This window comes from Vulpes lagopus, chromosome 5 (genome assembly GCF_018345385.1).
Source record: "Vulpes lagopus strain Blue_001 chromosome 5, ASM1834538v1, whole genome shotgun sequence".
Lineage (NCBI taxonomy): Eukaryota > Metazoa > Chordata > Mammalia > Carnivora > Canidae > Vulpes > Vulpes lagopus.
This window is the reverse complement of record NC_054828.1, coordinates 74837999-74978131: the sequence shown is the minus strand read 5'-3', so window position 1 is coordinate 74978131 and position 140133 is coordinate 74837999. Positions and strand designations below refer to the sequence as shown.

The 140133-nt window shown below is 45.0% G+C and overlaps 14 protein-coding genes across 20 annotated transcripts in view; 5 read left to right on the top strand and 9 right to left on the bottom strand.

The window, feature by feature from the left end:
• Positions 1-16288, top strand: part of LOC121491083 (histone H3-like) — a 29786-nt gene extending 13498 nt beyond the window's left edge. The window contains exons 2-3 of one of the 4 annotated variants that reach the window (XR_005987846.1): positions 8790-8821; positions 8939-8973. Coding sequence is in view for 1 of the 4 variants with exons in the window: in XM_041755500.1 (XP_041611434.1) it covers positions 15733-16207 (475 nt within the window). In the remaining 3 variants the exon portion in view is untranslated. Of the gene's footprint in view, positions 1-1231; positions 1370-8789; positions 8822-8938; positions 8974-15732 lie in introns of those variants that run through there. The other 3 variants (XR_005987842.1, XR_005987840.1, XM_041755500.1) reach the window with 3 other exon arrangements.
• Positions 2582-3553, bottom strand: LOC121491077 (histone H3-like). The gene has a single exon (XM_041755489.1). It carries the CDS (start codon positions 3116-3118, stop codon positions 2594-2596), a length of 525 nt encoding a protein of 174 aa, XP_041611423.1. The 5' UTR covers positions 3119-3553; the 3' UTR covers positions 2582-2593.
• On the bottom strand, positions 3956-4499 carry LOC121491086 (histone H2A type 2-A). The gene has a single exon (XM_041755502.1). It carries the CDS (start codon positions 4460-4462, stop codon positions 4070-4072), a length of 393 nt encoding a protein of 130 aa, XP_041611436.1. The 5' UTR covers positions 4463-4499; the 3' UTR covers positions 3956-4069.
• On the top strand, positions 4520-5338 carry LOC121491081 (histone H2B type 2-E-like). The gene has a single exon (XM_041755497.1). It carries the CDS (start codon positions 4821-4823, stop codon positions 5199-5201), a length of 381 nt encoding a protein of 126 aa, XP_041611431.1. The 5' UTR covers positions 4520-4820; the 3' UTR covers positions 5202-5338.
• On the bottom strand, positions 13456-14390 carry LOC121491082 (histone H2B type 2-E-like). Its single transcript, XM_041755498.1, has one exon. The coding sequence runs from the start codon at positions 13978-13980 to the stop codon at positions 13600-13602; it is 381 nt and encodes a 126-aa protein (XP_041611432.1). The 5' UTR covers positions 13981-14390; the 3' UTR covers positions 13456-13599.
• On the top strand, positions 14301-14845 carry LOC121491080 (histone H2A type 2-A). Its single transcript, XM_041755496.1, has one exon. It carries the CDS (start codon positions 14339-14341, stop codon positions 14729-14731), a length of 393 nt encoding a protein of 130 aa, XP_041611430.1. The 5' UTR covers positions 14301-14338; the 3' UTR covers positions 14732-14845.
• Positions 16289-32579: 16291 nt separating the features above from the next.
• On the bottom strand, positions 32580-33153 carry LOC121491221 (histone H2B type 2-E). Its single transcript, XM_041755839.1, has one exon. It carries the CDS (start codon positions 33103-33105, stop codon positions 32725-32727), a length of 381 nt encoding a protein of 126 aa, XP_041611773.1. The 5' UTR covers positions 33106-33153; the 3' UTR covers positions 32580-32724.
• Positions 33154-33393: 240 nt separating this feature from the next.
• LOC121491220 (histone H2A type 2-C) lies at positions 33394-33836 on the top strand. The gene has a single exon (XM_041755837.1). The coding sequence runs from the start codon at positions 33432-33434 to the stop codon at positions 33819-33821; it is 390 nt and encodes a 129-aa protein (XP_041611771.1). The 5' UTR covers positions 33394-33431; the 3' UTR covers positions 33822-33836.
• LOC121491219 (histone H2A type 2-B) lies at positions 33832-34382 on the bottom strand. The gene has a single exon (XM_041755836.1). The coding sequence runs from the start codon at positions 34368-34370 to the stop codon at positions 33978-33980; it is 393 nt and encodes a 130-aa protein (XP_041611770.1). The 5' UTR covers positions 34371-34382; the 3' UTR covers positions 33832-33977.
• A 4761-nt stretch (positions 34383-39143) lies between these two features.
• BOLA1 (bolA family member 1) lies at positions 39144-40049 on the top strand. The gene is made up of 2 exons (XM_041755835.1): positions 39144-39257; positions 39566-40049. The coding sequence occupies exon 2, from the start codon at positions 39569-39571 to the stop codon at positions 39980-39982; it is 414 nt and encodes a 137-aa protein (XP_041611769.1). The 5' UTR covers positions 39144-39257; positions 39566-39568; the 3' UTR covers positions 39983-40049.
• A 2700-nt stretch (positions 40050-42749) lies between these two features.
• On the bottom strand, positions 42750-56638 carry SV2A (synaptic vesicle glycoprotein 2A). The gene is made up of 13 exons (XM_041756673.1): positions 56488-56638; positions 51962-52918; positions 50492-50672; positions 49515-49666; positions 49287-49420; positions 48561-48650; positions 48206-48316; positions 47935-48023; positions 47504-47668; positions 47181-47314; positions 45706-45912; positions 45014-45173; positions 42750-44658 (listed from the first exon to the last, which is right to left on the bottom strand). Exons 2-13 carry the CDS (start codon positions 52581-52583, stop codon positions 44475-44477), a joined length of 2229 nt encoding a protein of 742 aa, XP_041612607.1. The 5' UTR covers positions 52584-52918; positions 56488-56638; the 3' UTR covers positions 42750-44474.
• A 9909-nt stretch (positions 56639-66547) lies between these two features.
• On the bottom strand, positions 66548-71295 carry SF3B4 (splicing factor 3b subunit 4). The gene is made up of 6 exons (XM_041754648.1): positions 71139-71295; positions 70572-70700; positions 69768-70310; positions 69238-69444; positions 67165-67338; positions 66548-66973 (listed from the first exon to the last, which is right to left on the bottom strand). The coding sequence occupies exons 1-6, from the start codon at positions 71170-71172 to the stop codon at positions 66786-66788; spliced, it is 1275 nt and encodes a 424-aa protein (XP_041610582.1). The 5' UTR covers positions 71173-71295; the 3' UTR covers positions 66548-66785.
• A 255-nt stretch (positions 71296-71550) lies between these two features.
• Positions 71551-81000, bottom strand: MTMR11 (myotubularin related protein 11). 4 transcript variants are annotated; one of them, XM_041754645.1, is made up of 18 exons: positions 79777-81000; positions 79333-79423; positions 78770-78891; positions 78502-78562; positions 78184-78326; positions 77621-77699; positions 77366-77501; positions 77029-77116; positions 76793-76881; positions 76583-76707; positions 76053-76119; positions 75745-75815; positions 75021-75187; positions 74551-74724; positions 74118-74300; positions 73188-73481; positions 72478-72665; positions 72121-72246 (listed from the first exon to the last, which is right to left on the bottom strand). In XM_041754645.1, exons 1-17 carry the CDS (start codon positions 79840-79842, stop codon positions 72519-72521), a joined length of 2103 nt encoding a protein of 700 aa, XP_041610579.1. In that variant the 5' UTR covers positions 79843-81000; the 3' UTR covers positions 72121-72246; positions 72478-72518. The 4 variants fall into 4 exon arrangements, with proteins under 4 accessions (XP_041610580.1, XP_041610581.1, XP_041610578.1 ...); XM_041754646.1 differs by lacking the exon at positions 72478-72665 and having other exon boundaries at positions 71551-72246; XM_041754647.1 differs by having other exon boundaries at positions 72094-72661.
• A 137-nt stretch (positions 81001-81137) lies between these two features.
• On the bottom strand, positions 81138-138588 carry OTUD7B (OTU deubiquitinase 7B). The gene is made up of 12 exons (XM_041754643.1): positions 138250-138588; positions 106909-107058; positions 102703-102891; positions 100284-100511; positions 98716-98817; positions 97779-97906; positions 93353-93465; positions 91114-91241; positions 90656-90805; positions 89952-90066; positions 88575-88659; positions 81138-87585 (listed from the first exon to the last, which is right to left on the bottom strand). Exons 2-12 carry the CDS (start codon positions 106991-106993, stop codon positions 86377-86379), a joined length of 2532 nt encoding a protein of 843 aa, XP_041610577.1. The 5' UTR covers positions 106994-107058; positions 138250-138588; the 3' UTR covers positions 81138-86376.
• Between the last annotated feature and the right edge of the window lie 1545 nt (positions 138589-140133).

The following is a 140133-nucleotide window of genomic DNA, read 5'->3' as shown; positions in this document are numbered from 1 at the left end:
ATTCCCACTAAGCTAAGAACCCCTGAACTGCCTTAGCCATGGCAGATATACACAGGCTGTCCGCAAATCTAAGGGTCAGTGGCGGGTCTTTGGTATTTTAGGTTGGTTGGTATCTTGCTTTGAATCTGATTTTGTATCAGTTCAAGGCATATGATCCTGGGGAGGCAGGGCCCTGACATGGAAATCTGCATGCTTGGGTGTCTGCTCAGACACTAATGGCTCTGACACTCAACTTCAAGCTGCACCTTTGAAAACAAATTTCAGTGGATGAGATGCCGGTGCAAAGGGGTCTAATTCACTGCTGTTTCTGCTTGTAACTAAGTCACAGACGATCCCATCGTGTACTGTTGGTTTGAACAGAGACCTGGGAAAAAAAAAAAAAAAAATGAACAGAGACCTGGGCAGAGACCCTGGAGCCTGTATTGAACTCCTAGGGCTGCCCTAACGAAATACCACACAGACTGGGTGGCTTAAACAACAGAAATTTATTTACTCACAGTTCTAGAGGCCAGAAGTCCAAGATCTTTGTCATCAGGTTGGTTTCTTTTGAGGCCTCAACTTGAAGATGGCTGCCTTCTCACTGTATCCTCCTCTCTTATGGTCATCCCTCTGTGTTGGCTGTCCTGATCTCTTTTTTTTCCTTAAAGATTTAGAGAGAGAGAGAGAGAGAGAATAAATGAATGTGACAGTGGGGGTACAGGTGTGGGAGGGCAGACAGAATTTTAAGCAGACTCCCCAGCTGAGCACAGAATCTCATTACCCTTGCTCATGGTCTGAGTCAAAATTAAGAGTCCGATGACTAACCGAGACACCCAGGTACCCCCTCTTCTTAAAAAAGACTACTCATATTGGATTAGGGCACATCCTGATGACATTTTAACTTAAATGCATCTTTAAAAGCCCTACCTAATGACCTTTAAATACAGTCACATTCTGAGGTACTAGGAGTTAGAGCTTCAACATAAGAATTTGGGTGAGGGGCAGAGGACACAAAATTTCATTTATCACAGGGCCTATAATGAAAATCTCGGAGTCTGGGACTGAAAACTAGGGAACCCCCCGTCAGGAATAGCTACAGTGCATCTGCTCTCTCCTCCTCCACCCGCCCACTTGCAAAGGCAGAATGTTTTCAAAAGTATTTCTGCCTATTTCTATTCCCCTCAGTGAATTTTCACCAATCTCTATAATGGTTTTATCGGTGAACAAAAACACAAACTCTGTTCTCTTCCAGGTGCAAATAAATGGTGTTTAAGGATAAGAAGAGGTGTCATTCATACAACTGCTAGGAGTCTTGTGTAGTGCCAGCTTTCCAAGGTCCTATTCTACTATTCTAGTTAAACCGACTCATTTCAAAGTACCAAGATGCCTTCAGACTTCAATTTTCATCTGGTGAACAAATTGCCCCTCTGGGATAAATTCAAGTCTCTGCCCCCAGATGCTGGGGCTGACAAACGTTAAGAAAGGAAGGGGAAGTGCAGGGCATGTTGTGCCTTTCATTGGTTCCAGCCACCCAAGAGCTTGAACTACTGGTCGCCTGGCACTGGGTAATTCCTCAAACACCTGCTACACAAATCTTCATGTGTCTGCATCCAGGGTTGTTCTGAACAAGTCTCCTCCCGTGGAGGTGAGCAGGAAAGGATACTCAACGAGAGCTCCCCGGGGGCAGTGCCTTGGCGAAGCGGGCTTTTGCATCCTGGTCCACCTTCCCACTGCTGCTGCTCTAACGAAGCCCACAGGACTCCCCGAACGGAATGCTGGGCCACAGAAGCCGGACCCTCTGTCCCCGGAGTTGGCCCATTCCGGCCTGGAGCTGCCCATGCTGCCTTCCCTAAGGTCCGCTGGCATTAGGAAGGCGGGCGGGTGTGTGTGTGTGTGGGGGGGGGCCGCGCAAGACCGGGGAGAGGGAGTGTGCACGGGCGGCTGTAAGGCCTCTGGCAAAGTCCCTCAGGCGCACGAGGGACCCCGGACACACTGGGTGGAGTAAGGAGGGCGGGGAGAGCGGCACCCGCTAAACACCCCGCTGCCCGGGGAAGCCAGGGAAGGCATTACAGATACCCGACGCGCAAGCAAAGCTGGGGGAATCCCGAACTTGTCGCGACAGAGAATCAGGCGAGCCCGACTCTCCCTCCCCCCACCGCCCAGATCTCCTCTCGGAGTCCCTTCCGGCGGGGGCGCGGGGTGCGCGCGGTACGCGCGGGCGCCTAGTCCCGAGCGTCCCCGATCGATTTCTCGCCGCCCCGGCCCGCTCGCGAGCCCGCAAGCCCTTCATCTCCTGCGCTGACGGCTTACACCCCCGAGCCCCGGCGGGGAACTTCCAAGACGCCCCGGAAAAAGGCCCCGAGAGCAGGGCGAGTTGCGCGCGCACACGCGGCCGCCTGGCAGGGGATCCTGGCCGCCGACGCGGCGCCCGGGGTCCCACCCGCGCCGTCTCCGCGCTACCTGTCGGGAGTCCTCCGGCTCCACCGCCCCACCCTCCCGGGGCAGGAGGCGCCCCCGGGGAGGAGGCTAAGTGACACAGCTACTTCCGAGTGCCGTCGTGGGTGGCTCTGAAAAGAGCCTTTGGATAGGATGGAACCTCGAGCCGAGCGCTCACTCAAGCCCGCTCCCCGCGGATGCGGCGCGCCAGCTGGATGTCCTTGGGCATGATGGTGACGCGCTTGGCGTGGATGGCGCAGAGGTTGGTGTCCTCGAAGAGCCCCACCAGGTAGGCCTCGCTCGCCTCCTGCAGCGCCATGACGGCCGAGCTCTGGAAGCGCAGATCCGTCTTGAAGTCCTGCGCGATCTCGCGCACCAGCCGCTGGAAAGGCAGCTTCCGGATCAGCAGCTCGGTGGACTTCTGGTAGCGCCGGATCTCGCGCAGGGCCACCGTGCCCGGCCGGTAGCGGTGCGGCTTCTTGACGCCGCCCGTGGCCGGCGCGCTCTTGCGGGCCGCCTTGGTGGCCAGCTGCTTGCGCGGGGCCTTGCCGCCGGTCGACTTGCGGGCGGTCTGTTTCGTACGAGCCATGGCGAAGCGGCGGGGAGAGTAACGGGGCCCCGGCCCGCCGCAGCGGTCTTTATAGGCACCGTCTCTCTCCGATTGGGCGGGGCAATAATTGAAAGTCCCGCGCTGGCTGTCCATTGGCCGCTACGTCACCCTCCCCGGCGCCACCGATTGGCCTGGGCGGATCCTCCTAGCCCCGCCCACCCGCCTCGCTCTCTACTCTCCAGGTTGCCAACGGTCTTCCCTAGCTTGTTTTTCCTTTCTTTTCCGCGGGCGGGGGGGGTCATCTTTGATCGCCGCCGTGTCCGAATGTTCCTCCTCAGCCCTTCGCCCCCTTTAGAACACGGTACCCCCCCTTCCTTCACACGCGGTCTCCCCAACTCAGCCTCAATCTTGCCTTTGCGTCCCGTCCCCCCCCCCCCCCAAAACGCCCGGTCACCTTCTAGGAACCCCGTCGGTGGTCGGGCGGATCTTTTTTCCCGCCTGCCGGTGCTCTTCGGGTCCGAAAGTTGCCCCACCCCACCGCCTGCCGAGCGCAAGGCCCGCCTCGAGGAACCTACGTGGGGACTAGTACCCAGCGTTACCGGAGTAAGCCGGCTCAGTTAAGCCGAGGACCAGGCCCGCCACACTCACTCCCGGAAACTGCCCGCTGCGCTGCCGGCCCGGAGCGCACGTGCGTGTGGGGGCGGGGGGCGCGGGCCTCGGGAACTGGGGAGCTGCGCGCGAGGCCAGAGTCGGGGACCGCCTCTCAGTTCTTAGGACGGAGTCGACCGTGGCTGCGCCCTGGGGGTCCGGGCCCCCCCAGCTACGCCACCAAGTCCGAAGGTCCGCGACCCACCAGACCAGGTCAAGATAGCCGAGCGCCCAAGGCTCGGGGTCGAGGAACGGTTGAGGGACAACCCCTCTTCCCCCCTCCACGCCTTAGGCCTCCGCACGCTACTGGCAAGAGGTGGAGCGGAGCAGGACCGCCTACTGTACGCTGTATACAACTCCTTTTATTTGACAGAGTGGGTGGCTCTTAAAAGAGCCTTTTGATTTCACAGGTGTCCCCTTCGAGACCAGGGCTGGCTGGGCTTCCGGACGCCGGCCTCACTTGCCCTTCGCCTTGTGGTGGCTCTCCGTCTTCTTAGGAAGCAACACGGCCTGGATGTTGGGCAGGACGCCGCCCTGGGCGATGGTGACTTTGCCCAGCAGCTTGTTGAGCTCCTCGTCGTTGCGGATGGCCAGCTGCAAGTGGCGGGGGATGATACGCGTCTTCTTGTTGTCGCGGGCCGCGTTGCCCGCCAGCTCCAGGATCTCGGCCGTCAGGTACTCCAGCACGGCCGCCATGTAGACGGGAGCGCCGGCCCCCACCCGCTCGGCGTAGTTGCCTTTGCGCAGCAAGCGATGCACCCGGCCCACTGGGAACTGCAGGCCAGCGCGGGACGAGCGCGACTTGGCCTTGGCGCGGGCCTTGCCTCCTTGCTTGCCACGACCAGACATGACAGCGACGCTCGCTGCAAACACCTCCCGCTCGACGACTGAGAAAGTCGCCGCAGAGCCCGCCACTTCACCCTTTTATAGGCAGAACCGGGATTGTCTGCGGAGCACTGCGATTGGCTAAAGCAGAGCTTTGTCCGTTCGACCAATAGGGTGGCTCAGCCAGCATCCGTTCATTTACATAATCTCGTCCCCCTCGCTGGAGCGCCGCTGAAAACTCGCGAATCACGACGCGGCGTAAGCAGACCCTTAATTTGCCTACGGCCTCTTTAAGTACCGAGGCGCTTCCGGTAGCCTGGGCCTGACGGTGGTGGCGGCGTCCCTTCTCCCGTGTGCCCGCCGTTTGCTTGTGCTTCCCGCCATGCCCGAGCCGGCGAAATCCGCTCCCGCGCCCAAGAAGGGCTCCAAGAAAGCGGTCACCAAAGTCCAGAAGAAGGACGGCAAGAAGCGCAAGCGCAGCCGCAAGGAGAGCTACTCCATCTACGTGTACAAGGTGCTGAAGCAGGTGCACCCCGACACCGGCATCTCGTCCAAGGCCATGGGCATCATGAACTCGTTCGTCAACGACATCTTCGAGCGCATCGCCGGCGAGGCCTCCCGCCTGGCGCATTACAACAAGCGCTCCACCATCACCTCCCGGGAGATCCAGACGGCCGTGCGCCTGCTGCTGCCCGGCGAGCTGGCCAAGCACGCCGTGTCCGAGGGCACCAAGGCCGTCACCAAGTACACCAGCTCCAAGTGAGTCCCTGCCGGGACGCGGCGCCCGCCGGGGTCGCCGGCCGCCTGACTCCAAAGGCTCTTTTCAGAGCCACCCACGTTCTCGCCGAAAGGAGCTGTTCACGTACTTTGTGAAGGTGTTCTTTCTTTGGCTTTCGGGTTTCTCTAACAGTACGTTAAATATATGCTTGTTAACTTCAATTATCTGTCTCCTTTTCAGTTCGGCGGCGGAATAGTTTAAGTTATGGGTGAAAAACTTAATGGGGTGTAGGTTATTTTGTGGTTGTCCAAGATGACTGTTTCTGAAACTGGCTTTGGCTATGCTGCGAACATGTACACTATTGCCAAACTGAGAAAGGCGGTGTTGATTAACTTTTGCAAGATAAAGGTTTCGGGATAAAATCAGCACTCGTATGGCATCCCAGTGATAAAATGGTGGTGGTTCTTAAATCTTGCACCAATGTGTATCCGAGGTGTATGCAAAAAAGTGATAACTTTGCATTTGGTTCCAACAAATCGAGTACATTTCCTCGATTAACCGGCACCTGCCTGCATATCATCTGTATGAAAATCCTTCCTTTAGGAAAATCTAGGCTGATTTTGGGGGTTTAATCCTTAATGCCTTCTCTCTGCCTCTGTTAACCAAATCCCACAAAATCTCTTTAATATGTGTTAAGTGATTTCTTCCATTAATTGCTACTCAGAAAAATGTATCCGATTTAAAGGCTATTTTCACATTGGGAACAATATATGGGTAATTTCTGAAGCAGGAAAGGGTGTGAAATGCTAGAGGAGCAGAAAGCCCCATATGGCTGGGAAAGTGAAAAGGAGGTTCATTGGCTTAACCTTTCTTGCTTTTTGGGGAACCCTTGGATTGTTTTAGGCAGGGATGTGCATAATATGACTTCATTAACCTTGAACATTACTCTGATTGCTTAGTGGATCATAGATCCTGAAGTCTGATCTCCATATCGGCAGCCTTAGCATTACCTGAGAATTTATTAAGTGAAAATTTCACTGAAGGTTAGGATGCCTTCAGTTCAGAGCACCCTGGGGTCAGCAGAGAGCCTGCTCCCTCTCCCTCTGCTGCTCCCCCTGCTTGTGCTCTCAAATACTTTTTTTAAAAAGTGAAAATTTCAGTCCTCAGTAATGTGATCTGCTGGGTGATTCTGATGAATGCTGAAATGTGAGAGCCACTAAGAAGTCTAGACATTTTAGATTTGAATACAGCGATAATAATGGTGATTGTTAGATATGTTGAATTAGGATTATATTTTGCAGGTAAAATTAACAGGTTTTGCTGAGGAATAAGATTAAAAGCAAAACCCATAATTTTTGTTTGAAAAACTGGTGCTGTGATCTTTGTTTTTGTTTTTTAAGATTTGTTTATTAGAGAGTTGGGGGCGGGAGGAAAATAGTAAGGGAGAGAATCTCAAGCACACTGCTGAGCCGGGAGCCTGAGGCAGGGCTGATCCCAAGACTCAGATTCTGAGCTGAAATACAGTCAGCCACTTAAAGTACTGAGCCACCAAGGTGCCCTTGAACAATTGGTGCTGTTAGGATGTAGTACTGGGAGGAGGTATGGGGTTGGGGCGTTGAAGAGTGATCCAGAATTCTGTTTTAAATTTGAAAAGCTTTTTGATATTCAGGTGGACATATGGAGTTGGCAATTTGAGAGCTGGCATGTAGAGCTCAGTGAAAAGAACACACACACAGCAGTGGGGAGATGAAGGCTTACCCTTAAAGTAACAATTTATGTTTCCTTCAAGTATTCAAGACTTTATTTCTTCTTATGTGTTTGTCATGAGGTACAGCTGATAGTCCTATAATATATATTATTGACTGTAGCATTTACTTTTCTCCTTCTGTTTTTCTAATAGTATCCTGATTTTCATTAAGGAATCCACTTATAATCCCTTATGTGTCTCTCAAACTTGTCCATTGTAATCACCTGGAGAACTTTAAAAAATACTCATACTTGGATGCCACCTCCAGAAATTCTGATTTAAGCGTTTTGGGGAGCAGTCTGCACTTTTGAAAAAGCCCTACAGGTAATTCTGATGGACAGGCAAATTTGAGAACCACTGTCACATGTGCTTCCCAGAAAACGGATCTTACAGGGTTGTCCTGATTGATTTAAATGTAATCCCAAACCCCTTTGCGCATTGATTAGTTCAGGAATCTGGACCAATCTAATTAGCATACACATTTTAGAAATTGAAGTAACTAAGTAAGAAAATATAGAGTGCTTTTATCTTTTGGGAAAGAAGTTTCTTTGCTTTGAAGAGCCAGGAAAGATGGTGTTCTCTGGGTGTGAAGCCAAAGAATAATTACAGAGGAAGGTACATGTTAGGGGAGAATCAGAAAACTGAACCACTGATGGGAGTCATCCAACCGCAAAGCTCTGCTGAACTGCCAGACATCCAGTTAAGGCCATTTGTCTGACATACTTTTATTTAAACTAGTTTGATTCTTCAATATTTGAGAAACAATAATTTCCCAACATAAAAGATAGACCTTTTGTCCTGAAAGATCTCAGAGGCCAAATAAGGTAGATAAAAAAATAGAGGTACTCCAAGTGGACATTTGGACTGTCTTCAAGTGTTAAAATCAATATTTCACCAGGACCAGAGATTAATATTACTATCAAGAAGGAATGTCTGGGGATTTAAGGAAATCTGAGATTTCGTTTAAAAATTTAAACGGGGTGCCTGGGTGGCTCAGTTGGTTAGGCATCTGCTTTCAGCTGGGGCCATGATCCTGGGATCCTGGGATAGAGCCCCACATAGGGCTCCCTGCTCAGAGGAGAGCCTACTCCTCCATCTCCCTTTGCTTGCTGCTCCCCCTGCTTGTGCTGTGTCAAATCTTTTTAAAAATTAAAAAAAAAAAAACTAATTCTATTGCTAAAATTTTAGTATTTGTATATGTTTCTTAGGCTGCCATAACAAAGTACCAGAAACTGAGTGGCTTAAGACAACAGAGATTTATTATGCCATACTTCCAGAGGCTAGAAATCTGAAGTCAGTGTGTTGCCAGGGCCCTGTCCCTCTGAAGGCTCTCAAGGAGAATCCTTATTTTTCAGCTTCTGGTAGCTCCAGCCATTTTTTGGCATGTGACAGCATGACTCTGACTTCTGGCTCAGTTTTCTTCCTGTGTGTTTCTACATTGTCATAAAGACACTAGTCACATGGGATTAGGGCCCACCCTAATGACCTCATTTTAAATTGATTAGAGGCATTTCTCATTTTATTATGCTTTGGAGATATTGCATTTTTTTTTATAATTGAAGGCTTGCAGCAGCACTAACTGGAACGAGTCCATTGGCACCATTTTTCTAATACCATTTGCTCACTTAGTGTCTCGGTCACATTTCGGTCAGTCTCACAATATTTCAAACTTTTCATTATTATACAAAGTTTGTTATGGTGATGTGTGATCAGTGATTACAGCTTGCTGAAAACTCAGATGATTGTTAGCAATAAAATGTTTTGTAAGTAAGGTATACATATTTGGGTTTTTTGACATAATGCTATTGCACACTTAATAAAATATAAACATAACTTTTATATGCACTGGGTAACCAAAAATTTCATTTGACTTGATTTACTTGCAGTGGTCTGGAACCTAACCCACAGGATCTCAGAGGTATGTCTGTACATCTCTGCAAAGGCCCTATTTCCAAATAAGGCTACATTCTAAGTCACTTGGGAGTGAGATTTCAACATATCTTTTTATTTATTTTCTTTTTAAAATTTTTTAAAGACTTTATTTATTCATGAGAGAAGAGAGACAGGAAGAGACACAGGCAGAAGGAGAAGCAGGCTCTGTGCAGGGAGCCCGATGTGGGACTCGATCCCAGGACCCCAGGAGCACACCCTGGGCTGAAGGCAGGCACTAAGCTGCTGAGCTACCCAGGCGTCCCTAACATATCTTTAGAGGACAAAATTCAACCTGTAACAGTAGTCAACAGCTGTGATATGCTGAATATGGCCTCCAAATATGTCCACATCTAAATCCCTAGAATCTGGGAACATTACCTTATATGGCAAAGAGGACTTTACTAATATAGTTTTGAAATAGGAAGATTATCCTCAATTATTTGGATGAGCCCCAAATGTAATCATCAGGGCCCTTATCAGAGTAAAACAGAAAGATCAAGAGAGGAAAAAGGTGATGAAAGAAGAGAGAGCTTTGAAGATGATATGATGCTTTGAAGAGAAAAGAAGGGACTGTGAACAGAGAAAGGCCCTCTAGAAACTGGAAAATGCAAATGGATTCTCCCCCTTGAGCCTCTGGAGAACAGTCTTGGTTTCCACTTGGTGAAACTGATTTTACACTTCTGATCTTCAGAACTGGAAGAGAATACATGTGTTTTAAGCCACAAAGTTTGTTAAGAGTTGACCCTTGAACAACACATTTGAACTGCACAAGTTCCCTTGTACACTTTTTTTTTTTTTTTTTTTATAAATACAGCACAGGACTCTAAGCGTTATTTCTTAACAAAAAATATGTATGATGTAAGTATGATTTTCTTAACATTTTCTTTAGCCTACTTTATTGTATGAAAATAGTATATAATACATATAGCATAAAAACTATGTGTTAATGATTGATATTATCAGAAAGGCTTCCTTCCAGTCAATAGTAGGCTATTAGTAGTTTGGAATCAAAATTCATATGCAAATTTTAGACTGCTCAGGTGTCAGTGCCCCCAATCCATTGTTGTTCAATGGTCAACTGTAATTTGTTACAACTGCAAAGACTTTCCAATTAGGCCATAGGAAACTAACAGGTATATATAGGATATTTTTTGATAATTGGAGAAATTTGAGTATGGATTGCATATACTTAATATTAAGTCAGTATTAAATTTGTTGAGTGTAATAATGGTATGTAATTATATAGGAGAATGTCTTTAAGGGAGATGTGCTAAAATGTTTAGGGAAAAGTGTCATGATGTTTGTAACTTAAATTGTTCAGAAAATGTGTAAGTGCATGAAAAGTCATAAGGCAATTGCAGCAAATAGTAACAACTGGTTAATCTAGATGAAGATATGGTTGAAGATTTTTTTTTTCAACTTTTTTGCAGGTTTGAACTTCCCCTCCTTGAGAAATTTTTTTTAATTGTAATTAAAGACTACTACAGAGTAGTGTCTTTACTATTAGTAAAGAAGTAAAAGTGTCTAGCTTCTATCGACATCATCCATTTTATTTTTGCAATAAATAAAATCTGTTAACTGATGCAATTTCAACATGAACATATAAGATTTCTCACCTCATTAAAGGGCTTCTTTTTGAGAGTAATCGTCCATATATTACCTAGAACTCTGAATGTTATCTCTTGCTCATCATACTTGCTCTACTCATTAAAGATAATAGTGACTTACGTGATTGCACTAGTCCAAGGATACTCAAATCACATTGGCTTTGACATTTGGTTATTCTGTCTTTTAAAATCTAAGGTTAAAACTGAAGTTGGATAGGGGATTTTAGTCAAGGGGATTTTAGTCAAATACTGCAACTAAAGTTAAGTCATTTTCAGGGAGAAAATGTATCTTGACATGTTACAGTGATTCAAAGTGTTTTCAGAAAGAGATGGTAGATCATCTACAAAAGAGCAAGAATCAGACTTTCTTTTTTTTTTTTTTTTTTTTTTAAAGATTTTATTTATTTATTCTTGAGAGATAGAAGGAGAGACAGAGCCAGAGGGAGAAGCAGGCTCCATGCACCGGGAGCCCGACGTGGGATTCGATCCCGGGTCTCCAGAATCGCGCCCTGGGCCAAAGGCAGGCGCCAAACCACTGCGCCACCCAGGGATCCCATAAGCTATTTTTTTTTTTAATTTTTATTTATTTATGATAGTCACAGAGAGATAGAGAGAGAGGCAGAGACACAGGCAGAGGGAGAAGCAGGCTCCATGCACCGGGAGCCCGATGTGGGATTCGATCCCAGGTCTCCAGGATCGCGCCCTGGGCCAAAGGCAGGCGCCAAACCGCTGCGCCACCCAGGGATCCCAAGAATCAGACTTTCTGCACCAAACTCCTTTCTCTTTCCTGAACTCCAGATTATCATATTTCATACTTGTTTGGGAATTTGTTCTTTCCTATCTGATTCCTACTTGATTTTTGCACTCAGATAGCAACCAGGAATCTCACAATTCTGTCCAAAACAGTACTCTTGGATTTCTCCCTCCAAATCTATTCATCACTCATGTCAGTAAATAGCAGCTCTAAGTGCTCTGTCCAAAAACCTGCATTAATCCTCTATTCTGTCATAACCTACATTTAGTTAATCAGTTTCAGTTAAAATATCTTCACAACTTCCCAGATCTCCACTGAAACCATCTATCTCTCACCTGCTACTGTTCCCTGCTTCTACTCTTGCTCTCCTATAGTCTATTTTTTAACATAGCATCCTGGGGGAGCTTTAATAAAAACAAGTCAAATAATGTCATTACTCTGATCAAACCCTCCAAGGGCACTCCAACTCATTTAGAATAAAACACAAAATCTTTGCAATGGCCTATGAGACCTCTCCATGGCCTGTATGATCTGAACCTCAACTAACTCCCTGATCTTTTATCCCTGCAGATATTTCCTTTGCTCACTAGTATGTGCTTCGGTCATACTAGTATTGCTTATTCCTTGAACTCACCAAACTTGTGCCTGCCTCAGGGTCTTTGTAAACAATACCAGTTCTTAGAATACTCTCTTCCAAACAGGCTATGGCTCACCATCTTATTCAGGCCTCTGTTCAAATATTAACTGATCAGACCTATTATGCATGCTGTATTCTATATGTTATACATCATAGCACATATCATTCCCTGAATATTATACTATTACACACTTCTTTCATTTGCTTGTTTTCAGCCTCCACCAACTAAAATGTAGCTTTATGTGGATAGGCACTTTTTCTTCTGTTTACTACTGCATCCCCAGCATGTTTTACTTATCTCAGGGTGCAAAATGTTTTTCCCCCCTCTCCTTTATTGCAGGAAATGGTGTGTACACTCACAGTGGAGCCTGAACAGATGTCCGTTTTGCTTTTGCACCTGTGAGTGTAAATTCTGGTGGTAAAGGGAACTATTATTGATGGGTAATATAGTTATACTGAGTTCCCTCCACCTTTAAGAATTAGCTATTTTTGGCTTTCCTACCCATATTCAGAGAATCCTCAGAACCAAATGGTGACTAATGAAGGTAGAAAGGCAAAGTCCTATGCTATATTTGGTGCCCTGAATTAATGAGGAAATAAAACTAGTTTTGGATATATTATAAACAATTCTGGGAAAGGAAATTTTCGGAAAAAGCAAGCATCTGGGTGGTAACTGAAAACTGCAAACAGGTTCTTACCAAGTAACATGGCAGCTACGTAGTCAGGGTCAGTGCTTATCAAACATGAATCACCTGGAGTGCTCCAGAGGCAGTTCATCCTTGCCTGAATGTGCATGATTTGGGTTTGGTGGAAATAATGCGGTTTTAGGGAAAAACTGATTCGGGATCAAATGGCCTTTTAACTATTCTAAGGACTGCTTTTAAACATCTAGTCTCAAAAATGGAAAAGGCCCTTTTTTCTCTAATATTTAGTGCCTCTATTTTCAGAGGGAGAGAAAGAATTGTTTCAGGCAAGTGACAAAACATCTTTAAGACAACTAAGTTTTAACAATGTTTCAGGACATTTTAGGATTAGCAGCCCAAGTTCTGGAAATCCCGGAGTATTTTATATACTCTTTCCTCCCTCCTTATCCAGGTTATAAAATAGCAGAACTACAACTATGAACAATTGTGTAGCGTCTCAACACCTGAGAAAGTTTACCATGGAAAAGTGGTTTTTGTATTATCTTATTCTGATAGTTTAAGTCTCCAATTTGAGCAATACGGATTCAGTGCAGCTGAGAGGAATTTCGAATTAAGGACAGGAGCATTGATAAACTACAAATTACTGCAATGACAATCAACGCAGATACACAATAAAAGTTTACTTCTAGGTGGGGAGCGTGGTTTCAAAAGTATTGTTTTGCATTTTTACAAAAACATGAATCTTCCAGAGCAAGAAAAATGGCAGTAACAGGCACGTACGTAATTGCTTTAAACACTCCTTACCACTGATTTCCACAACCTGGAGACTTAGGTTGAATGCCACGTCGTGTTAACCGCTCACTACTAGAGCTCTTTTTGAAAATACACGTACTCTGAGCTCTCCACAATGGTAAAGAATCAAGTTCCACCTTGAGTTACTTTCCTGTCCTCCAAAGGAAAATGTCGATACAGACCAGGGAAGCGAAGTTAATTATGAAAAAAAGGCATTTTGAAAGGTAGAGACAAAACAGCTCCTTTCGGCGAGAACGTGGGTGGCTCTGAAAAGAGCCTTTGGAGTCAGGCGGCCGGCGACCCCGGCGGGCGCCGCGTCCCGGCAGGGACTCACTTGGAGCTGGTGTACTTGGTGACGGCCTTGGTGCCCTCGGACACGGCGTGCTTGGCCAGCTCGCCGGGCAGCAGCAGGCGCACGGCCGTCTGGATCTCCCGGGAGGTGATGGTGGAGCGCTTGTTGTAATGCGCCAGGCGGGAGGCCTCGCCGGCGATGCGCTCGAAGATGTCGTTGACGAACGAGTTCATGATGCCCATGGCCTTGGACGAGATGCCGGTGTCGGGGTGCACCTGCTTCAGCACCTTGTACACGTAGATGGAGTAGCTCTCCTTGCGGCTGCGCTTGCGCTTCTTGCCGTCCTTCTTCTGGACTTTGGTGACCGCTTTCTTGGAGCCCTTCTTGGGCGCGGGAGCGGATTTCGCCGGCTCGGGCATGGCGGGAAGCACAAGCAAACGGCGGGCACACGGGAGAAGGGACGCCGCCACCACCGTCAGGCCCAGGCTACCGGAAGCGCCTCGGTACTTAAAGAGGCCGTAGGCAAATTAAGGGTCTGCTTACGCCGCGTCGTGATTCGCGAGTTTTCAGCGGCGCTCCAGCGAGGGGGACGAGATTATGTAAATGAACGGATGCTGGCTGAGCCACCCTATTGGTCGAACGGACAAAGCTCTGCTTTAGCCAATCGCAGTGCTCCGCAGACAATCCCGGTTCTGCCTATAAAAGGGTGAAGTGGCGGGCTCTGCGGCGACTTTCTCAGTCGTCGAGCGGGAGGTGTTTGCAGCGAGCGTCGCTGTCATGTCTGGTCGTGGCAAGCAAGGAGGCAAGGCTCGCGCCAAGGCCAAGTCGCGCTCGTCCCGCGCCGGCCTGCAGTTCCCAGTGGGCCGGGTGCACCGGCTGCTGCGTAAGGGCAACTACGCCGAGCGGGTGGGGGCCGGCGCTCCCGTCTACATGGCGGCCGTGCTGGAGTACCTGACGGCCGAGATCCTGGAGCTGGCGGGCAACGCGGCCCGCGACAACAAGAAGACGCGTATCATCCCCCGCCACTTGCAGCTGGCCATCCGCAACGACGAGGAGCTCAACAAGCTGCTGGGCAAAGTCACCATCGCCCAGGGCGGCGTCCTGCCCAACATCCAGGCCGTGTTGCTTCCTAAGAAGACGGAGAGCCACCACAAGGCGAAGGGCAAGTGAGGCCGGCGTCCGGAAGCCCAGCCAGCCCTGGTCTCGAAGGGGACACCTGTGAAATCAAAAGGCTCTTTTAAGAGCCACCCACTCTGTCAAATAAAAGGAGTTGTATACAGCGTACAGTAGGCGGTCCTGCTCCGCTCCACCTCTTGCCAGTAGCGTGCGGAGGCCTAAGGCGTGGAGGGGGGAAGAGGGGTTGTCCCTCAACCGTTCCTCGACCCCGAGCCTTGGGCGCTCGGCTATCTTGACCTGGTCTGGTGGGTCGCGGACCTTCGGACTTGGTGGCGTAGCTGGGGGGGCCCGGACCCCCAGGGCGCAGCCACGGTCGACTCCGTCCTAAGAACTGAGAGGCGGTCCCCGACTCTGGCCTCGCGCGCAGCTCCCCAGTTCCCGAGGCCCGCGCCCCCCGCCCCCACACGCACGTGCGCTCCGGGCCGGCAGCGCAGCGGGCAGTTTCCGGGAGTGAGTGTGGCGGGCCTGGTCCTCGGCTTAACTGAGCCGGCTTACTCCGGTAACGCTGGGTACTAGTCCCCACGTAGGTTCCTCGAGGCGGGCCTTGCGCTCGGCAGGCGGTGGGGTGGGGCAACTTTCGGACCCGAAGAGCACCGGCAGGCGGGAAAAAAGATCCGCCCGACCACCGACGGGGTTCCTAGAAGGTGACCGGGCGTTTTGGGGGGGGGGGGGGACGGGACGCAAAGGCAAGATTGAGGCTGAGTTGGGGAGACCGCGTGTGAAGGAAGGGGGGGTACCGTGTTCTAAAGGGGGCGAAGGGCTGAGGAGGAACATTCGGACACGGCGGCGATCAAAGATGACCCCCCCCGCCCGCGGAAAAGAAAGGAAAAACAAGCTAGGGAAGACCGTTGGCAACCTGGAGAGTAGAGAGCGAGGCGGGTGGGCGGGGCTAGGAGGATCCGCCCAGGCCAATCGGTGGCGCCGGGGAGGGTGACGTAGCGGCCAATGGACAGCCAGCGCGGGACTTTCAATTATTGCCCCGCCCAATCGGAGAGAGACGGTGCCTATAAAGACCGCTGCGGCGGGCCGGGGCCCCGTTACTCTCCCCGCCGCTTCGCCATGGCTCGTACGAAACAGACCGCCCGCAAGTCGACCGGCGGCAAGGCCCCGCGCAAGCAGCTGGCCACCAAGGCGGCCCGCAAGAGCGCGCCGGCCACGGGCGGCGTCAAGAAGCCGCACCGCTACCGGCCGGGCACGGTGGCCCTGCGCGAGATCCGGCGCTACCAGAAGTCCACCGAGCTGCTGATCCGGAAGCTGCCTTTCCAGCGGCTGGTGCGCGAGATCGCGCAGGACTTCAAGACGGATCTGCGCTTCCAGAGCTCGGCCGTCATGGCGCTGCAGGAGGCGAGCGAGGCCTACCTGGTGGGGCTCTTCGAGGACACCAACCTCTGCGCCATCCACGCCAAGCGCGTCACCATCATGCCCAAGGACATCCAGCTGGCGCGCCGCATCCGCGGGGAGCGGGCTTGAGTGAGCGCTCGGCTCGAGGTTCCATCCTATCCAAAGGCTCTTTTCAGAGCCACCCACGACGGCACTCGGAAGTAGCTGTGTCACTTAGCCTCCTCCCCGGGGGCCAGCCTCCTCGCCTCGGGACGGCCTCCGCCAGGGCGGGGGGGGCCGGTGGAGATGCGGGATGGGGAGCGATGTGGGAGAATTTGGCCGGGGTGTATGAGGATTGCCGCACCATCTAGTGTAGAGTGCGCGAGTGGACACGTCAGCGCATGTGCTCGGTGGGGGTCTCGTAGGGATCGCGATGGGCGGCGCGGCGGCGTGGGCTGGGCCGAGATCCCCTGCCTTCGGGGCGGGTTGGGGGGTGTGATTTCGCTCGTCTGTATTGCTTCGCTTGCGCCAATCATCTGCTTCAGACGGGATACTCAAGATTGGCAACATAGTTCCTACGAATTCACTTAGGCACCCGCGAGGAGGCCTGGGCGGGATGTTGGAGCCCCCACGGCCGATTATCATCAGACGTGAAACAGTGGCCGACACTCCTGGAGTATCGGGAAGGCACTTGTGTCTGACTCGCGAACGTGAGGCCAGAAGGGCCGGCGAGAAACGCGGATCCGAGGATCTCGTCGAGTACCTCTGGAACTAGGCGCGCCCAGCGCAGGGACACCTTGCCGCCATCGATCCAACAGGGCCTACGCCGCCGCTCGCGCGCTACCATTCAAAAGCTTGGGGGGTCACCGCCAGTCACGCGCACACCATCCCACCAGGAAGTACTGCCGGGGCCCATGGCAGTCGCAAAGTAGTGCGGTCGCTAGGAGATCACAGAGTCACTGAGCGACAGTGGCGCAGGCGAAGGGTGGCAGTGTGGGTGGGAGTGTTGTAGCAGGTGTTTGATGACTACACTGAGAGTATAGAGGGGAGCGCGACGGAGACATATTAATATTTGAATGGATAACAGGGGCGTGGCGGCAGCCGAATGGACGGGTGTTGACAACGGCTCAGGGGGAAGGACAGCGCGAACTCCTGGTAAACAGAGCCTGGGTTCCGGTGCCCGACGTACCCGGAGTTCTGAGCCATACAGTCTGCCGCGAGCAATCAAGAAAGAGACCCGGGATGCGTGTCTGCGCGGCCCCCCCCCCCCCCACACACACACCCGCCCGCCTTCCTAATGCCAGCGGACCTTAGGGAAGGCAGCATGGGCAGCTCCAGGCCGGAATGGGCCAACTCCGGGGACAGAGGGTCCGGCTTCTGTGGCCCAGCATTCCGTTCGGGGAGTCCTGTGGGCTTCGTTAGAGCAGCAGCAGTGGGAAGGTGGACCAGGATGCAAAAGCCCGCTTCGCCAAGGCACTGCCCCCGGGGAGCTCTCGTTGAGTATCCTTTCCTGCTCACCTCCACGGGAGGAGACTTGTTCAGAACAACCCTGGATGCAGACACATGAAGATTTGTGTAGCAGGTGTTTGAGGAATTACCCAGTGCCAGGCGACCAGTAGTTCAAGCTCTTGGGTGGCTGGAACCAATGAAAGGCACAACATGCCCTGCACTTCCCCTTCCTTTCTTAACGTTTGTCAGCCCCAGCATCTGGGGGCAGAGACTTGAATTTATCCCAGAGGGGCAATTTGTTCACCAGATGAAAATTGAAGTCTGAAGGCATCTTGGTACTTTGAAATGAGTCGGTTTAACTAGAATAGTAGAACAGGACCTTGGAAAGCTGGCACTACACAAGACTCCTAGCAGTTGTATGAATGACACCTCTTCTTATCCTTAAACACCATTTATTTGCACCTGGAAGAGAACAGAGTTTGTGTTTTTGTTCACCGATAAAACCATTATAGAGATTGGTGAAAATTCACTGAGGGGAATAGAAATAGGCAGAAATACTTTTGAAAACATTCTGCCTTTGCAAGTGGGCGGGTGGAGGAGGAGAGAGCAGATGCACTGTAGCTATTCCTGACGGGGGGTTCCCTAGTTTTCAGTCCCAGACTCCGAGATTTTCATTATAGGCCCTGTGATAAATGAAATTTTGTGTCCTCTGCCCCTCACCCAAATTCTTATGTTGAAGCTCTAACTCCTAGTACCTCAGAATGTGACTGTATTTAAAGGTCATTAGGTAGGGCTTTTAAAGATGCATTTAAGTTAAAATGTCATCAGGATGTGCCCTAATCCAATATGAGTAGTCTTTTTTAAGAAGAGGGGGTACCTGGGTGTCTCGGTTAGTCATCGGACTCTTAATTTTGACTCAGACCATGAGCAAGGGTAATGAGATTCTGTGCTCAGCTGGGGAGTCTGCTTAAAATTCTGTCTGCCCTCCCACACCTGTACCCCCACTGTCACATTCATTTATTCTCTCTCTCTCTCTCTCTCTAAATCTTTAAGGAAAAAAAAGAGATCAGGACAGCCAACACAGAGGGATGACCATAAGAGAGGAGGATACAGTGAGAAGGCAGCCATCTTCAAGTTGAGGCCTCAAAAGAAACCAACCTGATGACAAAGATCTTGGACTTCTGGCCTCTAGAACTGTGAGTAAATAAATTTCTGTTGTTTAAGCCACCCAGTCTGTGTGGTATTTCGTTAGGGCAGCCCTAGGAGTTCAATACAGGCTCCAGGGTCTCTGCCCAGGTCTCTGTTCATTTTTTTTTTTTTTTTCCCAGGTCTCTGTTCAAACCAACAGTACACGATGGGATCGTCTGTGACTTAGTTACAAGCAGAAACAGCAGTGAATTAGACCCCTTTGCACCGGCATCTCATCCACTGAAATTTGTTTTCAAAGGTGCAGCTTGAAGTTGAGTGTCAGAGCCATTAGTGTCTGAGCAGACACCCAAGCATGCAGATTTCCATGTCAGGGCCCTGCCTCCCCAGGATCATATGCCTTGAACTGATACAAAATCAGATTCAAAGCAAGATACCAACCAACCTAAAATACCAAAGACCCGCCACTGACCCTTAGATTTGCGGACAGCCTGTGTATATCTGCCATGGCTAAGGCAGTTCAGGGGTTCTTAGCTTAGTGGGAATAGCTTTGATCTGCCTTCACTCCTCTCCTCACATTTCTACCCATTTCTGTTCCTCCCACAACAGTGGACTGCTCACTCGCTAAACTCAAAGATAGCAGGGTATGAATGGAAAACAGTGAATGAAAGCAGAAGAGGAAGAGGATTGGGGAATTAGGGCCTGGCCCCCACTGGTGTTGGACAGTGGAGGTCCTCTCTGGTTGGTCTTAACTGGTTTCATGTCAAAAGTGAGCCCTTCAAAGGAAGGGCCTTGTCTGCATCACTGATCTGTCTTTCAGCTCTCCTACATAATGGAAGTCTGGGTCTTGACAATGGAAGAGTTCACCTAGCTGAACCCCCTGCCCTCACATAGGGCCAGGAAGCCACAGGCAGTACAAACTCACTTTCTGAGGAAGTGGGGGGCTATTAGCCCAATCTTTCTCACCCAGCAGAGATTAGGTCTTGGCTGGACAATGCTGCCTTACCTTTCAGCAGCCATCTTGGAGATTTGCCCACAGGGCTAGGGCAACAGAATCTGATTCTGACTGTGAGCAGGTTTGGGGAGGACTGCGAGGAATTCTGCTGTGTCTTCAAGGGCTTCGCAAACTACCACAGGCATTTAGGTGACACCCTTTGACACCTGTTTGGTAGTAAGACAAAATTGACACTCCTGCCACTATTCTGTGAAATTCAAACTTCCTAGGCCTAATAGGGAATTTCTGGAATGTCTTTGTTGGTTTGAGAAACTAGGGTGAATGAGTACTAAAATTTTTTAATGTCAGAATCAAAATCTTTTTTTTTTCCAGTATCAAAATCTAATTGTTTTAGGTACTTAAGTAATTTTCTCACTTTCAGACCAGTCATAAAGAAAAGGAAGTCAGGCAGAAAGTAATTCATGTTCTCTTCAAAAGTCCCCTCATAAAATTTGAAGGAAAATAACCAAGTCTCATCTTGGCCAACCCGGTATCTAGAAGTCTGCCATGGAACTGGCATTGGGTTTTTTGTTTTGTTTTGTTTTTAGAATTTATTTATTGGGGTGCCTGGGTGGCTCAGTTGGTTAAGCATCTGCCTTTGGTTCAGGTCATGATTCCCAGGTCCTGGGATTGGGCCCCACCTCCAGCTCCCTGCTCAGTGGGAAGCCTGCTTCTCCCTCTCCCACTCCCCCTGCTTATGCTCTCTCTCTTTCTCTCTGTCAAATAAAATCTTTTTTTTTTAATTAAAATAGAATTTATTTATTTTAGAGAAAGAGTGTTGGCGGGGGGGGGGGCGCAGTGGGAGAAACTCCTGCAGACTACGTGCTGAGTACAGAGTCCAATGAAGGGCTTGATGTCACAATCCTGAGATCACAACCGGAGCCAAAACCAAGATTCCGATGCTTAACCAACTGCATCACCCAAACGCCCTGGAACTGGTTTTGTTAATTGGACTTTGGGTCCTTTAATCAGAGCTGATGGTGGCCTGGGCTACAGCAGGGACTAGGAGAAGTCAGAGATGAAGTGATAGATTGGAGGGAATCATAGAAGGGTAAATTTGGTAAGATTTGGTGATTTAGGCATTTGGAGAATGGAAGAGAGGAAGGAGTTTCTCCTTCACCTGCGGAACTGGGGGATGATGGAAAATTTCACTAAAGTGAGGAATTCAGGAAGAACAAACAGCTTTTGGAATCGAGAAGATGCTTAAAGATCCTCCTGACATTGATATTGAGAATCCCATTAACCCTCTAGAGGGAAGTGTCCACCAGGAGTTCAGAATATTAATCTATTCTGTAAAGGGGCTCAGTTAGAGATACTTTGGGGGAAGCCCTTAGCGGAAGGGTAATGGAATAAGGGCTAATAGAAGGGAAGGAATTTGATACCTTCTAGCCAGGGGTCTGGGAGAAGAGAAGAGGACTGAGGCAACCCCTGGGCAAGGCAGAGCAGTGATGGGGATGGTAGAGGAAGAGAACTCCGCTAAGGGGCTACAACATATAGTTAGGACATCACTGGCTAGAGGAAACTAAAAAAGAATAAAGTAAAAATCATCTTACTTATTTTAAAAGTTTTACTATTTCTCTGCACATGCCTTCTGAATCTCTCGGTGCTTGCACATAACCTATACCTGTCCTTGTAGGTAGGTGATCCCCACCTCTGTTGCCAGAGGGAGAGACATATTGTGGTAGATGACCAAGGGAAATGCAGGTTAAGCTCTGTGGGAGCTGAAAGGGAAAGGTTGAAGCCACCTGAGCAAATATTTGGCTCAGGTGTGATATTTTGAGCTGGGTTCTAAAGAGTATTTAGGTTTTGAGACATGTTTAGATTGGGGGCTAGGGGAAGGTGGTGTAATCCAGGCAGAGACCATAAAAACAGAATTTCTGGAGCTACATGTAGCATGGGCAAAGGGCAATGATGAGAAGTGAGATTTTAGGGGCTCCTGGCTGGCTGGCTCAGTCAGTAGAGCAAGATGACTCTTATTTATTTTTATTTGTTTTAAAGATTTATTTATTAGAGAGAGAAAGAGAGAGAAAGCAGGAGGAGGAGCAGAGGGAGAGACAGAATCCTGAAGCAGACTCCCCACTGAATGCAGAGCCCGGATGATACAGGGCTCCATACCAGAACCTGGAGATCATGACCTGAGCCGAAATCAAGAGTTGACCACTTAACTGAGCCACCAGGTGCCCCTGAGCATGTGACTCTCGATTTCAGGGTATGAGTTTTGAGTTTGAGCCCCTTTTTGGGTATAAAGTTTACTTAAAAAAAAAAAAAGGAAAAAAATAAAAGTGAGCTCTTAGTAATGGAGACTCAATGCCAAACTAGGGAGGGGCTAGGTTTTATTCTATAAACAACGTTGGAGCAAAGGATATGAATAGTCAACATAAGAGAACAAACACAAAAGCTATCAAACTCATGTAAAGATGCTTGAGCTCGTTAATAATCAAAGAAACAAAAATGAAAACAATGAGATATCACTTAACACCAGAGTGTGGAAAAATTCAGAAAGTTGGGTGACCCAAGGGTTGGCCTGGAAGTGGGCTCAGAGTAGTGCTGATGCCATGGTGCTGAAAGTCTGGGAAGACTATTCTAGGGGGAGCTTGGTACTTTTCACTCAATTAAGAATAAACAGATCCAGGGTACCTGAGTGGCTCAGTTGGTTGAGCATCTGAGTATTGATTTTGGCTCAGTTCATAATCTCAGGGTCATGAGAATGAGCCTCAAGGTGGGCTCCCAGCTCAGTGGGGAGTCTGCTTATGATTCCTTCTCCTTCTGCCCCTCCCCCTCTCTTGCACATGTGCGTTCAATATCTCTCTCTCAAATAAATATATAAAATCGGGAGGCCTGGGTGGCTCAGTGGTTGAGTATCTGCCTTCAGCTCAGGGCATGATCCCTGGGTCTGGGGATTGAGTACCCACATCAGGCTTCCTGCAGGGAGCCTGTTTCTCCCTCTGCCTATCTCTCTGCCTCTCTCTCTGTCTCTCTCTCTGTCTCTCTCATGAATAAATAAATAAAAATCTTTAAATATGTATATACACACACGCACACATATGTATATATATATAAAATCTTAAAAATAATAAACAGATCCTAATAACCAGAGTTATGTTCCTGGATTTTTATCTAACAGATATTCCTACATAGGCCTATAAGGGAAATATATGACGATGTTCCTTGCAGCATTTTTCATGATGGAAAATGGAGCAAACCTGGTGTTTGCTTACTGAGAGTAAGGAGATAAAGTGTGATGTTTGCTCATCGTGAAGTTTAATGCAGCAATTCAATCAACAGATTGAATGTTCACATCACAACATGGATAGCAGAGATGCAGGTTGAGCTTTGAGGGAATTGAACAGGAAAGGCCAATTTTTAAAATCAGAGTGGATAAAGGGGAAAGTAAAACATAAAATAAGATATAAAACACATTCTCACTTATATAGATTCTTAGAAAGTAGAAATTAACTGGAACTGAGAAAGTAAAAACACGTTCTGCTACTCATCAGGCTGGGAAAACAGATATAGCTAGCCAAAGAATTAGCAGGAGACATCTCTCCCAAGGACATGCTGTAGCTATGGAGTCACGATCCCTTCCTTGAGTGACCACTGCTTCTCTTATTCATTGAGAAACCTGTTCTAAAAGTCACAGACTACCAGAACCTTCACTGTTTGAAATCACAACAGCAAGAATGAAGCATCCCCCTCCTGCCTAGAGAACCTAAATCACTCTGACGCTGAGAATCAGCCTTGATTTTTCAAGCCAGATACAAAACTTAAGGTGGAATTTTATCTTAACTTTGTGGTTTCCAAGGAAACAGGATCCTGTATGCACTTCAAAGCCTAATTCTGATGTCTACCCTTTCATTCAGCCCTGATTTGCTTTAAGCCCATCAAAATTCTACACTCCATGCTTCCCTACAACCTACATTAACTATTTTTTCCTTTGTTTGGTGAGACACATCACAGTCTTTTTGGTATGTGTTCTTCTTCTTTGAAAACGAATTAGTAAACCTGGCTTGTTAGACTAAGTGGTGTTTGTAGGTTGATTAAGATAGGATTTTTTTTTCTTAGAGTTGCAAAAATTTATTTCAGCATTCCTACATTTTTGGTTATTTCTAATATTGTTAACTGCTATAAGTGCTGCATCAATATCTTGCTTTGACATTAGTAGTACAGTTTAATGTCTGAAAGCAGAGTCTGGCTGTTAACTGGGCTTGGACACTTTATGACCATGCAACTTAACCACATTACTTAACCTCTCTGTGATTCCATCTCCACATCTATACAATGGAAATAATGATGCTTTGGAAGATAAAATGCGTTAATCCATGTAAAGTGTTTAAAACATTGTTTGATGCCAAGGAAGAGTACATAAACAATAGAAAAAATATATATACCATTCTAGTTTACCTTTGCATCTATTTAGTTAGTAGTAAAGCATGTTCTGCAGCTTTTCAGTTTTTACTTTGAAATAATAATAGACTCACAGGACGTGGCCAAAATAGTACAAAGAGTTCCATGTACTCTTCACTCAGCTTCTTCCAACAGTGACATATTACATATCTGTAATACAATATCAAAACCAGGGGAAGCCTGGGTGGCTCAGTGGTTGAGCGTCTGCCTTTGGCTTAGGGCGTGATCCTGGAGTCCCTCCATGGAGCCTGCTTCTCCCTCTGCCTATCTCTCTGCCTCTCTCTCTCTCTTTGTGTCTCTTAAGAATAAGTAAATAAAATCTTTAAAAAAAAAAAAAACCAGGAAGTTGACATTGGTACATTATTGTTAACTAATATACAGACCTTAATTACTGCTCAGAAGTTTTTTAACCTGCATTTATATGCATGTGCACATGTAATTCTATGCAATTTTATTCCATGTATAAACTCGTGTCACCACCACCACAATCAAGATGCAGATCTATTCAGTCATCTCAAAAGAACTTCCCAGTGTCTTTCAGACCACCTCCTATCTCCCCTACATTGCCTGGAAACCATTAATCTATTCATCTCCATAGTTTTGTTATTTCAAGAATGCCATATAAATGCAATACACAGTATGCAAGGATAATTATTTTTAATGCATAGAAAGCAATACACTTCTTGCAAAAACACAGAGAACGAAAATTAGAATGATTGTCTGCAAGGGAGTAAAGAATGGACATACAAAGGAATTAATGAATAAGAAAAGGGGGCAATGGTTCTACATTTATTAGATGAAATACAGTAAGATATCCTCAGATTATGTATGATTTGCAAACTTTAGAAAACTATGAGTAAAATTTAGGTGCATCAATTTATCACGCGTATCTCAATCAGAATAAAGATAGGAAGGTCAGAATAACCTTCCCCAAATATCGCTCTTGTCTTGCCCAGTAACCCACACCAGCTGTCCAGGGCCAGTTCTTCGTACTCTCTTCTAATTTCACACCTCTCCATGACCTGGTCCTCCCTGAGGAACCTGACTGGCTCTCCTGATCTAGCTGAGAACCAGATCTCTGAGGCCTCATCAACGATGCTGCCTAGTCAGAAATATCACTTCAGAGCATAATTCTTAAAGTTGATGTTCACAACTTTTTATGATTTTTAAAAAAGATTTTATGTATTTATTCATGAGAGACAGAGAGAGAGAGAGAGAGAGAGAGAGAGACATAGGTAGAGGGAGAAGCAGGCTCCCTGCAGGGAGCCCTATGTGGGACTAGATCCCAGGACCCCAGGATCACAACCTGAGCCAAAGGCAGTTGCTCAACCACTGAGGCACCCAGGTGCCCCCAAAATTCAAATGATAATGAAAGACATATGGAAAGTAAAAGCCTCCTTGTGGCCTAACCAGACTCTTCTCCATATCAGTAGCCACTGTTATTGGTTTTACTATGTAAATTCCAGAAAAATGTTTCATTCATGTACACATGCCTACACATCAATACATATGCACCCACCCTTTTTTACACCAAAGAGGACCCTATCACTTTCTTTTCACCCAATAATAGATATTTAAGTAAATTCTAAATGTTTAATATTAAAAATAATACTTGTTTCTCTTTAGGAAGCATCCTAGCTAATAAATTAAGGAATACCAGAATATCATTTTGCAGCCCCTAACGAATTAAAGAATCTAAGCATTGAGCATCAACAGATGTTATCACAAAAAGGGAAGCAATCATTGTGTGTCTCCCGATAGAAAAAACAAATAACACCACTAATGTAGCAGTCTTGCCAGGGAGTGAAGAAGTGAACCTAAATCTAATCAATCCTTTGCTCCATTTACTCGATTTGTTTCTACAGGAAATGTAGAGGGACAGGATCTCATGAAAAGCTACACCACAGGGAAGCCATCGGCAACTTCCCAATCAGAAAACTACAGGAAAAACAACCCAGTCTCTTCAACAAAGAAATTACAAGAAAAAAAGAGATGGATGGCAAATATATATTAGAGTTGAAAGACATGTCAGCCAACCATTATGTATAGAACTTACTTGGATTCAGATTCAAACAAAACATTTTTTAAAAACATGACATGGGATCCCTGGGTGGCTCAGTGGTTAAGCGTCTGCCTTTGGCCCAGGGCGCGATCCTGGGGTCCCGGGATCGAGTTCTGCAACGGGCTCCCTGCATGGAGCCTGAGTCTCCCTCTGCTGTGTCTCTGCCTCTCTCTCTGTCTGTGTCTCTCATGAATAATTGAATAAAATCTTTGAAGAAAAAAAAAAAAACATGACGTAGATTAATTTTAACACCAACTTGATATTTGATGAATTAATTAAATATTAATTATTTTTGATGTGACATAGTATTGTGGTCCTTTTAGAGCTACATAAAGAAATGTTTATGGATGAAATAATATGGTATCTGGGATCTGCTTCAAAATGATACAGGATGATCAGTCTTGAGTTTGGTGATTGATGAAGTTGGATAACAGGGATATGACCTCTGTGTACATGTTTTAATTTCTCAATTATCAAGAATTAAAAATACATTTATATAAAAAGTTACTATTTACCATCTCTGTGTGAATATTGTGAAGTACTTTGTTTAGGCATTTTTGTTTTGCATTTGTATATGAAAAAATTGTGATAGTCATTGTCACATTACCCATTGAAATGTTTGCACTACATTCTTTTCCCACTAATAGTGTATAAGCCTACCCCATTTCTCTAGCCCTGACCAGCAGTGGGCATTAGCCAACTTTACATTTGACCTATTAATGACCTCATGGTCACCTCAGAGCACAATGGTGGCTGGTATCAGACTGGTTGGCCTGATGTAGCCATTTCTACATTAAGGGAAGGCCTGTTGCAGGGAATGGATACTCATTTGAGTCAAGGTACCACCTGCCCCAGAAGGTGCCTGAGTGGACACAGACCCTGTGGCCTCTGAAACTGACTTTTCTGTTTTCCATGCCATTGGTCCTTTCTGTCTCCTAGTCATGTTAGCCTAGAAGCTAATTGGGTTCTCTAAAGGCTGCTCCTGGGATGCCTGAGTGGCTCAGTGGTTGAGCGTCTGCCTTCAGCCCAGGTCCTGGGATTGAGGTCTGCATCAGGCTCCCTGCAGGGAACCTGCTTCTCCCTCTGCCTATGTCTTGCCTCTCTGTGTCTCTCATGGATAAATAAATAAAATCTTTTACAAATAATAAAAATAAAGTCTGTTTCCACCTATCTGGTCTAATTTGGCAAGGTCTGGCTCTGCCTTCCATCGTAACAGCATGTTACTGAACTCTCCTCTGCCATCTGAACACTACCTAGACTAGATTTTTTGCAGGTCCTCCTACCTCTCTGGGCCTGCTGTCTTTTATTTTCCTCCAGGCCTTTGCCCATGCCACTCCCTGCCTGGAACACACTCCCTTCCCATCTGCCTCAGGTCTCATCCTAAAGTCTCTTCCCCCCAGAGCCCTTCCTCACCCACACCAATGTCAAGTTAGGCCTCCCTCCATCTCACTCTCCATGTGGGTACTTATCACATCTAATACCTGTCACAATTTATTATAGTCACTGCTTTAATATCTGACTTCCCTCCTACCCACTAAACGTCCAGGGAATGCGCACTTGGGTGGCTCAGTGGTGGAGCATCTGCCTTTGGCTCAGGTTGTGATACTGGGGCCTTGGGATCGAGTACCATATCGGGCTCTTTGCAGGGAGCCTGCTTCTCCCTCTGCCTGTGTCTCTGCCCCTCTCAGTGTGTCTCTCATGAATAAATAAATAAAATCTTTAAAAAAATAAAAAATACACATCCAGGCAGAAGCCACTCTGTTCTGTTGAACCTTGTATTCTCACTGCCCAGTGGATTGCCTGATGTCCAACAGATACTCAACACACTATTGACTGAAAAAAATGAATTATATTAGACCTAGCAATGCTTAGAAATCAGAGAAGAGGAATGGTCCTAGAGAATCTTTCTTACAGAACTTAATAATATCAATAGAGACTTAAAACATTCACCAAATTAGTAGATCCTTATTTCCCATCCCTCATATGAATGATTAAACCTAGTCTCCCCAGGCACAGGGACAGTCTCCCAGTTAAGGGTCGCTTACTGAAACCTAAACAGAACTGCCCCTCAGGCTTACCTTCTGTGCCAGAATTACTGATTAGCCATATTGTGAGCTATGTTAGCCTCCCTCTCAAAGGATCAGGGCTCTGGACCACACTGTAAAGCCAAATATGGGATAAGATTGTTGATAAAGTTTTATATTTTTTTGTTTTAAATTTTTTTTGTTGAAGGCCAAAATGAGGCAGTGAGGCAGACCACTGAAGTTTTTGAGCAGGTGGGTGATGAGGCCAGATCTGAGCTTGGAAGGTTACTCTAGCAGCAGAGCATGGAATGGATTTGAGAGATGTGAGCCTAGGAGAGGAGAGAGGTAACCTTAACACTTTCTCCCACTTGAACAGAATAGAATAGGTATTTGTGTATATATCTCAGGCCCCTTCTGAGTTCCTTCCCAATTGAGGGCAAAGAATTTATCATGTTCAACTGTGGAACTATCATGACACAAAATTGGAATGCATTAAAAAGTAGAAGAACTGGAAACAGCCCAACTATCCATCAACAAGTGAACAGATTAATAATTATGGTGAAGCTGTACAACCAGAAACCTACTTGACAATAAAGGAATTTGAGCAAAAGAAGCCAAACACAAAGGACAGACACTGTATCATTCCATTTACATAAAACTCTAGAAAAGGCAAGCTATCTTTAATAAAGCAGAGGGAAGAGTTATGAAGGGGCAGTAGGAAACTCTGGGGTTGACTGATGGATATGTTCACTATTTTGAGTGTAGTGATGTTTTTGTTGGTATATGTGTATATACGTCAAAACTTAGCAAATTATACTTTAAATATGTGCAGTTTACTGTATGCCAATTATAACACAATAAAGTTAAAAAATAAGCACAGATAGGGTAGAGAGATGAGGGAAGAGGTGTCACTGAGCTGGAAGATAAGGCTTTGGTTTGAAAGAAAGCTCTGGCCAAGGAAGAAGGAAGGGGCAGTCCAGTCCAGACCTGAGCAAATGGGTTTAGTGGAGGGTGAGCAGACCCTTTAGAGTAGAGCAGAAAACCCACCTAGCCCTATAGGGGAGCAGTAGGAAACAGAGCTATAACTGGAGGAAGAGGCAGATTTGGGAGAGTTTTGAATATCAAGCTTCTTTTTTTATTTTATTTTATTATTATTATTTTTTTAGGGACAGGTGGAGAGGAGCCGAGGGAAAGGGGGAGAGAGAGAGAGAAAGAGAGAGAGAGAGAGAGAGAGAGAGAATCTTAAGTAGGCTCTGCACTGGGCATCCTGGGCTTGATCTCAATCCTGACATCATGACCTGAGCCAAAATCAAGTCAGACACTTAACCGACGGAGCCACCCAGGTTCCCTGGAATATCAAGCTTTGTAAAAATGTACATTGGATTGCAGTTCCATCACTTACTTCCTCAATGATACTGGACAAGTTATATAACTTCTCTGAGAGTCCGTTTCCTTCATCTATAAAATAAGGATGGTAAAAATGGAAGCTACTCCATGGTGGCTGTGAAGACAAAATGAGGCAATGCATATAAACCACTCAGCAGGGGACCATGGAAACAGTTAAGTGCTCAATAAGTAGCAATTATTATTATAACAATTATTGTTATTAACCCTAATATAAGCAAATGTATATAGATGCTTGGGCAGGAGAAAGAAGTGATCAAAGAGGTTTTATTAGGAAGATTAAACTACCATTAATTATCTCCCCTCCAGGGGATCCCTGGGTGGCTCAGCAGTTGAGTGCCTGCCTTCCGCCCAGGGCCTGATCCTGGAGATCCAGGATCGAGTCCCACATCAGGGTCCCTGCATGGAGCCTGCTTCTCCCTCTGCCTGTGTCTCTGCTTCTCTCTCTCTCTCTCTCTCTGTGTGTGTGTGTGTGTGTGTGTGTGTCTCATGAATAAATAAATAAAGTCTTAAAAAAAAAATTATCTCCCCTCTGGAGTTAAAATTCCAAATTCTATCATCTCTTTCCCCTGCCCCATTCTGTAACTTCCTTCCTGCTAAATACCATGCCTGGAGCCTGAAACCAGTAACCAAGACTCTCTTATATTAGTGAAGGGATTCCAGCTGGTAAGCAAATTGAGGTATGGCCTCTGGGATGGAGAAACAGATGGAGAACCAGAGCCCCCCAATCCCATCTCCAAGGATTTCCACTACTACCACCTGTATATATAGATTTATATACAGGATGCATCCTAAACAGAATAAAGCAGGTGATTATTCCTTTTAATTTTAATTTTAAAGCCTAGATAGATTCCCCCCAAACTCCAAGGAGGGGTCCAGATTTTCGGAGATTGATCTTAATTTTCTCAGGTCCCTTAAACCCTGAACTAGGGGTTTATTCTCTGGAGTTTCTAAGGAGAAGCCTCTCTGTGCCTCAGTTTCTTCATCTATAAAATAGGAGATAATAACGGTGACTATTTCATGAGGTTCTTATGAGGGTTAAATGAGTTAATGTGTGTGAAGGGCCTAGAATATTGGTCCATAGCAAGTGCTCTATAGATGTTAGCTAAGCTTTCTTAAGGACTTTATTTCTTCTCTCTTGTTTATAAGGCTTGTTATTTGTGATCATTTCTTTCTAAATGACTAGGCATTAACAGTAACCTCGTAACAAATTACTTCAGTCCCGGTGCACCTCTTGGGTAGAAGTAAGTTTGGCCAATGGCTTACAAATATTCATCCTCCAAGTCAGAGGCAACGAGCTTTTTCACAGACGCAGCAGTGATTGCATCTGTTAACTTCATTTAATGAGAAAATATATTGCAGATAAAAAGAATCCAGCCACACTTCTAAAATAATCAGTTGTTTTATTAATAACAATAGCATCTACACACATTTGAAAACACACATGTAAGAAACATAAGATTTATTCAGTTTATGATAATGCCTGGCATCTATTTGGATTCATGAAACCCTTAGGATCAACTCCAGGACCCAAGAGCCAAAAGCAGTTGAATAACTGATCAGACCATCAGTGTCTTCATCAGCAAAATCAAGACTTGGACAGAAAGACTGAACATTCTGTAATCACACAAAATAAAACTAAAATGCAATTGAGCATTTGAGGATACAAAGGTGGACAGTATTAGCTCATGAGCAGTGGACCAACCCCTTTGCTTTTCTCAACCTCCTTTGTAAAAGGGTTATTAATCTTGCCTGTCTTACAGGGTCTATCTCTTCAGGACCTCCTGATAAGTGAGAAAGTGAATATAAATTAAAAGCTCATCTCCGTGGGGGCCAGAGGATCAGGATGGAGATGGTGAGTGTCGGAAAAGGAGATGGGAAAAGAATCTTTCCAGCGACCAATGCTCTAATGAAAATCCAAAAGAGGGTACACTACACTAAGTGTAAAGGAAGGGAGAACCCACCACTGCCACCTCCATTTGGGTGCACAAAAAGTCTCAACCCGGGCCTCCTCAGAGCTATTGCTCTGAGGGGACCATGGACGGATTTGGCCAGAGAGCTCCAAAAACATTTCCATTTTCAGGCAGGTCTTCACATGTATCTAATGGAAATGAACGACACCCGCCCAATCCACGGAAGCTATTAAGAAAAGGATGGCGTGAGAAAATTAATTCGACAAATTTCAATAAGTAGTTAAGTGTCCGCTATGTGCCAGGCACGGATTGGCGCTGACAATATTGCAGAAAATCCGACCAGCAAGGTTAAGGGCTTGAAAAGATCATAAATTAGAAAAAAACGAACCAGTTTCTGACAGCTCCTAGGAGGAAGAGAACAGGGAGACCAGATAACAGGCAGGAACAAGAGACGCAAATTCCTGAGTGCGACTTGGGAAGAAGGTCTCTGAGAGGTGACTTTTGAGCCCAGAATTAAATGAACCAGCGCCTTAGAGTGACCGGAGACCCGAGCATTCCAAGAGAATTAAATGCAAAAACGATCCACAAACCGAGAATAGGGATTTCAAAGCTTCAAAGGGTTCGGCGGACACCAGAATCCACGACTTTGGGGGCCGGCGCCAGATTTTGAATATTCATACCGTCCAATCACGAAGAGGCTAGGAGTGGAGCGCAGACCCCGCCCCCGGCGCCCACAACGCTGGGTCCACAGGAGGCCGCGCCGCGCCGCAGAGGCGGTGACCGCGCCAGGCGGCTGCCGCACGCTCAGAATTCTTCGGGGCTCGACGCAACGTTCCGGGACCCGGGCTTAGCTGTACTGGATCCTTTCTTAAAGGACGACCGAAGTCACCCAAATTGATTTAGAACACCAGGGAGACGTCCACCCCAGAGCCGCCAGGACACAATAGTCCGGCGACGGGAGGTGGGGAGATTTTCAGTATCCTAATTCGAAGGAGTTTGTAGGAGAACTAAGCAGCAGTTACGGGGTTAAGACGCGACCCAGATTAGAAAGCAAAGCCAGTCACGCGCCAGGAATCTCCAAGTATGAATGGCTTAAAAAGCTCCGCGTACTACCTTCCACCTTCCACAAGGAACTTACTTTGTGAGAAGAAAGTGAAGGGTAAAAACAAGTGAACAAAGCTCTTTTCAGGTGATTAGATGGGTGGCTCTGAAAAGAGCCTTTGGAGTCAGGCGGCCGGCGACCCCGGCGGGCGCCGCGTCCCGGCAGGGACTCACTTGGAGCTGGTGTACTTGGTGACGGCCTTGGTGCCCTCGGACACGGCGTGCTTAGCCAGCTCGCCGGGCAGCAGCAGGCGCACGGCCGTCTGGATCTCCCGGGAGGTGATGGTGGAGCGCTTGTTGTAATGCGCCAGGCGGGAGGCCTCGCCGGCGATGCGCTCGAAGATGTCGTTGACGAACGAGTTCATGATGCCCATGGCCTTGGACGAGATGCCGGTGTCGGGGTGCACCTGCTTCAGCACCTTGTACACGTAGATGGAGTAGCTCTCCTTGCGGCTGCGCTTGCGCTTCTTGCCGTCCTTCTTTTGGGCTTTGGTGACCGCCTTTTTCGAGCCCTTTTTGGGCGCGGGAGCGGATTTCGCCGGCTCAGGCATTGTAAAGGAGCACACGCGTTGGGGAAGAAAGGAAGTGCGAGAATGGGCGGGCCTGAGCCTTTTATAACCACCGTATGCAAATAAGGGCTCCTAAAACCTTTCGTTTCCATTGGGCCTTGTGGGGACCTTGCGTTATCAGCAACAACTACGTCACAACACCTACTCTTGTCCTCATTGGCTGGTTCTGGAGCCAATTTAGGACCAATGAAAACCTCGTTCCTGACCCCACCCCTAGCAAAGCTTATAAAGGCTTTTCCATCGCTCATCTTTCGCTGCTGTTTTGTTGTCAGGTCTGAGCTGTAGGTGTTATAACCTCGCTAGCAATCATGTCTGGTCGTGGCAAGCAGGGAGGCAAGGCCCGCGCCAAGGCCAAGTCGCGCTCGTCCCGCGCCGGCCTGCAGTTCCCAGTGGGCCGGGTGCACCGGCTGCTGCGCAAGGGCAACTACGCGGAGCGGGTGGGGGCCGGCGCTCCCGTCTACATGGCGGCCGTGCTGGAGTACCTGACGGCCGAGATCCTGGAGCTGGCGGGCAACGCGGCCCGCGACAACAAGAAGACGCGTATCATCCCCCGCCACTTGCAGCTGGCCATCCGCAACGACGAGGAGCTCAACAAGCTGCTGGGCAAAGTCACCATCGCCCAGGGCGGCGTCCTGCCCAACATCCAGGCTGTTCTCTTACCAAAGAAAACTGAAAGCCACAAAGCCAAAAGTAAATAAGCCCTGACAAGCCAAAGATCAAAGGCTCTTTTTAGAGCCACCTAAGCTTTCAAAAAAAAGAGCTAATGGCGCTATTTCGTTACCAGCCCCTCCATTGACATTGTTGGTGGCTCTTAAAAGAGCCTTTGGGGTTAGTGGGGATGCTCTCAATCCCAGTTACTTGTTCTTGCCAGGCTTGTGACTCTCCGTTTTCTTAGGTAACAAGACCGCCTGGATATTGGGCAGGACGCCGCCCTGGGCAATGGTGACACCCCCGAGTAACTTGTTGAGCTCTTCGTCATTTCTCACGGCCAGCTGCAAATGGCGAGGGATGATGCGCGTCTTTTTGTTGTCGCGGGCCGCGTTGCCCGCCAGCTCCAGGATCTCGGCCGTCAGGTACTCCAGCACCGCGGCCAGGTACACCGGGGCGCCGGCCCCCACCCGCTCGGCGTAGTTGCCCTTGCGCAGCAGCCGGTGCACCCGGCCCACCGGGAACTGCAGGCCGGCGCGGGACGAGCGCGACTTGGCCTTGGCGCGGGCCTTGCCTCCCTGCTTTCCGCGTCCTGACATTACAGCCAAAAAATGCAGTTACAGCTTCTTATTCAAGGAGAAGGAAGTGGAACGGATAACCAATTTGGTGTAATTTATAAGAATTACCGGGAGGGGTGAAGGGAAGTAGCCCAATCAAGCAGCCAATAGGGAAGCAGAAAGCAGACTCCGTTTGCATCCTGCACTGCGAGGAAATGACGGATTCCGAAGGTACCTACCAATCGCTGGGAGCCACATTAAAGCCCCTTATTTGCATGCCAGGATTTTTAAAGAAAGAAGGCTTTCGGACAGAACGCTGTTTTGTTTTGCCTTTTACTGAATGGCATTTTTTTATTTTCAGCCTAGAGAAGGGGATGGGGGCCTCTCTTTCCCTCCCCCCTCCCCCCCAAGTTTGGAGCTGGAAGGGAAATCCTCAGAAGTACCCAGACGGCCTGCAGAGGGCCTCCAGGAGATGCAGAGTTGCTCCCGCTCAAGGGTAGGGATTCTGAAACTGATTATCCCCTTGAACTTTAAATTACCTTCCAAGTCCCGCCTTTTCTCTCTTTACAGCCAGACTTCCAAAAAACTTACTAAGGCCGCCTGCCTTCTCTGCAACGTGGTGGTGGCCTTCCGTGCGGCTTCGCCCCACCCCCAGCCGCCTCCGCTCTTCAGAATCCTGCGTAACCGAGGACTGGAATAGATTTGTCTTCCTCTTCTTGACCTACAGGAGGCATCCGATACCGCCTTGAAATTTGCTCCCTAGGCTTGCAAAATGTCCTCCGACTTTACTCCTCCCGGTCCTTTTCCTCTATCGGTCCCTGCTTTCCCGCGTCCGTCTGGGCTCTGTCTCCTGTCCAACACCCCCCTCCATCCTTTACTCTTCCCGAGGAGTCTTCCCACTTCAATGCTTTAAATTACAGACATCCAGATTTGTTCCAGAAGCTTAGATCCTTACACCAACTGCTTACTGGGGACTTCAAACCATCTGTCCCAACAATTCGACCTATCCAAATGCGAACTCACCCAAACAACCCCCTATCGCCCGTTTGCTCTCTTTCCCATAATTACAACCTAAGCCAGAATCTACACTCACCTGCATCTCAACAGCATATCCGGTTACTTCCCTAAGGTTTCTTCAGCCTTTTCTCCGTGCTCCTGTCTGCCTGCTAGACACAAAGGTTTGGGCTATTATAGAAGGGTCCTTGGTTGTGAAAACATTAGCTTTTTCTCACAACCTGGGTGAAATAGTTCTAAAGACTAACACTCAGCTCAGATTCTAGGCTCAACCACTTTCCAATTATTCTACAAGATAAAAATATGAGACTGAGAAGGGATGAGGCAATTATGAGAAGATACATCACTAGAGGGGAATGAAATTGCATTCTAGGCTATTCATAAATTTCTGGTGTTTTGTTTTGCTTTGTTTTTTTCAGTGATTCTCTCCCCAATAAGCCAGTCCACTCTGGAAGTTCTTTTTTTTTTTTTTTTTTAATTCATGAGAGGCATAGAGAGAGGCAGAGACGTAGGCAGAGGGAGAAGCAGGCTCCTTCTGGGGAACCTGATGCGGAACTTGAATCGAGGACCCCAGGATCACAACCTGAGCCAAAGGCAGATGCTCAACCACTGAGCCACCCAGGTGCCCCAACTCTGGAAGTTCTGATAGTGTTAACTTTTCAGACCGAGGCTGAAACCCAAGATAATGGGGACCCCACTACAAATCTGTCACCTTGAGAGGCCCTGCTTGAGGGCACAGCTGACCTCACCCTCTCTTTGACCTCCTTTTTACTTCTATCACAGTGACCCTGTGCTGTTAGGAAAGGTGAAGGACAAAGAGATGATATGGAACCTTATTATGTGATAAACTCTATGCTAGGGGCTATGATGCAGATGCAATTATTTGTGTTATAGATAAGGAAAGTGAGACTCAGAGAAGCTAAGCACTTGCTGAAGGTGACACAGCCATTTACTAAGACATAATTAGAACTCAGGTCTGCCTGACTCAAAAATTGTGCACTTCACCACTTCATTCACACTGCTTTACTCACCAGATGTTGGGCTTCATGAAGCCACTTAACTTGTACAGCTTCCCTTTCTTCCTCTATTAAAGAGAAAAAGAGAATCAGAGGAAATTAGATTTAGTAGTTTAGATTCTATCCAGCTATAAAACCCTATTAGATAAGTCTAGATAGGCCATTATCCTACAAATTATATGAGACTCAATTACTATCTATCGCTCCCCCGAGCTCTTTTCCCAGCATTCTTACCAGAACTATTAAAACATGAAATAGAGCAGGCCATCCCTAAAAGTAGTGCACCATCACAGACAAATAGGCTGGATCTTATTTCCTTTAACAAAAAGGCAACTGAGTTCCTTCCCAGGCAATCTTGTGAATCAAGCATTTATTTTGCCTTCTCACCCCATTCCACCACTCTAACCATAGTCCACTCTCTTGCCCTGTCCCTCCACCTCTCTCACCATGACCCTCAGCCTCCTCCATACTGAGCTACACACCATTCAAGCAAGGCCTTTCCACAGTGACCTGCCATTGCACATACTGTGGCCTTTGGCAAGAAGCTTCGTCCTACTCTTGACCTAGCAGAATCCTCCTCATCCGGCTGGTTCTGCCCAGAAATCATCTGCTCCTTCATGAGGTCTTCCTTTCCACTACCCACACAGCCTCCATGTGCCCACCTCTCTGTTCAAATCCTGGTGATAGCACTTACCACTCTGTACCATGCTTGGACTTTGCTCTCGCATCCTTTCCATAACCCCCTCAGGAGACAGACCATGTCTTTTTGAATCGGAGTCCTTAATTCCTTCTACCTGGCTCTTCATAGAGTAATTAAATGTTTGGGGCATGAATAAATGACATAACACTCTTAGGGAATTAGTGTCTTCTTTTCAAAAATATTTCTCTTTACTCAACAACCACTCTCCAAATGCCAAGTATAAACAGTAGACTGTGATAGCCAGAGTGATGGGAGATATACTAAAAGCTTGTTGAAAAAAAAAAAAATAAAAAAATAAAATAAAATAAAAGCTTGTTGAATAAACAAAAATAATATATCCAACCACATTAGAGTTGTTAGAATAAATGAGAATAAATGTAAAGAACCTAGTACAGAGCCTGGAACCTGAGGGGGCCTAAAGCTGTATTGAGGCCAAATAGCTTAAAGGTTAAAAGCCCAAATTCTACAGCCTGCCTCTGCATTATTTACCAGATCTGTGACCATGGGCAAATTACCTAACCTCTAAGGGTCTCTGCTTCCTCACTGGTAAAGCAAAAGTAATAATAGTAGCTACTTCATGGGGTTGTTGTAAAAATTAAGAGTTCATAAATGTAAAACATTTAGAACAGTTCACAGTACCAAAAATTCTTTGAACCAATTTGTCATTTCAAAAATAAACATTGGGTTTATCAGATAACCTAGCAATTCCACTCCTGGATATAAGCAAACAGAAATGAATGTTTGCATGCAACAAAAAGCATGTACCAGAATGTGGTATGTTCATATACTGTCATACTACAATGAAAATGAGCAAATTGCTGCCATGCACATGGATGAATCTCACAATGTTGAACAAAATAATGCAAGCAAAAGGAATTCATGCTATGTGATTCTTTTTATATGAAGTTTAAAAATGGGCAAAACTAATTATGGTGATAGAAATTAGAATAATGGTTACCTGTGGCAGGGTGGTATTGACTTCCCTGGAGCCTTCAAGGTGCTGGAAATTTTCTGTCTCTTGACGTGTTGTATCATAGGTAGAATTAAACTGTACACTAAAGATTTGTAAATTCCTTATGTGTAAAGTATACATCAATAAGCACAAACTAAGTTTTCCATGAATAAATATTAAAGTAATCATCATGGGGGGAAAATTAGTATGTTGTTGGACATCCCAATCCTCATGTCACAGATTAGTGTTTATTGTTTTTTGTTTTAATTACACATGAGGTGGCCACCATAATCTTGGTGTTTAAAGTCTCTAAAAGTCTCAATCTGGCTGTGACAAACCTTCACTACATAGTAGGTATTATGACTATGTTTTTATTAGAAGCAAAGACTCTAAGCTTGCTCTATGGAGTTTGTAATTTACAAAGCTTTTATTTATTTTTGCAACAGAAATAATAATGCCACTGGCCCTCTTTTCATACAATAGTTCATATATCCATCCAATACATTTAATTGAACACCCGGGTGTGCCAAAACTGACCTTGACATAACACATTTATTTATTTTTTTTAAGATTTTATTTATTTAGTGGAGAGCAAGCATGAAAAAGAGTAGAGGCAGAGGGAAAGAGAAAGGGAGAAGCAGACACCCCACTGAGCAGGGAGCCCAACACTGGGCTCAATCCCAGGACTCTGGGATCATGACCTGAGCTGAAGGCAAATGCTTAACCAACTGAGCCACCCAGGTACTCTGACATAACACATTTAGACCATACTGAATGTAGGAGCTCCTGGGTGGCTCAGTCGGTTAAGTGTCTGACTCTTGATTTTGGCTCAGGTCATCCTCTAAACTTCCCGAGGACTGGCCCTAACTTATTCCCCATCTTCCAGGACTGGTCTGCGCACAGAAATTCTGTATGCAGTAAGTGGAACGAGCTTCCAATTTTCTTGTATGTAAAATAAATGAGTTCAGCTCGATGACAATAAAATCTATCAAATAACAGCAATCCCAACTGAGCAGGAATTCCCGAGTTTTTTGCATCTCCCTGCTTCAGAACCTAACAGCACGAGTCGCCAAAATGATAGACTACAGTTCCCGTGAGCCCTCACGTGGCGTCTGCCCATTCTACTATCGCGTAGCGAGAACTCCATTTCCCAGAGTGCCTCAGGATGCGACGACGACCTTACTCTCCGAGAACTTCTGGGGTCCGGTGACTGACCCGCGACTGCGGTAGCCGAGGCTGAGCGGAAGGTAGAAAATGCCCGGCTTGGGGTTCAGAGGGGACACGGCTCGGCCACAGACGCGGAGTTGCACATACCCTGCCTTTGCAGTCCCCAGCCCACTCGCTGCTAACTCTCCTCCGCGGGCCCCTTCCAGTCGCGCGTCAGCCCTCCGCGGCCTAGGCCGAATTCTCCCCACGTCACACAGAAGGAAGGGGTGGTGTGTGCAGTGGAGGCGGGCCCCCTGCAGGAGCGGAGTATGCATGTGGGAGGAGGTAGCAGGTGGGAGGGGGCGGGAGGCCCCGGCCCTCAGTGCTCTGCGCCTGTTCTCCGCTGTAGCCGATGCTGAGTGGGCAGCTGGTCCGGCACCTGTTCTCCATGGCAGGTCGCGTCTGTCTGTCCCGGAGCAGCGCGGGACTGGGAACCATCGGTCCCGTCGAGGCAGCCATTCGCACAAAGTTGGAGCAGGCCTTGAACCCTGAGGTGTTGGAGCTGCGCAACGAGAGCGACGCCCATGCGGTCCCACCAGGCAGCGAGACGCATTTCCGCGTGGCGGTGGTGAGCTCTCGCTTTGAAGGACTGAGCCCCTTACAACGGCACCGGCTGGTCCACGCCGCCCTGTCTGAGGAGCTGGCTGGGCCGGTGCACGCACTGGCCATACAGACACGGACCCCCGCCCAGTGGAAGGAAAATCCTCAACTAGACATGAGCCCCCCTTGCCTGGGTGGGAACAAGAAAACTCGGGGAACCCCCTGAGCCCCAAAGGAGGGAAGGCCAGGATTCTAATGGTTTGTCTGGGAATAAACTACGGGCTTTCTGCCAATATGGTCTGGTGTTTGTAAGCGATGAGAGGTCCCATTCAACTAGCGCGTACATACTCTCTGGACATGACTCAGTTTAGATCAAAGCTATCCAAGCAAAGAGTAGAATCATTCTCCACCCCCCCTTGCCCTGATCTATTTAGGAAAAGCTGCCTGGGCGTTTCATGTTAAATTGTGACTAAGATTTATGTTGGCAAATTGAATTTAAATTTTTTTTAAATGCAAATTAAAAAAAAAAATTGCGGCCACATCACTTAAAAAAAAAAATGTTACTGAGGAACTACCAGACCTGATAAGTTGGAAATCATCCTGTACATTAAAAAAGAAATTATCACAGGAGATGGACTGCTTTGTGTGGCCAATGGCCTGTTGAATCAATTGTTCTGAGGAGAAGAAAGATACCTATAGCCTAGAGTAGTCCCCCCAGTCACTGGGGGGAGTGATGAAAGTAATCTTTAAGGGAAAGCATAGAATTAAACCAGAAAGGAGAGGAAAGATGTTACAGGTAGGGGGAAGAGCCTTAGCAAAGGCATAGAAGCTGGACTAGACAGTCTCACCAGTGATTGGACAAGACAGGAGTTACAGACACACTTCAATTTCATACTGGGGGAGTGTTTGTCTTTCTGTCAGCCTATCAGTTTCCAAAAGGATTTGACTTTTTTTCTTAGAAAAATCCTTAACAAAACAAAGGAAAAACCAGAACACACGAATGCAGTGAAAAGATAATAACATGGAAAATGAGTATAGAAGAAGAAAAGAACTTTATATGGCCCTTTGTCTTACTAGCCTTCTAAAGTTATATTTCTGACTGGAGCTTAAGTGATGTCTAGATAAACCACTTTGGTGACCTTAATGTGGCAATAGAATCTAGATACTAAAAAAAAAGTTGAACATATATCTTGATCATTTTGAGCTATAGTTGAGACTGCATCTGGTTGGACAAGAGGAAGTCATTGAAGAGTTTTGCAGAAGGGCAAACCAAAGAGCATTTTGGGGCAGATGGATCAGGCAGTGATGTGTGAGTTGGCATAGAAGATTGGAGGCACAGAGATCAAGAGTGAAGATGGGACCCTGACTTCAAAGTCAGCTGTAGGAATGGAAATTGAAAGCTACCATAAAAAGTCAGAAAATGGCTTGGTTAGAACTAACTGTGAATGAGGGGGAGTCCAGTATAATCCCTAGGCAGTGGTTTCCAGATCTCACAGATAAGAATTCCTATGGAAGCTTGTTTCAAATGTGGATTCTAGAACTCCACTCTTCCCTCCCCCCCCCAAAAAAAAAATTCCGATTCCACAAGAATGGAATCTGGAATCCATATATTTAAAAGACACATGAGAGGATTTGGAGGAGAACTGGCTCTAATCTCAAGAAACACTTCCAAATTTGTTTTTAAAGATTTTACTTATGTATTTGAGAGGCTGTGCACATGCACATGAGTCTGGAGTGGGCAGAGGGAGAGGAACAAGCAGACTCCTTGTTGAGCAGGGAGCCTGACTCTAGAGCTCAATCTCAGGACCTTGAGATCATGACCTATGCTGAAAGCAGATACTTAGCTGACTGAGCCACCGAGGCGCCCCTTAAATTTTTAAGGGCACAATGTATTATAATTGACTATGGGTAAAAAGTCATACACATCTCTAGGGCTTATTCACCTTGCTTAAATGATAGTTTATGCCCTTTGATTTAATAATCAAATCCCCATTTCTTTTTCTCCCCTGCCCCTGGCAACCATTATTCTACTCTGATTCTATGAATTTGACTATCTTTCATAACTAGTGGAATCATTCATTTGGTCTTTGTGTTTCTGTACCCAGCTTTTTTAACTTAATGTCCTCATGGTTCATCCATGTCATCACATATTGCAGAATTTCCATCTTCTCTAAAAGCTGACTAGCATTCTATTACCAGCTCATGTGCCAGTGGACATTTAGGTTGTTTCCACGTTAGCTTTTTCCAGTAGTGCTGCAGTGAACATGGGAGTGCTAATGTTGCCAATCCTCATTTCAATTCTTTTGATAAATATCCAGAAGTGAGATTGCTGGATCACATAATTCTATTTTTATTTATTTATTTTTTTTTTGAGGAACCTCCATACTCTTCCACATAGCAGCTGCACCATTCTGCATTCCCACCAACAATGTGCAAGTGTTCCAACTTCTCTACATCTCCACCAACACCATTGTTTTTTATTTTGCTTGGATTTGAGGGGTGGGTGGTTTTTTGGTAAAAGCCATACTGATGGGTAGATGTGAAGAGATGTCTCATTGTGGTTTTGACTTGTGTTTTTTTTTGTTTTTTGTTTTGTTTTGTTTTGTTTTTTTTTTTGACTTGTGTTTTCTCTGATGGTTAGTGCTATTGAGCATTTTTTATATAGACTTGTTGGCTATTTGTACGTTGTCTTTTTGGAGAAATGTCTATTCAAGTCTTTAGCTCCCTTTTTAAACCAGTTACAAGTTTTTTTTGCTAACGAGTTGTAGGACATTACCCCAACTTTTCAAATTTGGGAGACGAGGAGGTCAGGATAAAGGTCAGGAAAAAAGTCAGGATAGAGAGGCCAATTGAAAGAAATGTGGTACATCATATTATTCTGGCTTTCAGTTTGAGGAAAGAGGAATAATATTTCCATCTCACTGTCTTCCTCTCCCAGCAGGCAGAACAGAGTTGGATGTAGATGGAGAGGCAAAGAAGCAGGCATAGCCATCTTGGATTCTAAGGATTTATTTCCTTTTTTATTTTTCATCAATATTTTTCATTTCATTTTTCACATCAACAGAGTTGGGCTTAGGGGGGTTCCCCAGGAGAGCAGGAGAGATGGATGGGTCCCTCTGGGGGGGGGGGCAGAGGGGAGAAGGTTGCGTCCAGCAAATGAAGGGTGAGGAAAGGGGGTACACACTCATACACTGGACACTGGAGAAGGCAATCCTTTGAGCACAGATACCAAAGAGTTAAACAGCGCCCCCCCTTCAGTGTTACAAAATGGGAGGAGTGACCATAGGGTGGGGGCGCCAGATGAAGCATGAGGAGGGTGAATTTGGATTTTCTTTTTTTATTGTTGTTTTCACTTTTTTTTTTCATTTTTTTTTTAACATTTTACAAACAGCTAAAAACTACAACATATTACAGCTACGGTGGGGGGTGGGGTGGGGAGCAGGAGGGCACCAAAGAAAGCAGCCACACAGTGGGGTGAGGCAAGGGCAGCTTAACTACAGGGGCCTCTCACGTAGAAGGGTGAGATGGGGAAACTGAGGCTTCTGATCCCGCATGAGGGGGTCCCTGGCTTATTGCCCAACCTCTTCCCACTTCAGAGGAGTTGGTGGGAGGGCCCCTACATTCTGCCCCTTGTGCTTTTTAATCTGCTGGTTTGACCTTAGGCCTGATTTCTCTCCCTCCCCTGCTGCTCTGCCTGTGGGGGTAGGCCTGATTTCTCTCCCTCCCCTGCTGCTCTGCCTGTGGGGGTACAGACCAAGGGTGGGAGGGCAGCTGTGCTGTCCCTGTCTGTGCTATAGTGGGTGGAGCCTCTCACTCCAGAGGCCTGTGCTTCTTGAGAGGAGGGGAGGAGATGGACCTTGTCATGTGTGGTCAGGTCTGTCTAGACTGTGGGACTCATCCTCACCTGGCCTAGGGCTCCTCCCTCCCAGGCCTGGCACAGAAACAAGATCAAGGGAGGGGCTATGGGAGGCAGGGCAGTGTGTGTGTCGACTGAGATGACCTGTGGCTGGTATCTGAGGACAGCATAGTGACACCCCACCCCATGGCACATACACATACATAAGTGTTACACATGCATCCACACACACAGTCCTGCAGAGCTGCCTCAGAACTTAATATATAAATAAATAAGAATCAGAAAGCTAATTTCATAAAATTCAGGCTTCTTACCTGTAGCCCAGATTGAGGGGAGAGTGGAGGCCAGGGGACTGAGGTTTATTGCTACTCCCCCTGCATCCAACAGATGTGAGAGGGCACCTGAGGCCCTTCCAACTCTAAGAAGTTCTTTTGGTCCCTAGACGCCACCGAGCCCCAGCCCCCAGCATAACCACATGACTGTGGTTTCACAAGGGCCTAGGCAGAGGGATGAGGGGAAGGGCAGGAGGCCTGTTCTGGAGCTCCTAGAGCCAGGAGGAGCTAGGCCCCTAGCTAACACTGGGAAGAAGGGTAAGGCCAAGCTTTCTCTTGTGCAAAGTCAATGGGGGTAGGAGATGGGGAGTAGAGCTGCATCCCACAACTAGGATGAAGAAGCCTTCCCTGGAGCTCCTGCCTACGGGGTCACACACATGCAGACACGCGCGCACACACACGGCCTAGACACAGAACACAGGGGAATGGGGAGCGAGGGTCCCGGGCCCAGGATGGCAGGGCAGGGAGGGTGAAGGAGGAGCCATTGCTCTCACAGTGTGCCTGCCATCCTCTGAACCCCTGCGGCCCTTTCACTGCAGCACCTGCCCCCGGGTCTCAGGCAACTTCAGGGCCAGAGAACTACCAAGGGCAAGGGCAGCTGAGGCAAACAGGATGGGGGCAGCCTTGGTGATCCCCACAAAGGATGTGAAGATGCTGATCCCCAGCACAGCTGCCAGCTTACAGAGGGCATTCAGGAAGCCGAAGGCTGTGGTCCTGCTCAGAGGTCCCCCGGGGCAGCACGAAAAGGAGATGAGGAGGAAGCGTGGGGGATGGGTGAGTGGGTGAGAAAGTGTAGGAGAGATGGCAGGCAGTAGCCACAAAGGAGAGGAAGGAGAGAAAGATCAGGGAATATAGATTGCGAGACAAGGGGAAAAGAAGACCAAAAAATTAGATTAATGGTTAAGACTTCAAGGAGCAAATACAAAAGTCACCAGCCCTTAGAGGAGAAACTCAAGGGGAATGCGTGCACTTTTAACCCTCAAGATGATTTCCCACCTCCTTACCCCACCTCCCTCCTGCCCTGTAGGCCCTAAACGCGGCTACCCTGCTCCCATGACACTCCAACTACCTCTTGTCCGAGGGGTAGAGTTCAACGGTCAACACGTCCAGCGCGTTCCAGGATGCAATGCTGACCCCCCCAAAAAGGCAGAGCAGAGCGATCATGGCTGACTCGCTGTTCCCAAAAGACAGGAAGAAGCAGGAGACACAGGACATCACGCTGGAGCCAGCTGGAGCCAGGAAAGGAGGGAGCTGCATGAACCTGGCCACGGTGATGCCCACCCACAACCCACCCCATGCCATCAACTAGATTTGAGGGTAGCCCAGGATGAGACTTTTTCCGAAAGTACTCAAAAGGGAGGTTCTACACTCATCCCCAATCTCCCTTAAATTATCGTTTTATTCATAGTATCAGTTACAACTATCTCTTCAATAACAGCTACAGGCCAAGGAGCCTGATGCTTTACATGCATCGATCTAACATATCAGCCCAGTGAGGCAGGTACTGTCATCACTCCCATTTTGCCCAAGGTAGGTGGTGAAGCTGAGGTTCAAAACCCGGAACCTCAAAGCCCGTGTGCTTGCTATTCTGCCTACCTGCTCTACCCCTAGAGAAGCTTCCATGCCAGGCCCCACCCAGCCAAGACCTAAACAGAAGAGAGAGAACCTACTCTGGCTAAGCTCTTCCTTCAGAATAAGACTAGAAGCGTGTTGACAGGGTCGCCTTGCTCCCCAGCCCCCGAATCAGTTCTGCCCCCTTACCAAGCATGCGGAGCCTGCCAATCTTGTCCATGAGCAGGGCAGACACAATATTCCCAGGAAGTACAGCCAGCGTCCCCAAGAAACTGACAAAGTACACCATGTAGGCACCTTCTCCGGTCCCCGTCACATCTAACGGGCAGCCCTCTTTGTTGTGCAGGAACGTGCTGTTCACCAGACGGCTGTTCACAAACTTGTACTCAAACAGATCTGGGGGCAAAGACCAAGACAGGCAGGCAGTCATGCGAGAGGAACGCCACCACTGCTTCTGGCTCAGGGCGCTGCCTTAGTGGGGTCAGTTGGGGGAGGAGGGGTCCTCTAAATTGCTCAGGGCCATCATCACAAAACATCAAATGATAGCACCACAGAACTAGAAACCCTTACAGTAAGAAATGACCACAGTCTCATGACCGGTGAGACTGGCTGTTTCCAAGTTTTCTCATTAATAATCTTGGCTTCTTTTCGTCTGCCCGAGCTGACTATAAACAGTAGCAGTGCCATGGGATTAGGAAAATTTACTGAGCCAAATATTAAAAATCATTAAAAGTCCTTTCCAGGGTGCCTGGGTGGCTCAGTGATTGAGCGTCTGCCTTTGGCTCAAGTCATGATCCCAGGATCCTGGAATTGAGTCCCATATCAGGCTCCCCACAGACAGCCTGCCTTTGTCTCTGCCTCTCTCTGTGTGTCTCTCATGAATGAATAAATAAAATCTTAAAAAATAAAGTAAAATAAAATAATAAAAGTCCTTTCCATTATTTTTCCCTGTAAGGTAGGAAAAACTCACCCAGTATTCCATTAGAGGCAGGATCCTTAGTCTAGCTGATGAAGCAGCACTTCATGGGCATATAGTTTGAGAATCACTGTTTTAAAAACTGGACTAATATGAGGGCGCCTGAGTGGTTCAGTTGGTTAAGCGGCTGCCTCTTGATTTCAGCTCATGTGGTGATCTCAGGGTCATGGGATCAAGCCCTACATGGGGCTCCCCACTTAGCAGGAAGTCTACTTGAGATTCTTTCTCTTCCACTCCTTCTGACCCTCCCCGCCCTGCCCCCCCAATAAATATATCTTAAAAAAACAACAACAACCAAACAGTGGACTAATGCAATAATTCTCAGCCTTTTATGCACCAAATATCCCTTTTATTGTTGTTTTTTTTACCCTGAAGACCCTGTTTGAATGAATTTTGCCCTCTTCAAAGAGCATTAATAACACCACAGAATTGCTTTAATTCCAACTCAAAGGCAAAGGAATTTGATGTTTTTGCCAGATATTCTTAAAAATCTTACAGAAAAATGGTCTATTTCCATTCAGTTTTGGGAATTCTTAGTGGTAGCTAATAGGCCCCATACCACCTTCCTCTGGGGCTCCCAAGAGCTCAGCTCATGAACCCTGAGCTAGGGAATGAGAAGGGTTCCCTCTTCCCTCTTCAAGATCCATCCAAACCTTCAGTCCGACAGCCAGCAGCTACAGCACCTTACCAGTGTTATAGAACACAGTGTTGATGAACGTGCAGTTGCGGAAAAACGTGTTGCTCGATGTGACATCCTCGAAATAACACTCCTCAAATAGGGAATCCTCAAAGGACACTGACTTCAGACGTAGCCCAATGAACCTGTAAGGCCGGGATGAGGAGACATGCTTTCCCCTTGTCCTCATACCCTCCTCCAAGGCTCATTCCTTTGGAATTGAGAAACCACAGGCATTTACCCCCACACACCCTGTCTCTGAACTCCCAGGCTCCTGAAAGAAACAAGGGATATAAAGGGCAGGGAAGAAGTGATATGGAAAAGTCCCCACATACTTGTCATTGAAGTACTGTCCCCCTCGATGGATCTGATTTTCCAGGGTGAAATTAAAGGTCACATGCTCTACACGCTCCCCAGAGAATAATTTGGTTCGGGCTTCGTAGTCCACTGCCTGGAGATGGCGGATCATGTCAGGAAACCAGACAGTCAGGCCATAGTAGCTGAAGAGTCAAGGATGATGGAGTCAGACAAGGCTCAGGATTAGGACCAGGGGGTCCAGAAATGAGGGGACGGAGGGTCAGGACCTTGCTCACCTCTCCCGCCTCATCTCTCAGCACTCCTCCCTGCACCGACTGCTGGGTCTGGAGGGCTTATCTCCCAGGCATTTGCTCTGCCCTCGGCCTAACCCCCACCCCCAGCCCACCCCCAGCCCATCCCCAGCCATCCTTAGGACTTCGATTCCCACCACCCCCACACACCGCCTCACCTGAAGGACATGGTGAACCACACACCCATCATCATCAGAGTGATGCGTCGATATTCTGGACCAAAACATGAGAGGAAATTTCCCCAAACCTAGGTGGAATGGAGCAAAGTCAGAGTGGCTGCACTAACTCCTCACACCCCCAGATCCCCCCTCTGTCTCCCTAACCCTTTCCCTCAGTTCCCCCATCACTGCCACACACACAGGTCTAGCCCTGCCTTTGTCTCCACCTCTCCACTCCCTTTTCCCTCTTCACCACACTATCCCTCATTACCTGGCCACCCAGGCTCAAGGCCCGGACCCCCCAGCGCTGATACCAAGTCCCCGTATCTGACTGGATCTCAATCAGCTCATCCTCCTGATGAATCGTCTTAATGTGGGTTACCTGGGGTCAAGAGAAGAGGTTAGCAGTCAAGTAGTCTGTATCTCCCAACGCCCCCATTCAGGAGCCTCAGTTTCTCCTGTAGTAGCAAAACGCAGACAGGGGGTAGATGTGATAGGATACCCTGAGAGACAACAGTGAAGGAGAGGGTGGTGGGAGATGTCTAGGGAAGGCAGGGGTGGTATCCAGAGAGGGGCTGGCTGGAGCTGGAGGGCCTTGGAGGATCAAAGGGAGGGCTCCGGCTCACCGAGAAGACTCGCTCAGGATGCCCCTTGGCTCGCATGTTGGTGTCATGAACCTGCTTCAGCACCATCCAGGCCTCATCATGCTTCCCATTCTAGAGCCACAGACACAGTTCCCACATCCAGGTTAGCTCCCCCCAGCCCAGGGTTATAGACCCGCCCCCCCCGGGGGGGCTTCTGTAGTCACAGAATACCAAAGGGCTCCCACCCCTACCTCTGACCTACAGGCACGTACATCACCCACTCTGAAAGAGCCCCAAGGAAGGAAACAGCAAAATATAATCAGACTTGGGCGAGAGTAGGGGGAGTCCAGGAGACAGATATAACTACAGGTCCCAGGGATCCCCTGGTACAATGGAAAAAGAAAACCGAAAACAAGGGAATTGATGATGAGGGGCAAGTAGATGAGTCGGCAAAAGAGAAGCAGCATCCTGACTCTGCCGGACCAACATCTACTTGGAGGGGGAAGAAGTAGAGGGTGGGAACTTCTCTTAAGCTATGAAGCCAGGGCCAGGGCCCCTCCCTGCAGAATCTTAAGCCACCCCGGGTTGAGCAGGCACCTTGGGTTCTCCAGGTGCAGAGCCCCTCTGGAGACACAAGGCAAAGGAAGCAAGATCAAGTCCCCAGAAGTACGGCCCCTGTGGGGGTCCCACAAACCAAACTCACCATGAGTGTGTGAACACAGAACCTTCTGCCTCCCCCCGCCCCTCCCCAGCCCCAGCCCCATTCACCTCCAGGAAGAAGCGGGGGCTCTCAGGCTGTGTGGTCAGAGCCCCGATGGCAAACACAGAAGGGAAGGCACAGACGAGGACGAAAACCCTCCAGCTGTGGAACTGGTAAGCAGACCCCATCTGAAAGCTCCACCCTGGCAGGAACAGTCAGCATCAGCAGAGGGGTGGGAGGCGGGGGGCTCCTGCCACAAGGGAGAGTCTGGGGTGCCTTCCCTGGGGGCTGCTCACCGTAGTGCGGGATAATGGCCCAAGCCATGGCCGCAGCATACACTCCGCCAATCATCCAGAACATGCAGAGCCAGCTCAAATGCTCCCCACGTTTCTCCTGAGCCAGAAACTCAGAGAAATAGGAGAAGACAATGGGGATGGACCCTCCGATCCTGGAGGGATGGTAAGAATTAAGCATTAGATCCCAATCCCCTGCCCCAGTGCTCTGCTTCCCCGAGCACCTGTCAGCTTCCACACCTTACAAGAGACTTCCTGTCACATAGAGCCCCGTAGCCCAGGAGGCACCCATCCTCGGGACCCTGGGAAACAGGCAGGGAAGTCTCAGGGAAAGGAACGCATGTTGAGCCTTGAAGATGACTATGGGGTTGCAGAGGGGGGAGATAATTATAGACAATGGGGAGATCCCCAAAGGAAAAAGATGGGCAAAGAGAAGCCCAAGAGCAGGTCAGGTGTGCAGGAGCAGGCAGGTAAAGAGCTGGGGACAGGACAAGGATGCAGGTAAAGAGCTGGGGACAGGGCAAGGATGCATGCAGGAGGCTTGGGGTGTAGGAGCCTGACGGTCACGGCTTCAGAGTCCTGGCAGCAGTGGGCGTTAACCAGGTCTGTTGTCAATGCAGGAAATACATCAATGGGGAAAGGGACCACTCAAGGGTTCGCAGGCACCCGGCGGTAAGGCTGAGACCGCCAGGCCTCTCTCTTCCCGGAGCCGGGCTCAGCATGGACCTGGGGGGCGGGGTGCAGAACTCAGGAGCGGACCGGACACGGATGGTGTTCTGGACAGGCGGCAGTGGGTCCTGGGCTGGGGGAAGCTGGCCTGATGGAGCCGGGAGGGATTCATTCATTCAACTCAGACACATTTGAGGTGCGGCCGTTGTGCCTGGCACGGTGCTGGGTGCTGGGCTCTAGAAACGGAACAGCGCCCCGGGCACAGCCCTCTCAGGGCTGCCTGTGGGGGGGCAGAGGAAGCGGCCACTCACCCAACCCCGGAAAGGAGGCGGCAGAAGAGGAAAGTGCCGTAGCCCTGGACGAAAGATGAGAAAAAGGCGAAGATGCTGTTGACGGAGAGCGAGATGAGCAGACACTGCCTCCGACCCAGCCGGTCAGCCAGACCTCCCCAGAGGAAGGCACCCACCATCATGCCCAGGTAGACTATGAGGCCTGAGGGGGAAACAGAGGCAGCAGGGCAATGAGCCGACACGCTTTGGTTCTCGCACCTGCAATGCGTTACCAGAGGCGGCTGCGGAGAGGATCAAGGAGCCAGGCAACTTCTAGAATAACTAAGTTGACCCACCCAGAAATGAGAGCAAGGAAAGACAGAAGGCCATCTCTGCAAGCCCGGGGTTCAAAGGCAGGAATGCAGATATGGGAGCCCCCAACTCCCACCCAAAATTCTTTCTTTCTTTCCCTCCCACTCTCTCTTGCTTGCTTTCACCTCTCACTCACTGTCTCTGTCTCTCTCATACACACACACACACACACACACACACACACATACCACCCCCATCTCTGGCTTGCCTGGAAGGAGGAATGGATCGGCCCAGACCCCCAGAGCCTCCTAAGGTCCTCCCCTCTCCTCCCTGCCTTGAGGCCCACAAAGTAGCAAGGGGTTTCTTGCATCCCTGGGAAAGCAGTTCTATCCCTTCAGTTCCCTCAGGAAATTCGCCCCATAGACCCATCCTTCACTCCTCTCAGCTCCAGGGCTTCTGGTCCTAAAACTCTCCCGTTTCTTATTTCCTTCCTACATTCAGAGTTGGAACTGGTCTTAAAAATCATCCCTGTGGACTCTGCATATCCCCAGGCTCCAGCCAAGCCCCAAGGAGTGGGGATCTGCCCAAGGTCCCGTGGCAACCTGGCAGCAGAGCAAGACTGAGGGATCCTCTGGAGTGAGCCAAGGGGTTTCCTCCCCCAGAGTCCACATGAGGAAGGGTCATGAGAGGGCACTCACTGGCCCTTGAACACTCCCATGGCTGGCCAAGAGCAAGTGTGGCTGGCTTCTCTGGTTGAAGGCAGGCCTGGGAGTGATCGTGATCCTCTCCCCACCCCCCTAAATTGGCCCCCCATTTAAACTAGCGAGTTTAGATACTGACTTGTTTCCCCAGTCAGGGGAAGGGAGCAAGATGACAAGAGGGAAGTCTCTGACGAAACACCCCACAGGGGCCCATCCCACCATAGCACCTTCCTGCAGAACTAAGCCAAGTGCCACCCAAGTCCCAGCCCAGTTGCCCTTCCCCAAGCCCTTGCACAAACAGCCTCACTGTGACCCAATCTCAAGAGGAGGGTGTGTGAGGGGAGAGTGTGCAGGGTAAGTCCAAGCTCTCTGGGAAAATCTGGGGACCAGGGTCCTAGGGAGCCCAGCAGTATGGACAGGGGTTCTCAGGAGCAGAGGTGTTTCTAGAGTTTGGGGGCTGGATAGGGCTGGGGGGCCCCCCACACCCTCTGTGTCTTACCCAGCATGCCTTTGTTGGAGTCTGACAGGCACATGTCTTTCTCAGCACTGGGCAGCACAAAGCCCACCACAAAGACCTCGACGCCATCAGCCATCAGCGCCAGACCAAGCACGAAATAGAGTGTCCACTGGAAGCGGCCGTGGCCACATTCCCGGAGGATGGCTTCATACTGCTGAGCCAGTTCTTCCCGTTCTTTCCGCCGTTGTGCCTCCCCCCGGCCGCCAGGGGGGCCCTCCCCATCGCCCAAGCCTCCCCTCACTCCAGCCAGGGTGGCCCCATCTGCCATCTGCTCGCCTTTGCCCCCAGACTCTGCCCGGGGGATGCCCTGATACTCCCCCTCGTAGATCTCGTCATCCTCATCGTGGCCCTCAGTGGCATCGCTAGATACACCACCTTCTTCCTCGTCCTGGGCCCCTTCCCCACGGTAATAGCCATCAGCAGGGGCAGGGAAGTCATCATCATCCTCCTCCTCCTCAAAGCGGGAGTAGGATCTGCGGGAATATTCATCCTGGACTCTGTCCAGGCCCTTTACCACTTTCTTGGCCGCATGCTTCTTGACTTCTTTGGCAATGTCTTTGGCCCCACGGATGAAAGCTGCCCGGTCTCTGAAGCCTTCTTCCATGATGGATCTTTGGGACTCTTCACTAGATCTCCTCGAATCCCTGCTCCTTATTCAGGTTTGCTCAAGGACTTGTGAAGTCAGAAAGACTCCTTCCCTCAGTTACTTAGATGAAGAGCATTCAAGTATCTCCAGGCATGGGACAGGAGAAAATAGAGGTGTCTAGGAGGGGAGAGGAGGGAGAGGAGTTCTGGCCACTTCAGTTGGATACATGGGGGAAGGAGAGGGGAAGCAAGGGGATAGAAAGGGAAGAGGGAGCCAAGATGTGGGGGCTAAGCTGGGGAGCCAGGACTACTCAGGAAAGGCCGCCTACTTCTCTTCTAGAAGCTTCTGGAGATCTAGAAAATATAAAAGGGGGGATAAAGGAGGTTGTAAAGTCTATGATGTCAAAGAAGGCCAATACAGAGCTCCAGTCAACCCAGAGCCCCACTGGGGCCAGGTGATGCAGGTGGTCTCCTTGCTTCAAGCCCACACTCAGGAAAAAGGGATGATGACCTCAACAGACTGTAGATCATTTGGCATAAGGCCACTTACTTTGACCTTGGAGATCAGTCCTAGGAGATTTGCCTGAGTCAGGGTCAACTAGAACCTTTCTCCTGATCCCCTACCCCACATCAAGATCACATCCCTTGCTTAACCACTGACCTGCAAAGAATAAAACAGGAAATATGAGAAACCAGAATTCTCCACTCTCCACTCTGGTCCAGCTTTCTTACTTGGGACAGGGCTTAGGGAGAATGTATAGGAGGCCCAAGGCCTCTAAACTGTTGACTTCAGTCCACCGATGGCAGCTGAAGTGGATCTCTTCCACCCTTTCCCTCAGTTTCCAAGTTTACAGGCCTCACAAGGAGAGGTCTTCTCAGTGGGTAAAAATTTGCTTCCAGAGTCAGACAGATTTGGGTTTGACCTCTTGCTTCAGCACTTACTAATTAAGTGACCTCGAGCATGTCCCTAACATCCGGGCCTCAGTTTCCTCTTCTTTAAGGAGGGGAAAGTAAGGATTAAATGACGTAATGTGTATAAGCTCCTTACCATACTACCTGGCACATAAAAAGTGATCAAGAAATATCAGTCTCTTTGTGACGATGATAATATAGTGAGATCCTCTCCACTTCCTCATAAATGCCAGAATAAAAGCCACCTCTGGGTGCTCATTAGGGTAAAGAGCAAAAGGGATACTATCAAAGAGAAAGCTGGTTAGGGGCAAAGCACCTGGTGCTTCGATGACCTAAGTTGAAATTCCAGCTCTGCCATTTACTTACCAGCTGCTCTTGGGCAAATTCTTTAATTTCTCTAAACCTCAGTGTCCTTATACTTAAACTGGGGATCATTTTCTTTTTCTGAGTCCCCAAGAGAACCCAACCTCACAGTAGATATTCTATAAATATCAGTTTTCTTCCTTCCCATTAGATTGAAAAAAAAAATGTGAAGGAAGCAAGAAGGAGCAAGGGAAGAGCAGGGGGTCAGACTTGGATGCTGTTGCCCAGTATCCTCCCCAAACAGAGTTCTGGAGGCCTCTGTGTTAAATCAATGCCAGCAGATGGGCCCACACTGACTCACTCCAGACAAACAAGGGGAGACACAAAAAAAGGGAGGCCTGGAACCTGAGGCCATGGAGAAGGGATGATGTCTGGCTACTGCCATCTTCGTTCAGGACATCATCCATAGGTCCCTTCCCTGGTGGGGGCAGGGACAGAAATGGCTGATCAGATCCATACTCTGCCAGCATTGGGGTCTAAGGTCCATAGCTGTGCCTCCTTTTTCCACAGCCTCCCTTCTTAATCCCCCTTAATCCTTTCTGCTCCTTCTCCAAGAGTCAAGGAAAAAGGAGTCCACAAATACCGCACTGCGTAGAAGGCCAGTATAGAATGAAGGGGGCCTGGGGTCCCCCCTAAAAAAGGACATCCTCCAGAGGGAAGCATAGAAGGAAAGCATCCCCCTTCCTTCACAGAAGAAAAGGAAGCAGGACTAGATTCTGATCAGAGATCATTCCCCTAAAAATATCCTGCCTCCTGCTCCCACCCATCCAGAGCCTTCATTAAATGTCCCACATGCATATAGGGGCCCTGGTAGAAGGGGGTAAGTAATGCTACGCGGCTCAGGGAGAAGCACCGGCAAGCTGGGCCTTAGCCCCTCGGGCCAGATGTGAAGGGTAGACTAGATGATCAAAACCAGTGACCCCCCATGTCACCTTCTTTTCTTTGTGGTTCAAGGCCCAAACGATCCCCCGTGCAAGAGAGAGAACGGTGGAACTGGAACCCCCTCGCTGCATGGCCATTTGCTTTCCTCTCCTTTCTTTCCCATCTGGGATCTCCCCCCACCTCCAAACCCTGAAGGAGACAGATGGACCCACTAGGAGCCACATCCTGTGTTTGTCAACACTGTTTACCCCTGAGAGGTACATGCAGGGTAGAGAAGGCCTCACAGCGCCACAGCAGGATATGATGTGCTCAACAGCCAGCTCTCCCAGGGCCAATGAGCCCAGGAGGTCAGAAGGGAGAGAAAGAAGACAAATTCTTTGAGTTGGTGAGGAAGTGGTGCTATTTTTAGACCCCAAAGCAGCACAGGATGGCTAAGCCTGTGGGAGAGAGACAGGACCTGAAGAGGTGGAGGTTAGAGGAGTCAGGATTCAGGGTTACGTGGCCCTTTTAAGGTTGACTGGCTCCACCTGACTAGAAAGATGTGCCCAGGAGATTGTCTGCAGAATGGGGGAGGGGGTTCCGGAGGAAATGCTTGCCTGCGCTAGGCACTCAGCTAGGCACTCAGCGTAGGCCTGAACAGAAGAGGGTCCAGAAGCCCCCACCCCCAATTAAAGTCCCTGACTTTGGGAGTCACTTAAATGCCCCAGCCCTCCTTAGCCCACGTGACAAGGTCATCAAGAAGCAGTCAGTTAAAACATCCACGGGGCTGGGGGGGGTAAGACGGTGGGGGGGGGCCAAGGGGGGTATATGCTGGAGCACCCCTCCCTGTTACAGCTGGGTGACTGCGCCTCAGCTCCCACCCAGGATGCCCAAGGCCACACCTCCCCTCCCTACATCCTATCCCAGGGTTAGGAAGATGGAGTCTTCACAGTTCTGGGGGAAAAAAGATGAAGGTGTCAGCTGAGAAGGCACACAGCAGAGGAATAAGGCAGGGCCGCAAGGAGAGACCTTCAGGGGCGCAGGCATAGAGACCGCCCCTGCCAGCATTTGCAGCGACAGCCCCAGCACCCCATCTGGCCTCTGCTCTGGCATAAGAGAAGGGCCCCTAGAATTGACTTAACCCATTCTCTGAGTGTTCCCCCCACCCTCAGCCCGGCTTCTGGGCAAGTGCCCATCATCACTCAACACCCCTTCCCCCCAACCCGGGAGCAACTGCCCAAAGCCCCGCCGTGCGCGCTTCAACCCTGGTCATTTACCATCGCTCTACCCAGCATCTCCATTCTTCCCTTCCCCTCCTTCCCTCCTTCACCTGCCCTTCCGCCGCCCCCCACCCCCACCCCCAAGTCCCGGCCAGCAGACTGAAGCAGTATCCATTTTCTGGCCCCAACCAAGGTCATTTATCACGTGTGTGTGTGTGTGTGTGTGTGTGTGTGCACGCCCGCGCGCGCAAGGTAGGGAGGGCATTGGGCTTTGAGCGAACCCTACCCCAATCCTATCCACCTAAAGCCCCACAACCCGTTAATATCCAAGAGGATTGCAGCGACTTGGTTAAGGTGGGGAAAAACACCCCGACTCCATATATATATTCCTGTCAGCACAGCGACTGAAATAAATACCCATTCAAACCACCCCCAGCCCCCTCACCCCGAAAGCGGGGACAGTCACCCCCCCCCCCCCAAGCCAAGCATCGGAGGATAAAATGGCTGCAAGGCAAGGATGCTCCTGCCCCGGGCGGGGCGGGGGTCAGAGCCCGAGAGGGGTCTCACCTGGGCCGGGGGGTCCCCGGAGAAGGGAGTCCCGACCGAGGGCGGGGGTCCGGGCGCGGGGCCGGCGGCAGCGTCGACTGCTCCGGGGACCAGGGGAAGCGGCAATGCAGACCTGCCCCCCCATCGCCGCTCCCGCCCCGCCTCCGCCCGCCCCCAGCGCCTCCGAGCACCGGGAGAGACCATTGTCGGGGGTGGGGAGGCCCGGAGCTCGGGCGCGAGGGAGAAGGGGCTACGGGGTTGTCTCGGTTGTCTGGACTCCGCTGGAGAGAGCACTCAGCCCTTCCCAGCCCGCTCCTAATAAAAGATGAAAGGAACAAAGGAAAAAATAGCGATGCTAGGAAGACAAGTGGGAAGACAGAAGGGGAGGTGGGGAGCCCGCAGCCCCTTTCTCCGGCGCCCCGTTCCTAGCATGGCAGGACTCCGGAATTTCAGGGGTTCGCTCTGCCTCCAAAACACCTCCCTTCTTCCCTTCCCCACTACTCCCAGCCAGACTCCTTTCTCACCACCCTCTCCCCAATCCGGAGTGCTCAAATCCAAGTTTACCTGGCCATTTTAGAGAAAGCAGGAATAACAAGGTTCTTAATCCTGCACTGCCAGAGGTGAGACTCCTGTACAGATTCCTACCACTTTTTCCAGAAACAGAAACAGCCCTGATGATTTATTTCCAGTGCAGATCTCCCATCCTCCATTCAGTTGGTGGCAGCAGACAGAGTAGGGGAAGAAGTGGAGGGGGATTTACAGGCCTAACCAGCTGGACATTTCCCCTTCTATCCACTGGCTCAAATGACTCAAAAAGGGGCTTCTTCAATGCTCTATCCAATTCCTTTTACTACGCACACACTCAAGGGTCTGCTTCCAGGACAGGAAAAAGTGAATGATTTCAGTTCTTTCCCTTGACCTCCTACCAACAACCTGGACTCATAGATGGAAGTAAGACATACCACTTGGTAAGTGACTGACCCTGCTCCGGAGGTGAAGGGAGCCCCTGTGGTTTGGGGATATACATACTGAATGTGTCTACCTATTCTGGGTAAGGGCTTAGGATATTCTGGACAGAGCATGGATCAGAAGCTCTGACCTGGGTTCTCACTTCTATAAGCTGTGAACTCTTGCTCAGGTTCTCTGCCTCTATGAACCTCATTTTTCTCCTCTGGCTTGGACTGGATACTGCATCAGCTCCCTTTCAGATCTAATAGCCTGTGATTCTACTTTACTCAACATGCAGGTTTCAGGATGCTGGAAAATGTTACATGGGGAGGCCTAGTAGGCCATGTCCCAAGAGAGCTCCAGGTGGGATTTGCAGTATTGAATTTACCACTAACAGGAATGCCAGTCAAAAAAACAAGAAACCAGTTCAAAAGGCAAAGTGTTCATTTCAGATCAGAGTTTCAATTCGGGGTTATGTAGATTTACGTTGAAACCCAAGTAGTGTCCTAATGACAGGAGGTGGACTCAGGGTTTTTATTGGGGAAAAAAAACCCCGGAAGATTAGATATTTGCTTTTAAAACGAGGTTTAGAGACACCTGGGTGGCTCAGCGGTGGAGGATCTGCCTTCAGCTCAGGGTGTGGTCCTGGGGTCCGGGATCAAGTCCCACATCAGGCTCCTTGTGAGGAGCCTGGAATTCTCCCTCTGCCTCTGTCTCTGCCTCAGTCTCTGCGTCTCTCATGAAAAAATAAATAAAATCTAAAAGAAATTTAAAAATAAAAAGAGGTTTATTGGTGCTGATAAGCAGGGCCAGATTTGTACTTCAGTGACTGGTCAAGTTAAGGGGTCACTGGGCAAAAGTTCACTTTTCTCAGATTTTTCAAACAAGATTTTCTCATTCTTGTGGATGTCTTGGAATGTTGACAGTTTCACCCGATTCAAAGGCTTAGAAAACAGGATGTGCAAGGCAGTTCCTCTTGAAATGACTTTTCCGGCTTGATTTTTTAAATGGCTCCAGTTATGTCATTTTTCATAGAGATGTGGGCCTGGGTTTCATAGACTTCAAAGCTGCATCTTGGAAATACTTGATTATGCCAATGAAGTCTACAATCTACTGAAATATAAAGCCATAATACCTAAGTATTTATACCATGAGATACCATAATACATATAATTTACCATGAGAAATTTTACTGTTGCTCAGACTCCTAAGCCAGCACATTCTCTTCTTTAAACCAAATCAGAATCAGAATATCAACAAATAAATGCACAATGACATAATTGAACAGGATTATTTTTATCTTTAATGGCATCTGGCCATTCCCGGTAAGGAATCATGCCAATGGGTTCAGAAAACTCTTCTTGGCTATGGTTCTCCACCCCCATCTCTATGCTCTGGGCAGCCTTGCCATTATTCCCAGACTACTCTGTTAGCTAAAGCACTCTTTCCAGGATGGTGCTTAGAAAGGCTGTGCCCGCATGGAACTCGGAGACTCTCCATTTACTAGGCTTCCATTGCTGACCTCTCTTCAGCTTGATACATCCTTTATTTAAATATGTTAACATTTTCAATTAGGTTGCTTCCAAGTCTTGCTGGCAGGAAGCCGGCTCTTATCTTTAAGGTGACTTTGCATACTCTCCACTTATCCATTACTTGCTAAAATAGAAATATTATAGTCATTGAAAGGTTGTGTATATTTTTCCAGTTCTGAGGAAACATTTGATCATTTTTCTCAGGAACCACAGACCCATACACCTCACCATCTACTCCTTCACTATCTCCTTTGCTGAGGTCCTTTAACATAAGAGTTCCTAGGGGGCCAGTCCTAGGCCCCTTTCCCCTTCCACCTGCTCTATTCTCACTTGTCATCTCAGATAGTCCCAGGACTTTAATGCTGTCTACATGCTGATGATTCCCATGTTTATATCTCTAGTGCAAACCTTTCCACCAAGCCCCAATTCAAAATCTTCACCTGTCAACTCAGTACAACCACACGGATATCTCAGAAGCATCTCAAGCATAACGTCCATTAACAAACTTCCAGATCGAGGTCTTTCTCAATTCTTCACCAAGGCGTTCAGGCCAGACACCTTGGAGTTATGCTTCTTTCTTTTATCAAGTCTTGCTGGCCCCATTTCAACAAATATTCCGAATCTGTCACTTCCCCACTGCCCTGTAGTCTAAGCCACCATCATCTCTGCCCTTTGCCACAATCACCTCTTCACTGATTTCTCTACTTCCAGTCTTGCTGTGCTAAAACCTGTAATTCTCAGTGGTCAGGGTGATCCTCTAAAATCAAATCTGATCTAGAAGATACTTTCCCAGGAGGAATGAGGGCATATGTCCCACAAAAAAGACAGCCTCAGGTATTTTCATAGCAGCTTCATTCATCATATTCAAAAACTTCAAATGTCCATCAGCCCAGGAATGGTTAAACCTAGATAAACAAGTTGTGGTATATTTGTATAGAGAATAAATACTACATGACAAATTTTTAAGAGATTTGAGTACTATATGCAACAGATGGAAGTACAATATGCAAAGATCTCACAAACCAAAGATTGAGCAAAAGAAGCTGGGCCAGAAAGAGTACATACTATAGGATTCCATATACAAAGTTCAAGGAAAAGCAAATTAATCAACGGCAATGGAGAAGACAGAGGAAGTGGAAATTGACTGCAAAGGGCCACAAGGGAGCCCTCTGGATATTGGAAATGTACTAACATCTTGACCTAAATGGTGGTTAAAAGGGTACATACATATGTAAAAATTCACTTAAGACCTGTGTGTTTTCCTGAATATGTTAAACCGCAATTTTTAGAGAAAGTTTTAATGAGATTTTACCACTCCTCTTTCTTTAAATCCTCCAATGATTTCCCATAGTACTAAGAATTAAACCCAAACTCCTAATCAAGGCCTAAAAGGCCTTACAGGACCTGGCCTCTGCCGGTCTCCCCAGCCCTCTTCCTCCCATCTGTACTTTAGCCTCACTGGTCTTTGTGCTGTGCCTCCAACACGCCCAGTGCAGAACACAATAGAGGACCCTGGCACTTGGGGGTCCTACTTCCTAGAACTCCTTTCTCCCAGATCTTTGCCCTATCATTCAAGTCTCCACTCAAAAGTCACCTCTTCAGATGACCCTCCCCATTCCCCAGTCACTATTCTATCACCCAGCTTTATTTTTTATTTTTTTTTAATCTTTTTTAAAATTTATTTATGATAGTCACACAGAGAGAGAGAGGGGCAGAGACATAGGCAGAGGGAGAAGCAGGCTCCATGCACCGGGAGCCCGACGTGGGATTTGATCCCGGGTCTCCAGGATTGCGCCCTGGGCCAAAGGCAGGTGATAAACCACTGCGCTACCCAGGGATCCCCCCAGCTTTATTTTTTTACAAGATATCCCTATCTAAAATTATTATTTATTTACTTTTTATTTTAAAGATTTTATTTATTTATTTATGAGAGACAGAGAGAGGGGGTGGGGGGCAGAGGGAGAAGCAGGCTCCACGCAGGGAGCCCAATGCAGGTAGAGGAAGAAGCAGGCTCCACGCTGGGAGCCCGACACGGGACTTGATCCTGGGTCCCCAGGATCAGGCCCTGGGCTGAAGGTGGTGCTAAACCACTGAGCCACCAGAGCTGCCCTTTATTTACTTTTTAAAAAAGTAAAAAATGTTTTGTCTTCTCCTACCTAGACTGTCAGTTCTTTTTTTTTTTTTTTTTTTTTTTAATTTTTATTTATTTTTGATAGTCACAGAGAGAGAGAGAGGCAGAGACACAGGCAGAGGGAGAAGCAGGCTCCATGCACCGGGAGCCCGATGTGGGATTCGATCCCGGGTCTCCAGGATCGCGCCCTGGGCCAAAGGCAGGCGCCAAACCGCTGCGCCACCCAGGGATCCCTAGACTGTCAGTTCTAAGGGAGTAAGGACCTCATTTCACATATATACTGCTGTATCCCCATATCCATTAAGTAAGCACTTAATGAAAGAGTATTCCAGATAAGTTAAAGATCATTACTTTTAGCGCCTATGATAAATTTCTGCTTACTCCCACTAAACATGATTATTGAACTAATAGGTAAAGAATTTGTTCGAAAGAATATGTTAATTGCCTACTGAGATTTGCCCCGTTTTTAGTGTAGAATTGTTCCTATCTCCCAGACTCAGCTCTTCTCTTTTAGTTGGGAGAAACAAGATCATGGCCCAGGAGGTAGTAAGTGGGTATATGGTAATGATGGTTAACCTAGTTCAAGCATTGACCCGACATGGACTCTTTTCTGACCACTTTACATTGATGAACTCACCCCACCTCCCATTAGCCCTATGAGATAATCGCCATTTACAGATGATGAGATTGAGGCCCTGAATGGCTAAGTAACTTGAAATAATCACATAACTCACAAGTGGCAAAACTAGGACGGGAACCCAGGCAATATAGATTCAGAGCCCTTATGCCTTCTAAATGCATCCATTCAAAGCATATAGTTCAATGGATTTTAACCAAGTTTGCACCCATGAAAGCACTCCCTTGATCAAGATAAAGAACATTTCCTTTGCGGCACCTGGGTGGCTCAGTGGTAGAGAGTCTGTCTTTGGATCAGGGCTTGATCCCAGGGTCCTGGAATGGAGTTTCACATAGGGCTCCCCACAGGGACCCTGTTTTTCCCTCTGCCTATGTCTCTGCCTCTCTCTCATGAATAAATAAATAAAATCTTAAGAAAAAAAAAAAAAAAAAAGAACATTTTTTGTAATCCCCAAACTTCCCTTGCCGCTCTGCAGTTCATATTCCCATCCCTGGCAACCACTGATCTTTTAGTCATCAAATATTAGATTTGTCTTTTTTAGAGTTTCATGTAAGTATCTAGGTCTCTGGCTTCATAGCTCTGGGTTTTAGAGCTTTCCAGGATTTTTAACCACCACCTTATAAAGTTTCATGGTATGGTTTCTTTGCCCATTTGCCCATCAAATTGGCTACTTCACATTAGCCACCCCCCTGTATTCCATTGCTGCTTCCACCCATCACACTCTAAGCACAGGAGATTGTCAGGATGGGGGGAGTAAAAGGACAAAACAGCCCAGTGATAGCACCTCTAAGATACCTTAAAGTTCCAGGGAGAGATGCTAACAAGTGATACACAAAAAGCACAAAAAAAGCTCCTGTCCTTTAGGAGTTTATAATTCAGTTAAAGAAGGAATATCTTATAAGAAAGCTGGTAAGTAGCAAAGAAAAACATCATTCATTCAACAAGTTATCTATTCAGTAAATATAATATAATGTGACTATGCAGTTGGCTCTATCTAGAGTTCAGGCAGGTCTTGGTTCAATTATGGCATCTCTCATTTCTGAGCATGTGATGTTGGTCAAATCACTTAATATCAGTTTCCCGATCTTAAAATGGAGTAATTACAAAACCTACCTCAGGGGATTGTCATGAGGATTAACAGAGATAATGCAGACAAAACACTTAGGACAGTTCCTGGCATCTTAGTAAGAATTCAGTAAATATTAGCTGTCATTATTTTTACAATTATTATTGTATATGCCAAGCACCTTTCAGTGCTCTTGGGAGGTAGATTAATAAAATGAAATTCCTTGAGGGTTCAGTGTAATACAGGGATACTTAGATTGGGATCCACAAACCTTATGGTATTTTTGCTTCAGGATATTGGATATATATGCAAATATGTATTTTTCTTGGGTAGGGTCCATAGTTTTTGTCATATTCAAAGGACTGTCTGTGGCCCAAGGTCCAGAGCACACATTCCCCCAAGGGAATCACCCTTGGGGTGATTTTACCCAAGGGGTAAAATACTGCTTGGGGGCAGCAGGAATCTTAGATATTACAATGGTTTGTGTCCTTCCAAGGGGCCCTACTACATAAACAGATGTACATCATATCCGTGATATTAAAATTTCATGCATGGAGGGAGGGCAATTTGAAAACAATGTCCCAGGACACCTGGTTGACTCAGCGGCTGAGCATCTGCCTTCAGCTCAGGACTTGATCCCAGTCCGTGGATTGGGTCCCGCATTGGGCTCCCTGCGAGGAGCCTGCTTCTCCCTCTGCCTGTCTCTGCCTCTCTGTGTCTCTAATGAATAAACAAATAAAATCTTAAAAAAAAAAAAAATGAAAACAATGTCCCATGGTGGGAGAGGTAACCAGAGGTGGGGTGGGGTGGGGTGGGAGGAATAAAAAAAAAAAAAAAAAGTTGAAAAACCCCGGTTTGGTAACAAATGTGAGAACCAAAGTAACAAAACCTAGGAGCAGTACTAGCTCTGCACAGAGAATTCCCAAGGAAACAGCCAGGAGTGGAGAGCTAGAGGGGAGTCAGACTCAACAACTGGAGGAGGCACTCCAAAATTAGTGTTGCCTGAATGAAAGCTCAAATTCTGAGAGCGAGCACTTGAGCAAACAGTGGTTCCGAAGGGGTAAGTCAGGCAGTGTGAATTCACCAATGCGCCATCTTTCACGAACAGGTTGAAAAGACCACACAGGAGCTTCAGTGAAAACAAGTTAGGGCAGCCCGGGTGGCTCAGTATTTTAGCGCTGCCTTCAGCCCAGGGCATGATCCTGGGGACCCAGGTATATGCTCCTCACATGGCACCTGCTTCTCCCCCTGCCTGTCTCTCATGAATATCTTAAAAAAAAAAACAAAAAAAGCTAGAAATCTTCAGCACAAGGGTAACAGTCGCTGAAGTCCTCGTGGGGATCAGTTATAAGTCAGTTCACTGAGACAGATGCCGAGGCAGAAAAGACACAGAGTGGGAGAGAGGCCTCCTACCACCTGGAGCTTCTGGAGCCCAGGCCTCGGGTGCATGGGCCCAGAGCCAGCTGCTAGCCCGGCAGATTCCCAGTGTGCCAGGACCTCAGCTTAGGACCAAGCAAAGTAACTGTGGAGCAGAGCTCTGTTTGAAACGATGAGGTCAATTAATCCCACTGTGGTTTAGAAGCCTGACAGCCTTAGTCATCCATGGTGTGAAAGAATCATGTCGAATCTTCCCCAAGCTTTTGATGAATATCCACTAGATGACCCCTGTGTTGCCTATGTCAACTCACCTCAAAGTCAACATAGCCAAAACTGAACTTACCATTTCCATCCTGCTCCCCAATACTCTTCCTGATGTGGACTCTCATCCCGGTTCCCGTCTTTCATTCACCATATCCATTCTAACATCTCATCCTACTATTTTGCCTTTTTTAAAAAAAAAAAAAAAAAAGATTTTATTTATTCATGAGACACACAGAGAGGCAGAGACACAGGAAGAGGGAGAAGCAGGCTCCATGCAGGGAGCCTGACATGGGACTGGATCCCAGATCTCCAGGATCACGCCCTGGGCTGAAGGCAGCGCTAAACCACTGAGCGACCTGGGCTGCCCTATTTTGCCTTTTAAATACCTCCCCCAATATAGCTCCTCCTCTCCATCCCAGCTCCTATTACTGCCCAGCGTGGCACCTTGCCCGTCTTCTGCCTCAAATCTTTTTTTTTATATATATTTTATTTAAATTCAGTTTGCTCCCTCAAACCTTTTCTCCCCACCGTTACCCGGGTTCTAAAGTGCAGATCCCTCACTCCCTTGCTTCCATCCTCCCTGTGGGTATCCCCCATGGATAGCAGATTCCCAACCAGTGCACTCTGAGAGTGGTGCTCAAGGAGGAGCTCCTGCAGCACTTCAGGCTGCTAAGCAGAGTCTGGACAGCAACTATTACTGAGCCAAATAGCTTCCAGCCCATAGCAGCCTCCTCCCTTTACTTCAGCTTGTGCTGTTTCAAAGGGTTCTCTGCATGTGAGAAAGGGCAGAGAAGCACTCATCTGTTTAAGCCCTGCAGCTAGCTTCAACACCAAAGTGCATGATCTATTGTGCCATTCAGCAATGTCTCTTTTCACTCAGAAATATCTCACCCATCTGGAATGAGCTTCCCCCTCCTCACCTGGGAAACCTCTACCCTTCCTGTAAGATTACATTCAAGCATATCACTTTCTTTTCTTTCCAGAAGTTTTCTTGGACTTTCATACCAGGTTAGCTATCCTTCCTCATGCTCTCAAAATATTTTGTTTTATAATAATGTCATATGTGTCATCCTACTCTCTTGATAACAGAACTGCCTTGCTTGTCTTTGTATTATTCACCTACCACCAGCAGAGGTCTTGCAACTATTATGTCACATGGATGAGAATGATGGAAAGGAATGAGGGCCAGGCCCACCTTTCTCACCTTTTTTTACCTAGATTTCAGGACATGGTCACGTGAGCCAGAAAAAGAGCTTTATGAAAGCAGCAATATAGGAGGAGTAAATGCAGCAATGAATAGGAAAAGGGCCACTCAGGGCCACTCGATTTGGTCTAATCACTGAAAAGTCTTTGAACACAGATTTAAATGGGATGGAAGTCAGGTCTGAAACGACTAAGAATGAGAAAAAAAATAGGCATAAGATCCAAACCCCTTACCCAGGATGTCTGAAGATAAAAAATGGAAGAAAATGAAGGTTTACGGAGTTCCTACCATCCCAATTTCAACAGTTTTGCAATTATGTAAGAAGCTTATTTATATGGTGTCAAAGTAAACCAAATTCAACAAAGCATGCTCAGAGAACTCTGGCTTCCCTTCGTATCACCCCAACCACCTCGCTGGTATCGATTTCCATTCATTTTTTGTTTGTTTTTTAAATATAAACAAACGTGTGTATCTTGTGCTGCCTCTTAGATCAGGCCACATACTACACATTCTGTTACTTTCTTCACTTAATGTATCCTGGAGAGCTCCCCAAAATAGTTTCTAAGAATTTTGCTTACTCTTTTTTACTGCTGCTAGGTAGATTTACCAGTTTATTCAATCAGTGTCTTACCTATGGAGAGGAGAGTTGCTTCCAGCCCACTGTCATTACAGTGCTGTGATGAGTAGCTTTATACGTTACCTCATATTTTCGCCAGCACTCTAAGAACTTCACTTCTGTCCTCATGTCATGGTCACAACCATCCTGTGTCATAGCTACTGGGTCTCCAGCTTAGAAACTAAACATATGCCTTTTAAAAATGCAATAAGCACCCTTACTCCTATCTTACCATTCTTCTCCCAACAAATTAACATCTCAGGGAAAAGAGAGTAGTTACTTTGCCAAGGAAAACAACACAAAGAATAAACAAGGAGTTTAGTTTTATTTTCTCTGTGCATTTGCAAAAACACTTAGGACCAACAAAGAAACAATAATAAAACCCTCCTGTGAAAATTACACTAAAAAAAAAAAAAAAGAAAGAAAAAGAAAAAGACTTTAGAGGGATTAGTGCCTTAGCTCTAGGGAGCTACAGCAAATCTGATTGGTCCAAGGAATTGAAAAGATATTAGGAAGATAGAACAGGAGGTGAGAGAATTAGAAATTATTGAGGAAGAGGGCCTCGGAGTGGGCCACGAGGGGGAACTGGAGGCCGGGGGGTGGGTCTGGGTGGAGGCAGGGGCCCCCGCTGGTAGCCGTAGGGTGGGGGTCGTGGAGGCCCAGTGTATCCATGAGGAGGCATTAGTGGAGGAGGTCCACGCATCCCATGTGGAGGCATGGGACCTGGGTGACCTGCACAAAGAAAAAGAAAAGTCAATCAAGGAAAGAAACAGGAAGTAGCTGATGTTGGGCCAATGCATGGAGAACACGGACAGGGAGGCCATGAGCACAAGTGTAAATAAAAGGCAGGAAACAGGGATGTGACAAAGGAAGCTACAAGACTATGATACTCAGGATGAGGAAAATGGTTAGAGCCTACTCACCCATGGGAGATCCAAACGGAGGCCCTCGAGGGGGCAAGCCCATTGGAGGAGGTCCAGGATGAGGCATTCCAGGTGGTGGTCGGGGTGGTGGCTGCCCCCCAGAGCCTGGGGGCCCAGCATGTGGGTGTCCTAGGCCATGAGGGCCATGGTGGGCCAGCTGCATCTGAGACATCCCTGTGAGAACAAAACAGCCATAAATAACAAGGAGACAAGGAATACAGAGAGCAAAGAAAATGGAGAAAGGAAGAGAACAAAACTGAGAAAGAAGTGACATCAGGAAAAGAGGAGTATGGAAAATAAGGCTGGTACAAAGCGCCCTTCACCCTCATCCTCATTCCAAGGGTACAAGCAGATTAACTACCCACCCAATCAACTGCTTGCCCACTTTGCTTGCTCCTTCCACAATTTAGACAGTATAACAGTGCTGCAGAATTATGTAACAAATGGAGTGATTATTTCACTGACAGATTCGGCAAAGTAGCAGAAACATTGTCTGAGCAAAGATCTAATTCTAGAGAACAAGAATTTTTCGGGTGGACAAGAGCATGGAACAGAATTTTCCCCAAGCAGGAAATATTAGCATGTGAGAACCACAAGGGCATCAAACAGGGATGTATGTTCAGGGAAAACTGGTAACTCAGAAATAAAGAGCAGCATGTAGTCATGGGTGTAACTAGCAGGCACCAATCACAAACAGCCTACAATGGTATGGTGACAAGTCTGGGTTTTATGCTGTACGTAAAAGAGAGCAACAAAAGAATTTTGAGCAAAAGTGTGTGAACATTGTGTTTTAGAAAAATTACTCTGTGCAAGTGGATCAAAGAGAAATTGAAGTCAAAATGTTAGAAAATCACTACAATAAATTAGGTGTGAAATGAGTATGAGGGGGCCTGCACTAGGGCCCTAGCAGTGAGAGCCAATACCAGATATATTAGTAAGATTTGATATCTAGTACAGGAGTGATAGGAAACAGTTAAAAATAGGTCCCAGATTTCTGAATTAAGCATCTGAAAACAAAGAATGCTAGAGGAACAACAGGTGTGAAGGGGAGGTTAGAAAAGTGGAGCTGTCCATCAGGCAGTGGGATTAAGGGTCACAGACCAGATAACCATATCTGGGTGGCATCAGTGTACAAGTAAGGGAACTATGAAGAAAAGAGAACCAGAGGGATCCCTGGGTGGCGCAGCGGTTTGGCGCCTGCCTTTGGCCCAGGGTGCGATCCTGGAGACCCGGGATCGAATCCCACGTCGGGCTCCCGGTGCATGGAGCCTGCTTCTCCCTCTGCCTGTGTCTCTGCCTCTCTCTCTCGCTCTCTCTCTCTCTCTCCCCCTGTGTGACTATCATAAATTAGGAAAAAAAAAAGTTAGCCACATTAGTAGGCTTTTCTCCCTCTCCATGTACCTGGGTTTTTGTATCTGGTTCTCTTTTCTTTTCTTTCTTTTTTTTTTTTTAATTTTTATTTATTTATGATAGTCACACAGAGAGAGAGAGGCAGAGACACAGGTAGAGGGAGAAGCAGGCTCCATGCACCGGGAGCCCAACGTGGGATTTGATCCCGGGTCTCCAGGATCGCGCCCTGGGCCAAAGGCAGGTGCCAAACCGCTGCGCCACCCAGGGATCCCTAATGGGGCTAACTTTAAGGAGTCTGAGACAGATGAAAAATCCAGAAACACCAAAAGGCAAGTTTTTCAAAAAGGACAACACACCTAGTTTCAAGTATACCAAATGGCAAACCGGGTAAAGAATGGAAGTGCCCCCTCTATTTGGCAATTAGGTTACTGCTTTGGGGTAGAAGTCGGAGGAGAAAAATGAAGTAAAAGTTAAAGGAAAAAGCAAACAAGTACAGTTATACTCTTTGGAAAAACTTATATAATAAATGGAGACAGGGTGGTAGCTGTTAAAGTAAACAGAGAACAGTGTCTTGTGTTTGTTTTTATAAAAGAATGTCTGAAAAAAAAGCAGAGCTCCGGGACTATCTACTATTACTGCTGAGGGATGAGGGCAGCACTGCACATGGCAGTGGAGCTTCTCCAACAAGCTTATCTATCCTTTTCCCCAGCAAAGAACACTCACCTGGATGGGGCATCCCACTTGGTGGGAATGGGTGAGGATGCGAGTGTCCATGTCCAGGATGTCCAGCCCCTGGGGTTCCTGCTGATGGTGGACCGTGTCCTCCAGCACCAGGAGGCATAGGTGGCGGGGGCATGGCTGGGGGTATCCCAGGTGGAAGGGCTCCAGGAGGCGGCACTGGGGGTGGGAAGGACCCAGGAGGAGGCATGCCTATAGAGGAAATGAAAGAAGAGTTAACGATAGTAAGGAGAGAAAGTCTTTAGAAAGCCCGTTCAGTCTGGCCTCCTCAGGCAGGGTAAGTTCTCTTCCCTTCCTCCCAGCTCTCTAAAATCAGAAGCAATACTAGATAACGAGGAACAACTTCAGCCTCTTCAACTCAACAACTTTCTCCTCACAACTGTCACCCCTCACTCCCTTTCTCATCACCTACTGACTCCATGTCCCCCTTTATCAAGTTCTTTTCCCCTCCTCTTGCCCCCCCTCACCACCACACCCCAAGCCCAAGACAAAAATATTTTGAATAAAAGCTTTACCTGGTGGAGGGAGCCCAGACCCCAATGATGATACGACAGGATTAGGGGCTGAAGGCGGAGGGGGTGCATCTGCAAACAGCTGATGAGGGCGGTCAGCCTGGGAGAGTGGGTTCTGGGCTGCTAGAAGTCGTTCAGCTGCTGAGCCGTGGCGCTCCCCTTTCGAGTCCTTCTTGAAGGCATAGGACACAGTGATGGGGCGATTACAGAGATACTGCCCGTTCATGGCCTCAATAGCTGCATCCGAAGCGTCAAATGAAGCAAAATTAATAAAGGCATAACCTTTGGAGTTCCCTGTATCAGGGTCCCGCATAATCTTAGGGGTTTGTAAGATGACCCCGAAGGCGCTAAAAGTATCATAAAGCAGCTTCTCATCAATTTCTGGGTCCAGATTGCCAATGAAAATGTTGGCCCCCACGTCCAGGTTCTTGTTGTGAGCCGATGCCTTGTTCACTCGTATTGGCTTCCCGTATAATTTGATCATGTTCATGATCTTAATGGCATAGTCAGCATCTTCCTCACTCAGGAATTCCACAAAGCCATAGCCTGGGAAGTAGAAAAGCAGAGATTAACTTAAGTGAAGTGATTCAATTTCGTGTATGCACCTTCCAAAGCACAAAGAACATGAAATAACCACCTCACTTCAACTGGGAATGGTTCCAGAAGCAAACACTGAATGACACTTAAAAGGAAGAATCTGCAGGTGATTCCAAAACGGCTATGAATACTGCCTATGAATACTGCCGGAACCCTCCAGGAGCAGCTTGTCCCCTCAATGCATAAACACGCCTCTTGTCATGTACTCACCTTGGTGCTGACCTGTGACTCTATCCTTTGGCATGTGGGTGTTGACTACTGGCCCTGCCTGGAGAAAAAGCTCCCACAGCAGGGGTTCGCTAACCTTCTCATCCAGTCCCCCGACGTAGACAGTGGCATCTATGAGAAATGAGCAGATTATGGCAGGGATGAGACAACGACAGGAAAGAAGAAAGTGACAGGCGGGGGAACTGGGAGTGGAGATGGGATATAGGAACAAAAAAGGAAAAAGATGTGAGAGTGAGCCCTTACATCTCTCTCATTCCAGAACTAGAGAACCTTCTTAAGTCTAACTGAAAGTTCTGCTGCAAATTCTCTGTGAATTGCTTTGTTTTTGGATTTCGTTTTGTTTTTTTTTTGAATGGGAAGGCGTAGGAGATTGGACAGAGCATCACACCCACAGGCCTCAGCCTGCACCCGGCCACCCCACCCCCAGCCGGCACGGGGGCCGGGCCGGGTTCGCGCCCTCCGGGAGGATCCGATCTCCTGCCCCGGCGAAAACACGGCTGGCCTTCCTCGAGGCCTCCCAGCCTCCCTGGCCTCATCCCCTCCAACTACCCTGGTTCCGCTCGGAGATCGGCCCGGCCGCCATGGCGAAAGAGCTCCCGCCGTCTCCAGGCAGCGATCCCGCCCTCCGACCTCAGTCAGTACTTCCACTTCCGGGGCGAAGGTAGTCACGAGGGCAGTGGGCAGGGCCTGATGGGGGAGGAGCCGGAAGCGGCCCCGGCCATCTTAGGACTTGCGGAGACTTGATGCGGCTTGTGGGTCCGCGTTCTCCGGTCGGTGGTTTTGCGCGGATTTGCCGCTGCTAGCGGTCAAAGCGATGAGGGCCGAACGGAAATACCCAGACCCTCTTCAGGCAGTGCTGGACGTTAAAGGATCACAGTACTCCTAAAAATGTAAACTCGAAAGCTAAAAGAACAAAACTTTATTTTAAATAAATATTTTGTTGGCAAACTATCCTTTTGTTCCCCGGAGAAGGGTGTGCTGAGGAAACCCTCCAACCCAAGGATTCGGCTGCCTTAGGGTGCGGAGGCAGCCCTCCACCGTGGTCCGCGGCTTCTGGGTAGCAGCTCCAGCCTGGGGAGAGGATTGCGGAGTGTCTGAGCTGGAGTGGCATCGGAGCTCACATAATCCTGTTGCATGGGGGAGATGGAAACCTAAGGCTGAGAGATGATGTGTGCCCAGAGCTGAGGGTACCTGACATTGCAGCCCAGGGGCCTCAGTTTCAACCGCTAGAATACCCCGGGCCCACCAACCATGCCTTTGCATGCTCTTTGCCCCATCTTACGAAAAGATTAGTGTGGACAGCCTGACCTATCTCCGTATTTCCTGAACAATAATATGGTGGGTCCCTTCTTCTCCCGGTTTATCATCGCTTTTTTACTTAGGATCTTTTATTCAGACACCAGAGATAATGCCAGCAACTGTACTTTAATGAACTCGTTAAATAGAAACGTCACTACAAAATATACAATTGGGAGAGACAGGATGTGTCCCATACCCACTAGCATACCCATAGAAAACCAGAGGGAAGAAACAGAAATTGGAATTAAGCAGCAAGAGGAGGTGAGAATGAGTTCTGTAGGCCATCTCCTTTGAACTGATGAACAGCATCTCTCATCTCACAGCTTATCGGCTGGGTATCCAGAGGGATGGAATTGCCCTGAAAAGAACAAAGGTAATCGTATTCTGGATTGCTTTTGTTTCTTAATTCCTCAAATCACGAGAAACATATCTCGAGAATGAAACAGGACAGGGCAAGAGTCGGAGAAGGTTAGCACCACCCATCTGCAACAGAAAGGTCAGTGAGCTTGTTGAGGGCTGGAGTGTCAAAAGCTGAGACAGCAAGACCAAGATAAGAAAAATTGGAGGATTAGACAGAACCTTCCCTCACCCCGGACCCCCTCTGCCATGCCCATAAAAAAGACAGCAATTTCAATGGGACTGGGAAAGAATGGTATTTGGATCTCTTTTCTTGGAGTGATCCTCAGGAGATACTCTTGGTGTCCATTTCCTTAAAAGCTCCTGAAGATGGGATAGCTCATCCTGGAGGCCAGAGATTGTGGGAGCTGAGAGGCCTTTCTGGGAAGGGGGTGAAGAGAGGCAGAGAGGAATATTATTATAGCTCTAGCTCCCTATTTCTGAGATGTGTCCACTACTTCTGGCATCTTTATTATTATTACTATAACTGACATAAATGTCCTGTTAGTTTCAGGTGCACATCCTAGTGATTTTTTAATACTTTAATAAAATTTTATAAAATTACACTTTTATACAATTTTTATACAAAAAATTGATATTTTTATACATTACAAAGTGATCCCCATAAATCTAGTTCCCATCACCTCTGGCGTCTTTAATTCTCTTTCCCCCTCCAACTATGTTCTAGGATCTACTTGATCTGAACCACAAGTAGTCTTTCCCACACATACACACACACTCCTAAACCTATCCACTGTGATACCAACAGGAATGATATTTCACTCCTCAGTCCCCCCAGCTCCTTGTTTTTCCAGCTCCTAAAAACCTCTGGTTTCTCCCAGAACATCTGGTTTAGCAGTCAAGCCCCTTCTCCCACTTCCAATCCCTGTCCTCCCTCCTCACCTGGAACTCAGGCCTTCCCCTCAGGTAGCAGCGTCTCCACAGCCTGATCTGGGGTCCCAGATATCCAGGCAGCAGCAATCCCGGGGGTAAAGGGCAAGCTCCCCAATGTGAGGGGAGCCCCCACTCCTGATCAGCCAGGCTTTCAGAGGAGATAGCAGGTCTAGGGAGCCAACGAGAAGAGACTGCCAGCAGGGAGGGGCTGTCCCGCCAAGGACAGAGCTGATTCAGTGGGGTCAGGGCCCCTCTGGAGAAGAGCCACACAGAATTTGGGGGTCCAGGAACCATGAAGCTTGGCTAAAGGGAAAAAAGAAATCAACTGGCAACCTAGAAACCCCTGACTCCCCTTCCCCAAAGGTCAGGAAAGAATGTCTAGCTTCCACCTACTCAAACTGCATTAGTGATCAAACTACAGGCCTTCCCCCATCTACTCTCCTCATAGGCTTCAAACTAAGCGTCAGGTCTGATTAAAGTCAATCTTAGGGAAACTTGTAAAATGTGTATAAGAGGGGTGCCTAGGTGGCTCAGTCAGTTAAGCATCCAACTCTTGATATTGGCTCAGGTCATGATCTTAGGGTTGTGAGATCCAGACCCACATGGAGCTCCTCGCTCAATGGGGAGTCTGCCCCCCCACCTCGGCTGGCACCCACTGGCACACACATATGCACGCTCTCTCTCAAATAAATCTTTTTTTTAAAATGTGTGTAAGAGGTAGAAAAACTAATAAAGATGTGGACAAGAAGGATCCCTTCTGTGCTATTCTAGGATTTCTGCTTTCCTGGGGATAGTTTCCAGGGACTCTAAGTAACAGCTACAGAAGTGTGGGGCAGCTTTCCCTAGAGAACTCAGACACCGTGTCTTTCCATTTCTCCCTATCTAGTAGGATGAGCCTATGAGAAAATCAAGGGAATTTAGGAAATGTAGACACCTCACCTGCTGCCTAGGGAGCAAGGAATCCGGGCAGTGTTCCGGGTCATAGCCAGGATTATGGAATTGTAGTATCTGTTCACTGCTATAGCGTAAATCCCAGTCCCAGACAGACAGCTGTGGGTTAGCAGAGTTCCCAGCAGGAGTTTGGGAATACCCTGGGGTATAGATCTGTGTATAGGAGTTGAACTAGACAAAGGAAACAAGAAAAAGGATGGTTAAATAAAAAAATCCTTTTCCCAAGTCTGGAGAGAAATCATGAAAAGCTCACCTCTTCCTTCAGGAATCAGATGTAGGGTTAAAGTCCAGTCATATATTGAATAAGCACCAACCTCCCCTTTTCCCAGCCACAGATCTCACTTTCCATAAATCAAGACTAAACTTGAGAGGCTATTTCTCAAGGAGACAAAAAGACAACTCAAAAATGGAAGTCACTGACCTGTCCACTCTGTTTTCCACGCTCCCAAGGAGTATCTCTCAAAAACGTGAGAGTGTCAGGAACCCTGGCACTGTCATGAAGAGCAAGAAGGAAAAATTCTGAGAATTCAAACTCAGCTGGAAACTGCTGGAGGAGCTGCCAGACACAATCAACGAAGAGGAGAAACACTGGAGCCTGAGATGAAGGAAAGTAAGAGGTTAGAAGGGATTGCAGGCACCTGAGGGGGGAGGATGACAAAATGATGAGGGCCAAGGGACACAGCCAACAGAACTACTAAGATCAGGGAATGGAAATCTGGGTTGAAGATAGAAGGGAGTTGTGGTGCCTCATTCATCTAGGTCTCCCTTCAAACTCAATCTCAGGATCCTTCTAACCCAGTTTCACTTCCAATGTATTATACTATATGGTTTTCTCATCCTCTTATATCTTTAGTAATACCTCCCCCCAGCACCCTCCTAAAACAATCTCACCTCTTCACTGGCTCCAGTTACCCCAAGCCGGGTCAGGAAGGGATGTCCAGCTGCCACCCACTCTCGCTGTACTAGTGATTGGAAGCCAAGCAGTGTTCGGGCTTCAGGGGCTGAAAGCAGCTGGACGAGTGAAGAGAGGAGGCCATTGAAATCACGATCACCGCGCTCTGGGTGACAAAGAAGGAGAAGGGACAAAGAAGAAGGGGCCAAGAAACTAGAGCAGAAGAAAATGAGAAAAGGAAACGTGGCAAAAAGAAGAGAGGGACACAGAGGGGAAAAGTTTTGCATAGGTAGGATTGAGAGGACAAATAGAAGTGAAGAGAAAATGAAGGCCTTGAATGATTCAGTTCATAGTCTCCGCCTGGATAGAAATACCCAGCTTCACGTGTAGGAGGGAGAATCATAAATCTCAAACCAGCTTCCACATTGTCCTTCCCACCCCAACCCAGGCACCATCCACTGATGGAAGGACGGGAACAGAAGGCAAAAGAACCTTGTTATTAGGGACCACAAGCTGTAGTAACACTATAGCTAGTAGTAACAATACTACTACTGGGAGGCAGGGTTAGCAGGGAAGGATGAGTTAGGACCTATGGGTAGTTCCTAGTAACAGGAGAGGAAGATACTAGTGCTAGATGTGGACAAGGAAGACTTCTAGGTCTTCCTTCCAGTTGGGTGGGTAAAGGAAAAGAAGGAATGGAGTAGGTTAACCCAATAAACTCACCTTGTAGTACTATAGAGCGAACCCTGGATGTCACTAAGACTGAGATGTCACTGGCCTTTCGAAGACAAGACCTGAGAGTACAGATGAGAAGAGGAGAGGAGAATGATAAGCCTGGAGGAAGGGAGGGATGGGTCATGAAATGGAAAAGAGGCAGACTCCAGAATTCTACCCCTTCTTCTAAGGACAGCAAATAAGAGTCTTCTTGGGAAACCAAAGAGAAGAGTTAATGGAAGGCCATTTAGGAATTCAGGTAAACAGAAGATTGGGAGGATTGAATTATAAATCCTGACCAGAAAATGAGAAAGTACCTGACATAATCCAACCATCGTGTTCCTTCCAGGGCTGAGAGCCATTTCTCCTCAGCTGCAGATGAATCTGAAGAGAGAGTAGAGGGATCAGAAGGACAAAGAGATCAGGAGAACTCGGGATTCAGGATTCAAGGTCTGCAGCCTGAGGGTTAAAAATAAGTTGGGTAATGGTTACCCAAGACTGGGGACAAAAATAAACAGTAACTGTAAATGGCCATGAGGTTACTACAGTTAAGTTGTGGTGATAGTTGTACAACCTTATAAATGTAATAAAATGCACTGAACACTTCAGATGGGTGAAGAGTGGATTTTATGGTATGTAAATCAGATCTCAATAAAGCTGTTAAAAAAAAGTACACTGGGGACAGGACAGGAAGACAGGGAATCAGTGACTCTATGGGAGATGGGAGTTGAATAGAAAACTATGGATCTTTGGCCTATAAGGTTACTCATATGTAACAGGCAAAAGGGTAAACAAGGTTAGGGTCAGCAGGCCTAGGTGTGGGGGCTGAGATCAGATGTTATCTCACCAGGCAGGCAGAGGGCCCTCAGCTTCAAGTGGGCAAGCTGGACATCTGCAAGACTAGGCAACTCATCCACAGTGTCCACCAGGACAACATCTGAATGCTCAGCCTGGAGCATTGACTCCACTGCTCTGGAGAGGAAGGAGTCACAACATAAAGGAATGAGTCTGTCCTCACGTTCCAACCCTTGATTCTGCTCATCAAACCTCCCCTCACCTGATATCCTCCTTGTTAGGGTCACTGGCTGTATAGAATCCACCACAGCGGAGAAGATCACTGCCCCCACGGTGATGCCAAGACAGGCGCTTCAGAGGGTGGGAAGTTAGGATCACTACGGGAGAAACTCCTGGCCCCACATTTCCCTGCCCCAACACTAATCTCCCACCACAATGACCCCCCTGACCTCCCATAACCATCTAATTCTCAACCAGCACCCTGGCCCCCACACTGACCGGTCCACGGCCCTGATGGAAGTGGCCAAATGCTCTCCTGACCTCACTGTCCAGAGTTCGCTTAGGGACCCAGAAGTAACGAGGAAGGCTGTGAAATTGAGTTACAGTCACAGTTTGGCTCAGTGAACTCATTACAATGCAAACCTGTCATTAAAAGGGAGTTGCTTAGGAGAGGATTATTTCTAAACCCAGCAGGTTTAGAGATCTAGGCAGTAAAGGGGATAGCTCTGTGGATATCCTAAGAGGCTAGAGTTTGTGGGCAGTCCTAGCTTTAGAGGATCTGAGAACTGTGGGGAAATTAGGAGGGAAGTGGGGGTTGGGGTAGATGGGGAATCACCTGGTAGCTACATCGAACCTCTCGTTGACAGTGCTGACCCTCCAGCCCTTGGCCCCCTGCTTTTTCCGCTCAGTCTCCCAGTCTTCTGAGGTCTCCAAGAGGGGAATAGGTGGTTTTCTGGACCCTGAACTCTGGCCTAGGGCAGGAGTGAGGCACAGCAAAGAAGAACCAGAGAGAATTTCTCAGCTCTTTTGTCTTCAGCTAATCTCTTTCAGATTCTTTACTCATCCCTTACCCTAAAGCATCCTCACTCACCAGCCTTGCTCAGGGGTATCCCTGCATACTGTTGGGCTTGACTGCTCCGAGCTCTGGCTTGGACAATGGCCATGGTCACCTGTGGAGGAAAGGGCATCCCAACCTTGGGGCTCAAACTGAAGAAGTGAAGAGAAGGAAATGAGACCCATATGTTGCTTAGCTGTCTTAGCCACCAACAGAGAATAGCGAAGACCATCCCTAAGGAAGGGAGCTTCCATAGGTGGTGGGGACTGGGGTCGGGAGAACACATCCAGAACCACAGAATCATAGAATGTCAATTCTGGGAGGAATCTCCAGAACAATCTCATCCAGCCCTCCTTGTTTTTCAAAGGAAGAAACTTGCCCATTGTCACACTCCTGATAATTGGCAGTGCTGGGCTAGAATTCAGGCCCCTTGCTCTCATTAAACTACCCTTTATCCCAGCCTTTTAGACTCTCCTTGAGGAGAGAAGCACAAAAAATGATGAGAGGAGTCCTACAATATAGGGGAGTAGCAGGAATGCCAAGGAGAGGATCCCAAGGCTCTAAAGGGAGGAGGAGTCTTTGGGTTGAAGCCCTCTTACCTGAAAGGCCTGTGGTTCTAGTCCTCCAGCCTCAAAAGCAACTCTGAGCAGCCGGAAGTCTCGGCCATGAATGAGGATCTCCTCAGGGATAAATTTAAGTGGGGACCCTGGACGGAGGAGCTGGACTCTGGACAGGCCATTCACTGAAGTCAAGAGTTAGAAAGCAGTGTAGCCATGGATCAGGGTCCGTCTACAAGGAGGTCTTCCAGCCCATCCCACCCCATCCCTTCTGCCCTCTGAGAATAGAGGAAGGATGAGGAAGGGTGAGCCCCCAGTAAGCATCTTCACCAACATCCTGCCCCCAGCCTCCCCACTCACCAGCTTCTAATCGCCCAATGTTGGCCAGGGCAAAATCATATTCACTGCTCAGGGGAGTCTCCTAGAGGAAGCACATGACTGTTGCAAAAGACATCTGAAATCTTACTCATTGTCCTACCTTGGCAATCCCTAACCTCCTGGAGATAAGCCCAATTCACTGTCCCTGATACATTCAAGACAACCCTTTAAGCATAACTCTCCCTGCCTAAATCCTTCTAGACTCTCCATTTCTCACTAACTGTCCTTTCCATTGCCCTAACCATCTTACCTGACTCCGCTGCCATCCACAGGGCTGGAAGGTGACCCTCACGTTGGTGCAGATCAAGGTTCCAGGCAATTCAGGTTCCAGTCCCTTCCTCACTCCTGGGGCCCATGCTAGGATCTGCTCCCCTACAGAAGAAGGGGCAAAGCCAGGTTATGACTATTCCCAGCATCACCCACAGTGGTATACACCTACTCCTCTGAGACAGGAGGATGTAAAGAGGGAAGATTAAGATCCTCCCCTCACTCCACAGGAACAAAAGCTTAGGAGATCATTTGTATTCATTCACTCTAGAGCCTAGAACAGTGCCTGGCACATAGTTAGTAGGCACTCAAATACTTCTTGAATAAGTAAATAAGAAAAGGGAGTAAAAGAGTCAGGAAAACCAGGCCCATCAAGGTCCATGCTCACAGCCAGCTGACAGAGAAGACAGCAAGTCTCAGATAGAAGCACTTTGAGAAAGCGGAGAAATATACAGATATTGTTGGTCAGGTTCAAGGCAAAGTTTAAGCAGGATGAAATCTGGAAGAGTCTTTGGGGATTGGAAGTATCAAAAGGGATTTTGTTACCTGGGAGGCATCCCGAAGCCAGGTGACTGCTAAGCTGACAACTCCTGGGCTCCAGCATCCCAGTCCTCTGGACAGACTTTGGTCCAGAGAGCTGTGAAGAGCGTAGGGTCAATCCCCAGGCCTCTCCAACCCCTGCATCTGGGATTACCTCAGCAGACTATTGGGGGCCTACACTCAGACTCCCAGGGGAAACTGAGAGTACCGGCTGTGGGGAGCTTAGGACCCAGTTGGCAGACAGTAAAGGGAGGGCCTGGTTAATGGATAATGAGACAATGAACTTGAGACTGAAAAAGACAGACCCAGCTCCATCAGCCAAGTTGATATGGGACACACCCTCCTCCTCCTCTAGTTCCTTTCCTAGCCCCTTCTACCTCCACCTCCTCCTCATTCACACCCTCCTGCCCACAGTGCCCTTCCCTCCCAAGCCAGGTCTCTTCTCCTTACCCCCAGGTCTGGCTCCACCTTCTGGGGGGCGATGTTGAAACTCTGGCCCCGACCCCCCCACCACATTTCTCTGGCTCCATCCGGGGACGGAGCAGTGACGGGTGGGAAACCTTGAAGATGCTCAAGCCCCTTAGGGAGAGGCTGAATCTTGTAGTTTGAGAAGAGAGACGTCAGGGAGAGTGGCTGGGGACAGCGCCAGGGAAAAGATCCTTTGAGGTGCACGTAGTGCGACTAGGGGTCTTTTGAAAGGTGTGTCCAACCCAGCAAGAGGAGGCTCCTCGGAAACTTCAGTCGGCTCTGGGGAGGGCGGGAGAGATGCCCAGCCCCTTAAAGGGGAATACACACAGTTCTGGAAAAGTGGAGGAGCCTAAAAAAGGTGAGGGAAAAGTGGGTATCTGGGGAAAACAAGACCCAGATTCTTTACTCCAATACCAGATCCTGTGCTCTTTCTGCTCACAAGCACTGGAAACTATTTGAGGGGAGCAGTAATACTGAATATTAGCCTGGAATAATTTAGGCTCGTTTTTAAGATTTTATTTATGTATGAGAGAGAGAGAGGCAGAGACACAGGCAGAGGGAGAAGCAGGCTCCCTGAGGGGAACCCGATGTGGAACTCGATCCCAGGACCCCGGGATCACGACCTCGGGATCACGACCTCAAGCCGAAGGCAGATATTCAACCACTGAGCCACCCAGGCACCCTTTTTTTTTGTCTTCTCAAAGGAGTTGGAGCGGTGGGACAAACGCAAAAGCAGTTCAAGCTTCCTTGCTGCCTCCCCAACACACCTGACAAAAGTAGTAGGAAATGGGACCTCAGGAGATTTTTGCCTGGGGAGGCCCAAGAAATGAGGGAGAGGAGTGAAAGCATCTTGTATATGCGTCTACAGAGAGCATGAAACATACTTTGTGTGGAGGGTGTCCTAAGAAAACTGGGAAGAGAAGTTGAAATATCTCCAGGATGCACAGGTACAGGTGTGTTTATGGGCAAGTTCTGGGGTTAGGGGGAGGCCCAAGGAGGACATCTTACCACTTAATCCAACACACACACACACACACACACACACACACACACACACACACACACCAGTGGGAAACCAAAGCCCATTCCAGGTACATCATCCCTCCCTCCAACCCAGACACCAGATCTCCAAATTAATAATTTAGTTCAGGACCTTCAAAGCTGAGGGCTGGAAACTTCTATTAGTTCAACAGCCCCATGCCCCACCTTCCCCCCTGCAACGAGAGCAGCAGGAGTGAGTGAGGACACTAAGAGGGAAATAAAGGAACTGCAGTCAATGGCACCTGGGTCTGAAGCAAAAATCTGCATTTAGATGCGAAAAAGACAGGAAATGAAATACAAAATAAGGATTAATGAGCTGCTGTTTTATTAATTTTGAGTCTGTACAGAGGCAGACCTTAGGTGGGGGCCCCAGTTTTCCAAAGTGACACTCAACTCTCTCCTCCCCTCAGCACACACACCCTTCCGGCCTCAGCTTTAAAAGTTCCCCATCTTGGCTGCTACTGTGGAAATAGTGATATTGTGAGACAGGAAGTTAATTTGGAACAAAGAGGCATACACCTGCTAGGAAGGTGGCCCAGAAGCCTTATTCTAGAAGTTGTAAAGCTCCCAAGCACCCCCCCAAGGCCCACCTACTTTACATGGACTTCAATCTCTTGGAGGAAGAAATACTTCCCAAGGTCTTTTGCAGTAGGAAGAGCCATGTTCCACAGTTTTGAAATCCCATTATCCACTTTCCTTCTCCTCCCCACTACCCTTCATTCAAGAGCTTCATTCTATTCTTTAGTATTTTGAGGTATAGCGGCAGCAGAGGAATCCAAAGAAAAAACATCAGGGGAATGGGGGGGGGGGGTGGAAGGCAGAAAAAAGTGGGTGACTTGGATCAGCACAGGAATGCAAAGGGGCAGCATCGAAAGGCTAATAGGAGGACCACCTCCCAGACCCCCCCACACCAGTGGAGGTTTTAGTGGATGAAAGGAAGGATGCAGAAGCAAGGGGCTATATCAGATTTTTCCATTTTCAGAATCCTGGTCTGGTTGTAGGTTTGTGCCAAGAGTGAAGGCTACTGGGAGGGGCAGCTGGAGGAGGGAGGTGGAGCTGAGTGACTCACAAGATGAGTCACACAGATCCAGTTATAAGCACAGAAAGAGGCCAACGTCCTCCCCACCCCCCTCTGCTCTCTGGTTACCGTCAGCCAGCTTCAGTCCCTCTTTTCTACCACCCCTAACCCACGTGGCCTGCGAAGGGTGGTGGCATGAAGAAGGTCTACATGAGGGACGTCATAATAAATATTTGGTTAAGCTAAAGTACAGGGGCAAAACACGCTGCAATTTGCAGCTTGGGTAGCTACAAAGTGAGAGACAGGAGTGACTGTGTGACTCACTCAATCTGCAATTGAAGGGCCTAGAGGCAAAAAGAAATTAGAAAAATCTGGGGTGCAGGTGATTCCAGGCCAGGAAGGGGCTTCTAATTCTGTCTTATCTGTGTGGGGCACAGACTGCTTGGAGACAGGTGACACAGAGTCCAGATTAACTAGTATCTGAGTAACTCAGGGACGATCATCTCTGAAACCCCTTTATTGGGAAAGACAAAATGTGACTGGAACTTTGGATGTGTGGCTGTTTACAAAGGACTAAGAGTGGGAAAAGCTAGGTTTTTGAAGATCATTCGAAACCAGCTCCATTTTTTCTGCCTCTGTATCACTGCCCAAATACACAATATGAAGTCATTGCTAATTTTTGTTTTATTGGTCTGTGAGCTTTAGTTTCGCTTAAGAGACTGAGCCAGCAGGAGGGAGTACTTCCCCCCCCAGGCCCTGCACAGCACCGAATTTAACACCATCCCCGCTCCATAAAGAGGCTAAATCTTACAAAAAAAAAAAAAAAAGAGTTTTGATACAATCCTTTTATTTTGTTGATAGAATCCAGTATGAGGGAAAAACTTTTGACTAAATCTTGTAACTCCTAATAAAATGAGCAGAGATCAAGGCAGGAATTTGGAGATCTATTCTATAGTATACTTGCTTCATCAGGGCTGGTGTGAAGAATATTAGGATGGAGGGGTAGCACTGTCTTAAAAGGGGAAAATAAGAACCCCAACTATTTCCCCTCTTCAATAAAATCCCCTATAGGTACCCCAATGCCCTGGATTAAAGGAACTAAGTGCACTTGTATAAGCCTGAGAGATACCTTCCCTCGGGCAGGATTACAGGATCCACCTCCCCTCCAACCACATACCCCTCCTTAACCACAGAATTTTGGGTGCACATCATGTACCCCTCCACACCCACCTCCCCAGCACAGTAATTGCATGGGCTTGCCTTTTCCATCCCCTTATCTTCCTAAAATACCACAAACCAACCAGTCTGTTTTCATTTCCCAGGCATTATTCCTTCACCCTCCCGCCCACACAACCCCCTCAAATAAAGCAAAACAGTCTTTACTCATCCCTACAGAAAAACATCCATTGACTTGGGGCCCCTTATCCTTAGAATGGAGGATTTTTTTTTTTTTGAATGCCTCAATAAATAGTTACCTTCCCAAATAAAAATAATTTTGTTTCTGAATAAAAAGCTATAGGGCCTAAATAAAGTCCTATTTTATCATACTCACCCCTAGACAACCCCCCCCCCAAAATTTCTACCTTTTTTATTTGAAAAGAGGTCAAATAAATTGAGACTGGTTAGTTTATAAGTCAAAATAAAAACAAACATGACACAAGGTTTGTTTTTGTTCATTTGTCCTGTTTTTAAAGACAAAAGCATTAACTAGAATCTAATAACAAATCAAATCCAAATACAGCAGTCCAGCGGAGAATTAAAACTTTCCTGGTTTTATTCTCTGGGAAAACCCCTGGTCTGTTTTCATTCCTATTGGTCCAGGCCAGAATCCTATGCTGGAGATCAGCACCTATGGGAAAGCTAGGTGAGCTGTCCCAGGTGTGAGCTGGAGCCACCTGCAGTTTGGGTGCATTTTGGGGACAGAGGCTCAAGAGGTGATGGTCTCACCCGGTGTTGTTCTATCCCCAGAGACAGCGTGAGGTGAGCAAGGCACTCACTTCGGGCACAAAATTTAAGGGGTGCTCCCAAACTCAATAACCAACATACTATTTTAATGCAGAATTTTTTGAAAATCAAAACCAATGTAAAAAATCTACAATGAACTAAGTATCAAAATTGTAAAGACAAGATTCAGCCCCATGCTTGCTCAATCAGCCTTATTTCCTTTGCCCTTAGTCTCAGTCCTGTTGGATCCTATCTTTAAGATTTTGATATTCTATTCATCATGGATTTTTTTTTGCATTGTATTTTAAATATTACATTAAAATGGTATTTATCTTAACTACTGAGTTTTTCGGTACCCCTTAAAGTTCTGTACAAAAGGGGAGTGCACCTTGTACTAGTCCCAAGCCTGCCCAGAAATATGTACATCCCCTCCTTTGGAATCTGTCTCTGACCTCAGTGCTTCCTTAAAACCACTCTATTTTCAGATAAAAGCCTAAGAATTAATAGCCAGAGGAAATGATTAAATCAGTAGACTAACAGATTTGAAAAATGAGTGACTTTCAAGTCTGCTGAAGAGAGGAACCTTTCTAAACTGTAAGCAGTTCCAATGAAGAGGATGTTCTTGACAGGATTTGTTACCAGGGGGTACGTGGGATGATGAATTTCCTGACTGGGCAGAAGCAACATATGGCAATTACAGGTCCCCAAAACACACACACACACACACACAAACACACAGCAATTACAGGTCCCCAACACACACACACACACACACACACACACAAAACCCACGTTCGGTTTAGAGCAAATGTGGGGATTACATTCCATGAGATAGGTTAGGAGTACATACCTCAAAAGAGAAATCCACACAGAAAAACAGCCCCAATTAACACTCTGGACACTTAAGTACACTTATTCCCCTTCTTCATATGTACCCAGGAGTGTATATAATTGCATAGTTGATTTTTTTTTCCCCAGAAAAAAAAAAAAGAAAGCAAAAGGGAAACTGGCCCAGGATAAGTCCTCCAGTTTAAAGCTCTTAGAAATGGTGCTGGTCAGAGTAAAGGCTGCCCAGACTTGTGCTTTGTGCAAAACGCAAAGGAGCTCCCCCTTCTGTGTTAGTAGGCCCATTACCACCCTCTGGGAAAAAAGGTTGTTAGGGAAAGGGGGAAGCCCAAAGACAGATCAGCTCATTGGGAGTAATCTGTGATCTGTGGTTACAGTTCACTAAAATATATTTCTCTAACTACCTTTTTATAAATTGCCCCTAACCCCTACCCTCATGTTTCAACATTGATCCTATTATCAAAAATATGTCTACTTACAAAGTATTTTTTTGTTATTTTAATAAACTAACCACAGATTAAAGTCAGCTATGGCTTAACAAAAGAAGCCGGGATGTTAAGTTTGTTCTCCAAAAGTAGAGAGGAAGGAGAAAAAGAATCACTTAAATAGGAAAAAAAAAATCATTTTTTAATATGTTTTTCTCACTGGGGTCTTTTTGTTTCTTTTCCTTAAAGAAAAAATAGTCCAACTAAGTTACTTTCTATAGAAACACAGCAGCAGAGGATGGTAGTGCTCTATTTAGGTTTTTGGTTTTGTTTGCAACAGTCTGGCCAAAGGTCTGTCCTGCTCCCACCCTCCCAGGTTGTACTCACACCCCAATGTGTGGTTATTGCTAAGTAGTTACAAAACATCACCTGTGCACCCACCCACTCACCTGGAGAAGATCCAGCCATATAGCTATTCTTCTCATTACTCTTCCCTTCCCCTGAGGGAATTTTTTTTTAATAAAATTAAAGTTGTTAAAAAAAAAATCACAACCTTAGCTGAGCTCAGCCCTCAAAAAGGATGAGGAAAAGATAGGGGGCAATCAGCAATTTCCTCTCGAACTAGAACAGATGACAGATGGCTGTTGAGAAAGAAATCAAACTTGAGAGGAAAAGGATTCCCCTATGAAGTTCTTCCCTTTCCATCTCAAACTGATTTAAGCTAACAAGCACCCATGAGAACACATTACTTGCCTTGTCTTTCCAGATCTTGAGGAGGAAGAATTTATCCAACCCTAATTTCTACCTTAATTCATATCAATAGCAAATCTAATTCCCCAGTTTCCCTCCACATTCCCAACTCCACCATCATGTGCTTTGTTTCCAACCTACAGGAACTTTGGTCTATTTTTTTTTTTTTTTTATTGACTGAGAACCTCCTTTGCCTGCTCCTACCCCCCACTTCTGCCCACCTCCCCTCCCCCACACACTAAACCTTCCCCTCATTTCCCTTAGGTCCTTGGGTGTACCCAAGCAGTGATGAGACAGAATCACCATCTTTCCCCCTTGGACCTCCTGGGTCCCATCAAGATGGACAAAGGACTAGTGCAGCCCTCCAGGCACCATCGGCCGGACCTGCTCTTGCCAGCCTGGCAGCTCTCTAGCGCACACACACTTAAAAGTTTCTAGCCAGGCTCCTGCCAACATTACTGCATTTGCCCCATCTGCATGGGGGCTGAGTCTTGATGAGCCAATTAGTTGAGCTTAACTCTCTTTGTTTAGCCCCCGTGCCCTCCAAGGTTCTCCCACTCAGAACCTGTGCACCAGCAGCTCCCCACCCGGTTCACGCTCCCTCCTCCTCAGTTCTTCCCTGTAACAGCAGGAACAGAAGTTGTTTGTCTCAGGGTGTCCATAGAAGCTGCAGTTCGGTTGTTTGCACTTGGTCTGGGTTGGAGGAAGCCCCCGCGGACCTCCAGCCCACCCATCTGGCTCAGGGTGCTCTCTGTAGCCATTGCTATAGGAATCAGCCACTCGGAAGGGGGGTGGTAACAATGCACCCCTGTGAACACCATCCTTGGAGTGACTGCCTGGCTCCAGAGAAGGGATGCAGTCCTGATGGGGGTAGGGTCGCCCTGGAGGGCACTGTCTGGGGAAAGTGGCATATGGTGGCAGGCCCCCCCCACAAGGACCCCCTGCGAGCTGCCTCCGGGGTTCCTGGCAATGGACTCCAGCCCCAGCAGGTCGAGGGATAGTAAAGCCCCCAGGGTAGCCAGCAGAGAATGCCACAGCCTTGGACTCCACTAGGGGGGCAGTCGGCAACTCCTCCCCGCCATCTGGCTCTGGCTTTTTGGCTGGAGGAGGCCCACTCCCCACCCCTCCATTCAGGATCTTCCTCTCTGCCTCCTTCTGCTTCTGCTCTGCCAGGAATCTCTCCTCGGCATCAGAAAGGTAGCGCTGGATCATCTCCTCCTGATACTGATGACGGTGACCCATCTTCAGGGTTCCAACAAAAATAAATTTCCCCTCCCCTTGCATTGCAATCCTCATAATGCTCAAGCTCTGCATCACTTCCTGGCTATACTTGCTCCCTCCATTACCAACAGACTCAGCTGCAGGCTTCTCGGAGACAGGCCCATCCCCAGCCGCCTCCTCCTTGCTACCCTTCCAGCTCTTCAGCGAGTTCTTTTTCTTCTTGTCCAGGGTCTCGGTGCCACTGCTTAACCCTGAGCCCGCGCCTGCCCCTCCAGGCTTGGAGCCCTTGCTATGCATCAGGCCCCCCATGTTCTTCTTGAGCTTGCTGCCCAAGGTTTTGCCAAAGCTGCCCAGTTTGTTAGCCACAGAATCTGCTCTCTTCTTGTCTTTATCCCGACCTCTCTTTGACTTCTCTTTCCGCTTGCTGCCCTCATTGCTCGTGGAACTGCTGCCAACAGACTCCTTGTCTGATTCCCCAGACTCGGGAGTGGACCGGGGCTCATCTCCAGCTGAGGCTGTGGGGGACTCAGGTTGTGCCAGGGGAGCCTGGAGGACATAAGCATGGTATTAATGGTTGTCCCACTGGGCTGAGTTGAGGGAAGGGCTCAGGGACCTCTAGGCCATCTGTCTGGCTCATGGCTCATGGGGCTCGCTGCAGGGTGGCTACAGGAATTAGCCATGTGGAAAAGGGCTGATTGACACCCCTATGTCCTCCAACCCTGGAGTGCCTGCCTGGTTCCAGCAAAGGGCTCTGTCATGATGGGGAAAGGTCACTCGACGGGGGGCACTGTCCTTCCCCAGCCCGTCAGCTCTCCCATGGACCGAGGAAAGATAGAATCTAATATCTGACTTTTATCTCAGCCTCTGCAATCAGATTCCCTTCTGTAATACAGAGATATCAAAATGAAGCCCACTGCTCCTTCTAGAGCAACGAGCAACTATACAATACATGGCCTCTGGGTAAGGAGGAAGAATATTCCATAGATACTAGGATATCCTTTCTTAGAAATTTCTCTGTGCCAGATTCCGCCCAAAATTAATCTCAAGAAAGTGGAACCATTCTTCAGTCCCTCAGCTTTCAGACATCCAGCACTGGAGTCTGTCAGTTTGCCCTTGTTCCTGCGTTCCTGTTCTATGGAGAATGATGACATCCTCAGAATATACCAGATCAGGATCTCCTTAAGCTATACTGTTTCCTCTGGTAACCTCCACAGAGGTCTACATATACAAGGGTCGGGACAAAGTACAACCATGTCAAGTTCACCAAAAAGTCTAGAAAACTTTTCTTGAAGAATGTATACTAGTATCGCCAAGTAGAGCTTGGCTGGAGAGGAGCTGTGGAAAGTGGAGGGCACCAGCAGGTAAAAAGGCAGGAAAAAGTGTCTTCTGGAACTTATCTGACATTTTCCCGTTATTCCTAACCTTGAATCATCAGCTACCACTCAAAAGAGACTCAGGGACCACTACCAGATCACCTTGTTCTCCTTGTTGCTGAAAATGAGGATGTTCAAGGGCGGGGTCAGAGAAGTCCTCACCTGTGCATCAGTGGACACTGGGATCCACTTCACATTCATGTAGCCATGCAGCAGATGCAATTTGACCTCTAGGGACAGGATTACACTGTGAAGAGGAGGAAAAAAAGAATTGAAAACATACCGTGACCTTTAAAAAGCAAAGCGTGTGATCCAGTTGGAAGGTAGGATGGGAAAGGGCTTTGTGGCTCAGGACTCAGACAAGGTTGGGTCTAAATTATAGCTCCACCCATTAATACTAGGTTTTTATGACCTTGAGGCAAGTCACTTCACCCTCCCTAAAACTCAGTTGGGGTTGATAATGGGTATAGATAATATCTACCCTCTAGGGTTGTTGTGAAGATTAAAATAGTATTGGAGAGGACCCAGCATAATGTCTGGAAAATAGGAAATACTTACTGAATAGTAGCCATTATTGTGGCTGGTGTAAATATTATTAAGTGGTGTAAATTTTATTAATAATAAAATAATATTATTTTGATATTTAGGTGATAAGTTATTTTATTTTTTTTATAATAAATTTATTTTTTATTGGTGTTCAATTTACCAACATACAGAATAACACCCAGTGCTCATCCCGTCAAGTGCCTCCCTCAGTGCCCGTCACCCATTCACCCCCACTCCCCGCCCTCCTCCCCTTCCACCACCCCTAGTTCGTTTCCCAGAGTTAGGAGTCTTTATGTTCTGTCTCCCTTTCTGATATTTCCCACACATGAGAACTTTTTTTTTTTTTTTTTCATGAGAACTTATTTTAAAAGACAGTCTAAACTCTGAGTTTTAATCAAACCCTCTCAATTGGATCTCAGTGTCAGGAGCCCAAAGAAGAAAACATTGGATAAGAGTTAAGGGAGGAGCTTTTACATTCATACCCTCTTTGCTGGAAGCTGTGGAGGGCACAGGCTAAAAAGTAAACCTGCTTTGGGAGGTGATAGGGAGGGGGGCTGGCAGAAAGAATGAGTTTTCCTTGCTATTTAAATTCAGAAAGGCAACAATCCAAAGCAAACTAACTATTTTGGTCAGTTATGTAAAAACCCCTCTCATGGAGGGCGTGGCTGGCTCAGTCAATAGAACATGCAACACTTGGTCTCCGGGTTAAGTTCGAGCCCCATGTTGATGTACAGATTACTTAAAAAATAAGACCTTAAATAAATGTTTAAATAAAAAAAAAAATAAAACCTTCTCACTTGGGCTGGGAGAAAAAGCAGCTGTGTGTTGCAAGAATCCTGGTGCCCAACCTGTCCCCCACCTTCTCCATCTTCCCCAAAACACCAGAGCTAGGATGTGGCTGTCTTGCCTCTGAACTGAGGAAAAGCCCCTGGGGAAACGGATGCTATATGTGGAAGAGATGCCTAGCAGGTGAGAAGGCTAGGCCTGCCTCACCTGGCCAATCGGACGTTGTCATTGTCATCTTTGCCCCATTCCCAGCCCTTTCCAGGGTCCACAGCAAAATGCAAGGGCAGCAGCTTATGCTCTGAATCTGTAAGTGGGATCACAGCTGGGGAGGAATAAACATATCATCAAGGAGTCTCTTTGAGGAGAGAGGAAGGCAACTGAACACAAACTGACTTCACTAAACAGGAGGCTGAATCATCTCACAGGCCTCGAACTGAGTTCACCCCTCAGTTTTCAAGTGTGAATTATGCTGGTATTAAAAACAAACAGACTGGTTTTCCCTTACTAACCAACACACAATTTAGGCCTCTAATCTCCATGACTCTCCATCAGCCAGTCAAATGCACACTCATGATGTGCTTGCCAATTAACATGGATTCAAGGAATTCAAAGTCATTATTATGACAAGTACTTGGAAGGTTCTATGACCTTAACACATACACTCTTTACTCCAGAGCAGGCAAATACAGGCAGGCTACTATGTTTTTCCCCAAAGCTCTTTGTCAAATGTATTTATGTTTAATTTAAACACGCTGGTTTATCTTTAGCTTAGTAAAACAGTATCAGTGTGCACTGTCTGGGCTTGCATGTCACTTAAGTCTTCCCTCCTACGCTCTCTCCCATTTCAGTTTTTCCAAAAGAAAACAAAGCAGACCAAAAGATACCACAGACACCAACACTGTATTCAGCACCTTGTTCCTTGGCATTCTCCTTCTGCTCCATGGACACAAGTGCAGAAAAGTGGGCCTGATCATAGGCAAGCACCAGAGGGGAGCGGTGACACTGGCTGGCTGGGACCTCCAAGGGCAGATAGATTCCCCCAAAGGGAATAGGGGCAAATGCTGCAACAAACCACAAAGACTGTTATTCAGGAGGTGTTCTTGCCTAGAGGGCAATCCCCACGCCCCACTCTACCACATGAGTTCCCTCATTTCAATTCACTCTAACCCCTAATTAGTCATTCATTCCTAAGAAGCCTCATCAATTAACCCCAACTCCTTTGCTCTGGATCCGTTGAGAACTTCACATTGTTCTCATGTATACCTTGTTTCTCCCCATAGGTCCATATAGCCCCTTCCACTCCTCCTCTCAGGACTTCGCCCAAGGCTCTGCGAACAGAAGGCGCACAGGGCAGTGAGGACTGACTCACCTTCCCCACCAGAGTCCCTCAGCATGGTGTCAGCCACAACGACTATGGGCCTCCTGAGCACATGGGCGAGGACAAACACATGGAATTCTTCTAGGCTCTCATAGACAGGCTCCTCTGGACTCTCCACCCTAGAAGGAGTACAAGGGGAGTGTTGGAGGGGAGGGGTTACAAAACGAAACAAGATACCCCCGACGACCAGTTCCGTAAAGAGGAAAAAGAGGAATATCCTTTTCTTGCTTTCTAAACTTAAGGCTGTCACAGACAGAGCTGATCATTTCATGCTACCGTGGCTGTTTCTCTTCCCGTTTCAGAGATGGGGAAATACAAGAAGAGAGATCTAAAGGCCCTCGAGGCAAAGCAGTGTTAGGAATCTGGAGGTAATCCCTCTGCTAAAACCAATCGTGTTCGAGTCTTTCCCAATTTGCTTTATCCTGTAGCTCAGTGCACAACTGTGGAGCCTTTCTTTACCCACCACAACTACCCAGACAACACATGCATCATAGTTGACAAAAGAAAAGAATAAAAATTCCTCTTCCTATGTTCCCTTAAGTGAAGGAGAGCATCTCACCTTCACCATATCTACCTAGTAGCCTAATCAGAACTCTGTGAAATATTTACTCTTCTTTATCTCTCATCTTCAATTAATCACCTGGCTTAACCAATTCCATCTCCCAGCTGTCTCTTGTATCTATCTCCTCCAGTCTGTCTGCAATCCACCACTCTTGTTCACACCCATGCCCTCTCTCCTGAATTACTACAACCCAGTCTCACTGCCCTCCACTTCATTGCCCGCTCAGCTAGCAGTGTACTCAAATACATAAATTTGCTCCTATCACTCATATACACACAATTCAGGGGCTTCCTGATCCCTGAAGCCAGGTTCGTCAACGCTGGGTACTTGGTACAAATGCAGATTTCTGGGCCATAGCTCAGTCCAACTCAACTGAACTTCCTCAGGGTGGAGATCTGCATTAACAAACCTCCCATATTATTTTTATGTACAATCAAGTCTGGATAGGTTATAATTTTTAACTTCGTGTTAAAGAAAATGTCAAAATTTTAAACATTCAAAACTAGGAAGAGTATTATACCTAAATTCTCATGTATCCATCACCCAGCCTCAATAATTTAAAACATACAGGCAATGTCATTTCACCTAGACCTTGATCTATTTCCCTATCAGTCCTCACCCTTGCCCCAGCCTACCACATCAGATGATTTTGAATCAAATCCTAGACATCATATCATCCATAAACATTTCAATTTTATCTCTAAAAATAAAGGACTCCTTTTAAAAACAACCACACAACCATTAATACCACACTTTAAAAATTTAACAGTAATTATTATTATTTTTTTAAAGATTTATTTATTTATTTATTTATTTATTTATTTATTATTTATTTATGATAGACGTAGAGAGAGAGAGAGAGGCAGAGACACAGGAGGAGGGAGAAGCAGGCTCCATGCCGGGAGCCTGATGTGGGACTCGATCCCGGGACTCCAGGATCACGCCCTGGGCCAAAGGCAGGCGCTAAACCGCTGAGCCACCCAGGGATCCCCCCAATTTAACAGTAATTAAACATGTAGACATTGTTCACATTTCCCCAACTGTCTTATAAATATCCATACATTCCCACTAGTTGATTTGTCTAAGTGTCTTTAAACTTAGGTTCCCGCTCCCTTTTTATTTTCCTTGCAATGTATTTATTGAGAAAACTGAACTGTCTGTCCCATAGTTTCTCAAAGTCTGGACAGGATATGATTTTAATTCCTTAGCATGATACAACAGAAACCTCAGCATGGCACACAAAACTCTTGTTACCCAGCCTCATCTATCACTCTATACCACGTACTCTGTAGTTTGGCAGTGCTAAACTACTTATAGTTCCTAGAACATACCATGCTGTCACATACTTCTGTGCCCTTGCCATGGCCTCTCTCTTTCCTTTTTTTTTAATTTTTATTTTAATATTTTATTTATTTATTCATGAGAGACACAGAGAGAGAGAGGCAGAGACACAGGCAGAGGGAGAAGCAGGCTCCATGCAGGGAGCCCGACGTGGTACTCGATCCTGGGTCTCCAGGATCACACCCTGAGCTGAAGGCTGATGCTCAACCACTGAGCCACCCAGGCGTCCCTTTCTCTTTCCTTCCAACATCCTCTTAGCATGAAGTTTTTTGGACACTAAGGACTCAGGAAAGATGATTTCCTACTCCCTCGCTTAGCCATACTTACCCACCACAGTTGGCTCCATTGGTACCTAGATGCATGCGGGGTTCACTCGAGGCAAGCTTGATCAGCTCATTCCATTCCTTCTGCCATTCATCTTCTGTGTAAACCAGCCCTGACTGTGTAAAAGACAGGCAGGGGAGATCAAGCAGTCAGAGGCTAGGTTCACGGGCAGTAGCTATCCCAACTTACTCACACTGGCCCACTCCCTATTCTCTTAGCATTGTGCTTACAATGTGTACTAAAAAGTCAAATCTCTTCTCCCTCTCTTAGTCAAAGTCCACAAAAGAAAAGTCTATGACCTCTCTCACACTTCTTTTTCTTCCATTCTTTTCTGACCCATTTCAGTCCAGCTTCTGTCTCTGTCCACCAGCCTGCCCCCCTTTGCCCCATGTACAGTACCTTACCTACCTAACTCTGCAAAGGACAATGACCTTTTAATTGCAAATTCAGTGGACTCTTTGGTTCTTGTTTTTCTTAGTCTTCATGTCGCATTTCAACTCCTTATTAAATTTCCTTCTCTTTAAGGTTCTGCAACACTACTTTCTCTTATCTCTCTCAACTCTGTCCACTCTAGCAATATTGGTATTATGTCAACAATATTAGCAGCTTTGGTTCCTTCTGGGTGATCTCATCTACTGCCATCTATATGCTCAGGACTCTAAAATTTCCCTCTCCATCCCAGACCTCCTCTGAATTTCTATACTATATTCACATCCAGCTGCATACTGAAGATTGCCACCTGCTCATGACTGCCTCAAACTACAGGCAGTCAAAATGGAACTCCTACCTCTTCCAAAACCCACTCTATTTCCTGTATTCCTGCCTTAGTGAATAGCACTGAATATCACCCAAACACCTAAGCTAGAAACGAGGGAGTTAGAAGTCTCTGCTAAAGGAGAGACTTCTCTCCTTTTGCCCACCCCACACCTGGATTCCTTAGTCAATAATTATTAAGCATGCCTATTGCAATGGACCCTTAATTGGTTTTACTACTTCCAGTCATGCATTCTTCTGATCCATTTTCTACAGTGTTACCAGAAAGGTTTTTCTAAAATTAAAATCTGATGTTTGCTCCCTGCTACAAATTATTTTAAGAACCATCATGACCTGGGGCACCTGGGTGGCTCAGTAAGCTAAGCGTTTGCCTTCAGTTCAGGTCATGATCCCAGATCCTGGGATTGAGCCCCACATCGGGCTCCCTGCTCAACAGGGAGTCTGCTTCTCCTTCTGCCCCTCTCTACCTCTTGCTCATGCTCACTCTCTCTCTCTCTCAAATAAATAAAATCTTAAAAAAAAAAAAAAAAAGAACCATCATGGCCTATTATAGTTCAAAATACTTCAGTGTAGCACACAAAGTCCACCTCCTGGCCCCTATCCACCTCTCTAATACATCATTTAACTAGCAGTAGTTCCTTGAATGTACTGCATTGCTTTATACTTGACCTTTTGTCTAGCTTATTCCTTCTGCTTGGAGCAGCCTACTTCCTAGCCACTTGGTGAACGATTTCTCAACTGTCAGGAGAGAACTCAAATATCTTCTCTAAGGCTTTCCTAAATCTTCCTGGTAGACTCACTCCTTCCTTTGTGCCCTCCCTCCTAATCTACTATACAAACTTCATCACAGAAGGAACAACCTGTTACTTTGGTACAATTACATATTTATATGTCCATCACCTACTACTCTTAAGGGCCAGAACTGTGTTCTAGGCGATATACTAGTGCCTAAGATGTGATCAGCAATCAATACATGCTGAGTGAAACTATAATTTTTATCAAAGAAATGGGAGAAGTGGTACAAACAATTTAAAAATATCATTTGCCTTTAGGATATATATGATAATTTGGGAGATAAGTCTATTGTTATTAATTATACTTGACTTAAATTAGTATTTAAATGAGTTTATACTGCTTAAACATACTGACAGAGTAAAAGAATCAAACTGGAAACATGAGGGGTGTGAGGAATAAATTTAAGAATTAAAGAGCTGTTGTCAGCAACATTTTACTTCAATAACTAAAAATTACAAAGCTATGTTCTCTTTGTAAAATACTGTAATAAAGTTTTTCAATTAAAAATAAAAAGAACAATGCACAGGCAATATGTACTGACTGTGTGCTTTGGTCAGTCTTTTTCTCACCTATTTCAGCTTCCTGTTTTCATACATGCAGCCACTAGGTGGCGGACCCATTCAGCCTTACTGGAAAATGTCCTTACTGGTTAGATTTTTTTTTTTTTTTAAGTTTATTTAAACAATCTCTACACCTAACATAGGACTCAAACTCACCACCCCGAGGTCAAGAGCTGCATGCTCTACCTACTGAGCTATCCAGGCAGCCCATCTTTATTGGGCTTGACCACCAATTTCAACACAAAACAAGGAGGCCTGGGAAATCAAAACCAATTTAGTTTGTGTGGTGTTCGGTCTTGATTAAAAGAAGCCCCCCAGTCCCCCTTGCCTCCCTCCATTCCCATGCCCAAGGTGCAGTATGATGCTATAAATAGTCTCAATTAAAACAACTCTTTAGGCCACATTTCCAGTATGGAACTTTTTATGTACTGGGCAAAAGGAGTAAGATGTTGCTCCTTTGTTAGCCACTATTCTCTATGCATGCATTTCCACTGGAGACTCTGGGGAGGAACATGTGGCTGACCAAGAACATAATTTGGGTATTTCTGGGTCTCCCAGCTAAACCCATCACAATATAATCCCACCCTTAAAATAACTACAATAGCTTAATAGCGGGACTTGGCTATACCTATTCTCTGACTGTTGCTGTAACTTCTACATAACAGCTAAATGCTCTAGTTTGAATGCTTTTCTGGACTCTGGAGTGGTCAAATATAAGGTTCAGGTATGGTGTGAATTCAGTGGCAAAGAAGGCAAAGTTTAGGTCAGCTCTAGCTCAGGCCAAAGAAGCCCTCCACAAGTGCCTGCTCAGTTCACTAGAGAACCATGGGATTTGGCAATAATAAAGAATGCCATTTACTTGGCCTTGCTTCCTTCAGAATCCTCTGGGGCAGACTGGCTGATCAAAGACACCATTCTGATCTTAATACCATCCTAATTTTAACAATTGGCCTCTTTGTTTTTGAGAAAGAAACAGGACACATTCTACCTTCATATTTTAATCTTCAGGATATAAAATTCTAATAACTAAAAAAAAAAACCTCTTAGTTCTATATAATAGCCAGTTATGATAGAGCAATAAAAGGCAACAAGAAGGGAAATGGAAAGAAAAAAGAAAGTTTCCAAAAAGACTGTCCCATATTTATGCCAGAACACCCAGCCATATAAATGGCAAAACAAACAAACAGATACACTCAAACAGCGTGTAAGATAAACACAGAAGAGAGAGAGAGAACTAGGGGAAAAGGGAAGAGGGAGACTTGTTATCTTTGTGTAAGTGTACAGTGTCATCATTACAGTTAGGGTTCAGCCAACTCTTTTACTGCCCCATCATAACTGCCTGACAGTAAATCTTTGAGGCTTTGTGGGCCATATGTAACTACTCTATCCTGTTGCTGTTCTGTTTTACACAAGGAAAGCACTTAACATAAGCAAACATATATAAATGAATGTACAGGGCTGTGTTCCAATAAAACTTTTTTTTTTTTTAACTGTTAGTGAGATTTGTCTCACAGGTCATAGTTAGCTTTCAACCCCAGTTATGGGGATGGAAAGTACAAACAGCCATTGTTACGTTCTTATACAAAAGCAGTCTCAACACCTGCCAAGGCCCTGAGAAGTATCATTCAAACTCAATTTAATAGGCATGTTTTTAAAATTTTTAAACAAACCGAGTATATGAAAAACAAGTATTACATAAAGCCAACAAAATTTTAATTTTTTTTAAATTTATTTATGATAGTCACAGAGAGAGAGAGAGAGAGAGGCAGAGACACAGGCAGAGGGAGAAGCGGGCTCCATGCACCAGCAGCCCGACGTGGGATTCGATCCGGGGTCTCCAGGATCGCGCCCTGGGCCAAAGGCAGGCGCCAAACCACTGCGCCACCCAGGGATCCCCAACAAAATTTTAAGCATTTACATTCCTATAAGGGTTGAAAACATAAGTCCTTAAAAATTGGTTTAGCTTTATTATTATAAGCAAAAAAGCTCCAAAACAATACAAAAATCCTGTGGACTTGTCCTATCTTATTTTGCAAAAGATTACTACTGAAGACTTAATGAGTGTCCATCAGGTGAGAAGCATGTTAGTTACCTCCTCCATGAGTCTCTACTTCCCCATGCTAGTTCTCATGACTATCTCAGAAAGGCACAGGCCCTGTGGTGTCTTTTGTATTGTCTACAATTTCCAGGATTCCAAAGGGAGTACCACTGATCAGGCACCAGGAGACATTGCCTACTGGCACACACTGAGCATTCACCATAGCCAACTCTAAGAACAAGGTGTTCCCAAACTCCCTCACCTCTTTATTCTGCTGTGTTTGTTGCCACCTCCAGCGCCGTTTTAATGCTTCCTTCTCGGCTCCTTTCTCCATCAGCGCATACAAAGCTTTCCGTAGCATCAAGTCCCGATCATGGAAACCCCACATGCCTGCAGCAAGAAAACATACCAATAGGACACTTTACCTTGACTTACCTCTATTAATTATGATGCATATGTCCTAGCATGAAGGAAATCAGGCTGAAGGCCAGATTCAAAGAAACTCCTGTGACTCAGGGGAGAGGTACTTAACCATGACAGAAAATGTGTTCCTACTCTGGAGGTTCAGATACTTTGAGAACTTACAAGTGGGAGATATACCACATCCTACAAACTCCTGACAGAAAATTCCTTACTCATGACACAAGTCTAACAAACTAAAATACATGGTGGCAGCATAGAAGATGGGTCTGGCACATGGCAATCACCATCAAAGCTGGAGGGATGGTTGGAAAATGAGGAATTTTTTAAAATCTAAGGCAAAAAACATATTGAATTATAAATAAGTTTTATAATTAAACAAATCTCACAAAAACCGATGAAAGCATATCTTTTTTATACAGCAAAAGAATAAATATTAAGTATAATGATAGACACACATAGCTCTACCCTGCTTACATACTTGCTGCTCACTACTTCTGGGGGTAGCTCTCAGAGTGGGACCCACACTAAAGCATGTGTTCTCCATATGCTCACTGAACAAGACTGAAAAACCAGGGCAGGGCTCTCTTCCACCTCCTCTTGCATCGCATGCCCATACCCATGCGCGCACGCAGACACACACACAAACACAGACACACACATACACACTATGCCATCATTTCTGCCTAAGATCAAGGTTAGTGGATTAAGTCCTACACATAAGATTTAATTCCATTGCTTCCTTTCTGAGGGTACGGAACACCATTTTCAAAACTTACCCAGAGAGGCTGCATGCAGGAGGCAGTTTCCATCCCCAGTAGTTGCCAAAGGAAGCAGCCTCTGGCAGGTAGGGTCCACACTCACCCACCAGTTCAAACGCCCTACAGAAACAGGAGGAAAAGGAGAGGAGTAGATTATCCATAAAGTCCTTCCCACTTCTCTAGCTCTAAAAAAGACTCCAAACTTGCCTCCTCCAGGAAGCCTACCCAGAATAAAACCATCTCTGTTACTCCTTATATCTTCCTCACTAATGCCTAATGAATCAGAATCTAGAGAGCATGATTGGTTAGATCAGCAGTTCTTACATGGGGACCACTGATCTAACCAATATCCAAGAGGACATTTGGCAGTATCTGGAAATGCTGTTTTGTTGTCATAACTGGAGAAGGGATGCGTCTAGTGGGTAGAGACTAGAGAGATTGCTAAACATTTAGCAATAACATATCATAATATATGATATATATAACATATCAGGCAGCTTGCACAACCAAATTATCTGGTCCTAAATGTCAACAATGCTGAGATTGAGCCACTCTGGATTATATGATGAGGCCAAGGTCATAGGTGGAAATCTGTGTTGGCTTCTTGGCTGGCTCTGATGTCTTCCCTCTGGTCAGGAGACCAGTAAATAATATAACAATGAAACTCAGCACAAAAACATCATCACTAAAAGAAAAATAACCCAAAGCATGTATTCACAGAGTCACATAAGTATCATCACATATATGACTGCGTGGCAACTTGTATGTGATATGACTTTAAAGATATAAGCAACAAGACAAAGCATATGAAACATCTAAGAAAATGAGTCTCAATTCTGTATAGTCATCCCACAATTGCCAATCCGTTATTCATAGGAGAAAAATATTTCATGAATCATGCTTAAAAGTCTTCTTGAATTACTAAAAAGTTAATAGAAAAAAACTAACCTATAATCTCACTAGCTAGAACCTGCTAACTTTTTAAGAAAGTATTAAATAGATGCACACAGATACTATAGTAGGGTACAAATGAAAAATGAAAGCTTGTTTCCCATGCCCCCAACTCCCAGCCCCTATCTTTCTTCCAAGGAATTTTAATACCTGACTAGCTTTTTCCATAATTTCCAGCAGCCTCACCCCACTATGTTAACCAATTTTAACAGTAATTTAAGAAAAACACAATTGTAAAGGTAAATATATCTTCAGAGAAAGGCTCATATAAACAAATGGCACTTTTAAATTAATCACTGGTGTACATCAGCTATAATATTGGTATTTTCTGATCACAAACGTGTTCCAGAGCCAATTTTGATTCATTCGTATTTTCTTCCCCATGTATGGATTTTTAGGTATTGATTCCTGGGCCTTTCATGTGCATATCTGGTTTGCCTTCCACCAAATAGAAATTTCCAGGAGAAAGTATTTAATTTATGTCCTGAAAAGAAGCACCTAACTCAGTATATGTGTTGATCTGACTGACACTTGCAGTCAGATCCCGCACTTAGATTGGGAGCTACTGGTTAAGGCCAGGCCCTCCACGTGGCTGCCTACAGGTAAAGAGCAGGGGAAAAGCAGCATTCACTGACCTGCCTGTTCCAAGGCAACCAGCATGGACTGTTCAATAAGGTCTCTCTCTATGAAGCTGCGGAAGTCTTCATTGTACACAGTGAGATCTGGAAGCTGGAAGGCACAGATGGGCATTTCCAGGGGGTGCTCACTGCTCCCCCCACCCCCACCATTGGAGGAGACATGGGACCGGGCCAGGGAAACAATGCTGGAGCTGGCGTGGGAGATGCCCCTAGACAGGCGTTTTTCTGCAATGAGAAACGGAGTTACCTTAGAATATACACAGCCCAAAGAACATCCCACTCATGTGGTGATGATTACCTAACAAGGGTTACCTCTTTCAGTCAGGGAAAACCTATGAGTCCAACTGGCTACCAAATTTCCCAACCTTCTTTCTCAAACCAAATACAATTAGAGAAATAAAGAAAGTAGCATTTTTTTAAGCACTTATATTGGCACCAAATATACATTCCTCTTTCTACCTTTTTTAAGAGAATTTGCCTGAACTTCTCCCCATGACTCTGTCTTCTTTTATTTCCATTTCCCAACATAATAGGGACTCATTCATTTGGCAACTTGATCACTGGTAGGAAAAAGAGGGAATAAGGGAAATTGGGTTGCATTTGGCTAGACTGAATCAAATAATCACTCTGATGATTTTCATCATTTTGAAGACCATAAAGAAGAATTACCATTATAGAAAATTAATGATTTTCTTTTTTTTAAATTTTTTTTAAATTAATGATTTTCTAATGAAATCTTACACAGCTGGGAACTTTATTATTTACCATCAATAACATTTATATACATTTTTTTAAGTGTATTTCATTTTTATTTTTAATTTTTATTTATTTATGATAGTCACACACACAGAGAGAGAGAAAGAGAGAGGCAGAGACACAGACAGAGGGAGAAGCAGGCTCCATGCACTGGGAGCCCGACGTGGGATTTGATCCCGGGTCTCCAGGATCGCGCCCTGGGCCAAAGGCAGGCACCAAACCACTGCGTCACCCAGGGATCCCTATATACATTATTTACTACAACTTTTCTGGATACTCCTATTTATCAGAAATATATAGGTGCAGTCATTCTCACTTAGCATGCTACAGACAAAGACAGTAGACAGGCCCCCAAATTATTTCACTTGTTTTTATTACATGGCACTTACCCCGATAGTCTGTGATCATAATCTGCTCAAGTGCCATATTACAATTCATTTGCATGACTTGAGTTATGTGAAGATTATCAAAAGAGCTAAAAATTGCGTTGGGAAGTAGTTCTTAATCCAATACTTGCCAGAGAGGATGTACAAAGTAAGTTAAGATTTGTCTAAAGTTATTTTATAGTGATGTTATTTTTTAAACTGCATTTTTAGGTATTCAAAAAGTATCATAAGCCCATGGTAAAAAGTCAAAATACTACCAAAAGATGTAAAGTATTACAAAGAAATCTCCCCCTTATTCAAAATTTCTAATTCCTTCTCCAGAGGAAATCCTTTTGGATCCTTCCAGAATTTTCTATGCACACAGAAGCAAATATAGCTTTGGGTGGCTCAGTCAGCTAAGAGATTGACTCTTGGTTTCAGCTCAGGTCGTGATCTCAAGGTCATGAAATCAAGCCCTGCATGGGGCTCTCTGAGCTTAACAAGGAGTCGGCCTGGAACTCTCTCTCCCTCTCCCTGAGCCCCTCCCCCCTGCTCTAATTCTCTGTAAAATAAATAAATCTAAAATTTTAAAAAGCATGTATAGCTTTTAAAATCATTTCAAAAAACATAAACAAGAACATACTGTGCATCTTACCTTTCTCAACAGATTTTAGAGACTTTTCTAAAACAACACATCAAGTTCTACCTAATTCTTTCCAGTGGCTGCAGAGTAGGCCACAACTACAAAATTTTAATTTAACTGCTCCTCTACTAATGGACATTGTTTTCAAGCTTTAACTTTCAAGCTTTACACTGCATATGTGTCCATTTGCATTTATTTGTTTAAAGGACATATATATATATATATATATATATATATATATATACTCACGTGCACATACATATATATGATAAATTCCTAAAAATCAAATTGCTGAGTCAGAGTATATACATTCATTTTAAAATTTTGCTACATACTGACAAATATTAACCAAAGAGGTGGATGGCAGTGATCCTTTGAATTCTACCTTTATGGACTTAAACTCGACAACTAGGTTGTTCTCTTTCATCCATTTCTCTCCCAGATCTGAAAAAGGCCTTTGTACAGGGCAATACACATGATGCAGTGGGACAGTGCGGGCCTCCCACACTGAGGCAGACTGAGGCACCTCTAATCAGTCTGTCAGGGGAGCAGAGGAAGGAAGAGGATCATCTGTGAAGGATGACTCCATTTAGCAGTGCCCTCCCTTCCTCTCTACTCCATCTACAGAAACACCCCTCCGTTACCCCAGTACCTTGAATGACATCATCCTGCCGCTGCAGCGTGGGTCGGGGAGGGCGGGCAGACTCTCGATCTGAAAACCCTTTTTCAGGGGTCCTGGAGCCACCACTCCCTTCACTAAAGGGTGGGGGCAGGTTCCCAGCATGGACTTGACGTAGCTGTTCAAAATCACTGAGGGCAGCACTCACGTCCCAATTCTTTCCTGGCAGGAGACAAATCAAAAAGTGAATTGGGTACTCAGAGTACAGGGAAACTGTGGAAAATCCTAGAATAATCACTCAAACCATCCTCTCAAAACTAGCAAGTAAAATTTATGTATACTTCCACCATTCTCCTGTTTCTTATTGTGCTTTAATTTTCTTAACACTTTAGTCTGCAATACGACAATCTATTAACCTGTTGTCTATTTCCTAAGTCAGCTTTGTGAGCATTGAATCTTTGTGTCTCTGAACTAAAAGGGCCCACAGAGACCACAGATAAAACAAAAGAAGCCTAAAGAAGAATGACTTGCCTAAACATAAAGCTAGTTTTCACCAAGGAAAAGTGTGACTAAAAGCCCAGGTCTCTCAATTCTGAAATCCAGAGAGTTCTTAGCCTAGACATAAACCATCTGAAATTATATAAAAAGGTATAGGTATGTGCATTTTCCTAAAGAAAAAGAGCTGACAGCTGTCATCAGATTACCAAAAGAAAATGGTAACTGCCTGGCCTCAAATTTAAGAATCACTATTCTCCTGAAGAAAAGATCTTAAATGATAGACTTGTCATATATTTTATGACTGTTCACACTTCTATTTTATTCCATCTGCTACCCCCTTAATTCAATTCCTATCACCCACTGTCCCACCTCCAATCCACTCTAAAGTATCCCATGAGATTAATCTTTCCAAAGCACAGTTCTGATCATTTCAGTTCCAGTATCAAAACTGCTGCTTGTCACTGCCTACAGAATAAATTCTAGATTCCCATGTCTGACATTCAAGGCTTTCTATGACCTGGCCTACTTTTCCAACCTTTTCTCTGTGCTTCAATTTTCCTGGTTGTGAAAGTGGAGATGATTCCACATAGGAATGTTACGAAGATCAAATGAATTAAAAACACTGGTACACAGTAAGTTTTTTTATATGCATTTACTGCTGTTGCTGTGATGTCTTGTTATTACTATAATTCCTCAGTTTTAGCTACACGAATCATTAATACCTGATGAATTTACTTCTGACCCATTACATTCATCATTTGTTCCAACTTCCTTTGCTGACATGGCTTCAGTCAGTCTGGCCTCTGTTACCCCTATACATATGCTACAACTGCTCCCACCTATGGCCTTTCCAACAACTGTCCCAACTGCCTGGAAGGCTCTCTCCCCAGTTTATCTACACAGACAACTCTTCATCTCCTTCAGGTATTTGTTCAAATGTCACATCCTTAATAAGGCCTGCTTGACTACCCAAGTAAAAATCACAACCTACCCTCATCATTTCCCATAGCACTTCACATCTTAAAATATACTTCACAATGATTTGGTTATCATGCTTATTATTTATTGACTGTCTTGCTGGAACATAAGGGCAGGGATTTTTGTTTTGTTTTGTTTTGTTCAAGCACCTAGAACCTGGCACATAGTAGGTACTCAATAAATATTTGTTGAAGAATGAAGGCCTTTTGTCTTGACTCAACAAATCAATGAATGAATGTTTACCACACAGCTGGAAATACAGAACATTATACTGAACACTGCCTCTGTATTTGTAACTGTGTGGTAAACCTCTGAAAAACAGGCCCTAACAACCAATTTGCCCATCTTGTCCAAAATGGGATATCCATCATCTTCCTTCCTTCCTTCCTTCCTTCCTTCCTTCCTTCCTTTCCTTCCTTTCCTTCCTTTCCTTCTTTCCTTCCTATCTATCTCCTTCCTTCCTTCCTTCCTTCCTTCCTTCCTTCCTTCCTTCCTCTCCTCCTTCGATATTCCCCAAACCAGTAATGGCATCACAAGCCCTCTAGGCCAGAAAATTCGGTCACCTTCAGTTCCTCACTACTGAGACCCAACTCGTTTTCCGCCCTCACTATCTAGTCAATGTTTGCACTCATGGAACATCTCTCAAATCTGTTCTTGTCCATTTTTACTGTCACTGTCCCCATAAAAGTCCTCATGATCATCCCCTGGTCTCTGGGAGGGGCTTGGCTAATCTCCCTTCCCCTAACATGTCCTCTCTCGAATTTGTTCTTTACACTATGAACTTTTAAAGTTAACTTTTAAAGGAAAAAGCAAGAGAGAAAGACAGAGGCAGGGAGAAAATGAAGATCAAACCCTTTGATTTCCCTTCTAAATTCTATCTTAAATCCATCCACTTTTCTCTCTACAGCTACCACAGCAGTTCAAGCCACCATCATCTCTCACCTCAACTGTGGCAACTGTCTTAATTGGGTTGATCACTTCTCTGGCCACCTTCCAACCTGTTCCATATCCTTCAACCAAAATTCAAATCCCATTACTTCACTCCCCTGATTACAATACTTCACCAGCTTCCCCCTGAACACAAAATGACATTTAAACTTCTTACCACAGTCTACAAAGGGCCCCATATTCTGCTTCCTGCCTTTCTACCCATTTCCTACCACTCTTGCCCCACTCCTTCTACCCAGTGCCAAACTCTGTTTCACTTTAGGTCCTTGTACAAGCTTCTGTATCAACACTCTCTTCTCTTATCCCTTTTGCCTTGCTACTCCCACATACCCTTCTGGGTTCAACTCAAATGTCACTTCCTTAGAAAGGCCTTTCTATACCCTGTATCTAAAATTAGGTTTCTCTCTTACACTTCCATAGTACCTCAACTTTTCCTTCATAGCACAGAAGTGTGTGCACATAGCACAGAAGTGTGTGCACAGAAGTGTGTGCACAGAAGTGTGTGAGACAGATTAAACAAATATTAATTGTAACATAATTGTTAAAAGCCAGCCTCTGAAAACAGATTGCCTATGTTCAAATTCCACTTAACTTCTCTGAACTTCAGTTTTTTAAAATCATAAAAGTGGGATAATAAAACCTATATTGCAGAGTGATTGTAAGAATAAAACAATGTATCTATCTCAAGTACCTTACACATATTGAACACATGTTACAAGAGTACAAGAGGAAGAAGAAGCATTTGAGCTGAATCCAGAAGGATGAGGAGAATTTCTAAAGAAAAATGGAGGAAGGGACACTGCTGACTTAGAAAACAACTTAACGTGACCAGGGAAAGGTGACAAGTTGGGCCAGGCTGAAGAATAAGAAGATAGTAGGAGATAAAAAATGTCAGTCAAGGGCAGAGTCACACTGAATTAGCAAACTGGAGTTTAAACCCAGATCTTCCATTTCCTAAAGGTGGAAGCAAATGTCAAACTGTCATACTTTGCTAAGCGATGACGATCTAAAACATTAGAATATATGCTAAGAACTTGCCCCTTTCTCCTCAGTTTTGTCATTATATAGTTCCATCATCAAAAAACATCTGTTAATTATGACTCCAAACAAAGAATCCTACTGACACAATTCCAAGCCTTAAGGACCTTAAAATCTAGAATGTTCACACTTACGTGTACATACAGATAGAAATAAACAGGGCAGCAAAATAAAAATATTAACTTAATTCACTCTACATGGAATCACCCCAAATTAGGGAAGGCAAGAAACAAAACCACAAATGATCCCAAATACAAAAATCCCAAAGCTGTTTATATATAAAGAGGAAGACTTACACATCTAGAATTATGCTTTTAGTGGATTTATATAAAATTTCACTTGCATTACCTAAGCATAATTTTTTTTTAAGAGCACTGCTTTTTTTATTTATTTATGATAGTCACAGAGAGAGAGAGAGGCAGAGACACAGGCAGAGGGAGAAGCAGGCTCCACGCACCGGGAGTCTGATGTGGGATTCAATCCCGGGTCTCCAGGATCGTGCCCTGGGCCAAAGGCAGGCGCCAAACCGCTGCGCCACCCAGGGATCCCTACCTAAGCATAAATTCACAGTGAATTTAACTTTTCAAGGTGAAAAGGGAATTTTGCACTTTAAAATTATGTTAAGTCATACACAGGCAGATTATTAGAAGCAATTTAAACGTAAGGTCTGTCATAAACAAAGTATTTTTCTGATCACCTTAATTGTTCCAAGTCATCTTAACAATAAACATGGCATTGACTTTCTCTCTTCTCATTTTCCCCCTCGTGACTCCTTACCTTCCAGGAGATCTCGGGCCAGCCCAGGCTCTGCACCTGTGGAACGGACAAAATCTGACAGGACAGCATCCATGTCCAGGGTCATGTGATCATTAAGTACTTTCAGGCAGCTGAGGTAGGGAGGACATAGATCCAAATTCAGGCCTCTACCTGAGGAGGAAATAAATACATAAGGCTCAAATTATACTGAAATAGGATGATCATAGCCCAATTTCTGCAGCTTCCTAACCAAATGGAGAAACTATTCCGGCTCATTTATTTCAGCTGAATTTATTATAAAGTGCAACCTTTAGTTTCCTAATTCCTCATTAAATTCTTCTAAATTAATCACAAAACTTAATGTCATTCTGAATAATGCTTTTCTTCTACCTTTCTAGAGTATTCCATTTCCATCCATCAGTTTGCTTATCGAAATTAATGGAAGAAAGCAGCAGACTAACCACCCGGAAGAACTCTCCACCTTGTTTTATTTCCTTCCTGGCACTTGATATAAACTGAAATTATTTTAGTACGTTACTGTCTACCCTCCTCCTCTAATATGTAAGTTTCTTGAAAGCCGAGTGCTTGTGTGTCTTATTCACTAATGTGTCCTCAGCATGTATCACTTGATACGTGCACAGTGCATGGCATAGAGGCCCTCAGTAAATATTTGCTGAATGAATGGATAAACGAACAAAGAATACTATACACTGAATAACTTTAGAGCTGACTAGTGTTCTGAGGCTAGCTGAGGATGTAGAAGGAGCAAGCTGATAGCTAAAACTACTCACAATAAAATAAGCTATTACACAAAGCAGAGGGGAGATCTCAAAGGTACACAAAAGTCCATTTTTGTCCACTAATTTCATGAATCCAGGAAACATGCCTTTCTCCACCATGGACAAATGAGCCAAATATCCACCATGGACAAACGAGCCAAATAAGTTCACCTGAAAAAGATCTCTTTCAGACTTGACTTTGGCAAAAACTCTGTCCCTGACTTGATAGCCTGGCACCAATCCACATTCCTCTAAAGTTAGCAGTTCCAGCTGAGGAAGCAGTAGCAGAGTAAAGAACGATCTCTAACCAAATTCTGCCACATTAGACAGGTTTACAGTTCTCTGGAGAAGAGGGCTTGCTGCTAAAATAACCCTAACACACCTGCCCTACCACACCCACCAATTCCTTGCCTTTTAGAGAAGGCCAAAAGTAGAATTCTCAAAGGTAAAAAAGGTGACTCTGGTGACGCACTGCAGAAACATCTCCTCCTAAACAATCTTAAGTCTAAGGGTGACTCAGATACCTTTTCTTCAAACATCCCCCAGCCCCAGGACAAAACTTGTTTAGTGGTATGATTGGATCCTGATTTTCTGCATTCCTTAGAAATATTAAGGCAAATAAACAGCAATGATTTGTGGATCATAAAACCAGTAAGTCACTAACTTGAGTATAGGGACATGTTTTATTCCTATTCATAGCCCCAACAACTAGCATCTAACACGGCACCTACAATATTGTAGCAGTCAATAAATGCCTGATGAGTAAATGATTAAATGATTAAGTGAACCTCCACATCAGCCACTACCAAATTTTTGGCTTAACTTGGCAGATGAGAAAGTCCAGGATCCTTCATACTTCCTATCACCTCTCTATTTCTAAGAGTCTACCCTGGTCTTAACCACCCTGGTCAAATTACTTACAGGGTTTCAGTTGCAGACTGAATTCAATGGATTCGATGGCCTTTAAGGTCCTTTCCAGGTTTAAAAAATGAAACTCTCCAGTTCTCTATAGCCTCATAAACCATGATCCTGACATTTAGTTTAGTTGATGCATTGTCAATGTCTAATTTCCTCCCATTCTTCCACAATTGTCAGAAAAGGCAGCCGATAACATAAGGAACTTTTGGCCTAGCATACCTCAAATTCAAAATGTTAGATTATAAAATAAATTAGTTCCTTACATCTTATACAAGAATTAAATTCCTTCAGAATTCATAAATGAATGGTTTCTCCCTCCCCTAATACAGACAAGAATTTCTTCTCCAAGCCCATTTTAGTTACTTAGAGGTCACAAGAGATGGTTGCAGCCCAAATAACTTGAAAGCATGACTAATCCAAAACCAAGAGCATAGCTGCAAAATGAATTTCAATCCTCTCTCTTTAAAAAAAAAAATATGCAAAGGAACTTAGTAAAGCCATTTTAATAACTGACAGACTGTGGGAGATACAGGGTAAGCACACAAATAGCAATCAGCAAAAAGATGCTCAGCAGAAGAGAGAAGAGTTGATTAAGCCATAGGCATGTAGGCAATTTTGCAGCCAGACATAGGCTCCTGTGACGGAGAAAGCCTGTAAGAACCACCAATGTCACAGCATCATAGATCTCATTTGCCAACATAGTAGGTCATTCTTTCCAAAAATTATTTTCGAGAAGTAATTTAGAGATCCAGCATGATCTAGAATGACTTGCTAAGAAATTCAAAAAAGCACTAAACCAAACTTCTTGGAAGCACATTCTTATATTTGATGCTTCCAGGTAGAGACCACAGACTCCACCCTAACCCCATCCAACAGATGAGGACAGTAGCTTTTGTTACATCACCACCAACATCTGGCTTGAGCTTCTCAAATTCCAAATGGGAAATATCCACAACATGGACTAAGACGCACGTCCTTGGCTCTGTCTCAGCACACAGGAAGGAAAAAAAGAAAATACTGGCTTTCGAACTTTCAAACAAAACAGAGGAGGCACTCAAACATCTGTTGATTGAATGGTGTTTAGACAAACCTCAATTAGGTCAAAACTCTCCAATCCTCCAACTGGATGAGATGTTAGTGATTACTTAATCCAATGCTTGCCCTCATGTAGAAATCTTTCTATTACATCTCTGACAGAGAAATCACCCAGTCTCTACATGGATACAAGTTTTGTTGGAAAACTCATTCCTTTGCCACGATGTCCCTCTTATTGTTGGACAGCTCTAAGAGTTAGAAAACACTTTTCCAAAACTAAATGACCAGCCCACCTCTGTAACTTCTGTAAGTTCCAACACCTCTGTAACTTCTACCTCTGTAACTGTAACTTCCACCTAACAGCCTCTGTTCTTTTCTCCAGAACAATAAAATCTGCTCCCAGGAATGATGGCATTTTCATAAAAAAGAATTAGAGAAAGCATTTCTTCACATAAAACTGTGTTTACAAATAGAGGAACAAATAGGCTTGAAAAATCAGGTGGGTTGTCCAAAGTCTGAACCCAGATATTTTGGACACACGTTCGACTGCCCACACTGCCTCCCAAGGCACTAGGACATTACCGGACCCCCAAACAGCACTGATTCTTTTTTTTTTTTTTAGTTTATTTATTCATTCATGTATTTATTTATTTATTTTATATATAGAGAGAGGCAGAGACACAGGAGGAGGGAAAAACAAGCTGTATCCCAGGAGCCCAACGTGGGACTCGATCCTGGGACTCCAGGATCGTGCCCTGGGCCAAAGGCAGGCGCCAAACCGCTGAGCCACCCAGTGATCCCCCAGCACTGATCCTTACTCACTGAATTCTTCCACATAGGAAAGGGCTGTGCTTATCTCTCATATTTATTAAAGACTTAGACACCTGCCTTCTATCACTCTCACTTTAAATCCTACCATTTTCCTCAGCAATTTCAACAGCCACCTACATAATCCATCCAATGTTTCTGCTGTAAGAGTTTTTAAATCTCATCAACTGCAAAGACCTTCATCTCTACTCCAGCACCTCATTCCTGGGTCCTGCCATCTCCTAAAACTGCTCCACCTTTCTTTTTTCAACATCAGAAATCTTACTTTGGCTACAATCTCACCTCCTTCCAGCTTTCCTTCTCTACTACTAAGCCTGCTCTCTTATCTCAAGATCTCCTCACCTCAGACTAAGACAGCCAATTCCTTAACCACCTTATTCACTAATTCAACAAAAATCATGGAATGCCTACTATGTGTTAGGTACACTATGATTAGCATTAGAAACAAAAGTGAAAAAAAAAAAAAAAAAAAAAAAGAAACAAAAGTGAACTAGACAGACACAATCTTTATCCTCACAAAGATTCCAGTGGAGAAAAAAACCCACAAAATTTCACTGAAAATTGTAATAAAGAAATGCTGGAGGGGCGCCTAGGTGCCTCTGCGCCTGCCTTCGGCTCAAGTCATGATCCTGGAGTCTGGGGATCAAGACCCACATTGGGCTCCCTGCTCAGTGGGCGGCCTGCTTTTCCCTCTGCCCCTCACCCCTCTCATGCTCTCTCTCACTCTCAAATAAATAAAATCTTTAAAAAAAAAAAAAAAAAAGGAGAGAGAAAGAAAGAAAGAAATGCTGCAGAGATGGGTGTTATCTCCTATAGGAAGTCAGAAAAAGCTTTCCCAAGGAAGTGATAGGAATTACAGGGACAAACTGGGAAACGAAGAATGCTTAAGCAGAGGAAACATCTATCAATGTTCTGTGGCAGGAAGAAACATAGAGGTGAAAATGGTACAGAGTAAGGGTTAAGAGGAGGCCTAATGGACCCTGTTAAACATTGAGATTTTATCCTAAAAGTAATGAAAAGCCATTGATCAGTTGTAAGTAGGGGCAGGACATGACCAGATTTGAAGTATTAAAAGATCTCCCTGGCTGGGATCCCTGGGTGGCGCAACGGTTTGGCGCCTGCCTTTGGCCCAGGGCGCGATCCTGGAGACCCGGGATCGAATCCCACATCAGGCTCCCGGTGCATGGAGCCTGCTTCTTCCTCAGCCTGTGTCTCTGCCTCTCTATCTCTCTCTCTGTGACTATCATAAATAAAAAAAAAAAAAAAAAAAAAAAAAGATCTCCCTGGCTGTAATAAGAAGAGTGTGGAAGGAACACAAGTAGATTTAGGGAAGATTGGTTGGGAAATTATTGCAAAGACATAATAGTGAGCTGGACTAGGATGACAGCAGTGACGACAGAGAAAAAATGGATAGATGCCACTTTGTCCCTTCTTGCCAACTGAGTATGAAACCAATGACTGACCACTTATTTTCTAGTAAAAACTTAGTTCTGCTATTCTTCTATTTCATCAGCCCAACCTGGGTGGCTCCCACATTCAACTTCTCTGTTACTACCTGGGGCTAGTAAGCAAGATCAGATCACATAACCATACAGAGCATCCCAACTACAAATAAATGGTATTCAGTCTCATTACTTTCAAGGAAATACTTGTCTTCTGTTTGCCTCTGGTTCAAGTCAACCAATCTTGTCAGCCACTCTCCCACACCTCCACCACTCTCCTATCCGATCCTTATCACCTCCCTCACTCCTGACATATGACTTGCCTCCAACTTCACAGAAAACATTATGAAGCAAGAGGAGTTCTTTCAGGTTTCCTCCCCAGTCCCTACCCCGCCAGCTTCTCTTCTCCCCACCTCGCAAAACTCCCTAAAATCAACCACATTCACTGATGCTATTTTCTTGCCTTAGATGCAGTCCTAACCTACCAAAATGTGCTTCTACTGAAGGAGAATGACACTGACTTACAATAATATCACAATTATCCTTACTGCTTATCTAAAGTGATCTCTTTGTAGCATGTGATACTGATCACTCTTCCTGCCTCTCTGGCTCTGCATCTTGTCACCTTTGTGGACTCCTCTTCCTAAAAAGGTTAGTGCACCAAGGTTCTACCTCAGGCCTTCCATATTTTCAATTTAGATCATCTCCATGAGAAGTTTCATTCATGCCCCTGATAACTTCAATGTATTTGGAGTCCCAAACTCTCCAGCTTATCTGGGAATCCCACATAACACTTCAAACTCAACACATAAAATACATGAGCTCAATCTCTGTCCTTCCTCCTTTCAAACTACTCCTCTTCCAGTATTGCCTATTCTAGCAAATGGTACCATCATCTCCCCTAATATCCAAGTCACAAAAGCCTGGGAGCCACCCTGGACTTCTCTCTTATCTTATCCTCATTCACAAATAATCTTTTATGAAGTTCTACTAATTTTCCCTTTAAAATTTCCCAAATCCATAGCACACTCTCCATAAACTACAACTCTTTTATTCTCTCTCAGGCTTTGATAACCTGGACTCCAGGGAACAGCTTCTTAATCTCTCCCTTTTCCTCTCTCCAGCCATTGGTTGCTGGTAGAGGCTGATCAATCTGAAATGCAAATAGGTATAGCTCGCTGCTCTAAATTCTTCAATGACTAAAGCATAAAATCCCTTCACAATTGGGCTCTACCTAACCCTCTGGCCTCATTCACCTGCCACCATTCCCCTTCCCCTCCAGGTAGTTCTCCAAGTATCCCATGTGCTTATACTTCAGTTCCTTTGTCCATGCTGTTCCCGCTGCTTGGGAGGACTTGTGGTCTAGCGGGTGAATTCTTCTCTCTCCTATAAGGTTAACTGCAGTACTATCTCACTTGCAAAACTTTCTCGGCTTCCAAACGTAAACTGCCCACTTCCTCCTTGCTGCTGCACCTGGCATTCTACTTCCATAATGTTATTTATCACACTACTGAGTATTTGTGTTTATTTATATGTTTGTCTCCCCACTAAACCAGGAGCAATTTGAGGGCAGGAATCTTGTCTTGTTCACCCTGTATCCCTAATACCTAAGCGCCTGGTAGGTACTCAGTTTGTGTTCAGATAAACTAAACCGTATTTGTACAGTACCCCATGGTATGCATACATGTGGACATGTGCATGCACGTGCAAACACACACGCATACACACACCAGTACTGCTGATAATCAGATAATCAGTGTTGTAAACAGGCAGATCTAAAACAGTGGCTCAACTGAAAGACACTGGCTTCAGATTGTTAAAGATCTTATTTGCAACAGATTTCTCTTCCTAAACGTTGTTTAACCCAGACTAACATTACAGTCTGCATGCTCTGTGTGCCCAACTACTTAGTAACAGAGAAAAGTGACTCAAAATTAAATACTGATTATAGAGAAGTTATGTTAAAGTGTCTGAAAAACCATTGACCCTACATTTTCTCATCTACTACATCCCCCAGCATCCACATTCTCACACTATACCTCCTCCCAGTCCCACATGCACTACAGCTGTGCCCAAGTCCCCTCTTACTCCTCCCAAAACTCACTGGAAAACCACAACATTCAAGACTGTCAAGAATTTTCAAAGGTCAGAGACTCCTCCACGTCTATGATGTCAGTCCCAAGGAATCCAGATAGGAAGAGAGCGGAGGGACAAAAACTCTTAGAAATTTCACACAATTCTTGGTTAGGTAGGAGGGAAAAACCAAAGACTCCCTTGGCAGATTGTTTTTAATTAATATGGGTCCTTACAAGTAAAAGAAACAAAATATAGCCTTCTTCAAAAAAAAGGGGTGGGGCGGAATATGACCCAACTCCATACCAAGGAGACCTATGTAGACCTATATTACAACCCAGAGATAGAAAGAAGTGAAAGGGAGTAATATGTGTTAAAGCTGCAGGCATTCTTTCATTTTAACTTCCAAGGAACTCTAGGACGTTTGTTTGGATGGTTAACCCTATCACATAGATGAGGTTGCTAAAGCTCACAAAGGTTAGGTAATCCACTCAAGATCATAAAGGTAAAAAGTGCCAGAGCCAGGATTTTCACAAAGCCAGCCTATCTGACTCAAGACTAGACCCTTATCCTACAGCACCCCCAGCCCAGGGAGGACTAAGAAAACATGTGACACCCACCCATGCACCAGTCTCCCTGTTGCAACTCCTTTCAACAGCACAATGAGAAAGAAAATTGGCTCTGGATTCAGAGACAGATTCAAGTTCAAATATCAGTCTACCAGGATGCTTGGATAGCTCAGTGGTTGAGTGTCTGCCTTCAGCCCAAGGCGTGATTCTGGGGTCCCAGGAGCGAGTCCCACTGCATGAAGCCTGCTTCTCCCTCTGCCTGTGTCTCTGCCTCTCTCTCTCTCTGTCTCTCATGAATAAATAAATAAAATCTTAAAAAAAAAATACCAGTCTACCTACTAAGGGCTGTGCTATGAGTAAATAACAGAACCATTTTGTGCCTCCAGTTCTTCATGTATAAAATGGGGAAAATATCTGCATTTCAGACCTCTTGTTAGGATTAAATAACTGAATGTACATTAGGGCGGTACCAAGCACATAGCAAGCCCTCAAAAATGGTCAGTTGCCTTCCTACTGCCTAACTCCCCCCATATACTCTGCCTCATTCCACTGTTGCCCAATATAGCCCCTGTATCTTTCCTCCAGAAGCTCCCTCTACCCCTCCCAAAAAAACCTCCAGTCCCACAGCTATCTCGAAGTTATTGTCAACACATGCACACAGGACCCAGTCTATCATTCTCATTCCAATATCTTTCAACTCCTTGAGCCTCCAAGAAAACGTCATAAAAGGACTCCTTTGGTTGTACCTTCTACCAGATGGTCCCTCAAGCAAAATAACAACAAAAGAAAACTGTCTGTCCTCTCCTAGATGTACAGACACAGCTAAACAGCTCACTCATTCCCAAATTTCCAGGGAGAGTAAAGATAAACATATTTGCTGAAATTGTAATGTCTTTTTTCTTAACTACTTTTTTTTTTTTAAGATTTTATTTATTCATTCATGAGAGACACAGAGAAGCAGAGACACAGGCAGAGGGAGAAGCAGGCTCCCTGCAGGGAGCCCAATTTGCAACTTGATCCCAGGACCCCAGGATCATGACCCAAGCCAAAGGCAGACGCTCAAACACTAAGCCACCCAGGTGCCCCTGAAATTCTAATGTCTTAATCTATCAGTCCTACCTCCCCACCTTTATCCCTTACTACTCTACCCATTCCAAATTCAAAGATTTTATAATATTCTCTTAATATCATGCATGTTGTCTATTTTTTTGGGGGGGAAATGTTTACATCCCCTCTACTCACCGTGCACAATTCTGGGTTGTTTTCTACCTCCATCACAGTATATACTCGAGGAATAGCCACTTTCTCTCTCTAAATCAAACTTAAAAGAAAAACTCAACCCAAAGACTCAATCATATAATGTACCATTCCCAATTTATTAGTTTACCATATGCTATTGTGGATATATACCAGGAAGAACTAAAGAATCAGCTCCATGGCTTTAACACTACTACTAATATGTGCATTTCAGAACAAGATTTAACTATTTTTTCAAGAAATTTCTTTTTTTTTTTCTGAGACCTACAAATAGCAAAATGAATCTCTAAGAGATAAATCCATTAACAGCCTAACACTAACATAAAGATCAGGGAGTTCACAGAGAACTCCTTATGAATTGGCATTTGTCTTTTCAGTGCTACTGATAAAAGGCTCCTTGGATTACAGTTATTTGGGAAATTTAATAATTCAGAAGACGTGTACAATAGAAGTGACTTTTAGAATAATAAGGGCAGAGAGTCATAGAGAAAGTCTGTTATTATAAAATTGGCACACAGTAACTTGAATAGAAACAAAAATCATATTAATGTTGATTTGTTTAGATCCAGACCAGTATTTTATTTGCCACACACAACGGATTTTTTCTTTCCTTTCAGCTTGGGTCAAATATAGTTCAAGGTTTGATTCTCAATACATTCAACTTTTAAAAGAATAGTCTGGGGGTGCCTGGGTGGCTCAGTCAGTTTAAGTGCCCTGGAGTCCAAAGATTAAGCCCTACAACCAATCCCTACGTCATCCAATCCATACAACAGGCTCCCTGCTCATCAGGGAGTCTGCTTCTCCCCATCTCTCTGCCCCTCCCCCTGCTCCTTCTCTCTCTCTCTCTCTCTCTCTCTCTCCCACTTATACTCTCTCTCTCTCTCTAAAATAAATAAATAAAAAAAAATAAAAAAATTAAAAAATAAAAAAAATAAAATAAAATAAAATAAAATAAATAAATAAATAAAATATTTAAAAAAATAGTGTGTAAAAATAAAAGTTCTCCTTAGGCCATTAAAGAATCTGATTGCTACACTTAGCCTTATTGGACTAAGGCTAGTCCAATAATAGTAAAACACATTCTCTAGACTCAAGTCACATTTAGTAGCTGACAGCCTTTTCTCCCTTTGATTTCTAACCACTGGTCATTTCACTGTCAATTAGAGAACCCCTATTCAAAAAAAAAAAAAAAAAAGAACCTCTATTCAAGGAGAGAAATAGCAGGAGAAAAAAATTCTAATTACAAACTATCTACAACTAGTTATCCATAGGAAATTCATTTTGTAAACTTCCGGTAAATTAACTTCCTTCAGCACACAACTACTAATTTTTTTAAAGCCCTAAACAATTAGAAAAGGAAATTTGTCCTTTACAAAATTATATAACCCCACCCAAAGAAAGATACTTTTTTTTTTTTTTTTTTATGAATAGTCACACACAGAGAGAGAGAAGCAGAGACACAGGCAGAGGGAGAAGCAGGCTCCATGCACCGGGAGCCTGACGTGGGATTCGATCCCGGGTCTCCAGGATCACACCCTGGGCCAAAGGCAGGCGCCAAACTGCTGCACCACCCAGGGATCCCAAGAAAGATACTTTTTATTACTATGTTTAAAATTCTCCATCTGCAAGTTCCATAGTTCATTTATCCTAGTCATATCTAGACCTCATTTGAACTCTAGGCCCAGTATGTGCAACATTCACTGTCACCTGCTGTTATCAATATACTGCCTTGTAGTATTAGTTGGCTTTCCTGATACTTGCATCTTAGGTCTCCAATTTGACTATCAGTCATTCAATCAAAATTTACCAAGCTGGGTCCACCATGTACCAGGCACTGCTCTGGAGCCTTGAAGATAGATATAAATGAAGAAAAGAAGCCAGTCCTACCTTCAGGGCACTCCAGTCTGCTGGGAAAAATCTAAACATGTCATTTATGCCCAATGGGGTAGGAAGAGGTTTAAGAACAACTAGTTTACCTGGATGGGTGGGGGAAGTTTCTCAAACTGGGTCTCTAAGGATGTGTAAGAGATCCTCAGGCTGGAAAACAAGATACACTCCAAACAGAATTAAAATCCCTGAGGTTAGCACCTTTCTTTTATATTTTAAAAAATTCTAAACAGGCCTAAAAGATTGCTTGGCACATAGTAGATGCCTAACAAAATTTGTAGTTCTAAGTTATTCATACTAGTCCATGTGTATGGATGATTGACAGCTAATCTGTATTTGAAACAGGCTTGTGAATTATTTACTGGTTTCAAATGTCATCATCTACTCCACTGATACATATAATCAAGGTCTACAGGGAACAAACAGAACTGTACAGCTGTCTGTTCACTAAAAATAACTTTTATTTTGCTGTAATTTTTGTTTTCATAGCACTTTCACAAATATGACCTCAATTAATAAGAATTCTAAAAATTAAATACTCCTTTTGAGATTTTTAATCCCTTCTTTTCTGATGGAAAATACATACACACAGGGAAACTTACAAAGCTTAAATGATACTCAGAGAGCAAGAAGTTTGGATCTAGGTATTCTGAGTTTGAATTACAGGGTTTGTCAATTCTATAGGCGTTTATGGCAAAATCCAATCAGTCTAGCCATGCAAGCTCCACAGACTAAAGAATTATTTAATATTTTGCTTTTAAAAATACTATCCATATTCATCCACACTACTGTCCCCATCCTCCCCACTCACCACTAACTCCACCAATACACACATATTTCTATTTCCAAGTTGGAGTTAGGAAGCAGAAACTCCAACACAGGATATCCTGAGACCCAAATAATTTTGGGTCTCTTTCATTTGTATAGGTTGTGCCATTTGTGGTAATAATTTTTCTTTTAGGGACACCTAGGTGGCTCAGTGGTTGAGTGTCTGCCTTTGGCTCGGGGCATGATCCTGGGGTCCTGGGATCAAGTCCCACATTGGGCTCCCCACCAGGAGCCTGCTTCTCCCTCTGCCTATGTCTCTGCCCTTTCTCTGTGTGCCTCTCATGAATAAATAAATAAATAAATAAATAAATAAATAAATAAATAAATCTTTAAAAAATAATAATTTTTCTTTTAAAAGCAACCAAGCAAAAAAAAAAAAAACAAAAAAAAAAAAAGCAACCAAGCCTCACGCAACTGGGTGGCTCAGCTGGTTAAGCATCTGACTTGATTTTGGCTCAGGGATCTTAGGGTTGTGAGATGGAGCCCTGTGTCCGGCTCCATGCTAGGTGTGGAGACTGCTCAAGATTCTCTTTCCCTCTCTCTCGAGGTGGACAGGACAGGGGCCATCACACACTCTCTCATTCTAAAAACAAACTTATAAACTGTACTCAGCACAGAGTCTACTTGCCTCTCTCCCACCCCTTCTGCTCTTCTCCCCGTGCTCTCTCTCAAATTTTTTAAATAAAATTTAAAATAAAAGCAACAGAGCCTCTTATATTTAAACATAAAAAAAATTAGTTATAAGCATATAACATAATCTGACAATTCTAGTCTACCTGGGAATACAGACTATACATTTCTATTTTTACATAATTAACCCTGCACGTTCAGGTCTAATGTGGAACAAGTCTCGTGATGAGGTGCAGAAAGTCAGTCTATTTTCCTTGTTTGGTACTTTGGAATTATGGACTTTAGAACCAGGACATCAGAAATCACTTCATTCCATACCCTCAAATTACAGATGAGAACACTGAGAACCAGGTGAGGGAGATTAAATGACTTGCCCAAAGTCACAGAGCTAACTAGTGCTAAAACTGTGCATAGAACATAAAGTCAAAAAAAAAAAAAAAAAGGAACATAAAGTCTGTTGACTGCTACTCTTTTTTTTTCTCCAAAGATTTATTTTAGAGAGAGAGCTCATGCCCAAGTTGGGGAGGAGGGGCAGCAGAGAGAGACAGACTATTCAAGCAGACCTTCCCCTTCTCCCCACTGAGCACTGAGTAGGGAGCCCAAAGTGGGGCTCGATCCCTTGACCCATGAGATGATGACCTGAGCGGAAACCAAGAGTTGGATACTTAACCGACTAAACCACCCAGGCACCCCTGTTGACTCCTATTCTAGCAATCTTTATCTGACTCCTATTCTAGCAATCTTTATCTGACTTCACATATACCGATGACTTTCAATTCTCTATGTGATCCACTTTGTGGATTTATCTATGAAAAATTTCCTTTTCTTCTGCCACCAAGATAAATCTCTTACTTCTACAGATGTGTACTAAAGAAAAAGATGCCTAATTAGGAAATTTAATCATTTAAACAAATCATATTAAGGAAAATCATCTTTGTTTTGCTCATCACCACTAAAGATAGAAACTGGATTTGAACATATTCTAGCACTGTATTCTTGAGGTCTAAAGTTTTGGAGCAAGAGGGTAGGATAAAATTAAGTGTGACAAAAGGATAGATTTTTCTTTTTCTTTTCTATTGATAGTATAAAGCTACAATATAGTTTTCATATGCTGTTATGAAATCATAGCAATAACTAAATTTTGAACAGAATAAAACATAAACAGACGCCTGGGTGGCTCAGCAGTTGAGCATCTGCCTTGTGCTCAGGGTGTGATCCCGGGGTCCCGGGATCAAGTCCCACATCGGGTTCCCTGCATAGAGCCTACTTCTCACTCTGCCTATGTCTCTGCCTCTCTTTGCGTGTCTCTCATGACTAAATAAATAAATAAATCTTTTAAAAAAATAATAAAACATAAAATAAAAACCAAGAGAGAAATAAAGCATCAACTTTTGATGAAAGGCACGATTTCCTTAATCTTACCATTCTGGGAGGCCATACTGTCCTAGACTGATATACTTTATCAGTATAGGATCCATAGTAATGGAATGTAGTTGACTTTACCAATAAACTGGAATGAGTTGTTTCCTATGTAGACAGATGCTTCCAGTAAAATGTACTATAAATCCCTAAAATCAAACATATGTCAAATCTTGTTTAACTTTCTTCCCACAATAGAGTATGTCTAAGTAGTATAGGCAACCCTTCGAGACGACATAGCCCTAGGCAAAGTTTTCAGGGTAAAAGTCTCTGCCTTTCCTTTTCACTTCCACAAAAAGTACAAAAGGTATGAATTAGTACACAAGTCAGTTGGCAAATATCCCACTGTCCTCTGAGTTTTTCTCCTTGAAATTAATCCAAGAAACCAACCTTCATTAGAATGAGTCTTATCCCTAACCTTAAAAATGTTAATATTTTTAACACTATTATTGGTAGTGGTGGTGGTGATAGCAACTGCTAGCTTTGCAAGTTACAAAATACTTTCTATTTGAAGTATTACTTAGAGTCACTGAGAAAAATGCACAAGATAAAAGGAAACACCATAGGCAATTATCTCAAATATCGAAATCAAACCCAGTTCAACTGGAATTGAAAAGCATTTTCAACTCTACCACTAGGTCAGAAACACTATTGCTATCAAAAAAAGCATATGACCCTAGCAAAGGAAAATCACAAATTTCCCCTTAAATTAGACCTGATTCAATTTGTACATGTTAAGACCACAGTTTCAGCAAGAATCTGATGTAAATCTTCGATACCCCAACCCATTTTCCAAATGCTTTACCCAGTTAAATCATCAATAAATATTCTTTTTTTTTTTTTTTTAATAAATATTCTTCTAAAAGGCAGAATAGTTAATGATAAGAAAACTGCCCTAGAAAGACAAACTGACAGCACTCACCATTCAAGTACCTTTAAAGATTTAACTAATACTTACTGTGCACCAATCAACTACCAAGCACTAGGTTAGACACATCCACATAAATCATCTCATTAACCTTATGTGCCTAAATCCCAATCTTAATTGGAACCAACTAATTCTAACACCAGCCACCTTGATCCCACCTAATTAATCCCTAGGACTCAACTGCAACTCAGCTTCTCACTTTCACAGACATTTTTTTAGTGCTTCCTAATAGGTAATGCTTACTACAAAACCTGTGTGCCTATTGTTAAGCTCCCAACTCCAGAACAAACACTGTTCATCCAAGATATAGCACATAGTGATAATGACCATAATCTAAAACGAGTACTCTCTTGGATCATAATAGCTAAAGAATAAACCTAGAATACTAAAAAAAACTCAATTTCAGCTGGGCAGAAGACATTGGATTTTATTTTATTTTTTTAAAGATTTATTTGATTTATTTGAGACAGAGAGAGAACATGAGACAGGGGGAAGGGCAGAGGGAGAGGAGGATCCCAAGCAGACTGTGTGCTGAGCAGAGAACCCCACAGGGCTTAATCCCAGGACCCTGAGATCATGACCTGAGCCAAAGGCAGACACTTAACTGATGAGCCACCAAGGCATCCAACATGGGATTTCAATAGTCTTCCCAACCTCAAGACTATTTTTTTTAGTCCTCTGAATACAGAAAGCCTTCTCTATTTGAATGAACTGCAGGAGGCCAAGTTCAGTCCAAGAGTCCTCACCCACATATTCATCAGAAAACTGGGAAAAAAAGAAAAAAAAAATACTCCAACTGGTATGACCACATTACAACATTAGCAACACATTACTCACCATGCTACAAGAAAGCACTTGCAAGTGGGCAAGGAACATTCTGGAAGCCAAGGAAACAAAAACTCTCCCAGTCCTCAAAACACAAACACATCCACATGCCAAAGCAGGTCACACTGTCCAGTTTATACCCAAGTATGAGTGAGTGGAGAGGGGGTGGGAGAGAAGAAGGAAGAGAGGAAAAGCATTATTGGGCAGGTGTGCTTATCAGCACCAAGATAGATTTCTTTCTTGGATTCATGGAGAACCTTTTTAAACAAAAAAATACTAGGCACCATACCTATCTATAATTTGATTTATTTAAATAATCACAGAGAACATGCAATATATATAAATGGCAGCATGTTATAGTGGTTGCATACATTCCCTTTGGAATCCACCAGATCTCTATGTAAATCCTACATCTGTCACTCTTTTTTTTTTTATCTGTCACTTTCTTGCTGTGTGACCTCAAGTAAATTATTTAACTTCTCTGTGCCTTAGTAGGGAATTCATCTGATAATCACTGTGGTATCCTCAGCACCTTCAAAAATACCTATATATCTTGGCTGAATTGATAAATATGTTATTAACACAGTAATAAATATGAGATGAATTAATCTGTAAATAGGTATAAAAACATCTATCTTATTGAACTGTTATGAGTATTAGGTGAGATGATATATCAAGTACTTACTATATATAACTCATGGTAGGGTCTCACTATTAAATAGTAAAGTTTTCTTCCCTTTACTTCCTAGCTGGGTCAGAAGTCATAACAGAAGAGACATGGCAAAGATTAAAATGGGGTAAGCATTGTAGAAGCCAAGCGTTGCAAAGCATTACTACTAGGGTCCTAGTCATATTATCCAGGAATATTTCATCTTCGCATATGAAGTTAAATAAAAGACGCTTGTAGTAGGTACATAATAAATGTTAGTTGATCCAGATAATGCTATTGTGAGTCTTCAGGTATCTGTTACCAGTCAGATAAAAAGCCTGGCAGAATAGGAAAAGGGAGAGAAAAGGAAAGGGAGGGAAAACAGAAGGCAAAAGAAATGAGACTGAGTCATAGCTTAAATATACCAGACTATATATTTAAAAACCAAATCTAAAGGATTTTTTAGAAGGCTATTTAATCTTCTAAAAACTTCCCATTAGCGTAAACACTCTATTGATTCACATTATTTACTGACCATTTTAGGTAGTAAGATCTATGTAAGTAAATTGTTCTTAACTGCTGACTGGGTGGTAAGCTTGAAAGATTTAGGCCCAAAACTCTCCTCCCTTTACCCCAAAGAGACTGATGGAGTCTTTGAGGCTACCTCACCTGCAGCCTGTAACCACAGCAACCTATCTACCTGCAGATGAAAAGATATTTCACCTTCAAAATCAGGGGTGGGAGAGTATATAGAATTACATCTAAAATCTGAAGGGATCTTTTTCCTTGACTGAAGAATTGAATGTCAGAAGATAGCTCTAAAGAACGCCAGTCTCTTGTTGCATTATGAGCTGGACAGTATACACATGTAGTGTCTGAAAATAAGGAGAACCTATGAGAACTGAAACAGCTTGTGGGAAACCTCATCATAATGTGGTCTGCAACTTCCTATTTCACTTACCAGGCATCTCCTCTGTGTATTTAACCACTTGACCCACCTCCTCTTAAGCAACAGGATATAATAGAGCACTGCCAATAGTCAAAAGAATGGGCTCCACATCAAGTTCTATTAACTTAGGAAGTGTGCAAACTTAAACTAGTCACTTAAATTATATATTCAGTACTGAGAATGTTGGGCTAGACTCAGTGCTCCTCAAAGGCCTCCACCAAGGTATCACTTTGGAGAGTCTATGTATCAGAAACCAGCCAAACCAAGCTCCTCTACTGCTATAACCCAGATTGAGAACATGTGCATTGTTACTGTCTACCCTTCCTATAAGAGCAGTTATTAAATTCTATTTACTTTTCTTCAAATCACTGGAATCTCTTCTCTCTCCCATTACCATCTTCCCTGTAGAAACTCCCTCCCCCTGGACTATTATAACAGCCTCTCTACCTGGTCTCTCTTCTTCCACTTCACACTGGAGAGCTGAAATCCATTTTCCTAAAATACTCATTTACACATAAAATCCTTTGCTTGGGGATTTTTCACTGTAAGTATAAACCAAATTCCTCTGCCTGAGATTTAAGGCCCTCTCTGATTTACTTAACTCTACAATTTTATTAATCTAATTGTTTGCTGGGATGCCTGAGTGGCTCAGCGGTTGAGCGTCTGCCTTTGGCTCAGGGCATGATCCCAGAGACCCAGGATTGAATCCCACATGGGGCCTCCTGCATGGAGCCTGCTTCTCCCTCTGCTTATGTCTCTGCCTCTCTCAGTGTGTCTTTAATAAATAAATAAAATCTTTTTTTTTTTTTAATCTCATTGCTTGTCTACTTGCTCTACCCTCAAAACAAGGTTGGTTTAGTTCACTGTGCTCATGCCTTGAATGCCTTCTGAAGTCTTTCTTCTCCTAAGGTCTAGATTAGCCTAACTATAAAATTTTCCCCTACTCCCTCTAACTTCTATATAATTCCAGGGGGCACCTGGCTGGCTCAGTTGGTAGACCATGCAACTCTTGATCTCAGGGTTGTGAGTAAAAGCTCCACGTAGGGCATAGAGTTTAGCTTAAAAAAAAAAAAAAAGAAAAGAAAAGAAAACATTCTATGTAATTCTGTACAACTGTACTCCTCACTTGACACTTAGTACCCATGACTTCATATTATTTCTTTTTTATGCAAATAATTCAATCTTCACAACTAATGAATAAGGTCTTCATGACTCTCTTTGTTTCCTGAAGCCTAACTTTTCAGAGAACAAATATTTAATAATATGCTTACTGTTAACAATAACTACTACCTTGGACAAGTCTAACTTTCTAGGCCTCATTTTCCTGACCCAGAAAATGATGACAGTATGTAAACTTCCTTTCAGCTCTAAAATGCTGTATGATGGTATACATACTACACGGTAGTTTGTTTCTCACATTTTTTTCCTATATAGGTATTTATATATATGTAACTATATCCCATTTAACACAGAATGTAAATTCCCAAGGGCCAATTCTCCTATTACTTGTCTAGTTTATTTGCTGGGTAACACTTCCTTGGCATCTCCTTAGAGCATGTTGTCCAAATTCTGGTACACAGCAGGTATTCGGTAGAAAGGAATTTATGGTCTCAAGCTGGCAGCAAACATCAAGAGAAATTTGTGTAGATGATTTTTTTATCTTAATTTCCATAATGAACTAGCATATTACAAAAAACTTCAAAGATGATATGAGAGAGAAGGAATTTAAGGTTTGTTAAAATGAGAGGTCACCTTGTGCCAAATAGCTAGGAATTTATTTTAGGCACAAAGAAACCAGGATGCAGCAAATATTAAGTCTAACTTTCTATTCTCAGAATTCTGAGGAGTATGGGAAGTCTTTATCCCTTGTCATCAAACACAAACTAAGTATTCTTCATGTCAGATAATTTTGTCCTTAGTACTGACAGAAAATTTCAGAAAATGAATAGTCTAACACTTGGCCAGATAAGCTCTTAGTTCAAAGAAGACAAAAGCAAATACAAAGGAATTTATAAGAGCAGGTGAATTTTTAAAATAAGTAAGAACTTGCTGTCTAAAATATTTTTGTTAGCAATATATTTTGTCTTTCTCAGTTCTTCATATGAGACTACCTTCACGTAAAGACCAAGACTTCCTAATACTAAAGGCTCAGAGTTTTCTTTTCCTTCAATGTCAGTTATTAATGATTCAAAAGACAATAGTAGAGCAACTCGTTTAAAATGACCCTGACTTTTCAAAGAACTATTTTAGAGCACAAAACTGATACTTTCAAAGCTGAATTCTATACATGATATCTTCCAAGCAGGTATGTGGCCTGGATACAAGTCTGATATAGTTAAGGTACAAGGAAGGGTTATAAAGACTTCTTTTTTTTTTTTTTTAAGATTTTATTTATTTATTCATGAGAGACACACACACACACACACACACACAGAGAGAGAGAGAGAGAGAGAGAGAGAGAGAGAGAGAGATACAGGCAGAGGAAGAAGCAGGCGCCATGCAGGAAGACTCGATCCCGGGACCCCAGGATCACACCCTGAGCCAAAGACAGATGCTCAACCGCTGAGCCACCCAGGCGTCCCTTATTTCTCTTTTCTTTTTTCAAAAATTTTATTTCTTTATTCATAAGAGACACAGAGAGAGATGCAGAGAAATAGACAGAGGAAGAAGCAGGCTATCTGCAGGGTGGCTGATGCAGGATTTGATCCTACCACCCTGAGATCTTGACCTGAGCCAAAGAGAAAGACTTCTAAGCCAGGTTTTGAAGGATGAGAGGAAACAAAGCATATTTAAATGTTTATACCTATCCTCATTTTTCCATTCCTAGTCCTCAATCCCATTCCATAATATCTGCTAACTCCCACTATCTCTTTGTTTTTTAGCCCCCACCCCATCCCTGCCCTGGGCTCTCTTAAACGAAGAACTGTTTGGAGCACTACAAAGTAAGAGTCTGGTGCCAGGAGCTAGGGCTCATAAACTTCCTTTCCTGTTAAGTCTCCAAATAAAATCAAGGGCCACAGGTAATTTTCTCTTCCATGGTTTTCCCCACCACCAGATCTCCCTTATCAAGACTGAAGAGGAAAAAAAAAAAAAAAAAAAAGACTGAAGAGGAGACATTGGGATGGCAGGAAGTGCAGGGTGAGGGGACATTTACTCAAAGAAAGCGTATGCTCCTTAAAGGCAATTCAATCAATTGTATGTAGCTACTGCAGCAAAAGTCTTAAATACAGGTTTATTTCCCCCAGTGTATTCTGGCCTACAATCCTTACCTTCCCCGTACAACCTTACCCATTACATACTTAATATGTGCTGAAAAATACAAACATTTTACTAAAAACTTGAGCTTAAGATAACAACAAAAGAAAACTGGTTGCAAATTAAAGTTCAGAAATGTGTTTTAGAATTATAAATGGATTTAGGATTATCCACTTCAAAAAGGTCAATGATAATGTTCTGCAGAATGCCAAGAGAAAATCAAAACTGGACTATAAGATTTAACCATACAAAACTGCCAATATTTGACTGCTTTTACCTACAAAATTGCAATTTAATATAGTTTCATTTAATATTTAATTTCCACTTGGCAGGGAATGGAAAAGCTTCCGTGAGGCTGAAATGATGTTATATTGGGACCGCACCTCCCAGAATTAAAAAAGCTTCAAAACATTCTACTGAGATACAATCTGGTTTCAATAAAAAAGGCAAGTATTAAAAGTATACGTACATACATATAGATGTATGTAAAAATGTGTATATTAGGCCCTCTTCTTTAGGGCCCTAAGAATTCCTGGTTCTCAGCAGTGTTTATTAAGTGAACAGAGAGGCTGCTTTTTCTCAACACCAGTATCCCATCTCGAGTGAGGGTGTCAAGACCTTGATGACAACAGCAGAATTTGATAGCCACAGGGGCACACTGCCTCACAAATGCCATCAGGATCTATTCCCAGGAATATCCTCATTGGATGATATCACCAATCAATTCCCATTTCATTTCTCAGGGAATGTTTGCTCATCTGCAGGAAGTTAGTCTTGATTGCTCCTGCTATTTATGAGCATTTTATTTAACTTTCAGTGCTGAATGTTTCTTTACAAGCTCTATTTTCATGGGGGCCACTATCATTCTCATAATTAACAGTTCATCAACACAAAGGATTGTCTTTATTTTTTTAGTTCATTAATTAACCATTTAGTCACTAATAGTTACTAAATGCCTACCATGTATAAGTTACTGTGGCAAGCCCCAGGAGAGACAGAAGATAAAACAAACTTCTCTGCTGTTAGGGAGCTCATAGTGTAGTAGAAATGGCATGCTAAGGGCACAAATAAACAAAAACACAAAAATATACAACTACTACCAAACAAGTATGAATAAAATGAGAGGAGAATTCAGAAGTGGGAAAGATCATACCCTGTTGGAGAAAAGAAAAGTCAGGAAAGTTTTCATGGAAGATATAGTTTAAACTGGGACTTTGATGGGTAGGATATTTTTCAACAGGACAAATGAAAAGGGCATTGGAGGAAAGAGGCTAAAAGATTAGATGATTACATGAATTAGATCTACATGAAGACACATCTGAAAAACAATATTGAGGGGAAAAATTGCAAAAGGATACATACAGTACAATTCCATTTATGTAAGATTTCAAATCTACATGTTGTTTATGTATATTATATGTACCTAAAATACATAAAAAATAAAATATAAAACATGAAATTGAATAATAGGTAGCAAATCAGGCCAGTAGTCATTTCCCAATAAAGAGGAAAGAGGAAAGGATGCAGAGTAGGACTCAGCTATATCTAACATTATATCTTAAACAGAATAAGAGATCTAAAATAAATATGACAAAATGTTAATATCCATAAAATGTGGGTTATGGGCAAAAAAATGTTTTGGGGTTTTTTTCCCCCTGGACTTTTCTAAATATTCAAAATATCTCATTATTCAAAATTTGGAAATTAAGAAAGGGCCAGGTGACTGGAAAAACAGTGGAGTCACTAACCCAAAAATAATGATCAGGATTAAGACGCTTTCCCTAAACTTTCAGGGAACACTTGATTAGTCTGGCTCTCAACTGAACAGGATCCTTCATCCCTCAGAGCGTGCACAAAAGGCAGTCAGAACAGGGTGGGGGGAAGGCTAACAGATACAGACAAGAAGGAAGTTTTTATTGCCATCCTAAATCAGATATCCAAGGAGATATGGGGACAACCATGCTCCCACACAACATAAATGCCAGTATAACCAAGTCTTCTCCCCCTCCCCCCAAAAAATAAGCCAAGGAAACTTCTAGTTACATAGGAATTCAGATAAAGACTCACTGTGAGTAGTTATTCTGTGCCTCCTCTCTCCCTTCCTCCCCCTACAAACACTCACAAAAACAAAATGTACCCTTGCCCACTTGAGAAAGAATTAAGAATTGGCAATTCTGTTTAAGTGGACAGTTTCCAAACCAAGGCCCATCTCTGGAGATGTGGACAGAGCCCAGAGAGGAGGGTAAAGAAATCACAACTCAGTTAGGTTTGGGGGAAGACTTATCAATGGAAGGTACCCATACTTCCACATCCCCTGTGGCCCAACCTTTCCCAGGGGAATCTAAGAACCTCTAAGATATCCTTCTATCCTGTTCTGTTCTTCTCTAACAAAATGACTGAAACACAAAACCCAAACCCTCATTTAGCACTTTAAACCCAAACAATTTCCCTTCACAAAAACCCAGTGAAGGGGCACCTGGCTGGCTCAGTCAGTAGAACATGCAACTCTTGATCTGAGTGTCATGAGTTCAAGTCCCACGTTGGGCCTACACCTTACTTTAATATATATATATATATATCCCCAAAATTTAAAAACACAGGAAAGGAAGATTTAGAACACAAGTATAATGACAAATATTGGTTTTTTAGATAAATATCCTTTTTGTGGGTAACCAATTTATCCAAGCCTATTTCCTCTACCAAAGTTTCACTGGCACAATCTAAAATTAAGTTTAAAAGAAAACAACCTGAAGGGAATTTAGCAAGAGAGATAATTACACCTGCACACTCAATAAATACCCTGACATTCTTCTACATCTGAATCATTACAGATGAATAATCCTAACATCCTATTCACTCCACTCCAGGGCACCCAACTGCCCCAGGTCAAAAGTCCCTATTCCCCCAAAGTACTCTCAGAGCAGATCTTCTTCAGTCAGACCTGGGAAAAAGCCACTGTTCACTCTGGACTGGTAAAAATGACAATGGAATGGAATGTCTTCTAGCACAGTGCACTGTGGCAGGATGTAACAAACACCGGAATAGGACGTCAGGGAATCAGAGAGGTGAAATGACATTTATTAATCACCAACCACATTATAGCCACTGGAGATTGAATTCCAGACCAAGCTATTACAAAACTACTTCTAAGATCCTGAGTAAATCTCAGGTATGCCCTCTGAAAATAAACAAGGTAAACTAAGAAACAGTCCCTGTAGTCTCTGATTCCATGAGTTTACAAACATGATCACTCAGTAATCAATGTGTTACTGTTAAGCATAATAAACACACTTTAAAAGCCTTTTGCTTTTGTTCCTCTCCAACACACCCTCTACACCACTGACAAAACAATCTTTCTACAAGTTGAAACTTACTTTTTCATCCAGTGCTTTAAAACCCTGAAATGCTCATCATTTACTGCAGCACAAGCTAAAGCTGTCCATGATCAGCCTTACCTACTTCACCAGACTCATCCCTGCCCTCCAACCCTGTCCTTCAGCCACAATAATTACTTAAAAGTTACCTGAAGAAGTCTGGCTGTTTTGTTCCTTTAAGCTTTTGTTCATGCTGTTTTCTCAGCCTGGAGTGTACTTCTCCCTGCCTTCTATAGGCTACACCCTTAACTCATCTTTCAAGACTCATCTCAGATGTCATCTCCTCTGGGAGGCACTTTCCAACCTCTGCATGCCCAAGGCAGAAATGACCTTTAGACCGCTATTTATCCCCCTACATAACTTCTGTCACAACAACTACTACACACTTCATATATCTATATATTTATGCATCTGTCTCCTCCCCCTGGATCCATAACTCCTTGTAGGTTGAGAACTTGTCTGACTCATCTGTTTCCTCAGTGCCTACCTAAGACAGTGCTTACAAGGTAAGAGACGTTCAAGGGATGTTTGCTGGAGTTGGGAGGAAAGGAACAGAAAACAAGAAAGGACAAAGAAGTCAATTGAGATGGCCCAAAGAGTGTAGAATAATTGAGTTTATCGCTACCATTATCTCTGGCCTTTTGCTCTTTCCCTAAACTCTAGTCTTCAGAGAGCTTATTCATTCTCTTGGCTACAGCTACCATATCCATGTTGATGAACAGCAAAACCACATTTCCAAATATATTAACCTCTGACTCTACTCTCCACCAGCTATGGGCTCATCTGTAACAACCGGTTCAGCTTTTACTTGGGCATTTCATTGCCACTTTGTATCTCAAACTGAACTCATCAAATTCCCCTACAAAATGAGGAAACCTTCCTAACTTCCCTATCTCAATGTCTCAGAAACCCAAGCTTAAAATGTCATAGTCATACTTGATGGATCACTCTCTCTCATCTGCTACATCCAATTCCCACTAACTTCAACTTTTTCTCCACAATCTTTTTCTCTCTTTCTCTCCTTATCCCACCTCCTTCAACTTGAGCTCAGGTCTCATCACCTTATCCTTCTTCCCTCCTCGACCACCTGTTTCCTACTGTAATCATATTACTGTCCTCCTCAAAAATTCGCAGTGGTTCACTATTTCCTATCATTTAAAATCTCAACTTAAAAGCCTGCCTTTTAAGACCCCTCTAAAACATAGCTCCTAACCAACCTAACCACCTCTTTCACTACTATTCACTGCTACTCAGCTCAGTCTTATCACTGCCCCAAGAAAACCCAAGCCTAGTCCAGGCTTTTGCTTGATCCCTCTCAGCTCCAAAATGAAATGATTTTGCTGTTATTTGGTTCATCTTCACCCCTTGTACCTGAGACAATTTTGTTTACTTTTTCAAGATCTGGGATAAGTTACAATTCCTCTGTGATATAGGAATTGACTGCCCTTCTCCCCAAATACATACGGTCTGAGGTCTGTACTATACAAGCAATAATACGATTTCTCATTTTCTTCCTTTTATTTGTCTCGCATAATAGAGGCTCAATAGGTATTCACATCTTCCTATATTCCTTACTCCCAGCTAGACTGTAAACTCTTCAAGGGCACAAAATAGTCATTTTTTTTAATCCTCTGCAGTACCTAGCATAAAACTAAACTCAAAGCAGGTCACTACGGACGCCTCAGTGGCTCAGCAGTTGAGCGTCTGTCTTGGGCTCAGGGTGTGATCCCGGGATCCAGGATCGAGTCCTACATTGGGGTCCTTTCAGGGAGCCTGCTTCTCCCTCTGCCTGGGTCTCTGCCTCTCTCTCTGTGTGTGTGTGTGTCTCTTATGAATGAATAAAAAAATAAAATCTTTTTTAAAAAAAAGGTCATTAAAAATAAAAGTTTAGTAATTTTTCCTACCCAAAACTATGTCTTAGAGAAATAAAAAAAATGAGACATAATCCTAAAAAACACAGCTGAAAATAATCCTGAACTAAACTGTATAAATTAAGATTCCTGACTTCCACCTCTGATTTCCACTCAAAAATACTACAATCTCCTGACTCAAGAAGTAAATAATAATCCTGTGCTCATGACATCATAAGCACATAGTTTGGTAATGACTGTGAGAAGGTGGGGGCGGGGAGGGTAGGCAGGGATGAAGGAAAGCAAGTCAACTCAAAGAACAAGGTTGGAAAAAAAAAAAAAAGAACAAGGTTGGAAGAACAGGCATGTGATCTTTTGTTTGTTTATTAAATGTGGACATTGCTCCTCATTCCTTTAATTTTTTTTTTAATTGGCCAGATTTTCAAACAAGTTTACTTTAGGAGGAAAAACCTGATGGTTTTTTAGTGGAGTTACTATCTGGAAGAGCCTCTACAAAGCCAAGTCCTTTGAAAGGCCACCTTCATCTTCAACAATGCAACATGACACAATAGGATTCCTCCAGATACTGTGATTGAAGACTCATTCTGGCTACAACATAGGCATCATCTATAAATCGCTCTTAGGCATAAGGCATACAGCCTAAGTGGCCACACTGGACCTGCACAGATTTTGAAAAGAAACTTCATTAATATATTCATATAGCCCAGTCTTAATTATTCATAAATGGATTATCCAATTTACAGGATTTCTGAGGCATAATCTTTAAACAAAGTTTGACTGTTCTTCTTCGTCATCAGTATAACCTCCTCACCATCAGGTAATATAGGCTTAGAAATGCAAATTCATTTCGACATCAGTATGATCCTCAAAACATTAAAATGAATCTGGCTTTAAAAATAATGATTTTCTAACCAAGAAATTTCCATATTAAGTTCTGAATTACTTATACTACTGTTCACTATTATAGCAGAGATAACTGAAAGTTAAATGTACTTAAAACATGATACTTCCTTACCATAAACTATTGAGGATAATCCAACTAGCCCACAAGTGCATAGTACAATTTGAGACAGGTACAAGCAGAGCTCAGCATAGTTAGTAAGATGTATGACCACAAAACTTCTGCAAGGAATCCTATGTCTCCTAGATGATCCCTTTAGGCCAAGATGGTCCAGAAGAGAAACCGAAGAGTTACAATGTACCGGTGCCTGCCTGATTCCTTGTCCCTGAGTTCCTGGACCAGAAGGCTCAATACTTCTCATTAAATCTATTCTTTGTTCAAGAACCTACAATGACTCTATTGACCCTTCCATCAACACCCAACAGTCTGGCCTCTGAGTCCCCTCCACCCTCTTGCCTGCTCTACCCATGACTTGACCACCCACATTCTCTCCAGTCCCTCTCATTTATTCTCCCAACAAACACAACTTAGTCATTCATACCATCACTGCATGCTGCATTCTATACTTTCTGCCTGGAAGATCTTTTATTTTCTTCTACTCTTAACATAGAACAGCTATTCATTTACTTGAATGCTCACACATATTTCAGTTAAGGATAGACAAGTAAATTGTCTAAGATCACATAGTCAAGATTTGAACCAAGTCTGTCTAAATTCATTGGCCATGCTTCTTTATGACTCTAATCCACAGCCTCCAAGTCCATTGCAAATTTTGCCGATTCAGATATCTTCCCTAATTAATCTCACAGACTCTTTGTTACTTCCAAGTTTTCTAGCCTTTATATACTCTATTTATAGCACATTAAACTTGGTTTTGTTTATATGTTATGCTCTAAATATTAAAGCTTGTAATAGTGTGCCTTCCCATTTATATAAATCACCTTCCACAACCCTATCCCTGTCCCAGGGGCAAGGAAACCTGTCTTTATATCTTTTCTATCTTCCCAAAGCCTGTCACTGGAGCTTGGAGAGAGCTTTATCCACAAGAGTGCTCAATCATTATGTAGCCAGGATTTCTTACTTCACAAAACAAAATGCAAGGTGCCTTGCATGGCTCAGTCCATTGACCATATGACTCTTGATTTCGGCTTGGGTCATGATCTCAAGGGTCTTGAGACTGAACCCCACATCAGGCTCTGTGTTCCCCGTAGAGTCTGCCTGAGATTCTCTCTCCCTCTCCCTCTGCCACTCCCACTCATGCTCATGTACACTCTATCAAATAAATAAATCTTTTCCTAAAAAAACCTTCCAACATATCAAAAAATCAACTGAGTTCTGGCATTCCTAAAACTGCCCTCCATCTATATTCCAGCTACACAGATTTTTTATATCTTTTTTTAAAAATATTTTATTTGTTTACTCATGAGAGACACAGAGAGAGAGAGAGAGAGAGGCAGAGACATAAGCAGAGGGAGAAGCAGGCTCCATGCAGGGAGTCTGACATAGGATTCGATCCCGAGTCTCCAGGATCACACCCTGGGCTGAAGGCGGCTCTAAACCACTGAGCCACCTGGGCTGCCCCAATTACACAGATTTTAATTACCTGAATTTATCAGGGGCTGTTGAGAAGATTTCACAGCTCCCAAATTTCTATTGGGAAGACACTGCTGAAGCCACACTTCAAAGCACGGTCTCAGGATTTTCCCTTGATGGGAGAATGTTTGGGGTAAAAGAGGAGGTGCTCTTTACAAAGAGCCTCACAAGGATCTGCCAGGATCCTTAGCATGCTTTTTTTTTTTAAGAGAAGTAGTTTTTGTTGTTGTTGTTGTTGTTTTAAAGAGATCTTACTTATTTATTCATGATAGACATAAAGAGGCAGAGGGAGAAGCAGGCTCCATGCTAGGAGCCCGACATGGGACTCGATCCCAGGACTCCAGGATCACATCCTGGGCCAAAGGCAGGCGCTAAACCACTAAGCCACCCAGGGATCCCCGATCCTTAGCATGCTTAAGCATGCTTGGGAAGCTTGAAAACTTTAACAAGTGGCACTTAGTGCCCATAACAATCTGAAAATTTATTTTTAATACTGTTTTTAATCATAATTCACTGGGTTACATATACTGAATCTCAAAACCCCAAACAATGCCTTCTGAAAAATGGCAATAGTGCTAGACTATTAGGCTGCCCTATGCTATTCCTACTTATTCAACTGCTTCAATCCCCATCCCCAGCCTACCCCACCAGCCACCAAATAATAAATGCAGGGGAGGTTGATATAAATAGAAATAAATATACTTTCTGAATGGAAGTTCTTTTCTCTTCATAAACTCCTAACAAAGAATAACTATTTAATTTGCTTGACTGCTCATACATATTTTATAAATAAGGATAGAGAAGTAAATTGTCCAAGGTCACATAATAAATGCCATAATCAAGATTTGAACCAAGTTCTTTTTTTTTTTTTTTTTAATTTTTTATTTATTTATGATAGGCACACAGTGAGAGAGAGAGGCAGAGATACAGGCAGAGGGAGAAGCAGGCTCCATGCACCGGGAGCCCGACGTGGGATTCGATCCCGGATCTCCAGGATCACGCCCTGGGCCAAAGGCAGGCGCCAAACCACTGCGCCACCCAGGGATCCCGATTTGAACCAAGTTCTATCTAACTCCACAGGTCATGCCTCTTTATGACTTTAATCCACAGCTTCCAATCCTATTTCAAATTGTACTGATTCAAAAATCTCCCCTAATTATCTCATTGATATAAATAGAATTTTCCAGACATCAATAATAATTGGCATAAACTGACTCACAAATTAAGACAATTATTGATAGTTGACAAACTCTGGGTGTGTGTGATTTTTAAAAATTTGATTTTTCCCTCCAAATTAAATCTTTTTTCAGTAGGGGTCCCCAAAAGTAGGAGATTAAGGAAATAAAGCTTCAGGAATATTTCCAAGTTGTTAGTGACCTAACTCCATCAAGTCCAACTAACAATTACCATTCATTACTATTCAGCCTGCCTTATACAAATCAGCAGACAGCCCTTTTTCTGGCAAAGGTTTACATTCTTCCCCCCACAAGGGAGTCTTTGGCATTAAATGAAAGGGATAGATTGAGTCAGGCAACAACAACAAAAAATTAGTAATAGTTTGGAAATTATCTTCCTTCCATCTTTCCTTCCTGCTTGAATGCATAATGCCCAAAGTGGATATCTGTTCAATTCTAAATTATTCATGTTAATGGATAATTATTGGCAGAAGGGTGCTGATACTCCAAAATGGAAAAAAAAAATCAAAAAACAATCTATTTCAGTTTTGGAAGATCTTTTCAGCATATTTACCTTCTCAATTATTCCTAGCATGAGCTAATATTTGTACTCATTTGTGAGCACTAAGTACATAGTAACTGGCCACTTAACTCTGGGAGGTGCTCTGAGGCATGCGGGTAGCTAGTGAAGTTAGAACAAGACTGGTATTCACACTTCAGAGGAGCAACATCAAATTCATTTATTTTACAGTTCTGTTCAGCCCTCAAAATATCAATAGACTAGCACAGCAGGTTGGTTCCTAAACTTTAAAAGAACTGTTCAGAAAAACAATGAGGACAAAGAGTATAATTGTTTGCCTATAATGTATTCATTTACAAATTATGCACGGCAAACTTTTAATTATAAGCCTAATTCTCCCTAGTCACCCAGCATAAGTCCCTGCTATCCTCACTCCACCAGGAATGCTCTCTCGTTTACTAGAAAAGAAATTTTCCAAATGTTTTTTTAAAATGCAGGATTTGCTCTTTTTGGACTAGCCTTGCCACTACCTCTTCTTGTCCTTTTCCATCTTATAGATTCTGAAAGACAAAGGGATGTAACCTCCTCAAAGACCTCCTAAATATACAGCATGACAAGCCAAGACTGAAAAATTACCAGCTTCTGGTTTTTCTAAAAAGCATTTTACATATGAGTAAAAAAAAAAAAAAAAAAAACTCGAAGTCCGGCTAATCCCTGCTTTTGCATTTATGAAAAGGAAACCCCCCTGAAGAGCATGGGGGAGACTTTCTTCCATATAATCTCACCAGTCCACTTCTTTCAACTTAATTTCTCAGTATCGTGCCCAGAGGAACCACCTAGGTTAGACAGACTACCTAGACAGGGAGGGAGAGAGACAGAGACAGAGACGGAGAGAGACTCAGGGAGACTCAAAGCTCTGGTCCTTGTGAGCCGACAAGCTAAAAATACGCCGGCCCAGTAAACAAATCCCATTCCATCCCAACCGGAGCCACACCGTTAACCTAGTAATTATGAGAAGAGGAGTGAGATCACGCAGCCCCCAGCTTACTCATCATCAGCTTCTAAAGTTTCCATCGGCTCATGGCAACTTTTTTTTCTCAAGTTCACAAGTCTGCCCTAGAATTTATCAATCAGTCTCCCTTTCTCTCTCACCCACACACGCGCACACCTTCTTCGCTCCCTTCCTCCATTACTGGACGCACCTCAGTTTGTCTATCTATAGGGGAAAACAAGCTTGTTTTCTCTTCGTTGTACTTTTCTAGAGACTTCACACTGAACTTTATCCTACTATGGGGGCAGGATAGGGGGCAGTCCGCACGCTCAACCCCCTTCAAATTCCACCATCCCTCCCGGAAAGTCTAGCTAACGAGGGAGGACCGTCCAGACCGCCCGGCACCGCTTGGCGAGGGAGGCCGGGCGCGGGGAGGGGGCCGGGGACGCGGGGCGCAGGTTGAAGGGAGGAGTAACGGGGGAAGGCTGAGACGAAGCAGGCACAGCCGGGGCGCGGAGAGGTGCCGGGAGGCGGTGGCGCCGGGTGGAATATCATCGGAAAAGAGACGGGGGACAGTGGAGATCAGGGGGTCAGGGTCTGGGAGTCCGAAGACGCGGGAGGGGCGGGACGGACGGGGGAGGGTGACAGGGCAGGGGGCTCCGTTACCCTCGCGGCTCCCGGGGCAAGGCCCTAGGCCGGGGCGGAGCGCGGGGCCCGGCCGCCTCTCCTCATTCCTCTGCTGTGACCCCGGGGTCCGGCTGGCCCCTCCCCTGACGACGATGGAGGCGGAGGCGGTGGCGGAGGCTGCGACCGCGGCTGCTGCTCCGCACGGGATCAGAAGCTGGAGCCAGAAGGCACTGATCGGGACTGGCCTCCCCCAGTGGCTTTTTGCCTGCTCCACACCCCGTCTCCACTCCGACTCCGGCGGCTGGTTAGGGATCGGTGGCTTTCGGCCGTCCGGCCGGAAACTAGCGCCAGTTTCCGGCCGGAGCGGGTTGGTGGTGACACCCCAGCGGCCCCCAGGCCTCCGCCCGCCCGGCCCCGCCCCGCCCCGCCCCGCCCCGCCCCGCCCCGCCCCGCCCCGTAGCAGCCCCGCCTGCCGCGCCGCTCTCAGGGCTGCGGCCAGTTTGGCGCCTGCCCTGCGTGTGACCCCGTGTTTTCCTGGCCTGTGTTCTTAAGGCCTCTGATCTGGAGAGTTCTTGAACCGGAGCTGGGAGGGGAGGGGACGAGTAGGCTCTTGAGACTTTGATGTAGAGTCAGTTGGCTCCAGCCCTTTGGGAAGAAGCGGAAAGAGGCAGGTAGTTCTGGAAAGGTGAGAGGGGTGAAAATAATTTGGAAGGAGAAGACCGAAATTCTAGTGACTCCTCACAGTCATTCTGGACTGACCAGAGGAGCATTAACAATGCTGCTACCAGACCAGTCTCCACCCAGGTCTGCAGTCTTGTTCCGTCACTCGTGAAGTGAACATACTTCTCTAAAAACACTTAATACTTGCACAGTGATAACATGTCTGCCTTAGCGCAGTCGGAAAAAGTTAAGTGTCGCTGTTTTTATTAATTCCTCTTAAGAGCTTTACAGCATAATTCAATTCAAACTCATTAAGTCCCTACTATGTGCAAGGTACCATGCTCCTTGATATTAGGAACACAAAAATGAATAAGACATAATCCCAGGCATCAAGGATCTTTACACCTTAGTAAAATACAGGAAACTATTATATAAAATAACTCACATGTGTGCTATGTGAGTTACAATGGGCTATGGCTATGAGAACATAAGCTTTAGCATATAGCAGACCTTCCATATTTATTAAATAAATAAAAGGAAGAGTGTGGACTATTTCTAGTAAAGATCCATTTAATCTACTCTTTATGACAAACACAAAATGGGACCAGCCCTTCCTATAATCTGACCAAAGGAATCCTAAATTTCTATTCAGATTCCTAACGTTGTGGCACCTGATCTGCATATTCAAAATGTTTATTGTTTAAATTGTGTCCACAAGGCCTCTTTAAAAACAAATACTGTATCACAGCTTTTCCCCTCAGTACTTCCTGAAGTCCTCAGTTTCTAAGTGGGAAGGGTGGAGCATAGACATTTTGGAATTATCCAGCTCCGTGACTAGAAGTGGACACCTGAAACAGGAAGCTGCCTAGACAGGCAGCTCTATCTCCTAGGGACACCCAAGGTTTAGTGTTGATTTAGGGCTGGGCCTAAGGCCATACCAAGGCCAAGCAGGTCAGAGTGCCTTGCAGGAGGCACACCCAGGACCAACAGTACAAATTGGCAAGCAGAGCCATTTGGCCTGGACTTCAAGCATGTGAGGACTACAAATTTTGGCTACTGTTCAGTGGCAAATTTGAGGAGGAGAGTAGAGTGAGACTTGGTCATCTAATTAGATTCTAACTGAACTCCATTGATTACAATCACCCCTTGCTAGCTAAATCTGAGGTAGGAGGACAGATCCACAGATCAGGAGCCTCAAAAATCTAAAGTTGACTTGTTTCACCAAAGCCCTCCCAGGAAGAAATTATGCTAATTTGTTGACCC

Excerpts from the sequence above, each read along its gene's own strand:
- LOC121491080 (XM_041755496.1), top strand. The coding sequence starts at position 14,339 with ATGTCTGGTCGTGGCAAGCAAGGAGGCAAGGCTCGCGCCAAGGCCAAG.
- MTMR11 (XM_041754644.1), bottom strand. The coding sequence starts at position 79,842 with ATGTGGTGGGGGGGTCGGGGCCAGAGTTTCAACATCGCCCCCCAGAAG. Across the intron at positions 79,424-79,776 it reads AGGTGGAGCCAGACCTGGGG|CTCTCTGGACCAAAGTCTGT; the intron begins GTAAGGAGAAGA and ends CGCTCTTCACAG. Across the intron at positions 78,327-78,501 it reads CATTGGGCGATTAGAAGCTG|TGAATGGCCTGTCCAGAGTC; the intron begins GTGAGTGGGGAG and ends TCTTGACTTCAG.
- LOC121491086 (XM_041755502.1), bottom strand. The coding sequence starts at position 4,462 with ATGTCTGGTCGTGGCAAGCAAGGAGGCAAGGCCCGCGCCAAGGCCAAG.
- LOC121491082 (XM_041755498.1), bottom strand. The coding sequence starts at position 13,980 with ATGCCCGAGCCGGCGAAATCCGCTCCCGCGCCCAAGAAGGGCTCCAAG.
- SF3B4 (XM_041754648.1), bottom strand. The coding sequence starts at position 71,172 with ATGGCGGCCGGGCCGATCTCCGAGCGGAACCAGG. Across the intron at positions 70,311-70,571 it reads AGTCACAGGTCAGCACCAAG|GCTATGGCTTTGTGGAATTC; the intron begins GTGAGTACATGA and ends TCTACTTCCCAG. Across the intron at positions 67,339-69,237 it reads AAGTGGGATGCCCCATCCAG|GGATGTCTCAGATGCAGCTG; the intron begins GTGAGTGTTCTT and ends TTGTTCTCACAG.
- LOC121491220 (XM_041755837.1), top strand. The coding sequence starts at position 33,432 with ATGTCTGGTCGTGGCAAGCAGGGAGGCAAGGCCCGCGCCAAGGCCAAG.
- LOC121491219 (XM_041755836.1), bottom strand. The coding sequence starts at position 34,370 with ATGTCAGGACGCGGAAAGCAGGGAGGCAAGGCCCGCGCCAAGGCCAAG.
- LOC121491077 (XM_041755489.1), bottom strand. The coding sequence starts at position 3,118 with ATGGACAGCCAGCGCGGGACTTTCAATTATTGCCCCGCCCAATCGGAG.
- LOC121491221 (XM_041755839.1), bottom strand. The coding sequence starts at position 33,105 with ATGCCTGAGCCGGCGAAATCCGCTCCCGCGCCCAAAAAGGGCTCGAAA.
- OTUD7B (XM_041754643.1), bottom strand. The coding sequence starts at position 106,993 with ATGACCCTGGACATGGATGCTGTCCTGTCAGATTTTGTCCGTTCCACA. Across the intron at positions 97,907-98,715 it reads CCTGCATGCAGCCTCTCTGG|GCATGTGGGGTTTCCATGAT; the intron begins GTAAGTTTTGAA and ends TTCTTGCTGCAG. Across the intron at positions 93,466-97,778 it reads AAACACAGCAGAATAAAGAG|TCAGGGCTGGTTTACACAGA; the intron begins GTGAGGGAGTTT and ends TCTTTTACACAG.
- SV2A (XM_041756673.1), bottom strand. The coding sequence starts at position 52,583 with ATGGAAGAAGGCTTCAGAGACCGGGCAGCTTTCATCCGTGGGGCCAAA. Across the intron at positions 49,421-49,514 it reads GGCCATTATCCCGCACTACG|GGTGGAGCTTTCAGATGGGG; the intron begins GTGAGCAGCCCC and ends TGTTCCTGCCAG. Across the intron at positions 48,317-48,560 it reads ATCCTGAGCGAGTCTTCTCG|GTAACCCACATTAAGACGAT; the intron begins GTGAGCCGGAGC and ends TCTTGACCCCAG.
- LOC121491081 (XM_041755497.1), top strand. The coding sequence starts at position 4,821 with ATGCCCGAGCCGGCGAAATCCGCTCCCGCGCCCAAGAAGGGCTCCAAG.
- BOLA1 (XM_041755835.1), top strand. The coding sequence starts at position 39,569 with ATGCTGAGTGGGCAGCTGGTCCGGCACCTGTTCTCCATGGCAGGTCGC.